The sequence below is a fragment of the Podarcis melisellensis genome (assembly GCF_964234715.1).
Source record: "Podarcis melisellensis genome assembly, chromosome: 1".
Lineage (NCBI taxonomy): Eukaryota > Metazoa > Chordata > Lepidosauria > Squamata > Lacertidae > Podarcis > Podarcis melisellensis.
This window is the reverse complement of record NC_138528.1, coordinates 73956457-74079732: the sequence shown is the minus strand read 5'-3', so window position 1 is coordinate 74079732 and position 123276 is coordinate 73956457. Positions and strand designations below refer to the sequence as shown.

General features: G+C 44.8%; 1 protein-coding gene across 4 annotated transcripts; it reads right to left on the bottom strand.

Moving 5' to 3' along the window:
* Positions 1-22430: 22430 nt before the first annotated feature.
* Positions 22431-104822, bottom strand: DUSP8 (dual specificity phosphatase 8). 4 transcript variants are annotated; one of them, XM_081903832.1, is made up of 7 exons: positions 104483-104822; positions 84316-84721; positions 70158-70296; positions 36120-36286; positions 34362-34521; positions 33238-33361; positions 22431-32394 (listed from the first exon to the last, which is right to left on the bottom strand). In XM_081903832.1, exons 2-7 carry the CDS (start codon positions 84544-84546, stop codon positions 31281-31283), a joined length of 1935 nt encoding a protein of 644 aa, XP_081759958.1. In that variant the 5' UTR covers positions 84547-84721; positions 104483-104822; the 3' UTR covers positions 22431-31280. The 4 variants fall into 4 exon arrangements, with proteins under 4 accessions (XP_081759958.1, XP_081759960.1, XP_081759959.1 ...); XM_081903834.1 differs by lacking the exon at positions 104483-104822 and adding an exon at positions 86612-87352; XM_081903833.1 differs by lacking the exon at positions 104483-104822 and having other exon boundaries at positions 84316-84866.
* Between the last annotated feature and the right edge of the window lie 18454 nt (positions 104823-123276).

The window sequence follows — 123276 nt, the reverse complement described above, 5'->3', positions numbered from 1 at the left end:
GATGATAGGAGAGGTGGACCAGAGGAAGAGGCCCAGCTTTTTCTTCTTCTTTTTGGAAGAAAGTTGCTCATTCAGAGCAACTCTATGGGTGCCTCCTGAGGACCAGAACAGAACCAAGGGGACAAGAGCAGACCTGAGCTCAGTCCATGAAGTTAACTGGATAATCTTACCCAAGCATCTTACCAGAACAGAAGGATCCAATGGCCAGCCTGGGTGCGTGGAGTTAGTCCTCTGCCAGAAAGATCGTCACTGAGAAGCTGCCATCTACAGTTCAATAGTTTACCACTCAGCACTGCTGCACCTAGACCAACATCTGCTGACAAACATAGGTTAGCATAGGATAGATCTACAGTGGTACCTCGGGTTACATACGCTTCAGGTTACATATACTTCAAGTTACACACTCCGCTAACCCAGAAATAGTGCTTCAGGTTAAGAACTTTGCTTCAGGTTGAGAACAGAAATCGTGCTCTGGCAGCGCGGCAGCAGAGGGAGGCCCCATTAGCTAAAGTGGTGCTTCAGGTTAAGAACAGTTTCAGGTTAAGAACAAACCTCCAGAACGAATCAAGTACTTAACCCGATGTACCACTGTACTCTTTATGAATTGTGAGCTCTGATATAGCGCTCAAAGTATGGGCAAGGTGTGCCACCCTGAACTCCTTGGAGGAAAGGCAGGATATAAATTAATAAATCAAAGAAAGAAAGGAAGAGAAAGAAATGTATGTTAGAAGGAATTCAGGACACCCAATCACAGGGGTCAGCAGACTTTTTCAGCAGGGGGCTGGTCCACTGTCCCTCAGACCTTGTGGGGGGGGCCGGACTATATTTTGAAAAAATAATAATAATGAACGAATTCCTATGCCCAGCAAATAACCCAGAGATGCATTTTAAATAAAAGGACACATTCTACTCATGTAAAAACACGCTGATTCCCAGACCATCCGCGGGCCGGATTTAGAAGGCGATCTGGCCCCCAGGCCTTAGTTTGCCTACCCATGCCCAATCATGTCTCCCAAGTTAAAGCTGAACTTCCTTGAATTGCCACTAGATGGTGCCAACATGCCTCTTTATCAGAGCTGGATTTTCTGAGTGGAAAATCCAATTGAATATCTAAAGGGAAATCCTTGGGTGCTTCCAAACAGGTGGCTATTTGGGGGCCAGTGCTTCACAGGTGTCCAAGTTCCCCACCCCCCTTGCAGCAGACACATGGTACTGTGAGCATCAAAATGCTAGATTGTGTTCCTTTCCCACCCCCTTTAATTCAGGGGAAATCCGGTAAGTGAAAGAAGCCTGTTGCTAACTACCCTTTTGCGACTTCCAGAGCACCTGACAATAAGCTTATTGGGCATTTGGGAAACACTAAAGAAAATGCCGTGCTTTTTGGCAGGTGTCAATCCCCGATGTCTTTATGAAATAAGATGATTTGGCCACCTGCCAAAGTTGGCCTAAAAAGGACACAGTTATATCTGAGTGCAGTTTCAGTTCAAAACTATGCGCACAAAAATCTGCGGTTTACAGAAAAAATAGCACAAAATGTGTATTTTTCTTTAAAAATATGGATAGGATATGAGTGTGTACGATGAGTGTGTACAAAATGCATACTTTAAGGAAAAGGAACTTTGGGTGTGAAAAAAATGGGAACTTATGATAGAAAGCATGTGAAATAGGCTGACCTGTCTACCATACTGCCTGTAAATAGGGGGCCAAAGTGCTGTGTGGCATTTGTGTTCCTATACCTGCTGAGTGTTGAATGCACTCATCATAGCAGCTTGATTTTTTACAGCATACTTCATCTCCTATTGCAGTACACTGGAGTGTCCTGGCACACTGTTCAGATACCATTGGCAGAATTTGTGAACTTCTACAGTATCAACTAGGGCTGCAACACAGTTTTGGCCAATTAATTGATGAAGTACAGTACAGCCTCGTTTTCTAAAGTTGCCATAACCACATGAGGAATGTCTTTGCTTAAAGAGCAAAGCCCTTCTTTTCAGGGATGCAATTTAGACATTTTTTAAGTGTTTGTGTTTGTGCAAACTGTTTTGGCTAATCAGGTGTTACACAATAACATCTGGGTCAGATCAGTGATTCTGCTCGCTTGTTATTCTGTCTATGGTTTTAACTTTCAAAAGTAACACAAGCCAAAGCTGTGATGATTTTAGTGGACCTTTTTTGTACTTCTTGAGCCATTGCAAAGGTGTTGAAACAAGCATTTGTATATATCTATTCCTTAAAGGCATATCCTGCCTTTCATAGAATCATAGAGTTGGAAGAGACCACAAGGGCCATCGAGTCCAACCCCCTGCCAAGCAGGAAACACCATCAGAGCACTCCTGACATATGGTTGTCAAGCCTCTGCTTAAAGACCTCCAAAGAAGGAGACTCCACTCCTTGGCAGCAAATTCCACTGTCGAACAGCTCTTACTGTCAGGAAGTTCTTCCTAATGTTTAGGTGGAACCTTCTTTCTTGTAGTTTGGATCCATTGCTCCGTGTCCGCTTCTCTGGAGCAGCAGAAAACAAGCTTTCTCCCTCCTCTATGTGACATCCTTTTATATATTTGAACATGGCTATCATATCACCCCTTAACCTCCTCTTCTCCAGGCTAAACATGCCCAGCTCCCTTAGCCGTTCCTCATAAGGCATCGTTTCCAGGCCTTTGACCATTTTGGTTGCCCTCCTCTGGACACGTTCCAGTTTGTCAGTGTCCTTCTTGAACTGTGGTGCCCAGAACTGGACACAGTACTCCAGGTGAGGTCTGACCAGAGCAGAATACAGTGGCACTATTACTTCCCTTGATCTAGATGCTATACTCCTATTGATGCAGCCCAGAATTGCACTGGCTTTTTTAGCTGCCGCGTAACACTGTTGGCTCATGCCAAGTTTGTGGTCAACCAAGACTCCTAGATCCTTTTCACATGTACTGCTCTCAAGCCAGGTGTCACCCATCTTGTATTTGTGCCTCTAATTTTTTTTGCCCAAGTGCAATACTTTACATTTCTCCCTGTTAAAATTCATTTTGTTGGTTTTGGCCCAGTTCTCTAATCTGTCAAGGTCATTTTGAAGTGTGATCCTGTCCTCTGGGGTGTTAGCCACCCCTCCCAGTTTGGTGTCATCTGCAAATTTGATCAGGATGCCCTTGAGTTCATCATCCAAGTCGTTGATAAAGATGTTGAATAAGACATGTTTCTGAATAAGACATCTTTCTTTCCCACTGGGAATTCCAGACTGCATTAAAAAAAAAAATAGACTAAAACTATTTGCATAAGATGTTCTAAAAAGGGTCACTCCATAGTCATAAAATGGCATTTAACGTTGAGATTTATACTGAGATCCAAGAGGCTGATTGGGTCCACCCACAAAAAAGAAATCCTGGGATTATGGTGAATAACTGCTTACTGAAAAGACAAAATAAGCAACTGAGAATAATATTTAAAAGATGATCCTGATGCTGTTCTATTAATCTAGTGTGCAGCCATAATTGGAATACCGTGTGCAGTTCTTATAGCCCCACCTTGAAAACTGAAGTAAATTCCATTAGATTCAACAGGACTTCCTTCCAGGTAAGTGTGTAGAGGGGCTGCTGCCAGAAAGCTGGAAAGAGGAACTGAAAAGGAATGGTAGCAACAACTTAATCTGGCGGTCATGGGTTTGAGCCCCACATTGGGCAAAAGATTCCTGTAGTTCAGGGGGTTGGACTAGATGACCCTTGTGAACTCTTCCAACCCTGCAGTTCTATGATTCTATGACTGATGTTTTTACATCTAGAAAAAGATGACAGAGGGGACAAAATAAGCATTTATAAAATGTTGAGCAAAGCAGAAGGCGTAGGCAGAGATTCTCTTACCCCTCATCCCCTTATAATACTAGAATTTGGAGTCACTTCACGAAGCTGATTGGGAATAGGTTGTGAGCAGACAAAACAAAGTTTCTTCAAAATGCAGTGCATAGGTGTCATAAGATGTGGTGTTGGCCATTATCTTAGGTGATTTGGAGGAGAGAGACAAAGTCAAATCTTATGCTATGCTGATTTCAAGAATTGCCATTGGTTCAGAATGCTGAGGAAGAAGGCCCAAAATGACTGTCCAGAGCTGTGATTCCATTTTTATTATTTTGGACTGGAACTCAGAAGAAGCATTAGAAACAAACCTCAGGGAATATAATATACGGAATCAGTAGTGACAGCCAAGTCTCTCCACAAGTGTGTGTGTGTAAAAACAGGATCCCAGTGCAAAAGTTCAGCCAGATTTGCCAATGCAAATCAGCTTGTCAGCATAGAGATAATGGTCACTTTATGCCTGTGGAGAAGCTTTGTGATTATGCTTGCCATAGTGAGTCACTATGTTTCTGTAGCAGCTATACCATTGTTGAATTTTATTTTATTTTTGTTACTTCCTTATGCACATCATGTGAGTCTGTTCCCTTGTCTTGGATTCCTCAAAAGACAATCAAGGGAATGGCTATAACATCCATCTGCATTCACGTAAGCCACTCATACTGCAGTCAAGATGGGAGGCTTAAGTAGACACATACATGTGTGTTTGTGCGTATTTTCTTAGTGAAGTAATCCTCCAAGCTGGAGTGACACGATGAAGTAATGCCAGACCATTACACACCCTGAGTAAAGGATTCCAGTCTGTGCAGATAACTCCTGGTGCCTGGCACTGTGTCGCCATCTCAGTCTGCCAGAGATGTCTTGTTCAAGCCTTTCTCATAGCCTATAAACATTTCTCCTTTTAGCTATTATGGCCCTTTAAGTGGTTTTGCTTACAACTGTTGCCAGGGCTCTGCGTGACACAAACCAGTATCTCCAACCCAGAGCAATGTAATGGCACCAAATAAACACAATGATTTCACGTTTTGTAAGAGGGAGACCGAGAGTGCATGAACATACTCAGAACCTTTTCACCCTCCTCCGATGCGAAGTATTTTCCCTGTTGTCTGGACCAACGAGGATGCTGTCAATCACACCATCAACAGGCTGATAACTGCACCTTTGGGAGACTGACAGCAGAGTTAATATCAATCGATTTTCCGGGGCCACTATGTGTCCATACATGTACATTTGTTTACTATAAAGAAGAATGTCACACTCTTCTGGTTGTTCTCACTGCAGAAGCATTTCAGCTTGCTAGATGAATGATTCCCATCTTCTCCTCCTTTGTGCTGGTCCAGGGATTCCCCCCAAACTCCCCGAGCCAATTTTGGAAGTGGGGGGCACACAGGGGGAGGAGAGGGGCAAACACCCCCTAAGCAGTCACACACACACAAAGTCCTTGTGCAAGGCTGATCCTGTCCTATATATTATGCAAGTTAGTAGTGCATATTCCCCTCCCCCCAAAAAATGTGTTCCTTTTGCCGAACTACAGTTGGCTCACTTAAAGTGCAGCTAGGGATTTATGGGACTTTGCTGATACATGTGCCAAAGTAGGTGTTAGGAACTTGTGACCCACCAGATGTTGCTAGACTACAATTCCCATCATCCCTGAGCACTGGCCATGCTAGCTGGACTGATGAGACTTGTACTGGAATAACACTTGGAGGTCTCCCACTTCTAGTACAGTGGTACCTCGGGTTAAGTACTTAATTCGTTCCGGAGGTCCGTCCTTAACCTGAAACTGTTCTTAACCTGAAGCATCACTTTAGGTAATGGGGCCACCTGCTGCCACCGCACCACCGGAGCACGATTTCTGTTCTCATCCTGAAGCAAAGTTCTTAACCCAAGGTAAGGGTTCTTAACCCCAAGGTACTATTTCTGGGTTAGTGGAGTCTGTAACCTGAAGCGTATGTGTCAGGGTTTCTGGGAGAGAGGAGGAGATGACAGAGGAGACGGAGAGCGAGTGGGAGGAGGGGCAGAAGGATGAGGAAGAAGATGACGGAATTCTGAGGGAATCCACGAGTCTGAGCAGCGAGTCAGAGGATTCTCAAAAGGGGGTTACCTTAATCAAGCAAAAGGGAGGAGAAGGGAGAAGCGGAGAGGAGCCCAGTGGAAGACAGACGCAGCAAGAGGCGTCTCAGCCGGAACGGAGTAAAGGGGGTGGAGTCGTCAGCCTCTCGGAGGGAGCAGGATTAGGAGAGAACAGAGAAAGGGGGTTGGAGCAAGGTGTTCAGCCGGAAAGGGTGGAGAGCAGAACAAGGGGTGGTGTAGCGGTCGAAAGAAAGGTCAGCAGCAACGTACGCGCGCCAAGTTCAAACGTAGAGGCGCGCGGAAGTGGAGAGAGCTCAGGGGAGGAGCCCGGCCCTAAAGCCAGAAGGAGGGGGGAAGAGGCGGCAGAGGATTCAGCCTCAGGCGAGTCACGGAGAGAGGGAACCCAGGGGGGCAGGAAGACCCTGCGGAAAAGAAAGGAGAGGAAGAGGTGGTCTAGAGCCAGGCTATTAAGTTGGTGTGGAAGAGGGGAGGAGTCAGAGGGGACTTCAGCGGTCTAACGTGACAGACGTACGGCCACGATGCTGAACTGTACGAGAAGCAGAAATCTTCAATAAACTTTTCCTGTAAATAAACTGCAACGGAGTGAGGTCTCTTGTGAGCTGGGACCCGTCCTGGGTGGCCGTGACAGTAAGTCCCCTCTCAGAAAGCAAAAAATTTTTTTTGCGAAGCTCACGAACGGGAGCAGCCATGAGCGCTGAGGAGCAGCTGGTTGCACTGCGGGATCAGGTTACCGCTCTCACATCGGCAGTCATTGCTTCGCAGAAGAAGAATGACGACTTGGAGAAGACGTGCCAGGATTTGCAGGCAAGGTGGGAACACGCGGACAGGGCGGGGGCCCCAGGTTCCAGAGCGGAGGGCATTGCGCTTGGACGGAGGGGGGGTGCCCTGGTTCCGCATTTTAATGGCAACTTGCAAGACTATCCCAATTTCAGAGCGGACGTCGTATATGCACTGCATTTACTCCGTCACGATTTTAAAGATGAGGAGGAGAAAGTGGGGTTCATTGTTTCGCACCTGCATGGGGAGGCCAGGGCTTGGCTACGCAATCTGTGGCGCGAAGATGGACCGGCCCGTCGCAATTCAACTGCGTTCATCAAAGCGATGGATTCTTGTTTTCAATCCTCTGTGGATGTGGACATTGCGCGCCGTCAAATGCACGGGCTGAGGCAGGGGAAAGCGACTGTGCGCCAATACCACTCTAAATTTTTTGCATTGCTCACCGCCTTAGATTGGCCAAAGGACAGTAAGCCGGTCAGAGATCTTTTTTGGGAGGGATTGAGCCCCCCCATCAAGGATGAGATCGCTAGGGGGGACAGACCCCAGACCCTAGAAGACGTGGTGCAACGGGCTTTAGCTATTGGAATTCGACATGAGGGACGTCCGTGGCACGAGGAGGACGGGCCCCAAGCGCGTGCGCAAGCGAGGACTCTCCCTTTTGTGCACAGGGATTTCAGCCGTGCGCACCCCTCGCCAATGGGGAAGGACAGCGAGGAGCCAATGGAGATTGGTGGTGCTAGGGCTCAGAAGCCATCCCAGAGCCCTGTCCCTGGTGCAGCCAAAGCGAAGCCTCCTAGAGGAACCAGGAAGTGTTACATCTGTGACAGTGCGCACCATATGGCGAAAGAGTGCCCCCAGAGGCTCCAGAAGCACACTGCAGCACTGGCAACTGTAACAGCAGAGGTGCAACCAGGGGAGCAGCTTCAGGGAAACGACAGTGCCTGGCTGGAAGCAGAGCTACTGGGGCTCAGCCAGGCGGATCTGTAGACAAGCCCCCAGCATCACTGCAGAGCGTGGACCCTTTGCCTCCCAGACCGGCAGTTCTGCTCACAGCAACACTCCAGTTGCCTGATGGGAGACTCCTCGAGGTTCCAATAACGATCGATTCGGGAAGCAACGCCGACTTCGTGGGACTGCAGTTCGTTAAGCAGCACAACATGGCGCTCCTGCCTGCAACGACGCCTCTAAACGTGGTCACGGTAGACGGCAGGAAGTTGCTGGGGGGGCAAGTGGTGCAGCAAACCCCTCCCATGATGATGCAGATTGGCAACCATCGAGAACTTATTAGTTTCAATGTCACCCACTTATCGGACACACCCATCGTGTTAGGCATGAGTTGGCTGGAGAGGCACAGTCCCGCGGTTGCGTGGTACCAGCGGCAGATCACCTTTTGTTCATCGTATTGTGCTCAGCATTGCTTTCAGACCGATCAGGGAGGAGAAGCCGAGCAGCAGTTGCATCTGGGTATGGTGCAAACAGTGCCTCACAAGTACCAGGACTTCTTGGAGGTTTTCTGTGAGAAGGAAGCTGACAAGTTGCCGCCTCACAGACCTTACGACTGCGCGATTGATTTAGTGCCAGGGGCGCAACTGCCTGCTGCCAAGCTGTACTCTATGTCGGAAGACGAGATGCAAGAGCTTCGGGAGTTCATAGACCATAACCTCAAGCGAGGTTTCATCCAGGAATCTAAAGCAGCGGGTGGCAGCCCTGTGTTCTTTGTGAAGAAGAAAAACACGCCCCAAAAAAGGCTTATAGTGGATTACAGGTTCATAAACAGCTTGACTAAGCCCAAAGCTTTCCCCATGCCCAAGATTGACGACCTTTTAGCGACCGTCAGGAGGGGCAAGATTTTCACCAAGCTGGACCTACGTGGAGCTTACAATCTCATCCGCATCCGGAAAGGGGATGAGTGGAAGACCGCCATGTTCACCCCTCTGGGCACATACGAATACAGAGTCATGCCTTTCGGTCTCCAAAATGGCAGCCACGTTTTTCAAGCATTTATGCACCACGTGCTAGCAGGTCTCCTCTACAAGAAGTGTGTCTGCTTTCTCGACGATATCCTGATTTTCTCGGAATCGCCGGAGGATCACGATAAGGACGTGAGGGAGGTCCTGCAGAGGCTGAAGGACCACAGGCTGTACGCCAAGTTGGAAAAATGCCAGTTTGATGTCAGAGAGGTTGATTTCCTTGGCTACAAGTTGTCCGACGAGGGACTGGCCATGGACAGGGCTAAGGTTCAAGCGCTGTTGGACTGGAAAAGCCCTCGAAATCGGAAAGAGGTCCAGAGGTTCATCGGCTTTGCCAATTTTTACCGCAAGTTTATTAAAGGTTTTGCGAACGCGACGGCGGCTATCACTGACACCCTCAGTTCCAAGAAGAAGAAGTTCGTCTGGACCGAACAAGCGGAGCGGTCCTTCCGGACGCTTAAAGGTCTTTTCGCCTCCGAAGAGCAGCTGCTCCACGTGAATCCCGGCAGACCCATGCGGGTAGAGACCGATGCGTCAGACAGAGCGGTTGGGGCCGTTCTTTTGCAAGAGGATTCACAAGGCAACTGGAGACCGGGTGCGTTCTACTCCCGGAAGCTCAGCAAGACGGAGCGCAATTATACCATATGGGACAGGGAGTTGTTGGCCATTCATGCAGCTTTCAAAGCGTGGCGACACTTCTTAATAGGAGCCAAGCACACGGTGCAAGTCCGCACGGATCACAAGAACTTAGAGTATTGGCGGACGGCTAAGTTACAGACCCAGCGACACATGCGCTGGGCGGAGTTCTTTGCGGATTTCGACTTCAAAATAGAATACATCCCAGGAGACTCCAATGTTATTGCAGACGCGCTGTCCCGAAAGCCGCAATACTTGGAGGAAGCAGCTCCAATCGCAGCAAAGCACATTTTCGCACCGCAGGCGTGGACGTGCGCTACCATCGCAGTCGACCTGGACGCGGTGCGACGCGCGTTGCAAAGGGATCGGTTTGCACAGTCCAAGATGGAGGAGCTACGCGGAGGGTCGCGAGACAACGATGAGTTCCAATTGCAAGATGGACTTTTGACTCGTAAGGGTGCCCTTTACGTGCCCACCGACGATCTTCGAGCCAAGGTTCTGCAACAATTGCATGACGCCCCTAGTGCAGGCCATTTCGGCAAAGAGAAGACGATGGAGTTGGTGGCTAGAGACTTTTGGTGGCCCCAGATGAGAGGAGAGGTGGCGGACTACGTCGCCAGGTGTGATATCTGCCAGAGGTCCAAACCAGTGCACCAGAAGCAGGCGGGATTGCTAGAACCGCTGGAGACACCGCAGCAACCGTGGGAGAGGGTAGCGTTGGACTTTGTTACGGACCTGCCCAGCTCCAGAGGTAAGACGGCGGTGTTAGTGGTGGTGGACTTGTTCACCAAGATGGCGCATTTCATCCCTTGTGCCAAGGTGGCGACGGCAGAACAGACCGCAAAGCTCTTCATCGATCACGTCTTCAGAGTGCATGGACTTCCGCAGTCCGTCTTGTCCGACAGGGGGCGCCAGTTTGTTTCCACTTTCTGGCGAAAGCTTCTGGGCATCTTGCACGTCAAAATCAACCTGACATCGGCGAGACATCCACAAACCAACGGTCAAGCGGAGAGGGTCAACGCGATCATGCAGCAGTACCTGCGGTGCTACGCCAACCAGCGACCTGCGGCGTGGGTGGACTATCTGCCGATGGCCGAATTCGCCTACAACAACACGAAACACGCATCCACCGGGGTGACGCCTTTCTTCGCGAACAATGGCCGTCATCCCAGAACCTTCCCGAGATTTGAGGCACCAGGAGGGGGGGGGCCTCAAGATGCCGACCACTTTGCAGCGGAGTTGCAAGAGGTGCACGAGGAGCTGCGGAGACATTTGGAGCTGGCAAAACAGGCGTATAAGGTGCAGGCCGATAAGCACAGGAGGGCGGGAGAGGACATCCAGATTGGGGACTGGGTGTGGTTAGCAGCCCACGCGATGCCGGCCAGGTCATTGGCCAAGAAGAAGTTAGGACACAGGCAGCTAGGGCCATATCAAGTTGAGGCTAAGATCAATCCGGTGGCTTTCCGTCTAGCCCTTCCGGAGGGTTCCAGGGTGCACCCGGTCTTTCATAGGTCGGTGCTCACTCCCTACAAAACCCCACACAGGTTTCAAGAGTCAGGAGCACTCCCAGAGCCACGTAGGAGGGCGCCTGAGGGGGGGGAATCGCCAAGACCAGAACCTCTTAACGAGGTCACAGAGATACTGGACTCGAGATGGGGGGAGGAGGGAGTTGAATATTTTCTAGCCAGGGAAGGCACTCCGGCCTCTGCCAATAGCTGGGTGCCGGGTTACGCGTTGGACGAACCCCTGTTGAAGGAGGAGTTCCATGCACTTTTTCCGCACAAGCCCATGCCCGAGGAGTATTTTGATGATTGGCTTTTCACGCCCACTTTGTCAGACAGCACGTTCGAGGGTTTCTCCTCACCCGAGGGCCATACGCCCGAAACAAGCCCGACCAGGGATCCGAGACTGGGGGGGGAGGAGACAGGCCCTTGTTGGTGGGTGGATCAGCCAAGGGAGGCATGGAGTCAGAGATGGATGGTAGGTCCTTGGCAGGCAGCGCCAGGAGAAGCAGTGATGGAGGAAGAGACTGTGAGGTCTGTGGGTGGGGAACCCGAGTTCGAACACACATATACGGAGATGACAGAGGAGAACGTTGAAGTGGACAACTTGTATCCTGAACCGACCCCGGAAGAACCACGTTTTCCTCAACCTGCACCCGGCGAGCGGGAGGGGGGAAGGGGGGGCTTCGAGGGGGGGATGGATGTCAGGGTTTCTGGGAGAGAGGAGGAGATGACAGAGGAGACGGAGAGCGAGTGGGAGGAGGGGCAGAAGGATGAGGAAGAAGATGACGGAATTCTGAGGGAATCCACGAGTCTGAGCAGCGAGTCAGAGGATTCTCAAAAGGGGGTTACCTTAATCAAGCAAAAGGGAGGAGAAGGGAGAAGCGGAGAGGAGCCCAGTGGAAGACAGACGCAGCAAGAGGCGTCTCAGCCGGAACGGAGTAAAGGGGGTGGAGTCGTCAGCCTCTCGGAGGGAGCAGGATTAGGAGAGAACAGAGAAAGGGGGTTGGAGCAAGGTGTTCAGCCGGAAAGGGTGGAGAGCAGAACAAGGGGTGGTGTAGCGGTCGAAAGAAAGGTCAGCAGCAACGTACGCGCGCCAAGTTCAAACGTAGAGGCGCGCGGAAGTGGAGAGAGCTCAGGGGAGGAGCCCGGCCCTAAAGCCAGAAGGAGGGGGGAAGAGGCGGCAGAGGATTCAGCCTCAGGCGAGTCACGGAGAGAGGGAACCCAGGGGGGCAGGAAGACCCTGCGGAAAAGAAAGGAGAGGAAGAGGTGGTCTAGAGCCAGGCTATTAAGTTGGTGTGGAAGAGGGGAGGAGTCAGAGGGGACTTCAGCGGTCTAACGTGACAGACGTACGGCCACGATGCTGAACTGTACGAGAAGCAGAAATCTTCAATAAACTTTTCCTGTAAATAAACTGCAACGGAGTGAGGTCTCTTGTGAGCTGGGACCCGTCCTGGGTGGCCGTGACAGTATGTAACCTGAAGCATATGTAACCCGAGGTACCACTGTATAGGGGATTGGACTTAACCGTCCAGGGGTCTTTTACCTTTTTAGTACAGGGGAAGGGTGCTGAAGGACCTCTTAAGTCTGTGTTAGCTGTTTGGAGGCTTTTACCACTCCTGCATGCATCTCAGGAGAAACAAAACAAAACAGCCATGGACCAGCAATTTCCAGGCCTGTGTCAATAATGAGAATTGACTTAGCACAGATCTAACTGAAAATCTGTTTACCATCCACAGGGATATTGTGGTAATGTTTCTTATGAGGTACTACTAACTTCAGTGATTACAAATTTTAAAAGTGTGTGTGTGTTGGTGAAAGTACAACTGGAATTAGATTACTGCAGATCTATCCGTTTGCTAGTGTTACAGGTTTATGAATTATTTAAATAAATAAATGTTTAAAATTATAAAACAAAACCTGCAGATCTTAAAATGATAGCACGCAGATGCCTTTCCTTCTAGAAACCAAGTTAGGGAATGGACCATAGCTCAATGGTAGATGCAGAAGTGCTGGGAATATGCTGTGCCTGAAACCTTGGAGAGCTATGGCCAACCAGTATGGACAATACTGCACTGGACAGACCAAGGGTCTGATGCAGTGTGAGGCAGCTTTCCATCTTCCTACATCCAAATGCAGATTATGAATACACATCCTGAAAGCCATTAGGAATTGAATAGGCTAAGGAAAGCCTCCACAATATGTGACCAAATCATGATCAAATCAAGCCTAAAAGACTGGACTCATTGCCCCACACTCCTGCTGGCATTCTCCTTGCATAATTGTTTTTGAAGTTTTAGTTACTTTATCGAGAGTTTGGGTTTTCTTTAGGTCAAGGAAAGGAAGGCAGAGTGTGGTGCCCTGGCCTCCTCCTCCTCCTGCCAAACTCACTCATCTGCTTAACTTGCCATGATGCTTTGCCAGCAGAGGCTCCCGGTAGTTCAGTGAGTGGACTCCCCTCATTATCTGGCTCTAAATTTCTATGCCTGGCTAGTTCATCCCAGCTACTGTAGTAGCCAATGAGGTCAGGAGGTGTGGTTAAAAATCTGTTAGCCCCCTGGCAATGGGGAGTGAACAATGGGTGTTGATTAGGAGTGAATATGGCTCCTATAGGTGCACTTTTAATCTTTATAAATTACAAAAGGGAGTGGAGGCTCAGAATTCAAGTGTGATAACTGTAATAACATTATAATTTATCAAAATCAATACTCAGGACTTTAAAAAGACTTTGACGGCCTCTGAAAAAAATCTCTGCTACCTCTTATTACACAAAGAAGTTCTGCTCACAAGGTAGTCCCTAGAGCCAATCAGTACCTGGCAGCCAACCCTATCTGCCAGGTCCGGAATAAAGAGGTCTGGGTGGCAGGGCTGTAAATAATGCAATACTGGTGATTAGAATTGGAGATTTGTGTGTGTGTGTGTGGGACCAAAGTTCCTTCGGCTTCATTTGCATTGGCTGTACAGTTCTGTTTACATGGCACAGACCCACTACGCTGATGTCATCTGTCTTTGCTGGAAGGAGGCTGGCAATGACTTCAGTGCAGTGCAGGCAGGAGCCAAAGCGTTTGCGCCTCGTTCAGCCACACATCATGGAGGAGCCTTGGAAGATAAAGGAGTCTGCCGGCAGGCCCATTTGCTTTTTTCTACCTGCAATAATAATAACCAAATAAATAAGTAAGTAAAAATAAAACAACTAGAGCCGGGGCTTCGGTGTTTTCTTAGGGGGGGTGTATGTGTGTAAAAATCCTGCATACTTTTGAAACCACAGATTTCATCTGCTGCAAAACGAAGCAGAGTGGTGTTATCAACTGAGAGTTCTGACCTTGGGATGTCAAAATGGATACAGTAGTTATGCACACCTTTTTCTAGAAGACTTAATCCTTCATTAACACATGTGACTGACATGTTCTGAAAATCTGGAACCCAAGTAATTACGTAGGAACTGCTGAGTTATAAAGTCAGACCAAAAATTGGCCCATACATCAGTGTTTAGGTGGACACAAAGCCTTTTTCAATATCAGAAGACATTATATTGAAAAAGTGATCGTGGGAGTCCCATAGAATGGCTAAAATTCACTCAGGGCATGCTTGTTACGATGACTTGGAAAAATGGTCATGTATTATTTAATCTCTCCCCCCTGCTTCTGCCCCTGCTCCATACACAAACATTCAGTTCTGAGAGGATTGGAAATTTTTGTGTGGAGTCGGTGCATGCGTCCATTTAAAATGTGTATATACCTTTAATCCTTATGCCCAATAAATAACTTAGCACATAATTTTGTCCCAGCAGCGTTCAACATGGTAGACAGAAAAAGGATTGCATGCAGATATTTGGAACCTATACAGTATTGGACTGAAGCTGCTAACAGAAAGCATTATGAAAATAAAGAAAATGAAAAAGAAAAGAACAGCATGCATCTTGGAAAGAGAGCCTTGGCCCCATCCTAGGGCAGCCTAGACTGATGAGTAATGGGCACTTTTGAGTAATGCCATGGCCGGCCAGCTCTGAGTCACTGAGGAAGCAGACCCATGCTGGAGCCTCCACATGGCTATTCTCAATCGCAGTCTGTTCCCAACAGATGCCTCACAGGGAATAAACAGGTTGAAGGATCAGAGGTGTGGGAAGCTGGTCTCCAGCTTTGAAACAACTCCATGCTTTCTTTTGTTTTATGACCATCTAACCTCTTCTTCCTTTCCTGGTCTTCCGTCTGCCACTTCGATCTCCCCATAGGAAGTCTGCTTGTTTCCATTATATACATTGATTGCCTCCTCAGGATGCTTACGGAAGCCCCGTTTGCAGTTCTTCCAGTTGCAGTCCAGAAGTTCAAGGCCTTGTCAACCAGCTCATGCAAGGGATTCTGGACACTTCAGATGGGACGGCAGAAGCCAGTTTGTAAATAGCATGTGCTCCATCTGGGGCAAATCCAGAGTGCATCCTGTTCCTCTCTGTTCCACCAGAGGTCTGAATGATCCTATTGACACCACAGAATTGTACCCCCCCCACCCAACTCTGTGATCCCTGAAGCCTTTGCCCTCATCACTTTATTGTGAGACTTACAAGCTAAGTCAAAGTACTCTGTAAAATGGCAATGCCCAAGAACTAGCAAGTGTGGGTTTTCTAAGTTTCAGGTGCATGGAGCATGCTTGCAGGTGATAGCTGGAGTTTGGGTGTTCTGCTAGTGTTCTGACATTGAAAGAGGTTTTCATGCTGGTTTTCTTCCAAATTGCACCCTTCAAGCTGCACAGGAGAATTCAAGTTTCACATCCGTCTGCCCGTGACCCAGAAAAGACATGACTCTGATATTGAGAACCTTTAAGCAGAAGAAAAGAAGGGTAAATGTGAGGCCTTCTCAATGTGAAGCAATACATGCGCCACTACTGAGACATAAGGTACCCCCTGGAAGCACGAGTGTCTCAGTAGGTAACCTGTATTATGAATGGAGGATGGGGGAATAGCAGTTACATAATTATGTTCAAAACTTCCAGTTGTGCACATAGATTGCATAAATCTGTGTTCTACCCATGACAAAATGCCTGCTTTGCATCAGTGTTCTTCACTTTGAATGCTTAATTCTGGAAGAAGTGTTGGCGTTTTGGCACAGAATGTGACAATTCTGTAAGGAGCAATGTGTCAGGAGAAGCACATTTTAAGTGAAGGGAAGTGGGTTCACATTGGCACCCAACCTCAAAAAGGAGAGAAGAACCGAGACTTTTGGGTGGCCTTTATGGCAAAGAAGATGGCTTCCTCATCAGTGCCCCTCCCTGCCCCATTATGGGATGTTCTTTCTACAGCGCCTGCTTGCCTGGTGCCAACGTTGGTATTTTCAGTGCCAAGCAAAGACTTTTCTGTTCTCCCAGGACTTTCAACATTCTTTTAGCATCCTCTCATTCCTAATTAGCATTACTGGATATTTTCTCTGCTTGTCTTGCGGCTGTGTTGCTCTTAGCTGCTACGTTCTTAGCTTGTGTAAGATGGTCCCAACTCTCGCATACATGTAGGTGGATTTGAGTGTAGTTGTTGGATTTTTGATCCATACTGTTTTGGATTTTATTGTTATTTTATTGCTTTATGAATCAATGGAGGGGTTTTGCCTTTAGTATTCAGCTGCCATGAGTTCAAGATCTGGGAGAAAAACAAGACATTCCCTCTCATACCGAGCCACGTATTACAGGTCAGAAGGGCCCACCAGCCTCTCATACAGGACTCAATGGAAGCTAACTCATGAGAGCTGCCCCACCAACCTCAGCCAACCCTCATCTGCCCTGCCTTCTTTCATGCTACAGGGGAAGCACTAGCTGTCAATTTCCTGCTCCTTAGTCCCATGCAGAACTGAGCAGGGAAGAGGATGGGGAAAAAACCAGCATTCGTTGGCTCTGCCTGTCACTGGCTCTAACTCCACTTCCTGCCCACCTTCCTGCTTACCTTCTGTGCCACCAGCTCCAATGGGCACCAGCCACTGCTGCCCATACATCTCCCAACATGCTTTGTTGTGCTATCAGACCGGAGTGAAGAGCAGGCAGAATTTTCCTTTAAAGGCCACTCATTCATGACCAGAGCAAAACAGGTACACATTCTTACCTTGGCTCTCTCCCCTCATATATATTTATTTGTGTGTGTGTGTGTGTGTGCCTGTGTGCCTGTGTGTGGTTTTATATGCCAGGAGCAAACACAAAGCAATTGATAGAAAATGTTCCAAGTTAATAGGCTCTATTTGCATAATTAGTTAGCAATTTCCATAATATGCAACTGAAGCTGCCAGGATTTGGGAGAATTAAGGCTAGGTTGCCTCTATCAGAGTAAGTAAGAAGTTGACAGGTATTGCTGTAACCCACCCTGGGGTTTTAGGACAAAGGGCAGGATCTCAGGGGTTTTTTTGAACCAATAACTAAACAAATAAATTCTCAATGCCCTATAGAGGACTGCTGGAGGAATGCAGATGCCACAAGCAAGCACCTGTGTCACAGATTGCCTATTACTGCCCTGAACAAGATGGAAAAGCCCCCCTCTCGTTGCGGGGCAAGGGCTCATGAAGATTGCACCTTGAGGGGTCAGTTTATGTGCAGAGGTTCAGCAATGCAACCTCCTTCCGCTGATGCACTGCGGCGCCTTGGCCTGCTGCCCTCCATGGGTGGTCACAGCACGATGGGGATAAAGCAGTGATAGATTAGATATTGGCAGCCTCTCATGGAGGCACCAAGCTAAATAAATAGACTGCAGCCTGTTTCAGTAGCTTCTATATTTAGCATGAGAACATTTATTTATAGGTTTGGCAGCCGCTCCGAGTCAATAAAAGCCTGAGTACTGGAAAAAGGATGTTCCAGTATTTCTCATGCAATAAATGCTGCTACCACTGCCACCTGAAGGAGGCTTTCCCCACATTCATTTATGAAGTCGTATCCTACCTTCTCCTGATGGCTCACGATAGGCTGCTTTTCCCAGTATATTGAAAATGTATATAAAGGGGTTACTAAAAATTGTTACTTTTCTATGCAATGGGAAAACAATAGCTATCATGGGGTTTGCTTTGCCAGCTGATTATGTTATAGAAAGGTCAAACGATCTATATTAGAGCTTCAGAGTATTCCTTGATTAGATTACGAGACTAGAGACTGATGTTGTGGTTCTGGTGGATCCTGCTTCTTGGTGCAGTGCGGAAAACTGAATTCAATTATGACATTGATCTAATCAAGTGTAACAAAAGCAGGGAAGGAGCTGGCCAAGAACCTTTGTCCTGGATGTGCTAGCTTTCTGTTTGCATGGGGGAGCATTCAGAGCCAGTGCGGTGTAGTGGTTAAGAGCGGTGGACTCGTAATCTGGTGAACCGGGTTCGCTTCCCCGTTCCTCCACATGCAGCTGCTGGGTGACCTTGGGCCAGTCACACTTCTTTGAAGTCTCTCAGCCTCACTCACCTCACAGAGTGTTTGTTGTGGGGGAGGAAGGGAAAGGAGATTGTTAGCCGCTTTGAGACTCCTTAGGGTGGTGATAAAGTGGGATATCAAATCCAAACTCCTCCTCCTCCTCCTCCTCCTCCTCCTGCTCTTCTTCTTCTTCAATCATATCCCCTGTGGATACCATGTTGGTGTGGCTTTACCATGTTGATTGCTTGCTGTTCTGTGTGCCCAGACTGAGCACCACTCTGCTTTGTCCCCATGAAGTATTGCCCAGCAAATTCAAGGAAGGATAAACTTAATTATAAATTATAGAATCAACCATGAGGCTTAAATTGCTATACATATATATAGTATACAAGTTGGGTTTGGGAAGTGACCAAACAGGATTTTTGAGCAGAGAGGAAAACATATGAAGACTGAATATGAAGACTGCGATCTTATGCACTTTTACTTGGGAGTAAGCCCCAATGAATTCAGTGGTATATCTGCCTGAGGAAGCATGCTCAGGCTGAATATATTTCAGAGGCTCTTGCTATGGACTGAATTCCAAAAGGGAGGTCCACAAATCTTTTAAAAATACATGCAGCTCAAAGGTTTGTGACAATAAAATAGGTGACCTAGATGACCTCTTGCCACTTCATTATGCTGCAGAACCTTTGGTAGCTGCTGGACAGAAGCTGCACATTATCATTGATCTCCGTTAAGCCATTGGATCCTGCACCGCTATATATTTGTCACAAAGTCTGCATAAATAGGCAGGGGAGAGTGTTGCAAGGCCTCCTTTGCCAAGTACTGTAGCTGGTTAACAAACTAACAGTACCAGCAATGCTTGGAAATAATTTAACTTGGGGGCGGGAGGGAAGACTTGGGCAGCAACCCAGATTTCTGCCTGAGCCAGGCTCCCCTTCAAAGCTGCATAAGGGCACCAGCTCAATTCTTGCCAGAGGTGGAGCTGGGATCAGCATGTTGGCAGGCAAGTTGCCCACCCCTTATGCAGAATCTAAGGCCATTAATCAAAGGCCTTTGATGCATTGCAGCCAGCCATTCCAAGATTACCAACCTTTTGAAGATCTCCTACACAGGAGGCTGGGTTTGTCACTGCTCTGCGAAAATTCACTTGCAGCATTCTTTAAGCACAGCTGTCTAGGGATTTCTGAAGACGATCAACGATCCATTTTCCAGTGGGATCAATTTTTGTTATGCACAGTAGCAATGTGAATGTGTTCACAGGTCAGTCTTTGGGATTTGTTTTTTTTTTAAAAGGGAATAAATACAAAGTAGCTGGTGATTTGCTGCAGGGAGTTTTGATTGTCCTTGCTAGAACTAGCAGTTCTGTTTCTGATTTTGTTAAATTTCCCAAGTGTTCTCAAACTGCAGGATTTTGTCCCAGGGTGGGGTGCAGTGTGGAACGTGACTCACGGCTCTGCAAGTGTCAGGGACACCTATTGAACAGTGCCCACAACAGCATGACTAATGACTATACTTTGTCTATGTCTGTGCAATTACACAAAGTGTTTTGGTTTTATTTATTTACACAGACTTTGAAGAAATGTCTTCCTTCTTGCTCTGCCATTGCAGCTGGGGAACACTTACCTGAGTCTTGCAATCCTCTTGCCACAAAAATGCAATACACCAGAAATGGCGTACACCCTGCCCATAGCAATGTGCTGTTCTTTCACGAACTTTCTGCCAATTTCCCTTCTTAGCTCTGTGAAATTTGTGTGCTCCTGGTGTCCATTGATGAAGTGCAAAGCTCCTCAGGCCCTTTTGCAAAGAGAACAAGTTCAGTTCCTCCTCTCAGTCTGTGCTATTCCTTGGCCCCTGCTGCTATACCGGAGATGGGTATCATGATAGTAGTGTTGGAGTGGAGCTGGCACAAGTGCAATCATTTGTCCAAAGTGATGAAAAAGCCTGGGCCATGTGACAGACACAAACTGGCTATGGAACAAGATTTCCCTTCTTGACCACCCAGGTTGAACCTAGAGGAAGGGCAGCTGCCAAGACATCTGCAGTTGGTTTGACTGCAGAGGTTTAACGGAAGGTGTGTAGACTAACGGAGTCCATTTCTTAACTTTTTTAGTCTACAGGAACTCTTATCCTTTGTCTCTCCTGAGAGTAGCCCACAATGCAATAGGGAAGTAGGCTTATTAATGGCATCTTATCATGGTGACTGGGAGATAACTCAGTGTCACTGTGGATTGCAATAGGATATTTTTGAGACTGTTTGGGGGTATTATCCAATATATACCTTCTGCATTTTGTGCCAGTGCAGATTTTGAGGGAGTTAAAGCACAGTCTGAATCTTCAGTGCTTAGACCTTGTGGTACCGTAATTACAGTAAAGCAAAGTTAGGTTTATGGTAACAAAAAAAATGTGCTCTGTGGAAAGTAATTCCTGAGTGATTTTTGCTGTGTCTATTAGTCTCTGGAACCAATTTTATGTTCTTTGTATGCTTATATAGATAAAATCAATTTAATTTTATCAATACACATGACTGGGACTGATGGAAGCCAATAACATCTGACAGCTACAGGACAGCCACCACTGTTTTAGAGCCACTAAAACAAACTTATTTTAGGTAGATATGGAAACCTTTCCAAATATTGGGACCAAACATATGGCGAATGTCAGGTCTCAAAACTATTTTTTCACTGTAATTTTATGTCAGCTCCTTTAAATTTATTCGAATTAAGGGAACTTCTGTCTGGGTGTTTTTATGTGGATCTCTCACACACTTAAAAGTGGGTAATGCCTTCTGGTTAACTCCATCATCTTGTCCTGATACAAGCATAATTGTTTTATTGATTTTTTGTATCTACTGCTGCTTTTGGCTGCCTTGGGCATGATTCATGGAAAGGTGGGGCATAAATATTTATAGCTAATAAATAAATAATTGGTCCATGCTTCCTTATTCACCAGTCATCTCTAGTTAGCATTTAAGCCATCGTGCATTTGTATTCTTTTGTTTTCAATCTTACCCGTTTTTGTTTGTGGACATGGGTTTCTTTTTAAATATAGCACTTTAAATATTTATCTGGATAGTTCTAAGAACCTATTGCCTCTTCTAAGCTTCAATGCGTTCCCTAACTTGTACCTGCCTATAGCTCAGTGTACCATACCAATATAGAATTCATCGTGCTTTCTTCCTACATGTTTGTAACCATCCCCAGCTGCGCAGGTACAAAACCTTCAGCCTGCGGGGCAACTTCCATCCCACCATTATGCAGCAGGTTGTTGCCACTGAAATGATGGCAAACTGTCGCGAAATTCAGAGAAGTCTGGGAGGTGCCGATCTGGTTTTGTGTATGGGGGTGGGGTGGGGAAATGGCTTTTTCTACTGTTAAGATAAGTCTCTTTTGAGGTAAACTTTGTGTGAACTTGGATGGGAAGTGGAGTTGGGGGGAACATTCTAGGTGTGGTGCTATGTTAAGTGGGTTGATGTTCTGTAATTGGTACTGATATATGGGGCGAAGTTTTATGATTGGTCAGTATTTGAGCTAGTTAGAAGGTTCTGGAATGGGCATGCTCAGTCTGGACAAACTGTGGTAGCCTAAACGTAACTTATCCTACCCTACCCTATAAAGACCATTGCTTAATCTTTGCTAGGGGCTTCCAGCCTGACCATTACCGCTAAGTGTGTCCTGGCCTTCATTTATGTGTCTGCTGGGAGCCTTTCAGATCAGAAATAAAGTGTCTTGAGGTGATTTCCCGTCTTCCTGTATGTCTACCTCTTAAATGGGTCCCCTGGGAATTATAGGTAATTTCTAAAACAGTGTCATATAGGAATCTTCAGAGATTTCAGTTCTCTGGCATCCCTATTCCAGCCTTCGCCAACCGGGTGGGGCTGATGGGAGAGGCAGAATAACAGAATTGTAGACTTGGAAGAGACCACGAGGATAATCTAATCCAACCCCCTGCAGTCCAGAAGACCCCAAGACTGAGTGTCTCATACTCTACCAATGGAGCTATCAAAAATATCTGGACGACATCAGGTTGCGGAAGTCTGCCCCTATTCACATCCCAGCACTGGTTCTATGGCAGAATGTGGGCTTTCTTGGTTGGAACAGTAAAATACTGTTGTTTTAGCTGACCTGACCATTGCTCCCATCAGCTTTATTGTGATCCTCTATGAATGCTCTCATTACTCCCTCCCCCTTTTCTCCCTCCCTTGTCACTCCACACACACACACACACACATCATTAAAGAACAAAACTGACACTGGCTGTTAAAACATCTATTAGGAATTTATTACAACACATTGTTCCCAAATACAAAAGAAAGGAAAAGAAAGAGAGGGTAAAAAAGCACTGCTGTTTACAGCCTCCAGTAATAAATAAATAAAGTCGAAGCTGGGGCAGAGTGCACCACTTAGTCCTGCCAGGCAACATCCAATGTCAGCATTCCTTTAGCAGGCAGAAGGGGATGCATTTTGGTTATCATGACTCATGAGAGAGGGAACGAACTCACAGACTAGATGCAAGAAGTCTATTCCCCACCCCATCCCACCCAACCTGTAGCCCACCTGGGACAGTACTCAGAATTCAATCCTAGAAAGCACAGGGACTTCAAAACTCATTCCCCAGCCTTCCAAGGGCAACCTTTGATACCGAACTGCTCAGTTTGAGACCTATTCACTTCTTGTGTATGAAGATTTCCCCACAGACTAAGACCTTCCCGTTCTGCACCTGGATCAGGGGGTTCCAACAACTCGCCCCTAATCAATCTGTGTCTGTGAATGTTTGCAAGACAGGAGACCTGGGATAAAAACATGGCTCTGAAGACAAGAGACCAAAAAGGGATTCTACGTATGCCTCCTGAGAATATAGGTAACTCAGTTTCTCTACTCCTTCCAAAAGAATTCTGAGCAACAATAAATAAATGTAAGATACTGCAATGGAAAGACCTCATTCTGCACCTCTCTTCCTCCACCTTTTGTGTCTTTTGCATTGCAAATATAGTCTGTTTGATGGCTATTCTTAATAATCTCACCTTAAACTGATTCCTACCAAGGTTGGCTAGGAAAGTACTGTGGCACAGAGGTGTCTTTACAGGAGACAAATAAGTCTTTTTGTTTACTGGAGTTTTCAGTAATACTGACATTTCTTTCCAATGCTGGGAAGGAAAATGTGTTTAGCAATATAGGAATGTTGAGACATGAGTCACCAGATGATACCTAAACACACAGGGGTTGTGCCTGATAGTTTCTGTCATCCTAAATTCCTTGAGAAATTTGTGACGGAACATGGACAGCTCTTTCTCATACAGGAGCAGGCCTCAGCACATTTATCAGGAGGTGTTTTGGAGACTTGTTCATGACCTGGAACTTTGTATAAATTATATTGTGGTTTTAGTTTTACTAGGACAATAATTTCAGTAATAATTTAATCTTAATTCACCTTTGAACTTTCTCATTAGTGATGTGAATCTCTGATCACTATTAATGTGGAAGAGGGAGAATTTTGCGTTAGCGTAACAAAGCAACTGAAGCAAGAACTCTTTTAAGATTCCTGTGTGGAAATGTCCTTACTTCTAAGGAAATCATAAGCATTTAAATCTCTTCCGGTCTGTTTGGACCAACGTAATCCCAGTTCTTGAGGTGGCTGAAAATTCTAAAGCACAGTGCCGTCACGTATTTATGATAGGATTTGGAAACCAAACGCTTCATCATCGGGCACAGATGCAGGTTTGTTTGTTTTTTTATATCTCTAGGGAGAAATCTGGACTGCTGAAATGTGGCCATTGCAATATAATTCTTAGGGCTACTTGTGGGGGGGGGGGGTTGGGAAGACATTGCACTGAAACATTTTTTGCAGTGCAGACAAGCTCTAGGACAGTGATGGCCAAACTTGGCCCGCCAGCTGTTTTGGGACTACAGTTCCCATCATCCCTGACCACTGGTCCTGTTAGCTAGGGATAATGGGAGTTGTAGTCCCAAAGCAGCTGGAGGGCCAGGTTTGGCCATCACTGCTCTAGGATGAAGAAAATGTGGATTATGTTGATTCTGTATCTTCTAAAGTACTACTTAATAATTTGAAATCATTTTGGAACTCTTCTGTTGCTCCCTAGAAACTTCCGTGGAATAGAGATAGCTACTCCACACCTTTCCAAACTCCACAAGAACTGATCTGTTCCTCCTTATAACATCTAACGACCTGACGTGCCATAGTACTGACCTACAAGGAGTCAGGGAAGGCAAAAGGGCAGTTGGAGATGGAAAAGTTCTGCATATACTCACAACAGAGAAACAAAGATCAACGTACATAGAAGTAAAATTACATAATAATAATAATAATAATAATAATAATAATAATAATAAAAAATACTTAAATCTATAATTCATACATTGCAATTACAACATTGATAGCTTATTATCATTAGCATTAGGATCAGGAGGAAGGCAGAAAATACCTCCTTTTAAAGGGATGGCATCCAGGAGAGGAGACAGAACAAGAGCATATGGCTACAGGAAGAAACACAGGGAAAAGGAAAAATAAATAAAACCAGAGAGCACAGATGAGAAAAGAGGTGGAGGGTCAAAGAAACATAGCACAGACTTACAAAGCGGGAGGGAAACTCAACCTATTTTTGTTGCTGTTGCAAAGAGAAGGTGCTGCAAGCCAGAAATTCACCATAGACCTGGGTGGTGCCAGCCTTAGTGTTTTGCATCTCAAGTGAGGTCAAAACAGCACATCTCCACCACTTTTTGTTTTTTAAGCTTGAGGGTTAAGAGGCAGGAAAATGATACTTCTCCAGAATCTGCCATGAAAGCAAACTGCAAACTTGCATTATGAACTCAGTGAGCCTGCATTGTCCCACAAACACTAGAGCTTGGATTTATGAGGAATTTTTAAAAAAGTTCCTGGGATATTTCATCGACATCGTACGCAAGGCCAGGTTGTTGTGCCAGAGGGTGGTTGTTTTATAGTGGGGTTGTCGTTTTTTTGCCTTACCTTTTAAATAAATCTTAAAGACCTTATTTGCATCCCGGAAGACACTTGTCTCACAGTGTCTTCATATAATTCTGATTGTCCGTGAGCAGAACCTATTTGCAGGCCCTAGATTCCTACTTCTGAGTTCTCACATGGGGGCTTTGGTTCGCCTGCATTCTGCTACTGAGTTGGCAATAATTCTGTGGCAGATAACTGTGTAGTTGAAGCATGAACATCAGGTTAGAATTGAAGTCAGAGGTCCCCTGGAGCAATTTCCTGACTGATAAGAACTGGCGAGTTCAACTAGGGTTGCCATACATCCAGAATTTTCCAGACATAGCTGGGATTTGGCCAGCCATATGGCAGCCCATGTTGGACATGTAGATTTTGGCCAATTTCCTTTAAAAAAGCTTGAAATTTAGCAAAAGAAGCTCAACAACTTTTGTGGCTGGATTTTCATTTTTTGAAACATGGCAACCCTTAGATAAACAGCTAATAATATTTTCAGGAAAAGCTGTTCTAGGTCACCTGTGCGCTTAACCTGATCCCAATAAAGACAAGGCAAAGATGCCTTTTGAGTTCAACTAAGACAAGCATAATGGCATTTTTCTGATGTTTTCAATAGAAGGCAATGGTAGATTATTTCCTGCAGGATACATTCCACATAGGGCTATGGAAAATAGCCCAAATATGGCTTCTAACACGGTTAGAAAGGAAATAGAAAATGCAAATTTGATTTTCATAAGAAGGGTGAAGATTAAGACTGTGTCTTTCACTATTTTAAATTGCTCTTCTTTTCTTGATATTCTCTGCATTTGAGAAAATCCCCAGATTTTCACTTCAATCTCCACCAATTGTCTTAGAAATTCCTCCCCCCACTCAGATTGGCCCACTTTTCTTTCCTGCTGAAGGGAACTGTTGGCAATTTTGCAGCTTGCTGGGAATGCTAGCCTGAATACCCACATATTCTTCCCCACCTTTTAATTCTGGAGGAGTGATTGCTCTGAAATGACAGCAGGTGGCAGCTCTTCAGAGCAAGCAACCATTCATTTTTGTCCTTCCCCACTGATGCTATTAGTTGCTAGAATATACTGTAAGGATTGACTTTGCAGCACTGGCTGAAATCAGATTGTGAACTGAGAAAGTTTTTGTCTGACAGAATGGACTGCAGCACTTTTGTATAAATTTCAAGTGTTCAGTAGCTGTCACGAATTTGTCCTTGTGGTATTTTCTGCACCAAACACTGCTACACTTGTAACACAGAACAGATCTCAAGGGTCCTTGGTATTCACAGAGTGCAAGTAGCACATTGTGTCACAGCAAAGATGGCAGCAGACACTGAAAAGAGATAGGATTTTCCAGGTCATCCCTGTAAAAATTCCCAAGGGACATGCTGAACACTGCAGTGCCAATGATCTGTGAACTTTCCAAGTGACTGTTTTTAATTCCTTGTGGACTTTTTGCAAAAACAACAACCAACCTAGGACAGCAATTTAGTTGTGAAAAGCAGAGATGCTGGGGAGTGACTGCTGAAGACTGGATTGCTTAACAGCCTTATAGATTTCATCCTTCATGTCTACTGCATACCATTTATGAAAGCAGTACTCCATTATGAACTGTTCTGCCCTGCAGCAATATCTGTTCTAATCACCTGCATGTCTGAATGCTATTCTCCTGTTGGTCGCACAGGAAAAGAGGCACAGGATTAAGTGTTTCTCAAACTTGGGTCCCCATCATCCCTAGCTAGCAGGCCCAGCGGTCAGGGATGATGGGAGTTGTGGTCCAACAACAACTGGGGACCAAAGTTTGAGAAACACTGGTTTAAAACATGGAGTTTCATGCTGCTAAAGGGTTAATCCACCCTTTGGATGCAATCTACTGGAGGAAATGAGGATTCTGAACTTAAAGCATCTGAAAGCATCAATATACATTAAGCACCCAGATACATTAAGTTATGGTTGAAGATGTGAAGAGGGATCAAAAAGAAACTCTCAACCTAGGTAACCCATGTTTATCCTATTCCACTTCCCCCAGCCCCCACTACTCTGCCATGCTACTTTCAAAATACTATGCAGGTCAGTCGGATCACTTCTGAGCTTGCAGCATCTAATATGAAAATATTTTGGTAAAATAAGTATCATGAGGTCTCTACCTTATGTCTTGGTAGAGTACAGACAGCAATTGTTACAGTCAGGAAACAGACAATCTGATGCAAATAAACATCATATTGCTGCTCCCTGTAGTTTGTGTTGGTAAGCTCTGAACCTGAGATTTTTATTTATTTTTTGTCTTGTGTAAGGATTTTTTATTTTTGTAAAAAAATCACATTTCAACAAGAAAGAAAATGGGAAAAGAAATGAAGTTGCTTTTATCTCAAATAATTTTTTTCTCATTTAAAAGCTACACAAACAACCCTGAGGTATTGGCTCAAAAAACCAGCATGTGATAAGAAAGGAGCAAATGCAAAATCAGTTACACAAAGAGAAAAATGTGCTTTCGGCTTTAAGAGAGGTGGCTCTAGGCCTGTGTTCCAAAAGAAGGAAGCAGCATTGCAGTGTCTCTGCCAGGAGCTGTTGAGGGAATGTGTTGCTACTCCTCAAAAGGGAAGAAGACCAGTGTGGCCAAAGAGCGAAAATGTTCTTCCCTCCCACTTTTGTGTTTTTGACTGGGAACCTTTGCCCTATTAGCTGAATTATCAACACTCTACTGATTTGCTAACTCATTTTCCTGCTCAAGCCCCCAGGGTCAGACTCCCAAACTTTGGGGGATGAGGCCAAATATTCAGAATGTGAGAGGGATCGACCCTTGGTCAGCTGCAAATGTCCATACTAACCAGAAACACTAGCGAGGCAGAAGCCCGTTGTTGCAGCACCTTTTTGGCCCAAGATGGTCACAGTGCCCTCCTCTGACCTGAAGGACTCTAGAAGCCCTCATGCAACTAGAGTCTCCCTAACTCCATTGGATCCATTGCCTGTCAAAGCAGGATGGGCTCCTTTAAATGAGAATCCTCTCACCCAAAGTAGAGTTGGTTACACAGAGCTGCAGCTCCTACATAAGGTTCAGCATGAGGCTGAATAGTGCCGAGACAACATCTGAGCTCTGCTCTGAGTCTCCAGTCTGCTGTCCAGGGAGCTCTCGCCTTGCCAGAACCTAGACCTTGCCTTGCCAGCTTAGTACCTGCTGGAACCTAGACCTTTGCCTTGTGGGTTGGAGCGACCATACTGCTGAGGCCATCACTTGGAGCAGAACAAGAGACCAATGTGAACAACGTGGCCTCCAAAAAATACTTCATGCAGCAGCGTTGTGCAAGAATGGTAATATTTCACAGCTACATACCACACAGATCAGTCCAATCACACGGACAGATGGCAACCATGAACGTGATTCGCTGGGGTTCGACTCTCCATGTGATTGGGCCCATCTGCACAGTTGGTGATTTACAAATGTTACCAGCTCTGTAGAGAGCCTTCACTGCACAGCAACCTTCCTAGCAACTACACAAAAAAAGACCATCATGTTTCAACCTGCCCTTAGGTTCAGCCTTCCCCTGACCCCAGGTGTTGTTGGATTACATCTCTCATCATCCCAACAAGACCTGGGAACCCTAGGGTGGGCAAGGATGCCTTAGTTCAACTAGGGCGAACAGACTCCAGCTCATCCTCATCCAGGGCCAGCCCCACTATGAAACAGAAGGAAGCAGCCACTTCAGGCAGCAGATTTCTGCCATTAAAGAGTGACATAATTGGTGTACTTTATTCTTATACTTTTTTACCATTGGGATGATGTGGGAAGATATGGATTATCCATTTCAAGGGTCAAAATACCTTGGGTTAACCCTGTCCTCTTCTCTGTCTTTTGGTGTATATCTTTAGAAAAGTGTTGGGAGAATCTTTCTTCCCCATCTCCGAAAAAAGGAAAATTAATCCTGTGCAGGAGGATTTCTTACAGCCAACCATTCCCCCATGACGTATGCCGGTGGGGATCTCAGGACTAGGTTTCTTTTGTGGGTAATATCACAGCCAATGAACACGATTTCTCAATGATAAGACAAACAGGTTCTATGGCCAAGCTAATCTCCTTGTGAACACATCAGTTGGAAGATGACTGCTGAAGGTGGGAGAGCTGGGAATGGATCAGTGGGTCCTTTGCACTACAGCTGAAATACTTTCTATCTTTCCTAGAACTTCCTTTCTCAAAAGGCTGTTCAGTTTGGTCTTTTACTGGTTTATATATTTGTCTTTGGACTGTTTTCTCATTGGCTGATTTGCATTCGTTATGAAGTCTCTGTATGGCAGCAGCTCCCTGATAGAAAGTGAACATGTACTTCAGAGTAGGCACAAATTTATGATGGAGAACTGAAGCCGGGAAGAAATTCCTGCTTGCAGCAGTAAGTGGACACTTCCTTACAGTGGGATGGATCCCTAAGAACCTTCAATGATTTTTCCCCCCTCTAGTACCACAATAACAGAATGCATTCAGTTGGCTAAAGCCATTCTTTGCCAAGGTTTTAGGCATCAAGCATCTCCCTAACCCCTTCCACAAAACCTGATGGAGATTGGGTTGAACACTGTTTGAAAAGAGCAGCATCTGAATGGCCATTCGCCATAATCCACCCCCCTTCGGAAGGGCAGGGAATGGCCTATTTGTCACCATCATTCATCTGGGAGATATCCTGGGCTGCTGGAAAGGGACTCATCCTCTGGGAATTTAACCCTCAGGTCCAATACATTTCCTCTAGAGAGAAAATTAAAAAGAAAACCCAATACTCATCAAGCTCTCTTGATGCCCCTTCCTGACTTTAGAACAGGACTCTCCTTCTCTTATAAAGGAACCCCGTGATACTCCACCCAGACCCAGGAAGAGAAAGGTTTTATGGCTTTGATTGCAGATGCGACAGGTGTAGGAAGTAAAGAAGCATTAAGAAGGATTCCTGGCTCAGTTTGTGTTGAACATTTTCTCACTTTTTTTTAAATAAAAGTGCACACACATGCATTCTCTCTCTCTCTCTCACACACACACACTCTCTCTCTCACACACACAGATTTCTCATCCCACTTTTTGGGGTGTCTGCGTCACTGACGTGAGTTAGAGAAGGAGCCGCAGGCCTAGGATATTGCTTTGAAACTCGTGTTTCAGATTTAAATACCATACACAGTAAAAATAGAGCTGATAAGTACCGCCCCTACATTGTCTGAAAATCATTGCCAGAATGAACAGCTTCAAATAAATTAAAAAGAAAAGTTGAAATATTATTTGTCTCAATAAAAACTGTAGTAAAACCATTTAAACTTTTTTCTTTGTGTTTCTCTCTCTCTCTCTTATATTATATATAATATATATTTATATATGTATAGGGCTGCCGCAGTGCAGCATTTAAGAATTCTAGCCAGAGAAACACAAGAGGAGCATGCTCAGTATGGGAAGGGGGACTCACACCTAGGGAAGCTATTGAAATTTAGCCCCTCCAGGTTTCTGCAGCCCAATCTGGGAAGGAGCCACCCAAAGATAATGTCCAACCCTGATGGAACGGGAGGGAAGCTCTCCTCCTGTAATGGGAGCGGGTGGGTAATATCAAGAGTTGCTAATGTACTCTCACAAGAAAAGAACCTGCTTCCCTTTAGACTTCCCCCACTGCAAACCTGCAGATCAAACAACAATAATCTTCTTTCAATGAAAAAAAAAAGCTTTTACATCAGCGGAAGTCTTTACAATGTTAATATCTCCCCTGTTTCTCTTTCACCCCACCTTTGAAGTTACACCTCAGCTCTCCCCTTCCCCCTGCCTTTTTTGGGGGGGGGGCGGGCGGGCAGAGACAGCACTACATGCGAAAGGAATCCAGGCTTTAAAGAGTTAATACACCCTCCACCAGCCAAAAAAGGGAATGCGGTGTGGTTTTGCCTTGGTGGTGGAGGTAGGAACATAAAGGGGAGGGCACCAAGCATGCACCGTTATGTTTCTTGACTTTGGATTCGTTTAGCTTTGCCTTTGCTTCAGCATGTGTGCCCTGTGGAAACGCACACAGGCATATAAATAATACCCTCCCCTCCCCCTTCCCTCTCCCTAGTTAAATATCTCGCCAGCCTTCCCCCTCCCCACCCACCCACTGATGCACACGCAACTTGCTCTCAGATCTCACAAGGTGAGTGTCAGGACACCTCAATGATTTCCATGCTGCCCGAAAAGCTAGACTGTTTGCTGATTTTGCCCAGGTCTTCCCGAGACCTGCTCTCCGACAGGGTCTCCTCGAACTCCATCTGGCAGCTCCTGCGCTTGAACTGCTTCTCGGCCGCGGTGTCCTCGTGCCAGCTGTGCCGCACGTCCCGTGGCTCGCCCCGCTGCTTGTCCCTCAGCCTGATCTCGCAGCTCGCCTGGATTGTGCTGCAGCTGAAGGAGGAGTAGGTGGCGGCGCCGGCAAACAGAGTCCCGCTCCCGCTGCCTTTGCTGCCCGCCGCCGAGTCTGTGCTGAAGTACCAAGGGTTCTCAGAGGAAGGGGTGCCGGGGGACTCCAAGTGCACCCCCCAAGTGCCGGTGGGGGCCGGGGTGGCGGTCGGCTGCTGCCCCACACTGGGGAGGCCCGCCCGAAGCGTCTGCTTGAGGCTGTCCTCCACGCTGGCGCTCTTGTGCATGGCGCACACCCCACTGAAGTTAAGGCTCAGCCCGTGGGCAGGGGAGCCGGCTTGGTGCCTGTGCTTCCGTCTCTGCCGTACTTTGGCCTCGAGGAGGAAGTCGGGCCCGCTGGGCCAGTCCGGGCTGTCTGGGACAGGGGAGAACTGGCATGTGCCGTTGGGACCTGATGGGCTGTCCAGCTTGCACAGCTTGGGGGTTTCTCCTGCCTCTGTTGGACCTGGAGGGTCCTGCTGCCTCCGGCTAGGGGTGTAGGCTGACTTGATGTCCAGGGAGAAGGAACGCTTCAGCCGGTTGGTGTCTTGGATGCGCTCTGAAGACAAGTGGAGGCCACGGAGCCCTTGTTGCAGTGCTGTAGGCGAGACAACCTTGGAGACTCCAGCTGGCTTCTCGGAGTCAAACGAGGAGGTCTCCAAGTTTGTGCTTCTGAATAGCTCCTCAGCCTTTTCTGAGGTAGACAGAATCTGGTGCCTGCAGCCTTCAGGGGCTTCTGGCTGGTCTTGCTGGGATTCCCCTTCGCCCTTCTCCCCTTGGGCCTTCAGAGCCTTGAGCCGCTTCAGGCTTCTCTCATACTCTAGGAGCTGACCCAGGAAGTTGAAGTTGGGCGAGATGGAGGGACGCCGGTCTTTTACAAACCTGTTGGGGCAAACAAGACAGCTGCAGTTGTTACTGGGCCCTTTCTTACTTCTAAGGATTTGGGCGCGGGATGCTGCAAGAATTGTACGATTCAATGCAGCACTGGAAATCAGCTGAATCTGTTTCCCCGCCCCCCCCCCCACATCCTGGGACATCAAGGAGTAGGAGTGCAATGTGATGCTTTAAAGATTGCTCCTTGTTTATGCAATGGTCATTTCGGACAACCTTCAGACTCACGGCAGTAGCCATGGGATCTGTCTGTGGATGTTGGCTCCTTGTCCCCATTCTGCCACTGCCACATGTCACACCAAGGTGTTTCTTTTCTTTCTTTTCCTTCTTTTTTTGCATGTTGCCACTAACAGCTAAACACTTACATCTGCTGTGAGCCTGCTGGCACATGCATGGGGACCAGCTGGCAACAGGCTGGGAGCCAACCTGCAGATGAGATTCAAGTGGCAACTACAAGCCTGACAGTCATGCAAACCAGCCTGGTAAGCTTACACTGAAGAAACTGGCAAATGAGTAACTGAAAACACAGCACAGGTAGATTATGGGAGGTATCTAACTAAGGTATTATCAGACTAGACCTACTGAAGTTAATGGACCTGAGATAGTCACGTCCATTGATTTCCATGGGTTTACACCTGGTAGGACTATGATTGGAATCAACCCTATAATGTATATGGCACTATGTTCTTTCATGCTTATTAGCCAGTACCCTTGAGCGAGACACATGGAAAGTATGCTTCATGATAAACGGCACCACTTTAAACAAAAAAACCACACCCCAAAGTCAAATGCAAAGAAAAACATTAGTGCCCTCTCTTTCAGAAAGCAACTTACCTGTAGGCATCATCTGAAGACATCCCCATGGTCTTCATGATGTATGCAATGGCAATGGTGGCCGATCGGGAGATCCCTGCCAGGCAGTGAACGATCACCTGGCAGCTGGACACCTTGGCCTTGTCTGCAGCAGGAGAAAACAGCCTTCAGGTTGATATTCTGGGACTCTACTATCTACGTTGTTCTGAACAACAAAGAGACTTGCAGTGCCTCAAAGGCTCAAAGATTTATGGCAGCATAAGCTTTTGTGGACCAGAAGCCCCTTCACAAAAGCTTGAACGTAATAAATCTGTCAGTCTTTTAAGGCACCACAAGCGTCTTGGTTGTTTTTCCTGTTGCATGCTAACACAGCTACCTCTCTGGAAATGGCTCTGAAGGAAGACGCTTTTTAACAAAATTGGAAGAGTAAATAAAGAGGAAAAACACAAATCTAAATGGTTTAAGTAAGTCAAATATGTCCAACTAAGAAGTGGAAGCTAGAAACCATGACTTGTTTATTTGGCTTCTTGGCTTGTCAATAATGTTGCTGTTTTGTCTGATGAGAAATAGTGGAGGGACTTCTTGGCCTGCAATGGGTTGCTAATAAAGCACCAGATTTTTTGTTAAAAAACAAACAAAAACAAAACAAAACAACAACACCATTCACTGGTATATGCAATGCTTTAAAGAGACCTTTTTTTTGTATTTTCCCCACCCTCTCTATTTGCTAGGAAGAAAATTACTATTTGAACTCCCAGTCTCTGGAACCAGAAAGAGCATAGTTGTTGTTGATAAAGAAAAGCATCTTGATAGAGCAAGAGGCATTTCTTTCTGTAGCAGCAACTGTTCTCCCAAGTGGTGTTAGCTATACCTCAGGGTGATGCTATGGGTTTACAACGGTCTTGGTAGCTCTGCTGTCTGGGGACAGGATGGTTGTTTTGTACAAAGGGAGAAAGTGTGCCTCCCAAGGGCAGACTGAGTGTTTTGAACACATCAGAGTTAAACAAAAACCAGAAGTCTGTGCATGTACATGGGGGGAAATGAACCACGCAGCCACTATTGCCCAGATGCCTTTTGCAGCAACCAAGGTTACAGCCCAGAAGAACTAATGAACTGCCCCAAATGTGGCTGGTCCGCAGTCTTACCAATGAATTCAATGGACTTGTCCAGCCAGGGCAGAAGCTTCTCACAGTAATTGTCATTGACTGGAATGCGCATGAAGTGACTGTCACATATGAAATCTGGCTTGGGACAAGAGTTGCTGGCGTTGAGGACATAGCTTATCCCATTCTGGGTCATCAGGTCCTGAGAGAGAGAGAGAAAGAGAGAAGCAATGGATGTTTGGTAGTCCAGTGTAGGATGTTTTCACCCACTCTTTCAGAGGCCCTGAGGATGTCATTGCCTCCTCTTCTTTCTCCTCCATTGGCTACTAGGCTGCCCAGCCTGCAATGTATGGCTGTGCTATCACAGAGGGGGCTGTTTGGGCCGCCAGCTGGGCACTGTTGCCTGAGGTCAATGAAGACTCAGTAAAAACCACTGGCTGCTGCCAAAATGAAAAAAGCAGGACTTCTGTAGGGAAGCCAAGACTCACTTCTAAAAGCAGAGTTTTACAGAAAATATCCAGAGCAAAGTTCTTTGGGGTTCCCACTCATATTCCATTCCTCCTGTTTTCAGCTACTGATGCCCAATGCTATGCCCCCCCCCGAGTTCTGTGGCTCCATTTTCCAAGTAGTCTCTGTGTAATAACTCTCACCTCGGTCCCTAGGAGCCAGCCGAGCTCCCGAGCTCACATTCCTGGCATTTTTCTCCCCCATTCCCTTCTACTCCCTGTGTAAAATGTTCCCCCTTCCCCTCTCAGTGTTTCTAGTTCAGGCGCTTCTACCTAACCCTCCCCCCAAGGCAGGAATGCCCAACTGGCTCCCTCCTGCCCAGGATTTGTGCCCACTGGTATGTTCACAACAACTGCGTTTTCTTTCTTCTTCTAACTTGTATTATTTTTTCTTTCAATGAAATTCTCTTCCCCGATGTGATATCATAGCCCAAGCATTCTGGTGTCCTTTGAGAGGATGCTGCCTGTTCCCTCCCCTCTCCAACTCCCAAAGCAGATCTTTGTCCATTTTGGGGCCTGCTCAAAGGGTTCTTTGCTTGCAGATGTGGGCTGCCGTTCCCTACACTCTCCCTTGCCCTCACCTCACCATCAGTCACTGTTGAATGCCAAGCTTAATACCTCATCCTCTGGCTCTGAGGCTGGACATGGAAGAGTTGAGGTCAGTGTTATTCTTTAGCTTGGCTGGCACTGGGCTCTGGCAAGAAACAGCTGGCTCCCCTGTCATAAAGATCTCTCAGGGTCAACGGTGCAGTTTTGATGCTCCTGCTGCTAATGTCCTTAGCACTTCAAAAGGGAGCTCACGTCTATAGCTCTGTTTTGCTGCACAATTCAAAAATGGCCCACCCCTGTCCTGATCAGACAATATACAGCAGGGGTCAGCAAACTTTTTCGGCGGGGGGCCAGCCCACTGTCCCTCAGACCTTGTGGGGGGCCCAGACTATATTTTGGAAAAAAAAATGAATGAATTCCTATGCCCCACAAATAACCTAGAGATGTGTTTTAAATAAAAGCACACATTCTACTCATGTAAAAACACCAGGCAGGCCCCACAAATAACCCAGAGATGCATTTTAAATAAAAGGACATATTCTACTCATGATTCCCAGACCATCTGCGGGCCGGATTGAGAAGGCGATTGGGCTGGATCCAGCCTCCAGACGTTAGTTTGCCTACCCATGATATAGTTTCCCACACAGGTGACCCACTTGCTCTCCCAAGTCTTAAGGGGAAGGGTTTCTTTAAGGCAAGTTACACCTCCCTCCCTCCCCTTCTTCTTCTTCTTTACATGATGTACCTTATTTAAGACATCTTTCTGGGAGCCTAGGTAGAGATGAGGCAAGATGCGAGTTGGGCCAACATTGGCCACTGGCATGCATGGCTGGGAGATGCTCATTGGCAGGATAGCAGTAGGTTTCCCTTCGCAGAGTCCTGGGAAGCAAGATGAGAAGGTGGCAAAGCCCCCTGGAGAAAGAGAATGGAGGGAATAATGTTATCCCCATTTTCCCACAAACTGATTTTTATGAAAATTCTGCAGATAGGGAACTGAATCAGAGAACTGGAAGCAAAGTCCCAAAGTCAAATAATGACCCTGTGGTAAAGAGGACAATTAAACCCCATTCTTTCACACTGAAGGGAAACCTTATATTTTATTCTCACATAATATAAATGCATAATGTTACATATTAAGACCCTAAGCTCCCACAAGAGCATTAGATGCCAGATGCATATAAAAGCAAGCTCCTTCGCCGTTTGCCTTGGTTACAGATGATGGGCTTCTGGTGCCATGTCCCCTTCTGTCCTCTAGAGGACGGGAAAGGCAACAATTCTATTCATTAGCAAAAATAAAAATAAAGCAACATTCTTGGGGATAACACTGGACCTCTGCTAACACAGATTGTCTGGGTGTGTAAAATTCATCTTTTTATGATTAGTCCCTAGAATCTATAAACTTCCCTGCTCACTTACCTATTACAAAGACAGGCGTTTCCCTGGCATCTAATGAAAGGCTAGAGAACCTGCGATCCCTCCAGGTAGTGTTGCACTACAACTCCCATCATTCCTGACCGCTGGCCACACTGGCTGGGGCTGATGGTACTGGAGTCTATCATCAGCATTCCCACCCCTGCTTTTAATGGCTTTTAAACCCGCCTCCCTTGTCACACTTGGCTCACTCCTTTGTTGCAGTCCTGCCGTCTGCCCCCAACCCTTGGTGCATGAAGCATTGTGTGTGGTCTCTCTGCAAAGGGCTAGGGCTCTCCACCTATTACTAGGTTAGCTAATCAACTGACTGAAATAAATATTAACATACTCAAAGAAGTGTGCTGTTTTGTGGATATTGAAATGAAGGCGGACAATTCTGCGGACTAACCAACAACATTGCATTGTTTCCCCTTTGGGAAATAAACGCCCTGCTGAAATCCTGAGACATGCAATCCTTTCAACAGCGCTGTCATCAGCACTGAGCACCAAATCGAGTGTTCTGCACGCTCCAATAAAATCCCCACATTTTAAATCTGAGTTTAATGAATCAGCTCATTTATCATATCCATTAATCGCTTCATTCTTTCAGCCTTTACTATAATAGTAAACAGAGGGTGGATTTACCATTCACCATTTCTCTTCTCTACTCTTTCAGTACTGGGTTTTTTTGGGGGCGCGGGGGCACCAGCCGATTCACATGTCCTGTCTACTGTCAATCCCCAGTAACTCACCAACAGGATGAACTATTTTTCACATTACCCTTTAACGTTTTAGGAGGCTGTCGCCTCCCAGCTGCATGAGCAAGCAGCATAGGCTGATTCCAGCCTGCAGATTTTTAAATGATTACAAAGCAACCAAGTATCTTAGTGACGGGAGAGCAGCAGATAAACACACCATGTTAAATAAAATAAATTGAATCTGCAGGGGGTGGGGGTGGAGTAAGAGAGAGAGAGAGGGAGAGAGAGAGAGAGAGAGAGAGAGAGAGAGAGAGAGAGAGAGAGAGAGAGAGAGAGAGAGAGAGAGAGAGAATGTGTGTGTATGTAATTCTAGGAAGGCAGGAAATAAATTACCTGCACTGGAATTTGGCCAGGATGCTATGGGCTAATTTTACTCCTCTTTTATAAATAGCCCCCCTGGGATCTTTAGCAGCCACATGTGAGCAACGCTTGTCATCTGAGAAGCGGCAGTTGCCAGTGGTGTTGTTGTAGGTTTAGAAGTGACTGAGGGAAAAGCGTTGCCCAGAGCAGTGTTTCTTCAAATTGCCTACCTTTTGGTACATTTTCTGTGTTGACCTCTCTGCCAAGGAAGCCTTGCTATGGCTGCTGGGATAACCCAGTGTGCTGTAGACAAATTTAGGGCATTTTCTAGAGCACACCCTCAGTTTCTTCAGGGCGGTGGCTGGATGTGTCGGGTCTCCCTGCTACCCCGAGTGAAATCAGAATGTGACCTAGGATACTAAGTTGGGTTGCACCAACGGCACTGCCACCATACAAATATATGTTAAAAAATAATAATTAAGAAGCGGGACATGCCCCCAATGTACATTTCATTTAAAGATAGGACCTGGATCTATTAAGATTGAAGACTACCGACCTCAAACACATCCAAGACTTTGCTGAAGCCACATATTCAGAGGGAAGAATTGTGACATTGGGTAAAAGCAGCCTTTCAGGAAAGCCCTGAGTGATCTTCTCATTGAGGATCCTCACCCTAGTGTTCCCTCTGGAACAATCTGAAAACCAGTGGCTTAGGAAATCACTCCTAGGATCCTTCGACTGCGCCGGTCTGTTACTGGTAGATCCCTGTCCCCCTGGTCCGTCATCCGTAATCTCCAGCTGAATCACAGCATACATAGCTGCAGGCCTTTGTACTTGAAACAGACCTACGTCAAAGTCATGCTGCACTTCAGTAGTCTGCCTCTCTCTTTGTGGCTCCCACGCATGCACACAGAGCTCTTTTCTATTTCATGCCCGAGTGGATGGCCGATAAAGCGGCCCCGTGTACAATACTAATTAGGAAAGCGAGCCCATATACTGGGTGGGCGGCTGAGATAGATGGCAGGATCTCATTTCTGAACAGATCACAGTGATCCCCCCCCCAGACGTTGCAGAACATGGCATAGCAAGCAGCACCTGAATCAAACAGATCTTGTTCTAGCTTAGAGCTTCAGGCTTGTTCTTGTTCTGATCAGCTTCCCAAAACTGAGCAGCAAGGACATATCAGTGATAATGGCTTCTTCTGAAACATTGATGTTTAGTAGCGGGATTCTGTGAAGCTTACTTTCCAAATTGCACTTCTTATATTGGATTGACACAACTAAATTGGGAAAAGCTACAAAGGTTCAGTAGGAGGAAATATTTGCTTAAGCACCAATTTATAATACAGTTTGACAAAAAATTGTTTTACAAAGGACTTGTGTTTTCCACCTCGTGCCAGGCACAAATGAAAAGCCACCTTTTACGTAAAATACTGTTCCTGGATACTCTTATCAGAAGGTAAAGTCTGACCATACAGTTCACACAAACATCTTCCTTGAGACAGCCTTCTGATCTAATGCTTCACAGGGTATATTTTTTTCTTTCCCTGCAGAATTTGGCAACTAACTAAATAAAAAAACAACCCAATCCCTAAGCACTAATAATATTTGTGAACAACACTATTTCTGCTGCCAGATAAATACTAGATTTTTTTTTTTAAATCACCAAGTCTTGTCCATTCGGGATGTGAGGAGTTAAATGCACTTTGCAACACCACTTCCTCTGTGGCTCTTTGTGGCATGACATCACCCCTCAACTGGGATATTAAATCAGAATGAATGAAACAAGATTAGCACAGGTGCACATGAGCTCTGGTTACTCCTAGCTGCCTCCCTCCCCCCTCCCCCCGGCACCACAATTGCATCAATTTCACCATGAAGCATACATTACGGGGTTGGGAAGTGTGTATATAAGCATATGTAATTCTCTATTTTTTCGTGGAATGAGGGGTGTTGGCAGATAATCCAGGAGTCAAGACTTGGGCATCTGGAAAGACTAGACAAAAGAAGTCATCCTCTACACAGCTTGTTGTATTGCTGCAAATGGATAAAGCAGTGTTATGCCGAGTTGAGTCAACTGGTCCATCTAGAGGACAGAATTGTGTATTCTGACTGGTAGAGGCTCTCTAAGGCTAAGGTTCAAACTAGCTCTGGCAGTGGCAGATCTGTGCATTTAGATACAGATCTCTCCACTCAACCCCCTCAAGACAGAACTGCAGAAAGAGGGAGTGAACAGTCTGTTTTTAACAGCAAAATGAGTGCAGAATCCTCCCCTTGCTTGCAGCTTATGTCCCTGTGGTCCTTACTCTTCAAGCACTTTTCTCAGTTGAGCACACTCCTGCTACTGGAGTTTAGCTGAGAAGGAAAGAAGGAGAGAACCATCACAGAAACTGTGGACAGGTAAGCTGTGAACACCGGGTTGCCATGTATTTGTCCCTGAAAAACAACCTCTTCCTTCATCCATGTGGTTGGGGGTAGAGCCACATCTAAGCATACAGGTCTGCTGCCATCAGATCTATTGTGCTCATGATCTTTTAACTGAAGATGTCAGAAACTGAGCCTGACACCCTTATGCATGCTATCGAGCTATAATTTCCTCCTTCCCTAATGTGTTTTTCTGAATACTCAGAAGAAAAGCTAAGAATAGCCAGCGCTCAGCGTGTCAGGCAGGGAGGGGGGGTTGTTGTTTTTTGCTTGCTTTTTTTGTCTCCCAATAGATGCAAGAGACAAAGAAACAAGGTTGCATGTCCTGGAGCACAAAGCTATGGGTTGATTTTACACTGGGCATGCGCTAAATAATCTGTACTGTGGTGTGAATTGGTCATACATGTGCTATGCATCACTGCATCACTTCTTGCCCTGTTGTAATCTGTATTGCAGAGTGATGCGGTTGCCAGTTGTCACTATGCTGCAGGGTGTCATAGGAAGGAGGTCATGTAGTGCAGGGTTGTGCCCTACCACTTCCTAATTTAAGTAATACCCTCTCAGTAATACCTGAGAGCCAGTGTGGTGTAGTGGTTAAGAGCGGTAGTCTCGTAATCTGGGGAACCGGGTTCGCGTCTCTGCTCCTCCACATGCAGCTGCTGGGTGACCTTGGGCTAGTCACACTTCTTTTAAGTCTCTCAGCCCCACCCACCTCACAGAGTGTTTGTTGTGGGGGAGGAAGGGAAAGGAGAATGTTAGCCGCTTTGAGACTCCTTAAAGGGAGTGAAAGGCGGGATATCAAATCCAAACTCCTCTTCTTCTTCTTGCCATGTTGGAGCAGTAGCTCTGTCTTAGGGCTCAGTCCACTGGGCACTGCTAAGCTCTTGCACAGCTCCCATTCATTTCAGCAAAAATGTCCCCCTTGAGGTTTTAGGATCTTTGCAGATGGAGAAACATGCCATTCATTTACTTGCCTATTATGCCCATTTTCAACTGAGAGGAATTGGGGCACTGAGAAATCTGCTCAGACCCAGGCTGCTCTTATCTCTAACAGCCTTACTAGAAAATACAGGAGGAGGGAATTTAACTGTCAGCAGATTCACTGCTAGTTTTGTTCAGGAAAATGCAAGCAAGCATGCAGGGTCTATTAAGAATGCCAGTGGGGATTCATTGAGGGAAGGAGGGCCCAGCATCTGATATTACTCTTGGCACACGTCCTCCTATCCCAACAAGCTTTTGTTTCAGAGATACAGGCCTCATTATGAGCATGATCTTGCAAAGGCTGCATAAGCTAATTTATTGGATAGAATAAAGAAACATTAAGTCTGCCTGAGTCCCACTGGAACAGGGGTGGGGGTTAAATATCCAATTAAATAGTTAATTTCCTTAATCTAAACGTGGGGTTTAAGCAATCCTTCAAAGGAATGAGGGGGGGGGAACAGACCTCTCAGCCACAATAGTGGCCTTAAAACCTCTTTTAATCTTCAGAAGTCAACATAGCTTAATGCAAAAAATGCAAAGGCCACAAGCAGAATTCCAGACATGACTGATGATTGGGTTGGCTTTGCTATTAACACTTGCTAGTTGCCCTTCTAGCATCAGATCAAGCAAGTGGAGGGTCAGGGAATAACAAAAGTCCAGGCCTTGTACAGTTGTGGTTCTTTTATTTGTCAAGCTATATGGCCTAGGAGTGGTATTATCTTGGCATGAGTGGAATTAAGAGAGGGAGTGCATCTGTATGTGGGACAGCGTGGGCGGAAAGAGTTCTCAGATTACTTATAAGTGCTCTCTCCAATAGGAGATCTGGTCAAAAATCCTGAGGCTGGCCAGAGCTGTAGATTTCCTGGAGGGTTTAGACAAGATTACCAAGCACAGAATGATATAACTATAGAGATGGAAGGGACCACAAGGGTTATCTAGTCCAAACTCTGGTAATGCAAGCAGTGACTTGGAGCTTTTTTTTTAGGGCATCCACTGATTTCAGGGACTGCAGAGCACCCAAAACTCCAGTAAAAGTGTCCTATAACCTGAGAGTAGATATGGGATTTAATATGGAGAGAACACTTGGCTCCTGCTTCTCTCACTCTTTTAAAACATATGATACAAAGGTTACAAGTGATTAGGACATCACAGGGGCACCACCTGGGTGTCAGCAGAAAAGGGTTAGGACTACTCCACATGCAGCCCCCATTTTAGCAGTCAAGCTACTCATGAATCAACCTTTCTATTTAAGCATCTTGGAGACATTAAATAATCCTGCCTCACACCATCCAAGAGAAATAAGACCATGCTTTTAAATGACACAGAAGACAGCTTTCTTAATCCTTGTCTTGTTTAGGCCATTAGAGAGGCTGGATTTACCCAGTCATTCTTTGTGCAACCAACATCATTTCTCCCAGTCTGTACTCTACCCCATGTTCATTGCAAATGATTTGTTGGGAATTTGCTGGACCACAGGTACAGTTGGAAATTTTGCACTTTGTCTCTCAAGCTACATAAAGAAGGTTTGTTATGGCAATTTGCATAGGGTCAAGTGCAATGTTAGAAACTCCCATTGTTCTAGGTGCATTTTGCGACAGGGAATTTCAATAGCATGAGTGGTTTCTGAGTTCTGGGTGTAGTACTGCGCCTAAGTTTTCAGATTAAAACTGCAGTGTGGAAGGAAAGGAGGACCTTTTTCTGCCTCGCCACTTCCAGCTACTCTCTGAAGACTGGAGAAGAGACCCTCTTAAGAATATTAGGGGGACGGACAGGGGAAGAACACCTGCAGTCCTGAGCATATCACTGTTCACAGCATTAGAGTGAGGTGGAAATGTTACTTTTATCTCGCATGCTACACAGAGCAGGTTTTTCCAAGGCCACACAGGAAATCTGTGGCACAGCAGCTAATGGCTGCACTCCCAAAGAACACACGGAAAAGGTTTTCTCCAGACACAACACCCAACTAACTCATTCGTGGTTTATCACTTTCTCAGCCTAGTGAGCCCAGCTGGTAGCAGCTGCCTGGGAAAACTCTGAAGAAAGTCCCCAGAGTTCAGGCAGATGCCGTCTTTTCCATCCATGAGACTGAAGTCAATGAAGCTAGACTTGCAAGCCCCAGGTTAGTGCCTGATCACTAAGAAAGCCTTCTCTTCTGTAATAACCATAGTATGAAAACCAGAAATGTGAAAGAAATATCATCATCATCATCAAAGTATCAAAAAGTCTATTTGCTGGAAAAGAACTAGTTTCCACCATAATGTGGTGCCTGGTGGCTATTTATGTTTTAAGCACTTAGCATCTTTTTGATCATGCGGAAGCCAATCTATTATTCCTCTACACCAAAGATTGTCCGCCTTTGTAAATATTGGCACATACTGACTTCCCTACAGTTCCATGGAAATCCCCTAGTTCCCCAAGATTGCTCTAGATTTAGTTATTACTTTGCAGTGCTGTCTTTGCAATTCTGTCTTCCTCTTCCTAACTACAATTTAATTACCTCTGTGATTTCTACTTCTAAATTCAACTACTCCCTTGCTTAGTTTTGTATTGATTTGGATTCTTTTTCTTCTTCTTCCTAATCTTTTCTTCTGCCCTTGATTTCTTTCCCCACTTATTCTTCTGTGTTCCCTTGCAGAGCAGTCAGTTCATTTACAGCTCATTCTTTTCCTTCACTTTTCTTCTAACCTGTCCACTGATCTCCTTTGGCAACAGCTCTTGATTTCTCTTGGTTTCCAGTGGTCATGTTTGAATATTTGGTCACAAAATACTTATTTTTCTTTCTGCTTCTCCCCCCACCCCACCCCAATTTTTTTGCTCATCATCTAATCCTTGCCACCTTTTGTCAAATATTATTTCTCTTTATTCATCTCCTAACCCTGCCGTGCCAACTTGCCTTTCTCCTAATGATGTTGTCTCCTATTTTGGTGGAATCTATCTGCCATGCAACAGCTGCTAACTGCTCCTACTTTGACAAATGTGTTACTTTAATTTTCTCTTGTTCCTTCAACATATCTCACTCATGCTCCTCTTGTTATATTTTCTTTTCTTGCTCCCTCTTCCCTTCTTTGAGATTGAACATCTTAGTTTTCTAAATATTTGCTTCCTTAATCTTAAACATTTCTTTCCCCTGCCCTCTGTTCTTTACTCTTTTACAATTGGATTCCATGTTTAAATGTCCTTCCCCCCCCTAAGGTGGATTGATTTAAATTAAGGCTGTTAGAAATATGAATTACATCACCAATAAAAAGACAGTCTTAAATCAGTGATTTAAATAAAGATACTCACTTTGAATTAATGTATTGAACAAGCATACATTATTATTTGGCTGCGATAACAATTAAAATATATTGGGCTTGTTTGCATAAAGCATATCTGGATCCCTGGTCTATGAAACCAGGAACAAGCATTGAGCCTACACATTAGAAATATCCCTTGAAAATACAGGAATAATGGCCAGCAATCACAGCATCCAAGATAACTCCACTGATTATTCACAATTCATCTTTTTTTTTCTCCTAGCTGTTTTCACACAGGAACAAAGCAGCAGGTTAGTTTAACATCATTATGCGCCGGTGTGCAACCAGCCCTTGCAATCTGCATTGTGGCATTGATCGATTGTACGTCACTCCTGCACCAATTTAAAACCAAGCCACAGGATCTGGACAAAAGGCTTGCTCAGCCATTGATGCAATCATTGTGCCAGCATCTGTATGGAACTCTTGAATGAGGCCTGCACTTCACAGTCCATTATCTAGAGAACAATATACCTCCAAACCCCTCATGTTTTTTGTCATGTCAGTGTGGTGGCAGAGGAGGGAGCAGATGCAGCCTTAGCTTTCTTTGTGGTGCACATGCATTTTCACACTGTTCTTTAGGTGAAAAAGACACTGCAACCAGCCAGCTGCCTATCAATGAGTGGAGGAAGATCTCCCCCGCAAACAGGTTCTGAGACAAGTTTGGCTTTGGGTTTAGCAACTAGCTCAGAAATAATATATCTTGTGGCTTCTCTTGGACAGCAAAGACTAGGCAACTGTAAAAGGATGTCAAATGATTCAGGGCCTTGTATTTGTTTAACTGCAGCTAGTGGTATATCATCTTCCATCTTATGTACTTTAAGGATATGTGATCCCCTCAGACAATAGAGCTTGAAGCCATCTGCTAGGCAAGTCTGGTTGATAAAGCATTTAAAACTACCTGTGACTAGAGATTTGGGCACCTACTCTAGGGTAAGATTTAGACCAGGGGTAGGCAACCTAAGGCCCATGGGCTGGATGCGGCCCAATCACCTTGCTGAAAACCTTCCTTTACCCTGAGACAAAACTAAACATTATTACTTAAGAGGAAATAAAGAAGTCTACACTGCCTAGCTAGGACCCCACCCCCATTTAAGCCATAGGTGGGCAGAATGACAAAATGCATCTACTTAAAATCACTTGAGCTCAGTTTAGTGACAATGTAAATCCTTATACCACCCTACCATTGTCGAGTCAGATTTGTGAAAAGGTGCATTTCCCCCAGCCTGCAGGTTTTCAGTGCATGAGTGTGGGTGAGATGGGGATTCTAATTAACTTTAGTGATACTACATATGAAATCAGGGTGGTAATTCTTTAATATTGACTGATCCAAAGTACAAAGGGTATGTATCATGCTATGTATGTGGTGTTAGAACAGGCATAGGCAAACTCGGCCCTCCAGATGTTTTGGGACTACAACTCCCATCATCCCTAGCTAACAGGACCAGTGGTCAGGGATGATGGGAGTTGTAGTCCCAAAACATCTGGAGGGCTGAGTTTGCCTATGCCTGTGTTAGAATATCCGCCCCTTAATTGCTCATCTACAATGAAGAAAATGAAGTCTATCGGTTTTGAAATGAATTTCCTAACTATTCCAACACGTTAAGCCCTTGAATATAACTTTAGAAAAAAATAAAAAATGCTGAAAAGCACTAAAGGCAGCTTAGACTGGTGAATCAAAGAATTGTAGGGTTGGAAGGGATCCTGACATTCACCGAGTCCAACTACAATGCAGGAATCTCAACTAAAGCATCCATGGCAAATGGCCATTCAACCACTGCTTGAAACTATTAAATGGAGAGTCCACCACCACCTGAGGAAGCCCATTCCACTGTCAAACAGCTCTTACTGTTGGAAAGTTCTTCCTGAGGTTTAGTTGGAATCTCCTTTCTTTTAACTTGAAGCCGTTGGTTCGGGTTCTACACTCCAGAGCAGGAGAAAACAAGCTTGTTCCATATTTTATGTGACAGCCCTTTAGATATTTGAAGATGGCCATTATATCTCCTCTTAATCTCCTCTTTTCCAGGCTAAACATACCCAATTCCCACAACCATTCCTCATAAGGTTTGGTTTCCAAACTCTTTATCATCTTGGTTACCCTTCTCTGCACGTGTTCCTCAATATCCTTCTTAAATTGTAGTGCCCAGAACAGTACTGCAAGTGTGGTCTGCCTAAGGCAGAATAGAGTGGGACTATAACTTCCCTTGATTGGAACACTATATAGTGGTACCTCTACTTGCGTTCACCTCCGGTTATGTATCCTTTGGGATATGTATGCGGCAAACCCAGAAATATTTTGCAGGGTTTCTCACCGCACGCATGCGCAGAAGTGCTCTATGTACTGCACACATGCACAGAAGAGTTAAACCATGTCACATGCATGCACAGAAGCATCATCTCCTTTTGCAAATTCCTCAGGATGCGACCAGAGCTCCGGAACGGATCCCATTCGCAACCGGAGGTACCACTGTACTTCTGTTGACACAGCATAGAACAGCATTAGCCTTTTTTGTTGCTGCATCACACTGTTGACTCATGTTCAAATTGTGATCTACTAAGACCCCTAGATCCTTTTTACATGTACTACTGGCAATCCAGGTGCCCAGCATCTTATATTTGTGCAGCTGGTTCTTCCTGCCTAAGTATAGAACCTGATATTTCTCCCTATTGGAATTCATTTAGTTAGTTTTGGCCCAGTTTCCCAATCTATTAAGGTCATTTTGAATCCTGATTCTGTCTTCCGAGGCATTGGCTACCCCTCCCAGCTTGGCGTTGTCTGCAAATTTCATGAGCATCCCCTTAGTTCATTCATCCAAGTTATTTATAAAGACGCTGAACAACAATGGGCCTAGGACAGAACCCTGCAGCACCCCACTTGTCCCTTTTTCCCAAGATGATGAGGCACCATTAGTCAGCACTCTTGGGGTTCAGTTAGCTACAAATCCACCTAACAGTGACCTTGTCCAGCCCTTATATTACTAGCTTCTCCCCAATAATATAATGGGGGACTTTGTCAAAAGGCTTACTGAATTCAAGATATACGGTTCAATGTCATTTTCACTTCTCCCCATATGTGAAAATCATCCATTACCAAGCCAGTGGTAGTGCTGATATTATTATTATTATTATTATTAACTCACCACACACTTTATTCAACAGCAGTTAACTCAGTGCCTTAAGTATGGAAGAGATGAACAGGTAAATAAGTGTCAGGAACAGATAAGCCACAAAAGGGGAACTGTGTGCCTGTATCAAAACACCTTCATTCTGTGTTTCCTCCTGTAAATGTCTCCTACATTCTAGCTTCGATCTCTTACATTAGGGGTGTGCGGTGGCTGTGGCGGGGAGGGGGTACTTTTGCTTAAGGACGGCTTCCATTACAAGCCTCGCCAATGATGAAATCACAGCACTTGAAAATCTTACTCAGTCCTGCCATAGAAAATTCCTTGGCTTTCACAACCATTACTTCCTTTTTGCAACTAGATGGTCTGCTCTGCTGTCTGCTCTGCTGTCTTGCCTTTACGTGCAAGACAACAGCCCTGATTTTGGTTCTTTTGTTCCCACACAAAGCAGAGTCCTCCAGCATGAGCTATATGTTTTGGTCACATACAAAACCCTGCTTAGCTGTCACACTGGAGCATTGTTACTCTCTCAACATAGCTAAATAAGTAGGAGGAGAGCAGTGACACCACTTCCAGGGCTACTTCACACCTTCACTCCCATACACAGGTATGCATTTTTGAGTATGGAGTAACAGCAGAACAAGCAAGTGACAGAGGTAGATCACACTATAATGCTATGGGAATTTGGCCTCTGTTCTTATTAGGCTAAGTAAGGGAGAGCTGTCATAACTGAAGAGTGTGGATGGGATATATCAAGACCTGAAACAGCAAAATATTCTCTGAAATTCACGAGGAAAGGACACTTGGCTGCTTTCCCCACCCCTTCTAGGATTAGCAAACGTCAGTTCTGACTTCCTTCCTCAAGTAACAAATGGTGTTCTACTCCTTATATCGGCTCGATTAGCTCACCCATTGCTGGACATTGGCCAATTCCACATAAAGCCCCTTTTCGTATGTATCAAAGCGGATGGAATGTTCAGCACATTTTTTCAATGCAGCCTCACTGGCCCCTTTTGAAAGGGCAACACTTGCTGTTTCGCCAGAGCCAAACACCGGCTTCTAAAATGGCAGTTAAAGCAGCTTTCTGAAAAGGGGGGGGGGAAGAACTGGCACTCTCTCTTAGGTCTCTGGAGACTGCCTCCCCTGATCCCTCATTTTAAATGGCTTTAGGATCTTACCTCATCAAGTTCCTATTTGAATTCTATTACTGCAGTGAAAGGGCTCGGTTGGTCTTTGCAGCTGTTCCCCTCACAGCCCCCTGCTATATTGACTCTCACCATCTTCCTGAGCTGCATCAAGTAATCTCTGTTCTCATGCCTTTGTCATCATGGCTGGTGGCACTTTTGCTGGTGGCATCATCATTATCATCATCATCATCATCAGGTATCTTTAACTCTGGGGTGATTGCTTTCTGTTCCCCCCCAATTCAGACAATTTTGACACTGCCATTGTGTGAGGAAGCTCAATCATTTGTCAGATGAAAGACTATCACATCTAAATTCTTCCTAGCTGAAGGAACAGGAAGCTTAGTTCACCACCATACAAAGACCCAAACCTCTATGCACACTTCTACCCATTCTATGCTCCCCCTTGTCACACACAAAAATGTTTTAGACATGTTATATGCAGCATATAGCCAGTTCTGATTGTCTATACTAGTATCAGAGGATAGAAGTAAGTATGCTTCTTGCTTTTACTGAGCTAACTAACATCTGTTGGGCAGGCAGTTTTAGGTTGCGTGTACAACAGAAAGAAGAATCCATAAGGGAGAGTGGGGGGGAACTCCACATTCCCTGTCCTCAAGTTAGTCATGCTTCGTTTTTTGAATCTTTGCCAACTGTTATATTTCTCCAAGGTGCAAGACCTTACGTAAATAGGAAAGCAACCATTAACACCAATATTATTATTTTTTTAAGCATTGGGCAATAACACCCTTGAAAGAATCAGCCCTCCTGAGTTGCTGGTCTAGATTTTCCTCTGGTAAATGTGCTTCACCAGGACCAGCTCTACTGGTTCTAAGTAAAGAAAAATGTGTCATTTCCATAAATGACTTATTACTAATGACACAATCGCTGGGCTATGCATCTCATGACACAAAAGGGCTTCCAAGCGCTGCAGGAGAATTCTGATTTTGTAAAGAGTGCAAGGGCTGTGGGAAAGTTTCATGGTTCCATCGTTTGGTAAAAGTAGGTCATTCTACTTTTTTAAAGCTGCTTTTCATTTCTCCTCTCACCTCTCGGGCTAGCCCTGCGAGTAATAAACCACTATGGATGCCTTTTCAATAAAGGAGTCATTCTCAGTAGAGAAATGCAGTCAGGCATATTGAGCAGCAAAGCAAATGCACAAGATCTAAAGCTAGGGACAGCATAGTGCCCCCACCTTCCTCGATGCCTCTTCTCTTATTCTGCCTTTCTAGAAGGCAATTCCTCCTTTCCTTCCTTTCCTTCCATCTGCACATCCACTTGATAGAAAGTGACCTCTAAAGAAGGTAGCAGTGAATGCAAGATGCTTTCTCATGCATGGAGATGTCCCCAGGAAATTTCCACAGCTCCCTACCCTTCTGCCCTGGAGAATGTGGTGAGTTACATAAGAAAGGAAGAATCTGCCTCACTCCTCTGAGTTTCCCATTATATTCCAGTTTTAACAATCCCAGTTCATTGTGAAATTAAGTCCCCCCCCCCATCCTTTTTTTAAAAATCCAGACCCTGTTAAAGGGGAAGCAACTCTTTTTTCTAGATGAGTGCTGCAGCACTGCACATGCAGGAACACAGAGGGACTCAAGGCAAGCATCACCCAATGCCCATCTTTTTGCAGCAGACAGACAGAGAGAGAGAAGACCTACACTGAAAGAGCAGCACATTTTCTGATTATTCTGGGAAAGGGGGAGTGTTACTCTGTCACATTCCAAAAGCCCAATTCTGAACATGTTGACTCAGAAGTAAGTCTCACGAATGAGATTTTCATGCGCATGCTTAGGATTGCTGCCTGTTGTGTCCTGCATCTGCGAAGGCTGGAGAAATGATGGGCATTCTCCCCCTCCTGCCGCCAGAATTTTAAACTTGTCCCAGTTCTGTGATGGCAAGATGCCAGCTGCCAATCCCCTCCCCACTTGGCACACTCAGGAGGCAGGAGACATGGTTCAGGCAAAAGAATCAATTCCTCCATCCCCCCCCCGCACCCCCCAAGCACACTCCAGTCCCATCCCCATTCACTTCTCATGCACACCCCCCATCTAAAAGGGATGGGAAATCCAGGGAACCAACCTCGCATCTCCCTGCTCTCCTTCATCCGTCTCACCCTGATTTTCAGCTTCATCTGCTCTTTGTGCATGTCTGGCCAGAACTGGTCCTCAGAGGGAGCAATCATAACATCCAAAGGCATCCAGGCAGCTGCGCTGCGTCTCTCTCCAAGAGCTACCTCCTGCCCTCGCAAAACAACAGTTGCCAGAGGTGGGTGGGTGGAAGCCTCCTTATTTCCCCCAAAAAAGTAGGGGAGCCCGAAACACCCCTAGATCCAGCTTCTTGGAGAAATAAAAAAGGGGAGGGAGCAGGACAGGAATATTCCTGCTCCTTCTCAGCAGAACGATTCTCCCCCTCTCTCCACTCCTTGTGTATGTGCAGCGCCAGCTCCAATGAGGCTGAATGAGATCAGCACATGAGCAACAGCCGTGCTGATCCACTAAGGAGCAGTCATAGCTAACGGGTCAGGCATGCAACCGCATTCCTTACTCAGCACACAGACATGCAGTTTAACTCAAGGGCTACGCTACTGGCATATGGTTCGCTCAGCTGCTTAAAGGGACAACATCCCTTTCCCCGCTTCCTCCAACCACCCTAGTGAATGGCAGGCTGCAGGGGTAAAAGAAGCAGCTCTGGTGCCTTTTGTTTTTGCAAGTCAATATATCTGCACAGCAAACTGAAGCTTTAGAAGGCTGTGCAGCCCTGCTCATCCATTTGATACAAGCTTGGTCCCAAAGCACCAACAGAAAGCAGAAGGAAGTGTGGTATAGTGGGCAGAGTACTAGCCTGAACAGCTAATGTCTGAGCCGGCAGTTTCCTGCACAATCCATTGCATCTCCCTTGTGATCGGGGTGGCAGTGCAGTACATTACATCCTCTTCCTGAAACTCTTTGAACTTCACCTCTCCACCACCTCCACACCCAGGAGAAAACTATGTATCTCATTAAAGACTGTTCTGGACAGGAGTCCCAAGCTGTCCTTATTTCTGGCCATTGCCCAGCTCCTGCTCCATCATGAAAGCATTGTTTTTAACAGCAAATCTGCACCACGACATTTGCCCATTCGTTAAGCTGGAACCAGGGCTCAACTAGACTTTGCCTCCCAACACCTTTTCATGCCAACACCAACCACACAATGCATATAACAGAATGCACAGAAGTACAGTGGTACCTCAGGTTACAGACGCTTCAGGTTACAGACGCTTCAGGTTACACACTCCGCTAACCCAGAAATAGTGCTTCAGGTTAAGAACTTTACTTCAGGATGAGAACAGAAATCGTGCTCCGGCAGCGCGGCGGCAGCAGGAGGCCCCATTAGCTAAAGTGGTGCTTCAGGTTAAGAACAGTTTCAGGTTAAGAACGGACCTCCAGAACGAATTAAGTTCTTAACCCGAGGTACCACTGTATTCATTCCAGGTCAGCCGGGGAACAATTTAAATGAAATTAATTGTCGCAACAAAGTTATCCATTTTTATGAGGGCAAGGAAGGTTTTGTAAGGCCAGTGGTTAATTCAGAAAAAACTCCTCTTGCTATCAAATCCCAATGTGTCACTTTCTCACATTTTGTCTCTTAAAATATGGCACTGCTGCCATCCCCAGTTGCCCTGCTGGTGTGAGCACCCCACTGCACGCTCAACTCTCCAACGTGTAAGCTCTTTGCCACTTGCCACTGCTGGCCCTCTAGTCCCCATTTGCATGCACAACATCCCAGGTTCAATCCTTGCCATCTCCATGTAGCACTGGGAATGTCATCTGAAACCCCAGAGAGCCACTGCCAGTCAGTGTAGACAATACTGAGCTAGATGGACCAATGGGCCTGACTCAGTGTGCAGCACCTTCCTAGTTTCCTAACCCGTTGGCCTGAACATATCCGAATCTCCTGCTCCACAGACTGCCACCCTTTCTGCACCCAGCTTCTATGGCCTTTGCACTCTGCTCTGCTCTCCTTTACATTTCATGCTTTTTGACACCAGCGCAACAATCATAAAGGGAGAAGTGAAGGAAGCTGATATTGAGGCCTGGCTCCTAGTTCCTAAACTTGTGTGGACTGTAAGAGTACTCCACACTGGTGACAGAGGAGAGCTTGATAAGGCAGTGGGGCCTAATGTTTGTTCTGCTGTGACAAGGACACTGGACAAGCATATACTCAGTATTCTTTAATTGCCTTTATGCCCTGATGCTTTCTAAGTCTGCTCATGGACTGAACGGCTCCTAGTTCTATGGAAAACCATCCAGGATTAGATGTGCTGGATGGGATGCTTTGTCTCTTTAAAGCCAACGATTTACAAGGGCAAGGAATCCAAGGCTGAACTGTTTCATGGGAGTTCAGTGTTTTTCCTTAACAGTGACATCACTCCAGATGAAGTCACCAGCATTAAATAAACCCTCCCTCCCACCCGCCGCTCCATGATTGGAACCAGTGTTCTAATGAGACTTGTTATTGTAACAAATATGGGGTTGATTATTATCATATGTGGGTTGGAGTTTAGAAAAGTACAATGAAACTACACTGGAGAAGAGGGGCAGTGTTTAAACAGAGGCAGTACGCTGAATGCTGCTCCTGTTAGCCCTCAGAACATATCGCTTGACCCCCTGGTCAATGTATCATGCCAGTGTACTGCAGCAAAACTGGGGAAGAAGAACATTAGAGGACAATCACATTTGCTTTCCTAGCATTTAGAACTGTTTCCTGAAACTGCGTAACATTTTCACTGGTAAAGTAGGTTTAGCCAAGCAAACCTGTTATTTACTCTATTTCTGAACACTGCTTCCTGAAACTATTTTTAGGAGGGGGAGTAAGTACCCTATGCAGTCATGTCCCCTCTGCATTACGCAGTGGCGTAGCGTGGGGGTGCAGGGGGGCCCGGCCGCACCGGGCGCAACATCTGGGGGTTAGGGTTAGGGTGCGCAAATCCATGGGTTAGGGGGCGCAAATTACTTGCCTTGCCCCGGGTGCTGACAACCCACGCTACTGGAATTACGGTTGGAGTTTCTTAATGAAAAATCAGGTCATATTTTATAACATACTATAGTCTATCATTTTCAGGTCATATGTATGTATTCTCTGCCCAGTTGAACTGCTCAAAATTGACCTTCCTCCCATTTTTAATTGGACCTTCCTCCAATTAAAAAAAAACCTCCACCTCCCAACAATCAAGCAAAAGGTTGATAATGTGTTTAAAGACCTGGTTTAGAACTGAGGTACCATAAATATACCATTTATCAATGGAGAGGTCACTACACTGAGATGTACGAGCTCAGTTTCTTATCTTTTAATGTTATTTAATTCACTCCTTGGCTTGTCGCAGCTGAGCAAGCCCCTTGGACAGTAGACCCTGCTTCTTGTCAGGACTTCCTATGCTCTCTCTTTAGCACTTGGGTGAATCCTGCGGGTACTTTAAGAAAAATAAGCATCTTTTGTTGCACATTTGCAGTGCAAGTCCTCCTAGCATGCGGACAACCAGGGCCCATGCAAACATTACAGCAGCTGCTCCCTGCAACGTCGACACTGACTGGCACAACACAATTTGTGAAAGCAATCAAGAAGTGTCTGAAATACTGAAAGCACTTTGTACTTCAGCATTTGATTTATCAAAAGCTCCAGCTGGTGAGAAGGAACATCTACAACAGGGGTGAGGAACTTCTGGCACTCCAGATGTTGTTGGACTACAATTTCCACCACCCCAGACTATTGGCCATGCTGGTTCAGAGTGATGGGAGTTGCAGTTCACAGGATTCCTGTGATCTACAACAATGGAAACTTCCCATCTTTCCATTGCATGACTTCTTTAGGTAGCTCTGTCAGAAAAATAATAATAAAATCAGTTTTCTTAAAAGGAAATAAATATTAACTGGGAACAGGCTCTTATGTTATACACACACCTCCTTTCTATTTGCAAGCATTGAATTATGACGTGACACAGTACTTTTGCCATTTTTGTATGTAGAAATTTGCTAAATGCCTCTCCTCTCCCCGCCCACCCCCAGCAGCCCCACACAATGAGTTTCTTGCTCTTGGTCCAATTGTTACAAAAGCTGTCTTGGCAGTGTGGGGGGAGGGAAGACAGTGGGTGGGAGTGCATTCCAAAGAATAATTATAGAATCAGGAAAACAAGTCTTCTGATGATGACATTGCTAAACAAAATGTTATAGAACACAGGCTTGGAATACAATTCACTCAGCCATGTGACCTGGCTCAGTCTCTCTCTCTGAATGAAGCACTCAGAAACATCTAAGATTCTGGCTGGCGATTACACTTCCACTGGGGCCACTTTGTACAGGAGTGAAGGACAGGCTAGCCCATGGGTAGGCAACCTAAGGCCCGGGGGCCGGATCCGGCCCAATCGCCTTCTAAATCTGGCCTGCGGACGGTCCAGGAATCAGCGTGCTTTTACATGAGTAGAATGTGTCCTTTTATTTAAAATGCATCTCTGGGTTATTTGTGGGGTCTGCCTGGTGTTTTTACATGAGTAGAATGTGTGCTTTTATTTAAAATGCATCTCTGGGCTATTTGTGGGGCATAGGAGTTAATTCATATTTTTTTTCCAAAATATAGTCTGCCCCCCCCCACAAGGTCTGAGGGACAGTGGACCGGCCCCCTGCTGAAAAAGTTTGCTGGCCCCTGGGCTAGCCCCTGACAGCAAACATAGCCACCATTCTCCTATCTTCTGTATGATGTTTCTAGAAGAAAAGAGAAAAGAAAAAACCAGGGAAGACATCCCTCTTCCTGCTGCATCTCACCTTAATCCATCCCCTTTCCTTGAAGGGATTGATCAGGGTGTGCTCACAAAGGCACCCCTCTCTGAGTTGTTTCAGGAAGCATAAGAGGAAAGAGGGTGGGTGGAAGAGTGCAGAACTGGCAGATTGGGCACTAACACAGTCTTTGTCAGAGCTCCAAGATTCCGCATGCAGGACCTGTAGTTTACAAGCTGGGTTTCAGGGGGCTAGACAGGACAGGCAAAGACAGGGGCTTTTCATGTGCTGTTTTGATACCTGACTGGTTAAGGCTTCCACTGTGAAGCCACTGGCTTTTACTGACATGTATGCATTTATATCCTCAAAGCATAACAAAATATTATGACATTTCAAATCTAAACGAATAAAGGTATTATGAATGTAAACCTATAAGAAGTTCAAATCAATTTCCACGTAAAATTGGAGGTCACAATGACAACTCTCAACCACCGACTGACTGGAGAGAGTGTCAAAAAGAAAGAAACGAAAAGAAAAGAAAAGAGAAAAGAATTTACAGCTCTCCAAAAAAGGAGGCCAGCCAAGTAGGATTGGTGGTTTTTTTCCTTCTTCCTTTTTTGGCATAAGGGAGTTCTACTGTTGTGGGTCCAGCCTTGAAAAGGCCACGCTACCAAGCCTTGAGCTTGCAGCATATTCCTGAGCTTACTTTAAAGGGGGGGCAGCAGCAGGGGAAAACACTAAAATCATAATTCTCTGTACAGAGCTGAGAATTAGTTCTTCTTCCAAGTTGATGGGCAGAGAGCTGTGCTTTGCTCAAAAATTAATACTACCCATTTCACCTTTAGTTTTATGTAAAAGTAATTATATGCCACCATTTATATACTGCAATATCAGGGTGGTGTGCAGCAATGAAACATTTCACTTACATATGCTTGTTCAAGACAAAGATAATCTATTGTTTGACTGTGAACAGATATGGGTATGCTCTGGAAGACTTTCTGTCTCTGCTTCAATGGACCAAAAGCCATACCTCCATGCCACTGTGACTAATGCCACTAGGTCCACATTAATCCCCATCACAGATGCCAAATAACTGGCTCAATGGCGCCCACCCACGAGCAGAAATATACCGTACACCACAACTGAACAGCATAGGAGCACGACATGCTGTGTGCATTAGGGGAAATTGTGCTGCTATGTCATTGCTCTAAAGACAACAACCATTTTCTGAACTTGGTTGGGGGGAACCAAGCTGAACAGGACTAAGAGGGAGGGTTTTGTACATGAGATCATGTAGATGCCCCATAAAAAGTGGGTAAACAAAGTATGGCAACACCACAGTACATGCCCAATGTGGAAGCAATCACCTGAACTTTCAGTATTAAACTAAAAGCCATAATCACCAACTATGATTCTTTGTGAATACTCAGTGATATTGAACAAGATCACTTGGAAGAATCTCTATTGGAATTTCGCTGGAAAATAGAATTGCGCAAGTATCAGTACTGCTTGTGTTGGGACAGTATTCCATTGGGGAGTGTGTGTGTGTGTGTGTGTGTGTGTAAGTAACAGTCGCTAGGCAACTACAAATGATCAGTGTGTTGCTAACCCACTTTCCAGAAGTAAAGGCTGCATCTGTTACAGGTTATTTGACTCCATCTAATAAACCAGTTTGTACTAGGGGACCATTGAGGTTCCTGTTGAGATGAAGAGGCTAGTGAGCGCCTTTGGTTTGCTTCTGGCAAACTGCTTCATTAGCACTTCATTAACACCTGCTGTTAACAAGCATTTAAGGAGGCTGCCGCCCAAGCAGACAGCAGCTGCAACCTCAGCTTCTGGGCCAACCCAAGAACATACTCCCATTCTCTTCCCCACCATTTATGCACAAACTACTGTTTCTATCTCAGTACAGTAAGTAGTCATGTCAATGATGAACCACTCCTGTCCTGAGAGTTAACGTAAGTGTGAAACATGGATGCACAAAGGATAATTCCTTTAGGAAACTTAACTGATACCTTAATGGTCATATCCGACAAACCCCTGAACTTTTATCTATTATCATGCATTCGATAAAGCGGGATCTTGTTCATGAAAGCTTATGTCATAGGGAACGTTCACTATTTCACTATGCAAAATGTGCTCCACTGTTTTTGCTGGAAACTGATTTATTAGACAAATCCAAACCAAGCCTAGAAGTTTTCTTCTGTAAAATTTCCAATAATGCCTTGTGGCTCCCAAGTACAGTATTTACATGTTTTCAAAATATCTTCGTCCACGTTCCTGTAGTTTCCTTACAGGCCGGTCCTGTGGAAAATGTAGCGAACTGGAAATGCCAAATCCCTTAACAAACCATATCTAAACGCATGATATAATCTGCCACCAAACATTAGCTAGAATGGAATTCAGTGCAGAGAACATGGATTGGCAGCATATTAAAACAAGATGGAATTAAATTAGGATGCCAAGTTTCAAAGCTCTCCCTTTCTGCACAGTCAGCCACCATATTTGGACTCACAGCACAATGCTCTCCAGCATTAATGGGGTACTGAGTGCCACCTCCTCAATCACTTGCCTTGAAAGTATCTTATCCATTAAGACTGACACACAACATGTATCACTGCCCTAAAGCATGATGGCTGCAAGGAAGATCAAAAGCTGGACATAAAAGTTGGCCAATTAAGCAGTGCATGAAAAAGAAACACCAACATCTCAAGTCAACACAATGACTCTGCCAGTTGAAAGAGTAGTTTATCAAGTTTGTGTTGGCAGCTTTACTAAGATTTAATTAAAAAGTTGCAGTTTAAAAAACCCCCAAACCCTGTCTATACCTCTTTCACTGTCACATTCTACTTATTGCTGGCCCAAGGTAAGATAAAAGCTTAGATGTTCAGTTATCATGTATATAGCAGTAATGGACCGCTTCACAGTGCTAAACTTTTTTTTTTAAAAAAAAACTTTCCAAGTATCTGAAAAGTGAATGGTTTTGAAAAAGCTTTTTTGTTTTGTTTCTTTTTTAAAGAACATCTCAAACAGTACAGTTTGATGCAGTGGAAAGTTGTTTTGTTATCTTTATGTGCTGCCATGTGATCAACAATTAGTACATCTTTTGAAAGCTGTACAGTGGTACCTCTGGTTAAGAACTTAATTCGTTCCGGAGGTCCATTCTTAACCTGAAACTGTTCTTAACCTGAGGTACCACTTTAGCTAATGGGCCTCCCGCTGCCACCGCACGATTTCTGTTCTCATCCTGAAGTAAAGTTCTTAACCTGCGGTACTATTTCTGGGTTAGCGGAGCCTGTAACCTGAAGCATCTGTAACCCGAGGTACCACTGTATCAGAATTACAGGCCTTTCCCACTGATAACTTTCTGCTCTAAGCATCTGACCCTTCTCTTCTGTTTTACTTTTTAGTGCTTAGCCAATTTCTAACCCATTAGTAAACTTTTAGATCTTACCTCTATGAAACTTATGTTTTTTAATAGACTCCAGAGGACATCTATAGGCTCATTTAGCAAGTTCAAATAAACTATATACATCTAGGCTACTGGTTTGACTATTTCCTTTACACATACTTGTAAATATTGGGGCCCTGCTTTGCTTCATTTACCAGGCACCATTAAACAACCCCACATAAACAAATGGGGGGGAAATTAAATGGGCCGACACAAATATTGGCTCCTGACTTGTCAGGTGAATATAGAAGTATTTCTTCACAGCTGCTAATGTGCTTTCAACCCTTCCTGATATATATATCCCACAGGAGGTAAAGAAAATAAACGGATCTACTGAGTTTAGGGAAATAGGAGTGGAGGAGAAATGGGCATGTATGATATGCCTCTGAAAGACACAGGCTCTCCATAGCACTGCAGGTTTGCAAGTGGTCTGGGAGTATGGCCAGACCTGTCAAAGGCAATGTGTTTGCTGAAGAGCTGGGGGTGGAGAGATCACTCATCAATTATTACCATGCCACATTCTTTCCAAATCATGAGTGTTAAATGGGTGCTCTAAATTTAGAAAAAAAGAGGGATGGAAAAATCTAAACATTCTTCACAGAACTGGTACAAGCTCTAGAGTGGGGAAGAAGATGGCTGATGAGCTCACATGTACACCAGGGCCAGATGAAAAGCTACTGGCTTGAGAAAAGGTACAAAAGGCTTTAGCACAGCTTGGTGACCAAGAGTGTGGGTGTGGGAGGGACTCAGTCAGAGCTTCAGAAGTAGCTCATTCAGTTGCAGAATACTGAATTCTTTATAACCTATGTCTTGAACTGTTGTGAACTATTCATCCTGCGCTCAAATGCAGGCTTAATTTAGCCCTCTATTTTATTTTACTTCAAAGTCTAATTCCACACAACTCTTAGTGTTAACTGTTTTATTTTTCTAGGCTGTGCACACATCCACTTCTCTTGTGAATGGCCTTAGGCTTCTCACATGAATTGCCCTAGGTTACTCCTCATGTGCCTGCAGTGAACCCTCCCATGAGAAAGATGTGGCTATTCCACACTCCCAGGCTGCTTCTATGAAAGCAATAAGGATGCTGCACTTGAAAAACCAACCGCCAGAACCACCTCATCAGTCCTGTGATGCAGAACCAGGTAGGATTTGTGCATTTTAGTCCTAAGTAGGCTACCATCAAATTATGCTCCCTAATTTTCAAGCAAGAGCTACTTCAGAGCTATGGGAAACTGAGAGCAGAGTCTTACTTTCAGCAAGTCCTTTGGTCTCCACCAAGCCAGGGCCCAATCTGTAACTTCCCCTCTGCTAGAATCAGACAGATTCAGCACCCACAACCTTGTCTTGTATATTCAGGGCAAAGCTCAGGATCTGGTTTGCTTGCTTCAGGATAACACAGAAAGAGGCCTTTAGTTGGAAATTAGGGTTTTTGTTTGTTTGTTTGTTTGTTTGTTTGTTTTTAAATAACAGGCCTTCTGGGCCACCACCTGAGGTGAATACATCTGACTTAGCACTGACCAACTGTGAGGAAGTATAAGTAAGTCCTATAGAGATACATCATGTGTTGTTAGTTTCATTTATCATTAGGGTCAGGTACTACTGTGGGCAACAGCACACACACTATTTGGAGCATCTTTCAAGCTAGTGTGACATGATAATGCTAATGGTTCTACTGTTAGTAAATGTGCTGGTCATGGGCATAGCCAAGGGGGGGATAGGGGGCAGCTGCCTCCTAAATCAATTCAAATCAATACAAATATGAGGTTCTGCCCCCCAAAAAATCCTGGCTACGCCCATGGTGCTAGCCCTCATCATGGTGTACCCCGGCTCACAGCACCCATTTTTTGTTAGAGGAGGAAGCAAGGGAAAACACTGCTGCCAACTGTCTCAAAAGAGCTACTTGACTCAGACTTTAAATAACCAATTCCATAAACTGTTTCAAGCACCAGTGACGTAAGTTGTGATTTGTGCCATTGATGCTGAAGCACGATCCTATTCTTGACTAGCTCTGCCCCACCCTCCCCAGGAAATCTCTCTCTCCCATTCCTATTAGCAATCAAACAATGCACGCCTGGTCCTCTCTCCAGAGCGGAGTAGGTGGCCCCTGCCGAGCTGCACAGAAGCACCAAAGGCAGCTGCGGTGTCAGCACTTGGGTCCGGCACATGCCAACTCTTCACCACCCCTGTAAGCAAACATAAAAGGGGAAAGAGGCTGGTGAGGGCTCCCTTGCCTCCTCCAGCCCAACACCATCCTTGCTGACAGCATGAACTTAAGAGGACTTTCAGGCAACATGCTTGATAAGCCAATTATAATAAAAGTGCAGAGGTGTTGAGGGAGGGGCTGCAGATGTTGCTCTGGAATCAGCAGAGGTTAAAGAACAGTCAGGCTCCTGCAGGAATAGCAGCGCTGGGAGGGAGAGGGGGTACGTAATGCAGAAAAAATGTTGGCTCCATTCACTTTTTCGCCGCTTCTTGTGACGTCAGGAAATCCATCTAAATCAACATGCTTGCTCCTCCTGCAAAGGGTGGGCAGCAGGCAGGGCTGTTTACACGTACAAAGCAGTACTGGCAACCTACCTACTGCCTGAGAAATGAAGAAGAAGAACTCTCCTCCTCCTTCCCATCTCCCATACTCCCACCTATACCTGCTTGCTGAGAGCTGGGGCTGCAGGAGGAATCCCTTCTACCCCATGTCAATCCTCTGGCACTATGAGCTGCTATATTCCCTGCAGGTAACATGGGCACCAAGTCGCTACATGCAGAGGTATGAGGTATGATAAAAGCATTGTGAAAGACAGCAAAGCAGAGCCATACAGCAGGTGTGTGTGCCCAAGGCATCCCAGCAAGCAAGCAAGCAGCACCATCAAGGGTAAGACAGCCTGGAGTCCTAGCCCTGCTGACTGTGGAGCTGTAGCAGTGGTTGAACTCTTGCTACAAGTGGGGAATTCTCACCCGGTTGCATAAGCCAATAGATTTTAATGGCTGTCAGCGGCAGGGAAATTCCAAATGGGGTTTCTGAGGCCAGTGGGAGTGCTTTGTATCCTTACCGCAAGATATCAAGGGTAAAAGAGGATACTGCTGCTTACCAGCAGCCTTTCTGCTAGTTTTCTATATAGGTATGAAGGCTAGTCTATCTGAAACAGATCTTTATCTATGGGCTTAACCATCTGGGCTTTGGATATTGCTTCTTGCCTATGAAAACATAGTCACATTTGCACATATTCATCTGATTAACAATTTTATTAAAAAAGTTACCTAGAAGATTTTAAAAACACATTTTTGGCTCAGATGTTTTCTTTCATTTTTTGTGCCCTAGAAGAAATGCTAGCACAAAGATTCTTGAAGGCCTCCCCTCCCCCTCTATCTACTGAGATATGACTCCCCAATAAAAGTACCAAGCACAGGTACAGCCCATCCAGTATGAAGGAAGCACCCATCAATGCATGCTATGGCCCTCTTTAGACCAACACGGCTACCTACCTGAATTTAAAATATAGGTGAGCAATGGTCAGGCACAAACTGGGTCTCTCCTGACATGTATGGAAACAGCATGCCTGAAAAATGCATGGGTGCTGCCTTCATATCCAATTGTCCCCACATGCATTCATCATGGGGGCACCCATATCAGAGTACAAAAAAATCTGGAGTTACAGTTCTGAGATGATGGTGATGATGATGATCTTGGTTCAATTACTGATGTAGTCATGATTACACTATATTGACATAATTGGTACTACCTGGCAGACAAGCTGTCTAATACTAAACAGGTTTCCTATAAGTCCCACTGAATTTGGTGGGCCTTAATTGTGGGTGCTTTCAGAACAATCCTATGCATGATTACTTGGGTGTAAGTGCAGGTACTGGATGTTACTTCCCTCATTGTGATTTCATTTCACATACTAGAGAAATAAGCCCCCTTCCTGTGTCCCTGCTCATGTAATTAAATTACTTGAGAGGGAGAACAGGGCCACACCAGCAGATCACACATCCTTGCATTGGGACAACACCCATTCACCAGGAAAATGTCTGCAACCAGCAAGCCTGCCAAATGCATGTGGGCTCTCCCTGTCATCTGGAACCTTGATTACATAAGGGGAAAACACCTGGAGGGGGTGATGGATTACCCAGGGGTAAGCAAACTTTTTCAGCAGGGGGCCGGTCCACTGTCCCTCAGACCTTGTGGGGGCCGGACTATATTTTTTTGGGGGGGGGAGAACGAATTCCTATGCCCCACAAATAACCCAGAGATGCATTTTAAATAAAAACACACTTTCTACTCATGTAAAAACACACTGATTCCCGGACAGTCCACAAGCCAGATTTAGAAAGCGATTGGGCTGGATCCGGCCCCCGGGCCTTAGTTTGCCTACCCATGGATTACCCCTATGTATGCCAATTGTAGCATATAATGGCTATTCAACTGAAATTTTAGTAACTGAATCCATTACAGTTTCAACAGAATCCATGAAAAATTCCCCTTATAGCCACTTCTCAATGTAAGACATGCTCACTCTCTTGAAACATAAAATGTTAGAAAACAGGACCACAGAAAAACAATACATTTGCACAGGAAAGCTTCTATAAAGAAACAAATGTGAAGAATAGGAACCTTTCCTGGTAGTTATAGATGTATGTTACAATGTTATATCTTAAAATAGATGTTTGGGCAGGTAAACCTTTGGAAATTGACACCAAAGTAAGCTTCAGACCACCCAGGCATTGAACCATTTAGTCTAAATTAATAGCCTGTACATTAGACCAAAGAGGAAATTTTGTATGTGTGTGTGCGTGTGTTAGAAATCTGCTCTGCCTTCCTCTTTTAAGTTTTCAGCAGCCTTTTTCTTATTTTGAGTCATGCTTTCCACATAAAACTCAGCAGCCGTGACCCAGTGTTCTACATTTCAGTTCCTCTCCTCCACCCAGCACATTAGTGGTCTGTGTTTGACATTAGTGAATTGGCGGGCTCCAGGGCATGCAGTTCATGACGCCACAGCAAAAACACACATAAGAATCTTTGCCAAAACCTCAGGAAGGAAATTACCAGCAACTTCTGGGAACAGGCTCACTCCCCTCCCTGAATGTAATGGGGTGGGTGTGCATGCACACGCCTGAGAAACCGAATATATGTGCAAGTTGGGATATGTGAATGTAAAATAGAAACGTATATGGAGTCTGATAAGCCACTTTTTCTTCAGTGGCAAAAGTTCTGCTAAATACACAAAGGACTGTATTGGAGAATGCTGAGAGAACATTTACAAGACACTTATACTGTTTTTTTTAGTTAAAAAAATGAGGTTTTTTTATCATGCTTATCCTCTGAGAAGCTCAAGGCAGCTCATTTTATCCTCAATTCTGCCGTGTGGTTGATTAGGCATTGAACCTGTTAATCCCAAATCCAAGCCCAACATCCAATCCCTTACACTGGGGTCAGGTGGATGGAAGTAGATCAGGATCTCCTGGCATATTTTCAGTTAGATTGTCAAAGGTTTCTGACTCTCAAATGTTTAACAGTGTTAATAGCGAAACTGCATTTCTTCTGCTCTTAAACTGGGTTGTTAGAATCCTGTCTTAGTAATAACTCAGATGTAGGTAAGCTATTTTTATATGCAAGTAACTGGCTTTGTCCCCAAGCCATCATGTTGCATTTGTCTCTGTTTCCTTGAGCCACTATTCTGCAGCTTGCTCTGGTTGGAGGACCTCAGGAGTTGAGTAAAAATTAAATGATCCTGCAGGCCTCCTACCTGTCCACACCTACAGGGGGAATGTGATAGCGAGATGGTTTGCACATTAAACTAAGCCAAACCATGGCTTACCATGAATCCGCAAACTGCCAGAGAGATCCTGACCACTGCGCTCCTCCCTCATGGTTTGGGCTAGTGTGTCACCTAAATCTGGGCTCAGTTTGTCTCATCCAGACAAACAACAAGATGTAAACCCAAGAACAAACCTGGGTCACTGCTTGTGGCTTGGACAACAAACTAAGTCAAACAGTACAGGGAGGCTGGGGGAAGAGTGCTAAGCCACGGTTTGGCCAGTCAGTGTAGACAAAACTGAACTGGACAGAGGCAACATAAGGCAGCTTCCTGTATTCCTATACATACTGGGAGTGAGAATGGGCAGAGAGGAAAGGTAAACATGGTCAGGGACTGCAGGGACACAAGAGAGGATGAAGTTCACATACTGATTGGAAATAAACAGTTACAACTTGGGCAGCAAGACTCCAGGGTAAAAAGGCTGCTCTTTATTTGTAGTTGTGCCTAGGAGATACAGTAGTACCTCAGGTTACATACACTTCAAGTTACATATGCTTCAGGTTACACACTCCACTAAGCCAGAAATGGTGCTTCAGGTTAAGAACTTTGCTTCAGGATAAGAACAGAAATTGTGCTCTGGCTGCGCGGCAGCAGGAGGAGGCCCCATTAGCTAAAGTGGTGCTTCAGGTTAAGAACAGTTTCAGGTTAAGAACAAACCTCAAGAACAAATTAAGTACTTAACCCGAGGTACCACTGTACTGAAATGTATGACCAGTGAGCTGTTTTACAGACTCTACCCCCAGGAAAGCAGAAGGGATTTCTGGGAGTTCAGGGTAAATTACAAATACTCTGGATGTGCTCGGCACAGCCTCACACCTTAAACAAGCTCACGGAAGACCCAGAATTATGTAATTTGTGCAGGGGCTGCTTGTCCTTGATTTATACCACAGTGACCTTGCAACTGTGGCACACAGTCTGCCGCCCGCAAGTCCCGCCTTGCCTACATCCGTTCTCCTTCTATGGGGAATTGCTGTCATGTGAAAATTGTTCAGAGCACAGCAAATACACTTGGCTGAATCACCACCTTCCTCCTCTCCCCACTGCTTGTGTTCTGTAACAATCAAATCTAAAGCAGTGCAGGGCATGGGCAGCAGACTCTAAAGCCATCATTACAGATGCTATCTTCCTAAACTAGCGATTATTTTACGGCTATATACTGTAGCGAGAGCAAGCATCTTTAGCCAATATAACATCAGAGCTCTGCTATGCCAAATGCTGTTTGTTGCTGAGCAACAGTCTCTGCCCAGAAGGACTCCGGCACCAACAGATAAGACACTGACATTTGCATTCTCCATTTTATAGGTGTTGGACAAAAGATTATTCAACTTGTCAATAGCAGACAGCAAGCTCATGGTAAGAACTATTCTCCAGAGATCAAATATACTCTTGGGAGTGGACTAAAATTCTGCAATGAAGACACCCTGACTGTATTTCTGAGATTTTTATTCACATTGCTTCCAAGAGATTCTCCTTGCATCACATGCTTGTTCCTGTAATCCCATGTCTAAAGAAATTCTACCCCCTCTCCACACCTGTGACATTATCATCATCATCATCACCATCATCAAATGTGTACGCCACTTAAAGCAGTTATGCATTCAAGGCATCCAGATAAATGCAACATTTCACAAAAACAACCATCATGGCACAAACCTGGTACTACAAGCGACATTTCTGGTTGGACAAGTTTGGCAGAGTTGTAAACAAAGCTATATAAACAGCAGCTCTGTTCAATCTACGGTGGCAATACACATTATAATGCAAGGGCTAAAACAGAAACATTTCACGTGCTATATTGTAACTAATTTGCTTGACTTTAACGCCAGACATGAATGTGGAAAAGTTAGCTGAACGGAGAAAGGACTTTAGTACTGGGGTGTCTATTGCGGCACCCTGTGTATCGAGGCATGTGGCACTCTCAGACAGCCCCTTTGGCATCTGCCAGGGTTCCCTGCCCCTCCCAAATTTAATGATTTTAAAACTGAGATGGGGGCCTCCTCTTTGGATAGTTGGTGTGGGTAATTCCTGTTTTGGGGGGTGTTGATTGCTTGATTTCCTTATCTGTGTTTTATTTTGGGGGGAGGAGAACAGATGTTTTGCCTGTTATTTTCAAAGGGATTCTGAGCACCACAAGTTTTTCTTCTGCAATTTGCACAGGGGGGATGAAAATTTTCTTCTTGATATTGGAAGCTAACCACCCCCACCCCCCCAATGCAAATTGCAGGCATGAGAGTCCCTGATCCAGTTTAGGACCATTGCATGAGGGTGCATGTGTTAAAGCTCCCTAACTTCTATGCTAGGATCTGAACCCATATTGTGGTGTGGGGAGGGGGCACGCCGGCAGTTTTTGGAAAAAATAAGGGTTGCACTCAAAAGCAAGCTATGGAGTAAATGCCATGTGTCGCTTGGCCCAGAGTGCTAGGTAGCAATATAAGCAGCAGATCTGGCTCCCAGAGTTATGGAATGAATAAGTGGGTTTAATCTTCATCTGCCTTTTCCTTTCTTTGTCCACTTGGGAGATTTCATTCATTCACACGCCTTTCCTTTGGAGCTCGCTAGCACTGTAACTGTACACACTCTGCAGAAAGCTATAATTAGAATATCATGCTTACTTAGCCACTTTACCATATGGGCTGTGGTTTGGGATAAGAGTCCCTCAGGGACCCTGATTCATTGCAATGAACCCCCCACCACTACCCTCCTTTTCCTCTTTCCGAATGAATCCATTGATTCTTTTTTTTAAGTGTTCTGGAAAAGAGCCCTGCTCATTCATTCACTCTGTAAATACTAACAAGGTTAGCGGGGAAGATTTGTTGACTCCCTGAAATCCTACCTATTTTTCTACTCTGATTGTCCAGTTCTGCAAACTCTGTTGGTTACTAGTTTCATGGAAATGACGCCAAACAAGAGCCAAGATGCAAGATCCATGCCGGCAGTTATGGCACAGGTAAGAGGGAAAGGCACAGAAAGAAGAAAGCTTTGCAGTGGCACGACAATGTGCTCATGTTCAGTAAGCCTGGGCTCGCTGCCTCAGACTGGCTCAGGCTGATTCCTGCAGATGTGCAACACTCCCCTCTACTGGGCAAAATGGGATTTGTAGAGCATCGATGCAGCAATCCTTCTGCCCACCCCCCAGCACAGCATACAGAACTTTTCCATGCTAAGTGGAACAGGTCAGTGGAATAGGTGTCTATAGTTACTCCTGCTTCCTTCAGAACATATTATTCAACCAGTCCATGGCCAAAATCAGACAGCCTTCTCTTCCAATGGTGTCCCCCAATATTCAAAAGTGCACTACATCTGAACATGCAATGTTCTATCTAGCCACCATGACTACTAGCCATTGATGGGCCTCCACTCTCTATGCCTTTGACTTATACCCCTGTAAAGCTATTTGCATTGTGGCCATTGCAACATTTTGTGGCAGACAATTCCTCAGGCACATTAGGGTGTAAAAGCTCACAGCAGCAGAATGTTTTTAACTATTGCTAGAATTAACATTAAGAATTTATACTTTCACATTTCATAAAAATGCCAAACACCACACTTTTTTCTGCTACCTAAATTATACATAATGGATTTCACGTTCCTAACTTAAGCTTGGTTGGATAAAAATTCCGTATATTTCCATTCTTCCCCCCCCCCCCCTCAATTTCCATTCTCCTCACCTCCAAAAACATTTTTCTCCCTAGGCTTTTATATTCCCTGATATGTTACACCTCTAAGTAAAGGAACAGATTACAAAACCCCAAAGGGTTATAACAATTAGCAACTGAATAAAAGTCACAAGATAATCTTAATATATGGAACAAACCGTATCCTTAGAGTCCCTAATTGAGTCCACAACACATATCCATATTTAACATCAATTCCTGTCCAATATAAGAGGGCAAAAGAGAAGACCATGAATCTTGCTCTCACACAATAGCTAACAGAGTTAAGCAAGGCAACTAGAACTTGGGAATAAAGGTATATGGCAAAGAAGCCCCAGAAGGTGCAATCATATGAGTGCTTGAGTTTTGTAGGAACACGGCCTATTTTCTCTATCTGGTATTTTAAGCTCAGTGGCATCATCAGGCACCCACAACAGGCATCAGGCATGATGGTCATTTTAAAGCCCCTTCCATGGGTCTGCAAGTTCTTGAATCCTAGCAGAATCCCTGCTAAAGGCAGTCAAGGTATCTAGTAGCATAGGAGTGGGAATAATGTGGTCCTGTAGATGTTGTTGAACTGACTCCCATATTATTATTATTATTATTATTATTATTATTATTATTATTATTATTATTATTATTATTATTAGAATTTATATACCACCCTATACCCTGGAGTCTCGGGGCAATTCACAGAATAAAATCAAGATATAAAACCACAAAATACCTAATAAAAAACACCCCCCAAAAAAACACATTTTAAAAGGGCATAGGATATAAATCAAATCAACCAAAGGCCTGGTTAAAAAAGAATGTTTTTTGCCTGGCACCTAAAGGTGTATAATGAAGGCGCCAGGCGAGCCTCCCTGGGACAGCATTCCACAAATGGGAAGCCACTGCAGAGAAGGCCTGTTCTCATGTTGCCACCCTCTGGACCTCTCAAGGAAGAGGCACGTGAAGAAGGGCCTCAGAAGATGATCTCAGCGACCGGGTAGGTTCATGTGGAAAGAGGCGGTCCTTGAGATATTGTGGTCCTGAGCCATTTAAGGCCTCAGCCAGCATGGCCAATAGTGGGATTTATAGTCCAGCAACATTTAGGGTCACAAGCTCCCTTCCCAAAATTATATCAGCCTGCACATTCCACTTCAGATAATGTTACTGTTTCCGAAGAGGAGGGTTTACAAAACAAAAACAAAACAAAACTGTGACGTGGCTGCAGTAAAGCACTTTCAGGAATACAGGTTGCTATTTAGGCCACAAGGTACTCGAGACCTAGAAAGGTATTGCAATAAAGGCTTACCATTGATTCCTCTCTCACACTCTAGCATCCATCCTGATGCCATGACACATCATCCAACCCCTTGGTAAAGTTCCCTTCTTCGTAGCTGTGCAATTAAATTCAGGAGTGACACAAAAGATGGAGGGGGAAGCTATTCCACCCTTGGTCCACCAATGCAGCTCTATTAGTTACAGCAAACATCACATCTGGGGCTTGTGTCCAACATAAATCACATGGAAAGAACACTAAACGGCAAGACAGAGTAGTCTGTGGCTTTCTACAGCCGCTTTTTGTCCTCTGAAGTGCTTCTTTCCCATACACTTAACAGGCAACATCTTGGCCTTTCACTATGGCTGCCACCAATTCCTACCTGTGAGGATGGAGACATTGTGGAAGCAGCTGTCCAGCTTGCCTAGGAGGATGGAGAGAAAACTGTCAGACGCCAGTCCATTGGCATCCCGTGTGCTCTGGTCATAGACCACCACATCTTGGTGGTCTTCTGCTTCTACCTGCAAGAGAAATGCCACAAGAAGACAAACGTTATTCCATAACCCATAAATGTTAAATTGCTACAGCTTTCAAAACAAAGAAAACTGAGTGGATCTCTTTACTGTCCCCACCCAGGGGGACAATGGTTTGCCCCACTCCTTCGTATGATCTCTCTTCATTTATAAATGCTTTGAAGGAAAGCAGGAGAGAGCAGGACTTGTGTGAGAAAGCTGTTGTTAGTGGTTGCAGAGTTAACAGAGTTTATTATTCTGGCATATGTAGAATACAGAAACTCTGTTATCCACCTATGTTAGCAAAGGGTGGTCAAGCCATGCCAGAATGTAGCAGGTAACACAGCTCCGAAAATGCACAAATCGTATTCAGGAACTGTACTGTACAGAACAGTGCAGTGCTCAGTTATCTGAAGTTTGTGGAGGCCAGGAGAGGGAGAAGAGGTCCTCTCAGCACCTTCGCAGAACAAATAACACAAATGATAATGGATGTTTATAGCAGAAGTACTAACTCAGCCAATTTGTCATCAACCACCCCTGTCTCTGTGCTATTAGCATCCCATGCATTCAGCGATTATTTACAAAGCAACACTAAAACGTGTGCGCTGCTTTGCAAAATGAAAGTCAGATCCCTGCTCAGAAGCTTATAAACCAAAATTTGACAACAGAGGAGACAAAAAAGGAGGGTAAGAAAATGGAGGCACCTCACAGCAAAAGAATATGCATTCTTTTCGGTTACTAGTTTCCAAACGAGACAAGGACTAATGGCTAATGGGTACTTTGAAGATTGGAGGAAGCTGGGCTAAGCCAGCAGCCTCACAGAAGAAGAGGAGTGATCTGGAGAAGTGGTGTCATATACGTGCTCTGGAGGAAATTTCAGGGAAGGAAGAAAAAGCAGAGGTTGTTTTGTTTTGTTTTTTAAAGGAATAGGAGCCATTTGATAGATGAGGACAGGGAACTAATTATGGGCATCCCCTATGAAGAACACAACCACCACCACAAGAATGAGGACTACAACAGATGTTAGCAATAAGCAGGAGCAGATGAAGTACAAATGACCCAGGCTTTCTTTCACACTTCCCAGGAAGGTGTGAAGTGGGAATCTGCACACTGCATCTGTGGGGAGATACAGTAATTACAGGAAGGTGTGAAGTGGGAATCTGCACACTGCATCTGTGGGGAGATACAGTAATTACAGATCTGTGTGGAGCTCACACTTCTCTCTCTGTAAAGCAGACGTGCAAAGTCCCATTGAGCATGAAAAAAGGCTTCCTCTCGACAGTGGGTTATGGGGGTGGGGGAGGTCAAAGCCACTACGCTAACTCCACCCACCCAAACACAGAAATTAAAGCTGGACAACCAGGGTGGAAATGCGTACTCTTTCTCTCCCCCCCACATTTTCATACTTCCATCCCGTACCACTCACTTCCTAACCATCCACCCCAACAGCAGTGGTATCGTTTCTGAAGAATTGGGTGGGATTTGTCAGGAAGCAGGGAGAATCAAGTGTTTGTGGGTGCCCTTAAAAGGGGGCTAGGGTTAGCCTTCATCAGCTAAGCTAAGCCCCCTTTCAGAACAAGGCCAGAAAGCACACACCTCCTAAGGCAGCCTTTGCTAACCTGACATCCTCCAGGTGTTTTGACAGCAACTCCCAATGGCCGTGCTGGCTGGGAGTCACAGTGCAAAACATCTGGAGGGCACCAGGTTAGCAAAGGCTGCAGGAAACACATCTATTCCCATTCCCAGAATCAGAATAAGCTGTTCTTTGCCATCTGGCCTGCAATCAGTTGTATTCTCTCAGATTCTAACAGGATTTCTCCATGGTACAAAATGCCATGTGGGGGTGGGGTGCGTGCAGATTAGAGCAGAGAAGAAGGTCGGGGGACGATTTCTCTAGTACAATTTTCTCTAAGATAAAGTAAAAAAAAAAAAAAGGTGAAGGACCGGTGGATGATTAAGTCCATTCAAAGGCGTCTATGGGGTGTGGCACTCATCTTGTTTCAGAACGAGGGAGCTGTGGTGGGAAGGTAAACAATTTTCTTTACACCAGCACAAGGAAGCAGACCCAAGTCCGGAACTTTGTACATGTGCAGAAAAGAAGGCATGAGGTACACCGGGTTTGCGAGAATGTATCATTTGATCCCTGAGTAGGGACAAAAGGGGTTTCCCTCCGATGACAAGCCTCCATGGCATACCTAGGGCCATGGCAGGAGCAGAGGCGGAGAGTGCAAGGCACAGTCAGGGGCTGCCGTGCCTAATGAAAGGTTAATGCATTAAAGGCCGATAAAATCCTCACAGTGCCACGGCTCAGTGCATCCACTGAATAGGCTGATGGGTGGCATACGCCGGCCTTCTGAGCTGGCGGCCTTCCTCCCTCTGGCGCAAAGCACATCTATCATTCTGCTGTCAGAGAACAGCAGCTGTGGTGAAGCAAAGCCAGAGAGAGAGAGAGAGAGAGACAGACAGACAGACGGATAGAAAGAGAGAGGGTGCTAGCCAAATGGGGGAAAGGACTAAACAGCTCTTTCCATTACATTACAGATAGTCTCTGAGTATGTGTTTGGTCAGCTTTGAAAGACACTTAAAATCAACTTCGCTTTCATATGCAGCCATCCTGCTGTTCAGTGTATCAGACCGAGGAAGAGCTGTGGAAAGCATACATGCCCTGGTAACAAAACTAAAAGCACATACCTTCTCCTAAAGAATGCTGGGAATTGTAGTTTGCTGAGAATTCTTTGTTTCAGATTCCTAACTCAGGCCCTGAGGAGAGGGAGTTACTAAATCTCTGGCACAAGCCTATGCACTCAAATAGACATGAAGCCAATCGGTGATTGCATCAGTAAATTTCTTTGTATAAAACCACAGAACTGATGTGCAAAGTGGGGGGGGGGAGGAGGTCCCTAACCCTTTCTCTCCCCCATCCCCACGGCTTCTATCCAAACCCCTTCCAGAACTGCTATTAGCAAAAAAAGGTGGGGAAACATACAGTCACAATATGGGGAAGTGTCATGGCTCAGTGGTAGAGCATCTAGTTTACTTGCAGAAGTTTCCAGGCTCTATTTCTGGCATCTCTGGGTCAGGATGGGAGAGACGTCTGACTGCAGCTTTTAGGGCTTGCTGTAATGCTAATAACTCCAAATGTCATTTCACTTCCTTTTTACCTTCAAATTCCTTTGCACTAGCCTAGTTAATTAGATGCATGAAAATAAGAAAACCTATCTGTGGATAGAAGCTAATGCTGCTTCTGTGCACGCCTGGTTTTCAAGAGTCTGGCATGTCAGTGCCCATGCAGACTACCACTAGCCCAGATGGCAGAAAGAGTCCAGCCATGCAGCACACGTCAGGTGTGCAATTGCCATGGGAACCGTACCACCCGTTCCTATATGAGACCACTTTTGTGAGAGTCCTGCAAGTCGGCCCACTAAATGGATGGACATGGCTATATTAGATCCATCAATATCACTAGGTCTGGCTTAACTCAGTTGGATGCAGCCTATGGAGCCCTTATGGCTGACCCTTTTTATGCCACACCAATCTCTCACATTTCTCCCTTTATACTAACAAATCTGGGGTGGGGAACAAAAGACTGCATCCTCAAAAAGCTAGGGAAGGTCACATCAGATTTTTGTTTAATTGCAGTCTCCTTCCTTGGAGGTTTCGAAGCAGAGGTTGGATGGCCATCTGTCGTGTACAATCTAGTTGAGATTCCTGCATAGCAGGGGGTTGAACTAGATGGCCCTTGGGGAACCTTCCAAGTCTACGACTCTATCTTAGCCATTTGAGAAGCTCATGCAAACCTAAACAAGATGAACAAAAAGCTACATCCCAGGCACCTTCCTCTGGACATAGAAGAGTGTGCAAAACCAACTTGCAAATCCACAGAGAAAACAGATTCTATTCCAAGTTGTTTTGAGTTCACTGGACCTGTTTAACCATGTGTAGTTGCCTGGCAACTTTCAACACATCCCTTGCTGATTGACTCGTGTCTGGCTGCCAGCATGAAACTTGAGGGATGCTATTGATGCTAATTTAGCCCTCAATTATGACTGTCAAAACAAACCACTATAAGAGAGCAGCATAAATAAATGCCAAGCATGTCATGCCTCACTAAATATTTCCAGTGGAAATGGATATTTGGTTTTGTCTGTAGTATCTGAAACTCAAGAGGGGTGGGAGTTAAGAAGCAGAAGGACTGTGGGACATTACGGCTGGAAAAGGAGCGGGAGAGAATTCCCCTTTTTATGCTCTAACGGAGAGGTTCTCATAAGAAGGGAGCCTGGTTCTTTGGCTGATCCTGCCTTCACCTGCACCTTCACACATATATACTCACGCCACATCTTTTATACTCACTGCCTGCCATTTTCCCTAGTACATATTCCAAAACCCTGTGATCAGAATCCAAAAGATACTGAGTGGCCCATTCCCATTTTAATTTCCCCTGCAACATGCTCATTAACACCAGTTCCAAGGCTTCAGCATGAATAACCTGCTAAGAAAATGCATGTGACATGCAGTGTTGCAACGATCATTTTGCACCTGAGAGGAATACTGAGAAATTGAGTTATTGATCTAGCTGAGAAGCACCAAAGGATACACTTCATTGGCCTTTCTGACTTAAAAAAACAAACAAGCAAACAACAACAACAATATATTTCCTGGCTTGTATTGGAAAATTTAATACAAGTGCCCTGCGTTTTTTAAAGATAACAGCAGACATTTATTCTTGTGACATAACCTAAGCACATCCAGCATGGCAAGCAAAGTAATCCCTCCAGCCCTGGCCACAGGGGCAAAGGTGACAGGAGAGTCACTCATGCGCAGTGCGCACTGCTGCCACAGGTGGGAGGATTCGCTACCAGGACAGGGCTGTTAGCAGCGAAGGAAACAACAGCTTTGGAAGCAGAATTATCCCACAGTAGGATTTAGTGTTCCTTCCACATGGGGAGCTTTGTTTTGGGCATTACTGACGGGTTGCTGAGCAACGGCAGATGGATGCGACACGGTTTATATCTTATTAAAGTTATAAGGTTTCAGGCAATAGAAATCCCAGACAAGCACTGGCAGCACAGAAGCAAGCCACATCGAGTAAACATGGTATTGCCTGGGCTGAGTTCAGAACTGGGGAATAGCGGGAAGGGGTGTGGATGTTTCAAATACATTTTGGCTAAACGGGATTGCGTTTCCTTCAACTATAAAAGTGTTGAGTGACGGCTGACATGGATCTATGTTTAAAAGCCTCAACTGTTAGTGCCTGCTTGCACAGGGTTCCCAAACCCTTTCTCTGCCCCCAGAATGCTTCCCTGACCAGACCTATGCAGTTTCCACTTGTCATAACCAAAGCCTCTCTTCCTTGTCTCCAGCTCAGGCTTCATCACCTACTACCTCGTCCCGACTTGTGAGAATGACAGAAGAGGGATGAAAAAGGGATGCACTTCTAAACAAACTTACCTGGGTTATACAATGCTGCGGCTGAATGAGCCTGCAGCATCAAAGCAAAACCCACAATCAAATAATCAAGCTTAACTGCAGTGATGTGCAACATTTCTTAACTCAAGAGCCCCCTTGATTCTTCCTCATTCAAAAGGTTGCGATCCTAAGCACATTTGCATGAAAATATAAATGCCATGGAAATCACCTTCCACATCAAGCACGTTTCAAGCTGCAGAGTAACAAATCAATCCCTACATATAAACTGGTTTGCCATGATAAAAGAATCCTAACCCCCCCCCCCTTTAGTGTTGCAAATGAAGGAACCGGATCTCAGCCCACAAATGTGATCATGCAAATTCGCCAACCCAGTAGCAAGGGACACAGACTAAGAGTGACATTCCAAACTAGAGAAGTCTCCTGTATGTTACTGTGTGTATGGAGGGGTCCTTGGGCAAAATGGCCTTAGCAAGCCATCTCCTTGAATGGGACCGCCTCCTCTTAAAACCGTGTTTATGGAAGACAATCTTACTCAGCTCCAAGTGATCTCCAAAGAAGAAGTGAATGCCCCATTCACTTGCCCTCCTTCTGTGGGTTCAACCTGCATATAGGTCCAGAGGGTGAGGTAAGCAGAGGATGCTGCTCCTAATTCTGTCCCAACCTGCTCATTCAGAGAGGGAAGGTGAAAAGTTAGCCATAGCAAGGAGGGGCAATACCAGGGCCAGAAGTTAGGGCCAGGCACAATGCAGAGGCCTTGGCATGAGCAACAGATTGCAGAGTCTTGAGGCCAGCCTTGGCTACAGGGAAGGGCATATTTCCCCAATGCATTTTCCCCATCACATTACTGGAATGACAATGGCTGGGAGGTGAGGCAATACACAGCATAGTATCTTCCTTCTCTTAAACCATAAAGAAACAGGAGACCTTGTAGAGCCTGGAGCTGACAACTCCCAAGGCTGCAATCCTAAATCTCAAGTAAGTCACAATGAACTCACAGGAACCTGATCCTGGGAAAGCATGTCCACGTCTGGCCTGCGCACATGTGTAAAAACATAACCTTCCTGTCTCACATACCAACCCAAATTATATAGGCCATACGGATCTCCTCTTACTCTTTCCATTCCCTACAGTTGCGAACTGGGAGGAGGGCCTGTCTTTATAGTCAGCACCTGACTGTTTTAGAAGCGATAATAAAATACTACTAGTACTAGATAAACATAATTTACCCAAAAGGGAGGAATTTGGGAGGACCTCTGGCTGCCTCCCAGCGCACACACACACACACAATTTCAAATTCTGTCAGCAGGAAACCAAAAAGGAGGGCAGGAGCTTGTCAGGAAGAATAATGGGGTAGGACAATTGTGCCTATGATGTCACCCTTCCTGCCATCTGCTACTCAGCAGCAGCTCCACTCACCCCCTGCCCCCTCCCCCATTAGAAACAAAAAGACCCCACATAATAACATGAGGGTAATTCACAACACTGCTGCCCTCCACGTGTCCCTCCTCATCTCAGGAGAGTTTGAAGAAGCATCACCGGTTACAAAAGAAGGCCAAAACTCACAATTTAAGCGTAATTGGTTTGGGGTTTTTTACTGTCCCAAAAAGAGTGGCCCTGGGTTGCAGGCGAGCAATCGAGGCATGTAGTAGGGATCTGCCCTGCTCTCAGATTCTTCTGACTCAACGCTTCACGTAAATATACTATCTGAACTAAGCTTAAGGAGGCTCCCATCGACCTGCCAGAAGCCACACATGGGACTGACTCAGGGGCTGCAAGTTAAAGGAGGAGGTTGCAACTTCATGAATGGACTGGCAGTCCTCCAAAGTTTCTCCTCTCTGACCACAAGGAAAGCAAACACATATTCAATTAATATTGGTTTTTTTAAAAAAAAAAAAAGCTAAAAAAGAACTAGTTGTATTTCATGCAGTTGTTACATGAGCAACTGAGAAGATAAGGGTGCAACAATCAACATCCTGAAAGGGATTTGCTTCTCTCTCTCTCTCTCTCTCTCTCTCTCTCTCTCTCTCTCTCTCTCTCTCTCTCTCTCTGCTATCTCTGACCTTGCCTCTAACAACTAAAGCCCCTTAGTCCCAGAACCCCAAAGGCTTACAGCTATAATTTACGAATGACCTTTATTACAAGCATCTTGACAACATATAAGATCTGTTTGGGCACTTACCCCTTGCGTGGTTACAGCTGCATAAGGAGATCAAGGTCATGCTTCTGACTCTGCGCCCTATCCCGGCTGAATGCCCCGACTGCTGTCCATGCACTGAGGGTAAGGTCTCAGGAAAGGGGCGAACTCTATGCAGGGTGGCTCCCTAGAACCCTGATAGCACAGAGTTCTAGATCATGGGAGTGGGGTGCCTATGTGTATAGAACAGGCTCCTCTCTTCTGATCTTTGGCCACTATGTGTGGACAGCAGGGTGATGGTGAGGGTATGGCCAGGTTCAGGAGGCCAGCATAGGAGATGCAGGAACCAGAGAGCTGCTGCATGGCATTTCTAGCCATCAGGAGGTAAAGCTTTGCTATCCTGCACAGCTCCTAGTCTATGCTCATGACCAGAAGCAGCAGAACATGGAAAACAAGCAGTGCATGCAAATTTGCTAGATATGCATAATTTATTGCTGCTGCAGAATTCAATTTATTTTTTTTACAACTGAACTTGGGTCACTTTGGCACAGAATCCTGTTCTGTGCATGTGAAGTTTATTTATTTATGTCACTTAAATTTATATCCCACCTTTACTCCAAGGGGCTCAAGATGGCATACATGGTATTCTCCCCTAGTTTCTACTCACAACAGTCCTGTGAGGTTGGCTAGGCTGAAAGACAGTGACTGAACCAAGGTCACCCGGTGAGCTTCATGGACAGGTAACAACTTGAACCCTGGTCTCCCAAGTCCTATTTTAACCACTACACAACACACTGGTTGTAAGTTGACAGTAAACTGGCCATAAAAAGGTAAAGGTAAAGGTAAAGGTACCCCTGACCGTTAGGTCCAGTCATGGATGACTCTGGGGTTGGCAGCTCATCTCACTCTATAGGCCGAGGGAGCTGGAGTTCGTCCGCAGACAGCTTCTGGGTCATGTGGCCAGCATGACTAAGCCGCTTCTGGCAAACCAGAGCAGCACACGGAAACGCCATTTACCTTCCCGCCGGAGTGGTACCTATTTATCTACTTGCACTTTGATGTGCTTTCGAACTGCTAGCTTGGCAGAAGCTGGGACTGAACAACGGAAGCTCACCCCTTCACGGGGATTCAAAACTGGTCATACTACTGTGAATAATGTGGTGTGTTAACAGAGTCCTACATAATATTTTTTATTAATTGTATAATTCTATGCAGACATACAAGTCAGTAGACCCCATTGAATACAATGACACTTACGTCAGAGCAAATATGCAAACAATATGTTGTTACAGGGCCAGGATTGCTTCCTTTTAGACAGAGTTGCTATGTCCTTGACAGAAGGATACAGTGCCTAAATCAGATGTAATGTATATAGTGTTTAATGTGAGACTAGAGAGACCTGGGTTCAAATCCCTTTCTCAAGCTCTTGAAGAATGAAGTTCACTTGGTAAGTCTTGCCACTCTCAGCCTAACCCACCTCAGAGATTCATTGCAAGAACAACATACATGGATAGCTCAATGTATTCGCCTTTGCTGGAATGTGACAAAATAAACAAATCCTATAGCAGAAATCTCCACCTGGAATTGCCTCATTTCCCAAGAGAGACAATTAACTAGCACCCAAAATCTCACAAGGCATTCTTCCTTTGCTGTCACCTCTTCTCCAAATCTTGCACACAAAAAAACAACCCAAAACCCCAACCATGCAAAATTGCTCACCCCACTTTCAACAGATCACCAAACACATAGAGCCAGGAACTTGCTGCTGTTACATGATTTACATCTTCAATGTACCTTCTCGTTAATGCCCTTTTGTTGAAATCAATGGAATTTAGGCACAGGTTTCAGGTATCTTGACTGACTCCCATTGAAAGCAATGGTGGGTATTCCATTGAATATTTTTTTTCATATGATGTATAATTACTTTGTAAAAGTTGCTCTCACATGATATGATGACTGCCAGACAGCTTTAAAAAGGATTCAGAAAGGATAGGGCTAAGAGTCTCTGAAGCAGAGTAAATTATGCAAGAATAAGCAAAATAAGCAAATTTGTCAGATTGGGATAGTTTGTTCAGGCTGCAGAATTTATCTACGAATCAAACACTGTATATCCATATCTACACATGATGATCAACAATACAACAGATGCAGTACTATTATTTACATTGAGAAATCTAGCATGATGAATACAAAAGACCTGTGCAAGTTTTTGATTACATCATTTGAATCAATGTTTTGTTCCTGTGAAAGTCACCATGAAAATTCCCCCAAGTTCCTTTACTGTTGTTGCATTTTAACTCCAGTTATTTCCCCTATAGATATTCATATTTGCTATTTTAGTAGTTATATGAAATCAAAACCTGTAAACTGCAGCATTTGAAAACCAAACCATAAAGCAAAAACAGAAATATTTTTAAATTAAAAAAAAATGCCTTTCAACTCAACTTATTTTTTCTTAAACCACCTAATTAAAAATTTTAACTGGCAAAAATAATTTCTGGGGAGAAGATTTAGGGCCAAACTCTATAGATGAGATAGCCACCACACAGTTAGCAATTGTGTGAATGAATATTTTAAAATAAATGGCAGCTTTGGGAGGCTCAATCTGGATCAGGGCACTGGCATGAGGTATAGGAGAGGTGTTGTTTTGCACAGTGGTCCTGATTTAAATCAGGCCCCCTACTCCCAACTCTTCACCTTTGGAGAGCAGGGAGAGAAGAAGCTTGCATTCATTCCGCAATCACCTACAAATTGTCTGGGTGTTTAGGCCACCCTCCACTAAAAAATAAAAGCAAGATCAAACTTCTACACGTATGTAACCCAAAATCTGACTCCCAAAGAGACCAGTTCTTCAACATGCATGAAGGATCTAAATGAAGAAATGTGTGTAACTTTGGCTTATCATACTATTTTTTCTGCCTTTCTACAATGATCCCTAAAAATCCAATTCAACATATACCTTTGACCAGGTCACATGCACATTGAAAGCCTATCGTGTGTAATCAAAAGAGCTCCAAACCTGTTGTAGGTTTGTTTGGGGTTTGGGGGGTTTTAAGTGCAGGACTAAGGTTCTCAGGACACTGCCCATGCTTATGTGGTACCTGCATGGAATACAGAATCATGGAATACAGGTATGTCTGCAGATGCCTTCTGAGCTGTCTCATTTGAGAGCAGCTCCTTAACTCATTTCTTGCTCTCCTTGCAACAGTTACCAGATGGCAAGTCAATTTCCCTGTACAGTATTTGGGAATAGCTAGCAAGTTATTCTAGGTCAAGCAGCTCTCTCAGAATTGCGTTTAGCTTTTAAGCACGGCAGCAGTGACAGACACACACCCCCTCACCCTCCAGCTCCCTAAGCAGTTAAGAACAAAAATAGATGATGCTGTATATTATCCAGTGTTCTTCGTAGTGCTTTAAAAAGCCATTCAGGAACCATTCTCTGTAACCTTCCCTTGAAGCGTCAGTAAAGCAGACTGGAGGCAAGAAGTATTTTTTTTCCCTCACACACTCCACGCTCCCCACATCCAAGCAGGGGTGATGTCACTGCTAGCCAATTGCAATGAGCCGTGTGCACACATGCAAGGGGAGGAGGGAGATTATGAGGACTCCACAGATGGCTCCAGCTGGGCCTAGCATTTGATTAATCGCTTGAATTACCATTCTTTGCTACAAAATAATAAAATGGGGGAAGGGAAAGCAAGAACAAACACTAAAAAGCAATCCAGCTGCTGAGGGCTACCCACAAATAGAGAGCCGGAGGGGAGGGTCTATTGTGAAAGGATGGCTGCTGAACTGAATAGACTGTACCTGGGCTCTTCGGAAGAAGGGCAGCAGGCTGTGTGGGCGACAACAAGGTCTATACGTCATGAGATAAAAGCTTGCCTCCTTGCTTTTCTGTTTTGTAAGGCTGGTAGCAAGGATTTAAAACTCAGCATGTCAGAAAGAGCATACCTGACAAGGGTTGCCAGACTCTCTTTGTTGTTGCTGTTAGCTGTGCTCCTTGGCCTGACATGCAGCTTAACCTGCTTAATTTCTACATGCCAATAGCAAATAAGCATTACCGATATAAAAGATGCTGGCAACCAGAATCCTGCAATACAACACACACTTACCTGTGAGAAAACCCTACTGAATGCAAAGGGATTTGCTGTCACATAAGTGTGTATACAGTGGTACCTCGGGTTACATACGCTTCAGGTTACATACGCTTCAGGTTACAGACTCCGCTAACCCAGGAATAGTACCTCAGGTTAAGAACTTTGCTTGAGGATGAGAACAGAAATTGTGCTCTGGCGGCGCAGCAGCAGCAGAAGGCCCCATTAGCCATTAGCTAAAGTGGGGCTTCAGGTTAAGAAGTTTCAGGTTAAGAACAGACTTCCGGAATGAATTAAGTACTTAACCTGAGGTACCACTGTACTTCCTTGGGGGTAAGCACCATTGAGACTAAATTCCCTGGGTGGAGCAAAACCACCTATTTTTATAAAATTTCCTTCCTTTACCCTTTCACCTGTCTCCTCCTCGGCTGTATGAATAAGCATCCCAGCTTGCCTTTGCTATAGGGCAGCATGGCGAAGCCTTGCACTTACACCTATTTTTAGATCTCATAGTGCAGCTGCACAGCCTGCTTCAGCCTATTCTGCTCTTCTACTGGACCACACGGCTGGTTGGCTATGATGAACATGGAGATATTCAGTGGGAAACGTATGCCTCATTTCACAGGGTACTATCTGCACACCTGATTGTGAAACCAGGTGTTCCTTATGGGGGACATAGGCAGTTCCCTTCTGGGTGTGCTCTATTACATCAGAAGGAAACCTTAGTGTTGGGCACTTATGCCCTTCACACCCAAGGTGAAGGAGGCTGCATGCCAGCCCCATGCAGCATAGCACAACAAAACTTGTTAGTAAAAAGGCAAAGTAGATGTGAGCAGAGGTTGACTCTGGAAAAGGAGGTTGATGGAATTGATCAACAATTTAGATATGGAGGTTGAATTGCTTGCCCTCAAGGTTCTAGAAAGAAGAGGCACCAGTAGTTAACCTCTCCTGCTTCAGAAGAACATTGGCAAGCAGAAGACAGACCGTGCCAAATGGGCATGCAGAGTTTTACCACCTCTGTGTCATTCACTGCCCTTTGTAAGGAAAAAGGATCAAGAATGATGGCTCGTCAGTAGCACATCGCTGCTGCTCCTTCCTCCCTTCTGCACACAATTTGCTCTGCATGCAATTATTTTCATTGACATAAATCCTACTTCAAAGGATTATCCCTGCTAACCCATGGCTCTTGAGGATAGATTATGCATCAGGCAACTGAGTTCAGAGAGACACAGAACTAGGTTCGATGAATGAATAGAGGAAACACTGCCTGTATTACAGACACTCTGACGTTTCTTCCACACACAAATATTTTTAATGATGTGGAGTTTGGTGTGGTTTTTTTTTAGTGATCCTCTGGAAACAAAATTAAAACAGAGTCAAGCACTAAAATAGCACTATATTATCAGGCAATGTGCTATTTCACGGCCAAGAGCCTTTCACAATGTTTACTTAATAGTAAGCCCTATTCAGCAAAGGTCTCTTTTCAATGTTAATTAAAAACTTCCTGTTTGCAGGTTCAGCCTGTTTTATTGCTGGCCATTGAGTATCCTGGGGATTAATGATGAACAGCCCTCTAATCACCCCTTGAACAGCCTCTCTTCATTGTTCCTTATTGTAATTTTCTGTTTTGATGAGGGGTTAATTATATTTTCTCTTATTCCCCGCTCTGGTTTCATTTTTATACAGCAAAGCAAAAAAAGTAGGTACTTTCAGAGAAAAGAGCTTGTGTAGAACCAATCTTAAAACACTTTTGCATTGCCAATGAATATATGTAGCAATCAGAACTGCAAGCAGCATTCTCAGTGCTTGTGCAGCCTTATATGTTAGTTAATACTATGCTTGTGTTAACTCTATTTGGTCCCCACTATGTCCAAAACAGTTTTGGTCTAAAGGCAGAACAACACATTTTGTGTAATCCCGGTATTCTCTTGGAGTATGAATTTTGTGTGGGGTTTTTTTTACCACAATGGAATTGGGAATTATGCAGCCATGACAGAAGCAGAAGACTAGCAATGGAGGAGAGAAGTTTCTTAACCCTTTCTGACTCATACTCATATTTCCCCAATAACGATAAAAGCATCTGGTGTGGGGCAACTTTCAGAAGAAAAACAGCACATGGGGAGAGGATTAAAAAGCTCCTCCTTGCTGGTTCTGCACTGGCCTTCCTTTTGAACTGCAACCTGGGCTGCTGTATATTTGTAAATGAAAAGGTCTCTAATAGGACCACTAGGTAGCCTAAGTCCCAACTTAATACAACAGCATTAGCAGATCATTTATTGCATTGTTTCATATGTCAACTGCCCTTTGAGGCTAGACAGGAGCACTGAGTCACAGCAGGACTGAAGGGTGACCAATGGCACCAAGCTTAAGTACCTTGATATTGGAGGCTGGCTGGATGAGCTCTGTGATGGATACTTTGTCTTGCTGAAGCCTTCTCTTGACCAGCTTGGAGCAGCAGATGTTGACGGAGCTGAGGACATGCCATGAGTTGTACTCCACAAAGGAGCGGCTGTCAATGACCAGCATGCTTTCGGACCCACTCCTCAAGAGGCTGGCAAGCTTCTTGGGATCCATCACTTTGCGTGGAAGTCTGTCCCCAGCCATGGTAGACTTGTCCCTTCCGCAGCAAGTGGGAGAAGGGAAGGAATGCCCAGGGCAGGGGAAGCCAGCTCAGATCTCCCAGAAGCGAAGGGGGCAGGGGGGAGGGGGGAGGCAGCTTGAAAACAGCCAATTTTTGCCACGTTGCTAAGGCCCTGTATAGCAAGTCATTGTGCCAAACCTGTTGAGAAGTACAGAGACAGACAGACAGACAGACAGAGAAAAGAGAAAGGTGGAAAATGTAGTCAAATGCTGTAAGTATCATATACCAAACTGGTACTATTTTGCTCTTCTCTAGCTTAGACATATTTAGGTGAGACGCAGGTGGCACTGTGGTCTAAACCACAGAGCCTAGGGTTTGCCAATCGGAAGGTCGGCGGTTTGAATCCCCGCAATGGGGTGAGCTCCCATTGCTCTGTCCCAGCTCCTGCCAACCTAGCAGTTCAAAAGCACGTCAAGTGCAAGTAGATAAATAAGTACCACTCCAGCGGGAAGGTAAACGGTGTTTCCGAGCACTGCTCTGGTTTGCCAGAAGTGGCTTAGTCATTCTGGCCACATGACCCGGAAGCTGTCTGCGTACAAATGCCGGCTCCCTCAGCCTATAGAGCAAGATTAGCGCACAACCCCAGAGTCGTCTGCAACTGGACCTTACGGCCAGGGGTACCTTTACCTTTACCTAGCTTAGGTTTGACAAAAGCTACATCGAGTTCTATAACAGAGGTGGCTCTTCCAGATGCTACTGAACTACAGCTTCCATCATTCCTGACCATTGGCATTGTTGACTGCGGATGATGGAAGCTGCGAGTCAAAAAACATCTGAAGAGCCATATGTTCCCCATCCCGTTTAAAGCAGGCACCACAGTACATTGAATGGCTTAATGGATCAGCCATCCAGAGAAAGAGAGAAAGAAAACCCTGAAATTATAGATGGCAGCCTGGAAATGATACAGCCTGGGGGTTTTGACCTTGATACTGCGCATCAGTGTATCATCACGCACAACTAAAGAAAAAACACCTCAACTTTTCTGGATGATCTTCAATCCCACTCTGTTCTGTGTAGACGAAGGGTTCTCAAAGTATGTTCCAGGGAGCTGGGAGCCTGGGATTCCTCTACACCAAAGGGCACCTGTGGCCTTCCAGATGCTATTGTACTCCAATTCCCATGACTCCCAGGTAGCAGAGTTAATTATCAGGGATGTTGGGAGCTGTAGTTCAACACCATCTGGAGGACCACAGATTATCTCCCCTTCTCTAAACCCATCATGAGCCATTCAAAAAGAAAGTTTGTAATGGTGAAGCTACCAAAGAAAGCACGCTCACCATTATAGATCAAACCCTGTAATCTGTAGCTGTAAGTCAACATGCTCTAGATCACTCTATTAATTCACATGCAAAAGGTACAAGACCCAGCAGGCATGGCCACCATATGCTCTGGACTAGAGAGCAATGTGCTATGGTTTCTCAGCAGACAACTCACTGTTGGGAAGGGGTCCCTGCTAGTAGAAACTTTGAAAACCACAGGGTGGGGGACGTACCGTTTAAGTTTACACTGGAAGAGATACTAATTTGTACCCCTATTTTGCATATAAAGGTTATACTGGGGTGGGGGAGAATAAAATAGAGGCGGTATACAGAAATTTCTCACTTCATAGTGAGATTTCTCTGTAAAGAAATCAATATCTGTATTCACCCTTATAACTTAAATCTAGCACGTTGCAACTAACCACTCGAAAGTCTTACCTGGTGTGGCTTAATTTGCCAATTATTTAGAAAACCATCACAAAAAGTAAACCATTTCCAGCTCATCATTTAAACAAGTTAAAAGAGAAGAAAACACATTTTCTGCTTTCTTTACATTTTGATCAATTCCCACACTCCCTATGATTTGGTTTTTTAAAAGACAAAAAAAAATAATGCAGGCCCAGTTTGTAATCCAATCAGCATAGATCCCATTTGAACCTTCCTCCTTCCATATTTACCTCAGACTTAAGGCTTAAGAGTAAGTCCCACTGAATTTAATAGAGATTATTCCTGTGCAGACATGCATAGGATTTTGTTCTGATTTACTCACAGTCTGCTCTGCCTGAAGATGCTGAATTGAAAACTCTATGTACATTGATTCAAGGGGACGATGGCCAGTAATCCTTAAATCATGCAGAGCATAGTATTGTCTTCATTTTTTCCTTGTAGAAGAAACATTGAAAACTATACTAGAAGCCAAGGCAAGAAAATAAACTCTTTCTGCTTAAATCTTTTCCCATGCCCCAACTCCTCAGTATTCATTATTTATTTATCCATAGGTTTGGCCAAAGATACCAATTACAGCAGTTGCTTTGGCAGTTGGCTGGCATACAACCCCTCTGCACCATCAGGTTCAGTTCAATATGTATATATATATATATTCTCTCTCTTTCTCTCTCTCTCTCATGCTCCACAATTAGATTTTCTTTTGCACTTCAGGGCAGGCTTTTAAAACTGAAACAGCCCTAATTAAGAAGGGTCTGAGGGGGGAGGCAGAGGCTCCTGCTACCGTTATGACACACTTCATTATGCACTTTCCGCCTTGCTGAGGGTCCCCTGCTGTACCTGAGCTACAGAACTGAAGGTAATCAGAAAGGATGCAAATTAATTGGCTTTCTCCCCCTACATTCCTCTCCTGGTTTTAACGCATCTCTCTCCACTGGTGGGGGAAAGCTAGCTGCACATTTCTCTCCAATTCTCCAAATTCGAGCCAGGAGATTAATTGAAACAGATAGACAAAGAGGCTCTCATTAAAGAGGCAGAGATAATACAGACAAAAGGACGAGGGAAAGAGAGAGATCAGAATGAAACGGAGTGGTCCAATAGAGAAGGCTGGCCAAAGATTGAGGACAAGGTAACAAATGAAGTCCTTCCGCTCTCAAGGCTATGAAGAAGGACAAATGCCCAGGACTTTCAAAACACAATTCAAAAGAGGACCTAGAGAACTTTATCACAGCTGCTCAAAGAAACACGGTTTTCAGGTGCCTTGAATATGCTTAACTGTAGTGAAGAAATAAATCCATGTGAGGGTTGAATAGCAACTGAGCCAGCCTGTGCTCTGACCTTGCCTTCATTGATGAAAAAGGTTTGTGGTGGCCTGTGACATAGCTCTGGCCCCCAAAGGCCCTTTCCATAAGGTCTGCCAGCCACTTCCGGTTGGCCCTGCGCTCCCTCCACCCTGTTTCTCTCTCCTCTACCCTTCCTGTCCTCTAGCAGCACAAGTACAAACTGAACTAAAGAACCAACAGAGAAAGGGAGACAACTGCAGGTAGGCAGGCAGGCCCCTCCTGGGCAAGGGCAGAGGCCCAGCCAGCCTGGAGCAACTTTCCACAGGGCACTCTAGTCACTGCACTCTGTGGTCAAGCCTCCAGCCCCATGGCTGTGCCCGATTCCTGCCACGCTCTCTTCTCCCTTGTTTCCCCAGCCATGATCAAGCTGCAGCTGCAAGGAGAAAAGGAGAGAGAGATGCAAGCAGCCAAACATGGAACATGGAAAAGGTTTCTCTTAGGATGGCCAGCATAGGGGCAGGAGGGGGGGTCTCAGAGCTGTCACGCTAGGAGAAGTGCCTGCTTGCCTCCAGCAATCCCCTGCCCTTCCTCTCTCCTGCCCCACTGGATCACAGCAAGGAGAGAAAGGGAGAGAAGGGCAAGCAGGCAGGCGTTTCTTGTCAGACGTGCTGTGATTTCTGGATAATTCTCTCTCCCTAATTAGAGGAAGGATGCATGTAAACAGGGAGGGTGTGTGGAGGAATGTAAATGGGGGTGTGTGTGAAGGGATAGACAGACTGAGTGAAAGGGGAGGTGTGGATGAAGGAAGGGGAAAGACAAGGATGGAGAGAGGTGACAAAGAGATGGGCGCTCCTGCCCATTTTTTGTTCTTGCCCCCATCTATTTTCTGTTTGAGCCTCCTATATGTGCCTTCCCCCAACCTCATTATTTCCTCCCAGGGGAATGTGGTCATTTACCTGCAAAAGACTATACAAAGCCAGCCCCAAGAAAGAAAGAAAAAGGACACGTCAAAAAAGCACAAAAGCAGTGAAAGCAAACTGAAAGTGGAAATCATGTTAAGGAAGTTAAGGAAAATGAGTCTAAAAGGTGGAAACCTTCTTTGTTGTTTTTTGTTTTCTTTTCTGGTCTTTTTACTTTTTTCTTACCTCTCTTTTTCTTTTCTGTCCTGTCATTTGTAACATTTTGAAAATTTAATAAAGATTATTATATAAAAAAAATGAAAGTGGAAATCATGAGTTACAAGACATAGGAAATGCACACATCCCCAAATAAGGGGGAAAGTGTTAACTTGAGAGGTGTTGGGTTGCACCCCCAGAGGAACTCCTCATCCCAGGAGCAATTGACAGCAAAAACCATCCTAGTGAAGAAGTGAGTCAAAAGCAGGCCCACATCAAGGAGGATGCAGCCCACTAGCCATGTGTTAAGGCCTGCCACAGGTTCAATACACCTCTTGGAAAGGAAAGGAAAGGAAAAGGGGAGAGATTTGTCAACTACAACAGGATACGACTGGTTGGCTGAATTTGACTTGCGGGGGTCAGCTGCTGGGAAGAGTGGCAGCAACATGACTTCAACGAAGTTATTTAAAAAAACCTCTTAATTATTAATTTTAAAATAACAAAATTTCCAGGGAAGAATCTGAAAATGTTTAGCCTATTTCTTTATCAGGCTGCCAAAGCAAAGGAAAACAATATCTTCTTGGGAACCAGCAGGGAGGGGGGAAAATATTTGACTTGACTCTGGCACAGCTGAATTAAAAAATATAATCTAGTCTGATCCCACCCCCAACTTAATAAGCTAGCAAAATTTACAATTTTTCAAGCTGTGTGTTATTCATTGTCTCTCTCTCACACAGCTTTTTAAAAATAATATTACCAGGAAGCACTACCTGGCCTTGGAAAAAGGATGTCTTCTGAGGTCCGGTTCAGATAGGAGGAGCCACTCATGGCATTGGTTCAAGTGTGTGCAGAGTCTGCTAATGGGCTCACAAAAAGTGGCTAAAAGTGACTTACAGAATAGTATAAACATTAAAACCAAATACTTAAAAACCCCAAAAGAGAATAGAAAACTAAAATCACATCCATTCATATAAGGGGCAGGTCTAAAACATCCTATCCCACTGGAGGCCACAAATACCTAAAACTCGTCAAGTTAAGGACCAAAGGCCTCACATCACAAAAACTGTTAAACCAAATGCATAAGCTACCAACAAGAAAACAATCTTCTTGGCTATGTCCTGCCTCCACTGTCAGAGGCAGTGTGTCTCTGAACACCAGTTGGTGGGAATCACAAGTGGGGAATGTGCTGTTTTACTCAGGTCCTGCTTGCTGCTTTCCCATGGGCATCAGTTTGGCCACTGTGAGAACAGGATAGTGGACAAGATGGGCCTTTGGCTTGACCCAGTAGGGTTTTCATGTTCTTAAGATACTAGTTAACACAAACAGACCTTCCTCATTAACCCAGCAAGAGTTTTACAAACTTCAGAGGGGATTCATGTGAGCAAGCTGCAAATCTAGGCATTTTATGAAGATGAGGTAAAATTAAGGAATTAGGTATACCTTATTACCTCAATACAATGACCACCAGGCTACTAATTCTTAAAGGTGGGGGAAGGTTAATATGATGCCCCTCTTTTATCAGAAGCCACTTTAATCTTCTTGAGTGCTCCTGAAGACCATTATCATAATCCTTTAATCCCACATCTCTCTTGAATGACTTTAGTGAGGAGATGGGCACAGGGTTAACCTGAATGAAAATATTAAAGGAGGAGGTGCAGTGCCAAGTTGCAGCTTTGTGACAAGACGGGCAGCTTAACATTGGTATTAGGGTAACTATAGGCTGCCTGAGGACAACATGCAGTTCCTGTAGTGAAGGGAGGAGAAGATACAGTAGAGGCATGCCAAGAGAGCACTAAGCTCCTTGAATGCAACTTCATGAATCCTTAGAGAAGGGGGGGGGGCAAACTTTTTTCAAAGAGGGTCAGATTTGATGAAGTGAACATGCGTGAGGGCGGACCAAAGTCACTGAGCTTTTTTAGGCTTGAGTTTACCCCAAAAAAAATAGTTGAGGTTTTTTTAAGATTCAAGTTGCTGGGCTTTTTAAAGGATTTTACCCCCAGGACATAATACTGCCGGATTGAATTGACCAACAGGCTCCATTAGGACTTTGGACATGCCTGCCTAATCTAAAGCAGGCATGGCAAACTTCTGGCCTATGTACCCAAACTTCCAGCCTATGTGTCCTTATTTTTCGCTAAGCCACGCTCACCTGTCCACACCCAACACCGTACAGATGCGGTGCTAGTAAAACCATGGCTGAGAAAGAACAAATCAGAAACCTTAAAGTGTACTTCTAATAATTCCTTGACAAGCAGGGCTTGCATTCAGCACCTTTTAAATTGGGCACCAGATGCAAGCCATGCCCAAATGCAGCCAACTCCTTCCAAAGCAGAGTTTGCAATCAGCACCAAGGGGCTGCCAGCTGACCACATCCTGTTCCCTAACCCTGATCTAGACCCATTCCAATCTGGTTTCAGGCCTAGCCATGGGACCCAATTGGTCTTGGTTGCCCCAATGGAGGACCATTATCAAGAATGAGACAAGGGGAGTGTGAACTTGCCCCTTCTCAGTCACTTGGTGGCTTTTGACACCATTGACCATGGTATCCTCCTGGATTAGCTCTGTGGGATGGGTATCAGGGGCACTGTGTAACAGTGGTTCCAGTCCTATCTGCTGGGCCAAGCACAGTCAGTAGCATTGGGACAGTGCTTTCTGGTCCCCAAGCAATTAAGCTATGGAGCACTACTCTATGCCCAGTGCTATTTGTGGCCATTAGGAGATTTAACACAAGCTACCAAAAGTATGCTGGTGACACTCAGCTCTATTTCTGTCTGAAGCAAGATGCCATGCAGGTCCTGGATGCATACCTGGATGGAGTGGTGGAATGAATGAGGGGAAACGAGCTAGAATCTTGGCAGGAAAGGCTCCGTGGGCGAGTGGTTTCTATGTCTGAGAAGCTGGCCAACTGTCAGCCTTGAATGAAGTTACAGCCTCTCTGAAAGAGAAGACACACGATCTGGGGGTGCTCCTGCAACCAGCTACATTACTGGAGGCCCAGATAGCCTCTGCAGCCCCTTGACCAGTTTTGGCCAATATAACAGCTATGACCATTGCTGGACCAGGATTAGCTTTTCGTTCAAGTGTTGCTAACTACACAAATAAATTATTGCATGTACAGTACTGGACATGAGGCTCTTTTTGTAGCTGAAACGGGTTAGCACGGAATGCTGCAACACAATTGCAGGCACATTGCAATGTAGAATATGTGCTCCTCCATGGTGGAGCATGTGGAGGGGGGGTATCATGTGCCATTCAGGATCTACATCAGGGGTCACCAAACTTTTTCAGCAGGGGGCCAGTCCACTGTCCCTCAGACCTTGTGGGGGGCAGACAATATTTGGGGGGGGGGGAATGAACAAACTCCTATGCCCCACAAATAACCCAGAGATGGATTTTAAATAAAAGGACACATTCTACTCATGTAAAAACGCAATGATATCTGGACTGTCCACGGGCCAGTCTGAGAAGGCAATTGGGCCTGGGCCTTAGTTTGCCTACCCATGATCTACACCTATTTGCATGTTCACACAACCACCAAACACATAGTGAGATGGTCTGAGTGAGTCCCCAGCTATTTTCTCCATACCCCATTTGTTTCTAGTCTGGCAAGTAAGAGGCCAGATATAGCCCTGGGGCTTCCAGCTGCTGTTTAGTGAATCTTCTGTAGCCACCGCTTGGAGACAGGGCTGCCATTATGTAGGGAGCTACATGTAGCACTTGCTTCCTGGTACAGCAATTAAAGGGTAAAGGGTAACAGTGTGTGCAAGCCTTCAGAATAAAATATGTGCAGGGCAAGGGGTTGACAGAAAGTAATTCTTGGTTCAGTCTTCAGGCATGGCAGTTTATTATCTGCCGGAAGGATTACTAAGGCAAGTAACTGTCAGCTTAGAACCTGAAATGCTGGCAGGATGGCTTAAGCTGGGCAGCTACCTACAGTCTTATTAAGATGTAAATTCTGGCACTGTAGCTAATATCTCTCCCTACCCTCCTCCCTCCCTTCCACCCACCCCTTCTTCTTTCAAGTGCTTACCGTATTTTTCGCTCTATAAGACGCACCAGACCACAAGATGCACCTAGTTTTTGGAGGAGGAAAACAAGAAAAAAAATATTCTGAATCTCAGAAGCCAGAACAGCAAGAGGGATCCCTGCGCAGTGAAAGCAGCAATCCCTCTTGCTGTTCTGGCTTCTGGGATAGCTGCGCAGCCTGCATTCGCTCCATAAGACGCACACACATTTCCCCTTACTTTTTAGGATGGAAAAAGTGAGTCTTACAGAGCAAAAAATACAGTAAGTGCTTAGCAAGCCTCACTCTAGCACCCACCCCAGTGCCACACAAGGAATCCCTACATCACATGACTATTACCAAATCATTATCATCTTTTTGCCATAGTGGCAAGCAAGGATACGAGTCCTATTAACAAGTTAGCGCCTTGTGTTTCCACAGCAACCGCACAGATGCCAGGCAACAGCTATACCTTAGAGCCCCGGCAGACACTGACCAGGTTTCTTACTATTTCAGGCATAGCCTGGTTCTCTCTGCTGCCCAGGCAATTTCCTACAGCCTGAACATCAGTTTGGAACAGGGGACAACATCTCCACAGACTGCCCTGTTAAGGTGTTGCCCACTGTGGGTGGGTGGAGATACCTTGTCTGCTTTGGGGCCCAAAAGCATCTTTGAAAGTCTTTTTCAAGAGATGGCCCTTATCCACTCAAATCGGGTAGGATTCCACTCTCATCCCTCCTTTTTTCTGTACTAATCTCTGCACTCCCTCTGGCTAACTTTTGAAGAGCAAACCAATGTTGAAAACAGGTGCGATTAGAAAAATAGGGCAACATATGCGTAATTAGCATTTTCGTAACATCGCTCATTAAAAGACGTTCGGCACAGAAGTTACTTTCATGAGCACATATTTTCACTGCTCATGCCAATCAAGTCTTATTTTATATTACTTATTTATTCAAAAAAGAAAAAAGAAAGGATAGCCCACCTATCTAAAAAAAGACCTCAAGGAAACGTACAAGAATGAAATGGTTGAAAATATTTTGGAAATTAATGCCACACACTTCACATGAATTGCCTTGGTTTCCAGTATTTACAACAGCTTTCTTAGTTTGTCCTGTGGAAACGTGGATAGTTTACAAGAAGCACGTGAAGCAGACACTGGGCATGCTATATAACCTGAGTTCTGGACCTCTATTTGACACACAAAAATAATTAAAAACTGTTTAATCACTGAACAAAGTTGATTCATTGTTGACATCTCAGTCTTCTTATAGTGGAGTTTAAGTTACATTTCCTAATATGCTCATTGAACTGCAAATAACACACATTGTGGACCTGGAAGGCAGTTTCTCAATTCTATACCAATAAATTAGCAAAAAAAGAATGGGTCAAACCATTCCTAGACCATCTGTCCTAGGCATCTTCCCAGAAAAGATTATACGTTTCCTTCATAAGATCTTGTAGCCTTCATTCTTGCTGCCCATATGGAAATTGATTGGCATTTGTAAGGCTCTTTAGCACTGTGACAAGTACAAGTGAAAAGCCAAAATCTGTTAATAAGAACATGAATCAAAATACTTTTCTGTATATACAAACTAGCACACTTGGGAGTACACTAGACTAAAACCTTTCCCCCTGAACATCCAGTTTTCTGTGTTTGGGAAAGATTTCTGGAGCATATTCAATTAGGCCAGCCTTACCTGCACTCTGAAGAGGCAGAGATACGAAACAAGTCTAATATTTGTGGGAGCTTGTCCATAGTCTCCCAACTCAAAATGGTCCACTGGACTCCTGCATTCTCAGCAGAGCCATGACTTTTCAACAAATAAGCACATGTATAAACCTACCCAATGATATGGTTCAAATCATAGGAGTGACTCACATAAGAAGACAACAATGTACCCTTCCCATGAACTCCAATGACTGACTGTAAAAGCGGAATTCCAGAAAGACCTCTGCATTCCTAAGCTCCCACACAACCATTTATATTGAGAAATCTGAAAAGGGGTTTTCAACAATACCAAGAAGCCCCAAATATACAGTTATTGAACCTACAATTCTGCACACACTTATCTAGGAGTAAGAGCTCAATGGAACAATTAGCAAATATCAACAACTCCGCCATGTGAGTCCCTTCTTCCACAGCCTTCTAACATGCTTCCTAACAGTTCCTGACAGGCTTACATGCTTGAGTATACTTCAATAACCCATCCCATGATGGGTTGGGGGTGCAATTATTCTGAAGTGAAATAGAAGGGAGGAAAAAGAAGACTAATCAAGGACATCCCTTCCTTGCATGTAATACACTCCCGTCTCTGATGTCCAGTGACCTTGAAATGATGGCCTCAAGATAAATTAATTTGAAAACCGGGGTGGGGTGGGGTGGGGAACTGTCATGGAAGATGGGATTTAGAGTCTAGCAACATCTGGAAGGCCACAGAATTCCACCCCTCATGTAAACACTCACACAGGCAATGAGTTTCTACTCTATGAAGTCACCTTTGGAGTAATGGAAGAGCACTCAGAGTGATTTAACTTCATACTGAACACAAGTTAGCAGGAGCTACTGTCCAAGTTATAATCACTCCTATGTTTAAAAATATCACTGTGGAAACTTTTTACAAATTATCGTTTCCAACAATGCTACAAATCTCTGGGAATGACTTAACAGAAGTCCTCCAGTATAATAAAAAGTAATGCAAAACACTAGGTGTGACCGTTCCTTAGCTGTTCAATCCAGTTCAAGACCTGTCCAACTTCCTGCATGCACCAGTACTTGTAAGCACAATAGTTTCTCAAAGAGATTCATAGGCTGGCACTATCGGGGAGCTTGGAGAGGTCCTACTTACATACCCTACCTTTATGCCAAGAGGAAGAACATCTGGCATGCAGATGATGGGCCAACACTATGGGATATGCGATTCCTGAAAATTGCGATTTACAAACAAGATTGCTATACTTGCTGATGCAGTGTTTTGGGGGGAGGGTAAGAGATCAACCAAATGCATGTTCTTCTTCCTCCCTCATCCAGCCCAGCTACCCAGAGCAGCAAATGCACACTGCTGGAACTTAATGGTTTTCTTCTTGCATCACAAAATCTCTCATTCCTCACTGCACCAATTTACAGAATAGGGAAAAAGCATTCCAGCACAGATAATCTCCAGTGGGATCATTGATGTAACAGCTGGCAAAATGGGTCAGCTCATTAGCCACTTTGGCTGGAAAAGGGAGGCAGAACATTCCAGTATTTGTTCTCAAAAATGGATTCCAAAGTTGTATACTTTTTAGGGCATTCTTGTTATCAAAAGCATTTCCTTTGTCTGATGGCATGCCCTATCCAAGGAGCTCACTTCACAATTACGTTTTAAGGTGCACAATAAAGTTTTTAGCATTATGCACCTACAAGTGTAAAGTGTTTATGCAACAAACATTTGCAGAACCATCCAACATGAAGGTATACTCCAAGGTGAGACTGGCTCCAGCTCCTGCTTAAGTGCACAGTCCTGAATAATGTGGATTGTAAATAACCTGGTCTACTACCAGTTAGGAATGTAAACATTTGATCAGCCATTGCACCTTCGCCTTTAAGGTTGGCCTATATCATCCTTCTCCACCTGGTGCCCTCCATTATCTCCAGGCAGCACAGCTGGACTAGGGAAGGCTGATACAGATCATTAGCAGGTGGCAATATGCTGCGTGCCATGCCCATGCAATGAAAAGCTACCAATTTCTTTAGACCAGCCTGCTGTTAACGACACAGGAGCAGGTCAAGCCAGGATGATGGCAACCCTATCACATGTTCCAGTAGTTCTTTAGAAGGGGAAATGAAAAGCAGTTAGGGCAGCTGGTTTTTTAGGTGCAACAAAGCCCACTGGTCATGGGAAAGAACCAAGTGGATAATTTTCTTCCTTTTGAATCCCTTTCCAATTTGGCACCATATCTCCATCTTTTGGGCCAGTTACTAGTTGATAAAACCATATGCTGGTGTCAAAGCTAGGAACAAGTAGGGGGGGCGGGAGGAAGGCTTAAAAAAGAACGGCCTCGTGAAAATAACTCAGATTTTAGCAAACAAAAGGGGAAGACATTCAAAGAACTCAAATGACCATAGTTCTCACATGATAACAGAAGCCATCACTTGATTGCGTATCAAAATGTCAAGGCACCAGCCTCAAATTCTGGGGCCACTGGCACTGGATATCCAGAGGCAAAAGGAATTATTCAATGCTGAAGCAAGCAGTTTTTTATTCTAAAAAACAGCACTTCTTGAGTTTAGCTATTGGATGGGAACCTGTGGCCCTCCATATGCTGTTGGAATATAACTCTCATCATCCTTGACCACTAACCATGCTGACTGGGGCTGATGGGAGCTGGAGTCTAGCAACATCTGGAGGGCCACAGGTTTCCCAGTCCCGGTTTAGCTCTTTGTCACAGAAATATATATTCTAATATTCCTTTTTTTTACTTGCTCCAAAATGCATTGCAGAAGGCAAGCTTTTCCTTATCAGTGCCTCCTTTTGGGAGCAATAAAAAAGGAAAGTATACTGTATATATTTAAACAGGTATATACATTTCCCCGGACAAAGAATGTGCCGTGCTTAACAAAACTGCTTCTTGCATCCATCGAGTCATTTCTTTGTCACCAGATTTTTAAGCACTATCTTGCGCACAGTCATGCAAATTTCCTTGACAAAAGAAACAGAAATTTGAGGAACATCACCACCCAACTCTCTCTCTCTCTCTCTCTCTCTCACACACACACACACACACACACACACTCAGCGCATTTGGGATTTTCAAGACCTGACTGGTTGCCTGCCTGTGTTGTCAGTTCTTGTTGTACTAGGTTCAAAGGTGCCCATGTTCCAATGCACACTTCATTTGGAAGCACTTGGGGCTACCTTTCAACACAGCACAGGAAGACTGGAAGGAGGAGGAGGGAGAAACACACACAGTGCTGAGCTCATAGCAGGGACAGCAAGATAAAAATGTAATCAATAAATATACACCATCAACACAGTCCAAGTCTCTTAGCATAGTATTTGTCAATGGAAAGGAAAGGAGGCCCGTAGCAAGCTTGTCATGCATTAACCATTACATGAATTCATCCTGTAAGCGTTGCTCTGAAGCGGACAGGCATGCTCATATAAAGGGTTTTATTCATCCCTGTTTCAGTAATGAATTAAAACTACAGATACAATGCCTACTTATTTTCCATGACATAGTTTAAACATGGTTGAATCAGAGGCAATCCAGTGATGCACAGCCTTAATCCTTTCCCCCCACGCCATTTTGCTGCTGATCTCGGTTTAGCTTTAGAATTTCACTAGAACTGGTATATGACTGATAAAAAAAGAAGAAATAGCTAAATAAATGTGTAAACACATTTATTTGTGTAGTTTTCTCCCCTGTTTATTCTGCACATATTGCTATACACATCAAAATAAACTGGACAGGATGTGTGAAACTACTAAATGTGGACCTTACTGATGTTAATGGAAGTTTTAACATTAATGGTAAAGAAAATTATTTATGCACTTCCTACCTATGTACAAAGGGAGCCTTCATGTTTCAGACCATCAGCTGAGAACCTAAAGAAATCCATCTTGTATTGCCTTTTTTCATTTTTTGGTGCTGGACAGGAGTTCCTCATATTGGCACAGTCTATGAACCATACCTACTGAACAGCTTAATGTAACAAATTAGTGCACCTTGGAGCTAACCCAATTCAAAGCCAGGCTGACAGTGAGACAGATGAAGATCCAAGTCCTGTATCTCCACGGAAGCCAATGCTCCGAAAGGAAAATTACTATAATGCAGATCAATAGTTTAAAGCTCCTAGCAGCAGTCTCTGTCTCTGACACACAAAGAGCAACTGTGGTCCAAGTGATGGGAGAGACGTCAAACAAAACTTCCAGATCTACACCAGCCCAACATATGGTAGAGTGACTTTTCATTTGCTAACTATTGCTGGAAGAGCAGTGCTTTGCAAAAGATGGGCTCTGAATCCTGAAAGTTTTGCAAACTGTAACAGTCCAACTGAAAGGTCAGCCTTTCCCCTGCAAAGTTGATCCACTAAAATATTTTATTTTCTTGCTTCTGTGTCTTTCACATAATCTGGAACCAGTAAGGAAATGTATAAACCCACCTCACTTGTGGCTTAAAGAACAACAAGAGATATCTGAAGAAAAATGGGGTGACCAGGACCCCAGGTACTGGAAAAAGTATCTGGAATAGACAACCCCACCAAAAAAGATAATGAGCACGAGGCATCAAAATGACATCAAGAAAATAATTTCCAATGTCAACTATCTTGCTTCCACAATTTCTACTATTCCCATGCAGCGCACCCCTACCAGCAATTCTAATCTCACATCTATCCATTATGCCACACTGGCTCTCTGTAGTTTTAATTAATTGAAACAGTTAAGAAGCTCTTCAATAGCGTTTTACAACATTGTTGCCATGTTGGCATAAAAAGTAGGAAAGATGATTTATTGGCAGTCGTGACTTAGATAGCAGTGTAAGAAATATTTGCACTGGTGACTAACTCTTTAGGTATCTTTACCATTTATGCTATTTTAATGCCTCAGAAACGTGTGTGTTTAATTTTGCAGAGTTTAATTCACTGTATTTTCTCCTCCGCTTCCCATTTCAGCTTGATTGCAAGTGATGTAAGACTCTAGTACTTTATTCCATCAACAGTCCATTAAGACTACCATAAGAAACCACTTTGTGTCTACAGGAAAATTGCCAAAAGCCGCCTACTTTTCAGAAGCACTTGCATTTTTTCAAGTGCACTTGCTTTCAGTTTTCACTAATATGCCAGAGAATAAACTTACAGCAGTTAAACCAGCATAAATGCTACAAAAAAACCTCAATTAGCTCACTACAAAATAAACTATGTTGGCCCACCCAGCTTCTCCACATTTAAAGAAAATAACCATGCCAGTATAAATTTGACTGCACGATTAAATCAGCAGCAAAGATTGAATTGTCAGCCATGAGTAGAAATCAAGCCCATATTAATATATCCCATAATTGATTTCATATAAAATAGCTCTGACTAATTCTACTGATAGTCTACACTGAAACATATAAATCAATGAATTGCAAACAGGAAAAAACCCACTATTTTTAAATAAATGAATAAACAAATGTAGTAACTGCTTGCCCTTCTATATAATGCACTGTTAAACCCAAATTTAAGTAGGCATTATGGTCCCACTGCTAGAGTGCAGTCATATTCAGAAGGACAAGCCTTAGAAAAACCCAATAATAGGTCCCCTTCTCTTCCACTATGTTATCTTGCCCTGACTAACTTATTCCAAATGAATATTTGATAAAATAATTTTGCAAAATGGGGCGGGGAAAATGCAGAGCTTGAAGAACTAGTTTTAACTTAATATTCATTTGGATAGAAAGCATCGAAATGGCTCTGTCCTGCTGCTAAAGTGAAAGGTTGCTGCAGTTTGCAAGGATTTTATATGACCCCTGTACAAAAGTAAAATAAATAAAAATTGCAGCTTTCTTGCAGATAACTCAGTGACAGGGCCATACTTTATAAATTCTCAGTGCTGTGTTTCTCTTGTTTACATGCTGCATACTTTCTCCATCTTTTTAAACAAGGATGTGAAATCTCATGCTGAAATAACAGCCTTTAAGTCGCCAGACTCTCTTGTCTTCTTTGCTACTACACACAAACACAGATGTGGAATCCACTAAGCCTGCGCAAATTTCACTGTGTGAAATTAAAAGCCCAGGATGAAGGGATATACAAAGTTTCAACAAGCCATATTCCGTTCATTCCACCCTGCTCTGTCAGTGCATACCATTACCTATTTAGAGAACTTTCTAAACCCTCACCCCACTTTCCCCCTTTAGCTATACCTGTGGAATAATGAATAAAGAGTGAATCTTTAGTTGCCTTTTTCCACGTTTCACTGAAGACCATCTTACTACCATGTTTAACTTCATATAGCATACAATATTATATGAATGTGCACATGTTCACACACACGCACACACTCCTAGCCCATGGTTCTGACTGAATTCTGCCAGTGGTTTATCAGCTGCACTGGCTGTTAGTCTATTTCCAGGCCCAATTTAATGTGCTGGTCTTAAACCTTTAATACTTGTGACCACATCACCTGAAGATCACCTTCTCCTGTATCTGTGGTACAAACATACCCACACACTTAACAAGTTCACTATGCCATACTGGAGAATATTCAGGGTTAAACAGTTGGAGAATTCTTGCCTGGATAGCTTGATCTTTAGAGTAGGCGTTTTTATCCTGCACAGCCAATTGTGTGGGTTTTAAAAATCCTGCTCATTACAGAAACACACTAGCCGGACCTGTGAACAAACAAAGAAGTGTTTTCCCCAAGCTCCTGTGGAGAAATAGCCCATCTACAAACAACCCCTTTTGAGCATGAGGAAATGAAATGTTGTAAGGTTCATTCATTTTCTCTCCATATTTGATACTTCCAGTACCAAGCTATGCTTCTCACCTTCATTTCTGTCAAGCCACAAGAGACGCATGTGCTCAGGACGGGGAAGGTGCTGACCCTTCTGTTTTCTGCAAAGCATACAGCTCAGTACTGGAGTTAAACATATGCTATTTAAGGTGATTCTGGACAGTGCTTTTCACTGCAGTGCCAGGCCAGCAACCGGGAGGCTTGTTTTGCAATCCTCTTCCTAACTCCCACCAGTCACTGCTCTCACCTGCACTGCCTGCTGCTCGACATTTTAATGAGTGGTGCTCAGCACAGCTCATAAGAACTGAATCAGTGCACAGATGCAGATGGTCGTACTCTGAATCTGACTGGCCGTTTAATCTAATTGAGAGTGGGAGAGTGTTTCCTCATGCACAATCTTATTTGGCCAATGACCCTCGGCTTTGGTGATGTTTCTCATTTTTCTTTGTGGGATTCCCCTTTGAAGCGCAGGCTCTCTTCATGTGACACACCGCAGTCTACACCGGCCTGTTAGTCAAGCTGCTAAATTGCAACCCAAAGATCATGCTGTTTCTTAACAATCGCACAGCCATGAAGGAAGGGGCGGTTTTGAATTTTCCGAATCCACAGCTTCTCCGGATCCTTGACCAACCATTTCCACCAGAAATTTTTGTTTTTGTTTTTTATTTTTTTAACCACTCAGCAGTTGGAAAGAGAAGATGGACAAAGGGGCCAAAGAAGAAAGAGAGGATCAGGATGCTGTGGATGAATCCCTCTGCAGCTCTAGAATGGTTAAACATATCCACGTTGAAATCTGGTAGCCTTGTCTGGGGGACTGGAGGATGCCTGGTCCATCTTCCCTATGATGAGGTATCTGGGCCCTTTCTGTGACAAGAAAAGAACTGGAGAGGGGATCAAACTGTGTGTGTATGTTTGTGTGTGGGAGAGAGAGAGAGAGAGAGGCTGAGAAAGAGAGAGATCATCCCATGCAAGGTTTGAGGTGAACAGAAGACATCTAGCACCCAGTGCAGTGAAGCTAGCAACCCTTCTCTCTTTATTGCTCACACCATTTCATTCAGACTTGAGCTCAGCTATTGTTCACATGCAAAACAAATCAGCTGACCTATCAAAATGTGTAATGCTGTCTGCTCAGCACACTTCCCTGGCTTGGATGCAATGACCATTCACACATAGCCTCCTTAGACTTCATTACAGACAAAGGGCATTTTCATCCATGACACTGAAAGTATTTTCTTTTTTCTTTTTTGCATTCCCTGAATGCAAAATACGATTGCAAAGCCTACACAAATTAGAATGCACATTCAGTTTAAAAACAGCTTCATTTCCCTTACTTTCCCATTGTTCACACCTGTACACAAGTGGCACGAAAAACTCAGCTGACTGCTTTGTGTCATCAGTGAAAATATCCATACTTTTATAAAATAGTACCCAGAGGGTAAGCCTGATGCAATGGCTAGAATGTCTGGATAAAGCAAATCAATGTCTGCTCAGCTTTACGTATTCTCAGCCTAATTTATCTCATAGGGTTGTTGTGATGCCAAGCTTCTACATAGTCATGCAAACCTTAAATATAAGTTACACTGGCCTTACCAAGAAAAGGTACGAAAAGGTAAGTTCTGGCTTGCATCTGCTAATTTACATGGGGGCTTCTTTCCCTCCACCCTGGAGTTTTTTGCATTTTGACTAGTGTAATTCAACTGGGTTGTGCCAGAATTAAGCCTAACTGCAGCAAGATATTGGGAGTCATTTGTTGCAAGGCTTCAAAACAAGGGAGTACAAGCGTTTCTGTAGATGGCCGTACTATTACGCTGATGTTTCAGGAGCTAGGCTGAAACAACTCTTTATGTGAGAGATGTATAGAGAAGTCTTATATTTTTAATCATACTGAGATGCAGGTTGTTAACACTGTAGTGTGTGTGTGTGTGATGCCTAAAGCAATGAAGCTTGGATTAGACCCTTTGCAACTGACAGCATAGTGATTTCACACCCACCCACCCACAAAATCCATACATTATGACAAGTCGGCAATCCATCTCCTACAGAAAGGCTCCAGAAGAACGTCTGCATGCAGTATTTCTTAGCCACAGCTGTATCAATTCTTAATTCTGTATCATGCAAAACATAAAATAAAAAAGTGCTTATTTCCCCCATCACCACCACCAAGAGGGGGGGGAGGCCCTTCCTGCTCTGTTCCTGACTGAACTGAAGACATGAAATGTGGGCAAACCTTCCTGACCATTCTATTGGATGAGGTGGTTGTTGTTTTCAAACCGTCAAATGCTGAATCACAGCACACACACACACACACACGCACTGCTGCTCCTAGTCAAGGCGCTAGCCAAGGTGAAACGCAGCAGACTCTCGTTTCCTCGGGTGCCTCCGAAGCGCCAAGGAACCGGGCGGCAAACCAAACTCTTTCGGCATTAGGAAACCACAGGGCTGTTAACACCAACCTCACAAACCACAGAGGGAAAGCTTTATGGACCGTCTCTGTCTCCCTCTCCCCCCGCAATCCTAAGAAGAATGATGACACTCCACGCTCCGCATCCGAAGCGAGCCTTGAACATTTCTCCTCGTCTGATCCTTCCTGGAAAAGTCTCGAGGCATAACAACCACCTCTTAGCAGAAACGCACACAAACACGTCCCCCCCACCCCGCCCCGGTCACAACTGCGCACACACATATATAAGCACAGAGATTTCCCTTCACTTCGCAGGAGCCTGCTGTTTTATTTCAGCCTAGTATAATCCGATTCTTAAAACCCTCCTGTTACTTAAACACACGTCATAAATATGCGATTCGCTGAACGCAGTTCTGCCTTCCCTGCAGCACGGCTGACTCTACTGCGCATTTTTCTGTATGCAGCATTGGAGAGGTGTTCCTCCTGCTAGAATTACACCTTTATTTATTTTTGCAAAAACCTTCGGCACCTACTCTACCTTCCAAAATTAGCACCACCCCACTCCCCCATCCCCAAAGCCTTCCCCTCCCAGATAAGATTACGAAGCATGCACTAAATTTATGCACAGTCACAGATCTAGTAGAAGCCGGCATTACACATAGGATTCCATGGGAACGCATGCTGAATGCAGCAACATGCAGCATTCGCGTCTTGATGCGGAAGGTCCAATAAGCGTATTAAGAGCCTGCGCAGGTTGTAGTACCCACCCCGCTGCCCACCCGCCCCCCATACAAACCCGCATGGGATCTCCCGTACTGCAGTATTCTGCAGGGTCATTAAGCGATATGTGGAAGTCCAGTCCCCACCGCCACCCCCGACTCTCGCGCGGATCCTTAATAACATTTAAAAACACTTACCTTCCTGGCACTTCCTCTGCAGCCCAGGATCAAAGCCCTTTAAGCCCTCCAGCTGATTGCAGATTTCTGCACATTCGTCAGGATGATTTAACCACAATTAGGAGAAGGTCGGATGGGAAACGCTCTGAAAACGCTGGGGCAAGTGCTGATGATGCAAGATCTAACCCTCTGCAAATACACGCGCGCAGCCACACTGAAATGCGCTCATAATGCCAGCCCTGTAACTAAGGGGCAGGCATGTATCTGCAGAAGGGGCGAGGGTAGTGTGAGGGGGGGGAGGTAGCACAGATAAGCATTAACAGGGCTGAAGGGATCCAGGAAGACAGAAGGTTGCACTTTAGAACTAAAAATGAACTGAGGATGAGGTCATGCCTTGAAAAAAAGCACCTGACGTCACCCTCAGCCAATCAGAGAGGGAGGCTCAGGGGCAGGATGACGTCAGCCTCTGATCCTGGGGCTTTGGGTGCAGATTAAAGGGAGACAGGCAGGCAGAATTGCAGCTTAAAAGGGGCAGTGGCCTAGATTTTCCTTCTTTGCCTCGTTCCCTTCCAGTTTTGCAAGCTCTTAAAAGGGAAATGCCCCAGCCTCGGTGGAGAAAGCTGGTGCAGAGATGCAGCACTGTAAAACAAGCCGCTCATTCTAAATCAATGTGGCATTTATTGTTGCAGGAGGGAAAGGGAGGGCTGGCTCATTTCAGCGGCGCACAGATAATCCCTGCTGCTCAGAAGGAGGAACTGGGAAAGATTTTTCCCTTGTGCCAAAGGCAAGACAAAGTTTAATTGGTTGGCTGCTGAATGAAGCAGGTTTAAGATTTTTACATCAGATGGAGTGATGTACCAAATGACCTCCAATACAAATGCATTCTTGTATCGAAACCTTAGCGGTGCTTTTTCTATATGGCAAAGAAGCACAAATGCTGGTCCTGATGACCCAAAGAAGGATAGATTTAGAAGATGAAGCAGTTCCAAAATCCATATTAGGGCAACACCCTTATTAGGCCAACCAAAATATCGCAAAATAGTATCTAAGCTACTGTAACATTTTGGTTGGCATAATAACAGAAGTATTGCCCGAGTGTGGATTTTGGAATTTTTCATGCGGGCCAACACATATGAAAATGGCTTTGCATTTTGTGTGACAAAGTAAACAGTGTTAATAGTAATAACACAGGTATTCTCATAGAATCGTGGAGTTGTAGAGTTGGAAGGGACCCCAAGGGTCATCTAGTCCAACCCCCTGCAATGCAGGAATCTCAGCTAAAGCATCCATGGCATATGGTCATCCAACCACTGCTTAAAAACCTCCAAGGATGGAGAGTCATAAACTTCCAATGTGGTGTATATGTATTTTAGCATAAGCTGTAATCAAATTCAACATATGGGCAAAACATATCCAGGACTGACTTCTGAATAGCAAGCTTTCATAAATGCTGTCACCCTTTTAAGGCCTTTTTAGTCACCACCAGTCTTGTACTCCCTCCTCCAGTTTTAACCAAAACCCAACCCCCCCCCCCATTTGTCACAATTTTGCTCCTCCTGCTTTTCCTTTATGAGGTGTGACATCCTTTAGGGAGAGTCCCTTCTGTCACAGATACTCCAGTTAGTAACATTTTACCTAAGATTTCCACACATAATCCTTTAAGACTATTAATCCAAAACCATAAGGAATGTAAGATAAGGAAAAGGGAATGTGGGGGAGTGTCTTCCTTAATTCCTCCCTTGTTCAGACTAAAGTTTTAATGCATGCCTGACTTTTCTCTCTGTAAATTGGTAGGCTTTTGAACAGTGATATTCTTCCAAACCAAGAGCTTAAAGAGAGAGAGAGAAAGAGAGTGTGTGTTTTGACATTTCCCTAATTTCCCTTGTGGCAGCTCTGAAGAGGTCCAGCTGAATTTTTCCAGTTCCCTCTCCACTGCCAGTGCAGGGTTTTATTGTCAACTGAATGGCTTGGGCATACCCAATAGCCTACATGTGCAACATTTAATTAATTTGTCAGCATTTCTAACAAATCCCAGTAGGGATTTTTTTTTTCAAGCAAGGGTACATTTAATAGCTAGATCATCTAAATTTTATTAAGCTTGGGTACTTTACATGGGAAAATTAAAAACAACCCAACCCAAATTCTTCACAAATGTTTCGGGAAGAGCCTTTGCTATGAGGGCGTGCCTCCTAAAGGTGCAGTGGCACAACATCTTTGATTAGTTGAGGATTTTCTGTAAGATGAGGGATGTTATAGACTCCCAACACTGAAATATGGCTCCCAGAGTTACCCATCTCAGTAATATCATTTTATTGTAAGAACATGAGGAACAACCCAACTTCACTTCCAGACATCCCTTTGCTGCCAGGTTCCTTGGTTTTCTTCATTTCTCCCAGTGAATGCAGGTCCTGTTGAAGCAGAGGCCTAATATAGACCGTGGCTCACAGCTTCAACAGAAGCTGGGTTTTCTAATCCTCAGGCCGAAAGTGCCCTTTTCCCACCCCTTCCAATTCCCTTAAGGTTTCCCCCCTTTAACAATATATAGCCCCTAGAGTCCAGTGTGGCATCAACAATCTCTGTCCATCTGGCCAAAGACAAAAGTCTTTTCTGAGCTCATCAGTTTTTCCTGCATAATTGCGTTTTTAAAGATGAAAGGCTGTTCTCCCCTTGAAAGCTGAGGATACTGTGGGTTGATCTCAGGAAGCGGGATAATGGCAGGGACTCCATTTAGGGAAGTCAGGGAACATCATCCACCCACCTCTGTTTCGGAATCAGGTCAAAAACAATGATTTCTCAGGAACACCTATCTTTCTGGATTACTCACTACATACAGGTTGACTACTGTGATAAACCATTAAGTGGGCATATTTTCTTGACTCACACTTCAAAGGAATGATACTTTTGACTCATGTTGAAGACACTGTTAAAGTTACTATGAGGTATAAAAATGTTGCTACAATTTAAAATACAGTCTTCCTGCCATAATTTAATCTTGAAATATATTTAAACTAGACAGAGACCCTTAATCCTTTCCCACTAACATCTGTTTGCCTTCACCACAGCTGAAATCTGAAATGGTGGCCCTGAATGTGGAAAATCCTTGTGTGGTAGGTTCCAAAAGAGTAAGGGACATTTGCTTTATTAACGTGAAAAACAAATCAGGCACACCCTATATTTAATAAATATTTCTGTATCTGTGCCATATCTTTTCAAAGGAAATTATTTTTCAAGCTTGTGCAATATAAACACATAAACTGCCATTCAGGATCAGGTCAATGCCTGGCCTTCAAGCACCTAGCTAGACACCAGACTCAGAAAAGCCCGTAAGAAATTAATACCACAAGTTCAGAAAAACAGGCCACTGGACTAGCTTGGAGTGAGTGAAACACACAATGCACGCAAGAGGCTGTCGATATGTGTTTGGACAGAGGTAGGGGGAAAGCCTTTGATCTTTACCACTCACTTCTCCTTGATCGGGCATCAAAATCAGAAAAACACAGTTTGGGAGTGGCAAGAAGACAATGATTCACTCAAGTTTAGCAAATCCAAGGTGTTAAGAGACTGAGCTAGATAATGGGTGGTTCTCCTCTACTGTTGTCAATATCTGAAGGCCTGCCTCCTTCTGTTCAGACCCTCTAATATTGGCAGAGGGGGTCCTCTTGGTAGTTCCACTGGAGGAACGGCAGCCCAGGAAACAGTTTCCCTTGTGGCCAGGTTATTCTTTACTTCAATTCAAGCTGAGAGGAAATGCATCATTTCATAAGAAACACATTTCTTAAGTACTGCGTTTTCTAAGAAACAACAGATAGATAAGGATTGTGGCTAACATCTTGTGAACACTGCTTACAGAACCAGTAGTGGGAATACACTGGATGCAGAGTAAACAGGAGTGTGTGCACAACCTATGGGATGTGGGAGAGAGACTAGTTCCCCATTATTTGTCTGATTCCTGTCTGTTACTGTGGGTAAAAGGGTAGGGAACTTCTCTGCAGAGCTTACAGAAAGGGTTTCAGTTCCAGAAGCTCCCATTTGCCTTGACATGACCGGTTCCCCTGCGCCAGACCTTTCAAAAGGTGAGTGGGAGCACCTTCTCTTTCAGATTCTGCCTGGTGGGGCTCAAACACTCCTCTCCTGCTTCCCAGTTCCTCTTTCCTACAGAGTGATGCTGAGTGAGTCACTGGAAGGGGTGGCTGTGTTTGCTGTCATCAGGGTGTGCCTGTGGTTCCCCCTGTTGAGTGTCTTGGCTCTCCCCTGGCTTTCTTTTTTTCTCTCTGGGTGGGTCTTTAACCTTTGCCCCAGAACTCTTGTCCAGGAAGTTGTGTGGGTGCTAGGCGCTGTGTCCTTCCTCCCCATTGTGTGTTTATTGTGCTCTAAAACACAACACATGAGCAGTGTAAGTAGACTTGAGATCCTTGCCTAAAGGATGCCTGGGGACTTGGAAGGACCAAGGTTGTGCCACTGGAGATGATCAGGAAGGAGGGTTCTTGTGGTGTTACTTTGCATGTGATGGGCATGGATTTGATATAGGGGTTTGTGATGGGGAGACTCCTCAATGTCATGGGTTCACTAGCTCCCTCCATGTGTGGGAAGTATGGGAGTGTTGTTGCTAGCACAATCCCTGGCTAGTGAGACCTGGTAGTATTTCAAGGGACACAGAGGACTCGGATACATTAGTCAAAAAACTGTGTTTTGAATGAGTTATGAACATGCAACACTAGATGGTGCTGGAAAGCAAAGAAATTTCTTTGTGATTTTCCATAGAGTTACCCCCCAGGTGTAGATCCACCCAGAGGGTGTGCTTAACTCTGGATGTGGATTTACTCCTTCACCTCCCAAACTGAGCATGCATATGACATGCCTTATCACAGAAGAACTGCTTTCTCCCATCTGGGATAACTGGTACATAGGATAGTTCCACCAGGGCTGTTAGACCCATGGCCTAAATGGAAAGGCAGAATTCTTCTAATTAGCCACAACTAGGCAAACAACTGTGGATGCTGCCACATTTATGCTCAGATCTGCCATGAGTGCTCTGTGCAATCTGGCTGGTCACTACTGTGGAAATCCATTTAATATAAAGTTCTTGGGAAATGGACCTTGCTCTGATCCAGAAATGCAAGTCGTGTACTGTACAGTGGTACCTTGGGTTACAAACGCTTTGGGTTACATGTTTTCGGGTTGTGGACTGTGGGAAACCCAGAAGTACTGGAAAGGGTTACTTCTGGGTTTTGTCACTCGTGCATGTGCAGAAGCGCCAAATCGCGTCACGCCCGTGCACAGACGTGGCACTGCAGGTTACGAACGCTGCGGGTTGCAGACGTGCCTCCATCACGGATTACGTCCGCAACCCAAGGTTCCACTATGTATTTAAGCAGATTGTGCATTGTTCTGAAATAAGACAATATGCTGGCTTTCATCACACCACCCTTTTACAAATTCTTATGCTCAGTGTGTGTGTGCACATTCAGCAAGGAGAATACATATGGAATCCACAAGACAACTTAACCGTCTAAGCTGTGCTGAAGCAAAACAGCAAGGGTCTCGCTTTTATCAGGAATCAGCCCTTCCCCTGGGGAAAAATGGTGGGTGTAGCCAAGATTCATAAACAACAACAATAGGGAAAGGTATGTCAATGGAGACAGGGAGTGGAAAACCCATGCAGGTTTAAACTGACCTTGAACTGCTTTGAGCCTCCCTCAGCCTATTTGTGGATCAGCTTTGCGGTGCTAGATTAGTTAGCAGTTTTTGTCAGAACCCCAGTCTTGAGGAGTAGTCCTCACTCCAGCTGCCGACTCAGAAGTGCAGGCCTGACTGAACCTTTCAGGCCAGTAGTGCAGGAGCCAGAGGTGCTAGAAGGCTACCCAGGAAGCAACATCATGCCCAGACGAGAGCCACACGCCATACCCTTCAAGCCTTGTCCCACACCAGGAACTGTCTCCCTCTATGTCAGGCACCTGCAGCTCCATGCTGACCCATTTGTAGAGATGACTCAACTGGAGTCAGAAAGGGGAAGGAGTAGTAGGCTGTAAGCCGGCCAGTTCTGAATCATGCTGAGAAGCTGCAGAGCCCAGGAGACCCCAAAGAGCAGCTCTAGGTGGAAGAGGAGACCAGCAGTGCCTCCTATTCCCTGAGAGGCCGTTGTGGAGACAACTGCTGAGGAGGCAGATGATCCTCCCTCCAAGAAGCATGCAACAGCTGTTGCTGGCACTGCGACAGCAGCAGCAGCAGCAGGGGGTGCATTCCTTGGAGGCTGGATTCTGTGGATCCTGCTGCCCAAGGTGGTCGTCTTGCCTTGCCTCATGAGTGGGCAAGTCCCTTGAAGATCTTCCTTTCCTTAAGGAAGGGGATGAGCCTGGGACGGGGTGACCTGAAAGCATAAAGTCAACTTAGATGGTTTAAATTGCTCTCGTGAAGCTTTCCTTGATATCGTAACTACTACAAGACTACCTGCTCTATACAAGATCCTTATCAAGATCAGGAGAGTCTTGGACTAGGCATCCATCTTCCTATTTGGGGGAGAATACCCTGAATTGATCTCACCACAACGTAAGAGAATTCTACGTTTGTTAAGTACAACTATAGGCCTGACTGTTGGGCTGAGAAAATGTCTAAAATCAATTGAAGGTCAAACTAAATGTGCTGCAGGAAACAGGGTTACCTGCATTTGCAATGCTAATCAGCAGCCCCTCACAGGTGCTTTGAATACTAGGTCTTAACCCTGTTCTCCATCAGTTCACCAATCTACATTGTAGGGTTGCAGTTTGCTCTGCAAGGGTTAAAAAAAAGGCAGACGTATGATGCATGTGCCTGTGTTTTCCTGTGGTGGAGCTAATAGCAGCACTGGTGGGTGAGTGGTTTTAGATCACAGAAAAAAGGTTCCAACCTCCTTTCTCCTCCAGCCCTTCCCTACTTTCTCCACACAGTGATAGTCACAAGCAAATGGTGGTATCACATAGCTTCCATCATTCACCCAGGAGTGCCACCCACAAATGTATCCATGACAACGTACATTTAACAGATGGTGCATTTACAAATACACCTAAGATTATGGACTGGATCCGAACTATCCTTTTTGTGAATGGAACGGGGCTCACATTCATGAAATGGGACTTTCCCACCCCCTTTCCTTTTGCAACTCTCCCTGCCTGAAAGGGGTTGGAATAGATTGTGTAGGAGCTGCTGATGGAGGAGGGAACTGGTGGCTGTTCCTTATGTGAATGGCATTGAAATGTAGGTTCCAAGCCTAAGACAACTCAGCATTTGGTTCCTTATTCACTTTTCCAGCAGAAGCCTGAAGTACATATGGCCCTCCATAACTTTTGGGGTTCTTTACCATTCCTTCTGGGAATTGGCAGTGGAGGGGGAATTGGTGAACCCAGTAACTGATAGAGCTTTCATTGCCACTGGAGGTAATAACAGATTTATTTGTTTAGGTGTCAGTTGCCAGCTTTTCCAGCAGAAAGACATAATCTCACATTGTGATCTCCTGGAGAAAGAGATAGAGAAAGAACCAGTGGTGAGGTTGGTGGCCTTTGCAGAAGAACAGTGGAGTCATTCAAAGACACTTTCTCCCAGCAAAAGAGAATCTGCCAGGCTAAGTTTGTCCACCTAGTGTCTCTTTCAGCAGTCTTTTTTCCACAAGCAGTCAGAAGGGTGAACCCCCAAAACCCATTTAGTTCAACTTCAATTTCATGACAATACTAATCACATTGCCAACAGTGCATTGAAGTTCTTTTAAAAGAGGTTTTATTGATTTCCAATATATAGCAGCAATAAAATAAAATAAAATTTTAAAAAAGAGAGAGAAAATGCAAAATCAAAACCCCAATTTACACCCCCCCCCCACTCCAGGACTGATCAGTCTATTTAAGTTACAGATAGGTAGCCGTGTTGGTCTGCCATAGTCAAAACAAAAAAATTCCTTCCAGTAGCACCTTAAAGACCAACACGAAAGCTCATACCAAGAACTAACTTAGTTGGTCTTTAAGGTGCTACTGGAAGGAATTTTTTTGTTCAGTCTATTTAAGTTTGCCAGAGTTCAGTCTGTGATTTCGGTGGTTGCCATTCTTCAGGGTTATCAGTAAAGTATTTCATAAAAGGATGTTATATTTCAACAAAATCATCTACATCGTTTGTGTAATTGAAGATCTTGATGTGTGTGTGTGTGTGTGTGTGTTGTCAAACCTGCAGGTACTGAGGCATGTACAATGAGAGATCATTCAGTGCAAAGGTCTTAGAAGGAACTGAAGAACTTGATGTCTTTTGGAAAGTGGCAAAACATCTTTATATTAGCATTACCAAAACAAAAAAAAGACACAGAATTCTAGTGACTACCAGTTACGCAAGCTCTTCACTCACCTAACAAGTTCTCCGTCCGCGGCATCCACAAATGACAGGGAAGAAGACAAATCTCCTGTGAAGAGTACATGAAGAGTCAGCTTAGTCCCAGGGCCATGAAAAATGATGTATGAGAAAATGAAACATTCAGAGGGCTTGTGTTGCAAAGCCCTGTTTGGGGAGCAAATCCACTTCAGGTTCTTCTTCCCTGACTACATAAAGATTGCACAGTCTGAGGGGGCCCTCTGCCTGCCACATCAATAACGCTCTCCAATAAATGCTTTGTTACCTCAGGCAGGAACTATGGAAGCCCCACACTGTGCAAGGCACTAATTGTGTCGGTTAGCACAAATGGATATGACTTCAAGCACAGCCCTGAAGGAGGTGGCAGACCTTAAAGTCAGGTCCACAATCAAGTGGGAGTTTTTTGTTCTTCAGTGAGGGCAAAAACATTTATACACAAATTGATTTTGATATAGGTCACCATTGTGTTCTTATGGACCTCCTGTTTATTTCATTTAGCACAAGGGATGCCATTTGTTGTTGTTTTTTTGTTTTTTTATCTCAGGCACTAGAAATGGACAGCCTTGCCATTGCTCTTTCGGTTTGGAAGGCAACTGTCTGAATACTTCTTCTTTTTTGGTGATCACTTGTAGCCAAGTAAGATTGTCTTCCATAAACACAGTTTTAACAATGAGTCTGTAAGTGACTGTGGAGGCCAATTCTGGATCCACACGTCCTTCCACAGTGGGGACATTGGTTTCTGTGCGGTAGTTGATCACGGTGTGGATTTGCCAAGCGTGCCTTCCTCTTAGCACATTTCTCTCTTGCGTCCTGAGTTCGAGTGTCTTCAAAGCCCATGACACCTTTGGTAAAGGCTGTTCTCCAATCAGAGCGCTTGCAGGCCAGTGATTCCCAGTTGTCAGTGTTTATACTAGAGTTCTGAATATATGCCTTGAGAACGACTTTAAACCTCTTTTGTTGTCCACTGGGATTACACTTTCCATTCTTAAGTTGGGAATAGAGTAGTTGCTTTGGAAGACGATAATCAGGCATCTGAATGACACGACCAGTCCAATGAAGTTGATGTTGAAAAATCATTGCTTTGACACTGGTGATCTTTGTTTCTTCCAGTACAGTGACATTAGTTCACCTGTCGTTCCAAGTCATATGTATTTTTTTCCGGAGACACTGTTTATGGAATCTTTCAAGGAGTTGGAGATGGCGTTTATAAGTGGTCCATGTTTCACAAACATATAGTAAGGTTGGTAGTACAATAGCTTTGTAAGCAAGCATTTTGGTTTCCCTGTGAAATGCACAGGTATTCCGGAGATAGGGTTATTTCCTTAGCTTGTCCCTCCATGCCATCTTCTATCCAAGAGTAGCTGTGGCTTTCAGAGTCCCTCACAGAGCAACCATGGGCAAAGTCACTTAAGAATGAATAGGCCAGGGTGGGGGAAGATGAGGAATGGAGTTGGCACCTCCTAGGCCTAGCTCAGCAGTAAAGCAGCCACAATTTGCATGCCAAGGGTCTTGGATTCCTCAGGATGGAAGAATCAGATAGCAGGTGATGAGGGTCTGCCTGAGACCCCGGGGACTCACTGCCAGGCAGGCAACACTGGATTAGATGGGTCAGCAGGGAGGTAGATGCCTTATGCTAGGTCAGACTGTGTTCACTGATACTTGCTACAGGGGAGAGACTGCTGGAACAGTCAAGGGGTAAAGCTTTTCACCTGCCGGGGACCCTTAGAAGAAATTGCTTTTTCCCTTTGCTCTCACTGACACCCTTTTGCCTTTTTTTTTGGCAGGAATATGAATGCTTTTGGTTTTTAATACTTTCTGAAATGTTAACATTTTGTTGCCTTGGATTTTGATAAGCTGCACTGTTCATGTTTAAATTTTGTATTTGTATAACTTGAAGAAGAGGAAGAAGAAGAAGAAGAAGAAGAAGAAGAAGAAGAAGAAGAAGAAGAAGAAGAAGAAGTAGTCCATCTTCTAGGAGGGATGTATGGCATATCTTGGAAGGTAACGTGGGGACCAAAAGCAGTTAGTTTCTGGTGTGGTTTCACTATGTCTTCTCAGGCAGAATGTATACAGGAAGTTCTTCCAAAGCCATGATTAATAACAAAGCACTCATGCTGGAGGTGGTTGAGCAAGGTGACATTTGGAAGATATCCCCCCCACATTGTGTTGGACTGCTTCAAACTTGTGAGTACTGGGAAGGCATTATTGCAGACGATGTAACTGCTCAAATTTCCTGATGCTGGCAGTGAAGACTCGGGGTTGCGGGGCTGAGGCGACACTTGAAAAAGCAGGCAGTAGGTAGAGGAACTTAAATTCTCCTAGGTCTGCTGTTATGAAAATGCACTTCCCATGACTGTACACACACACACACACACACACACACACACACACACACACACACACACATACACAGAGGTTACTTCATAGTTTGAGTCAGGAGTGTGTGTGGCTAATGAGAAACAGCCTGTGAGAATCTAGGGGAAGAGCTGGCACCTGGGAGAAGACTGTGTGATGAAAGCAATGGCGCCACCTTCCTATCACTTTAAGAAATGTCTTCTCATTTTAAGAAATTCCCTATCCATACAGTGTCTAGCTGGGAGAGACTGCCTTGGGTTTGCGGATTCCTAAAACTATTTCCCTGAGCTACCAAGGTGTTATGTATTGTTATTCTGCTACATGCTGGAACTGGTGAACCCAAAGATCCTCTCTTACCGATTGCATCCCTCTCCCATAGCCCGCTTCTGGAAAACAGCATAAAAGTAAGGTGGCTTGAGTATGTCTTTGTCTCTGTTCACCCTGAATATGGCTTATTCCTTGTCGGGGCCTCCAAAGGAGTCCAGTGCATCTCTGCTGTAAAGGATGCAGAATTTTATGTAAATGTTAAACTGACTTAGAAACTGTGTAAAAGTTAGCTAGAAAACAAATTGCCATTTCTTTTCTTTTTCTGCAGCCTCCTCTTCCTCTTCCTCTTTTATCTTGAATCATTTAATAAGCAACTGGAATTATAGGCCATGAATTGAAGAAGTACAGTATTGTGCTACCTCAGAGGTTTGGCCTTACTCAAGTGCCAAGCTATTGTGGGTTATATGCTACTCATTTGTATGGAGGGATAAACAGGAGTAGCAGGGTGGGGTCTGGGCTGGTGGCATTTACTGTACTTCCCTCGTCTCAGAAAACCCCATAGCTCTGAAACCCCACCGCCTTCAAAGTCAGGGGAACCTAGGAGGTGCTGGCAGTCAATCACACACAAGGAGCTTCCCAACCTGTCCTACCTTACAAGGCAGGCGGGGACATGTGCCTTTTCATAAGGGGTCAGCACTCTCCCACTTGACAAAACTCCTTTGCAAGTGTCCCCCATGCCCAGTTCAAGGAAAATGCTGGGTTGGCAACTCTGTGTTTCCCCAGTGGTGTCCAAACTTTTTTCAAAGAGGGGCAGATTTGATGAAGTTAAAGGCCATGAGGGCTGACCAAAGGGCCGATCTTTTTTTAGGGTTGAAGTTGCTGAAGTTTTTTTCAGGGTTGAAGTTGTTGAAGTTTTTTTTACCCCAGGAAATAAACTGCCACAGGGGTCGGATTAAACCGACCAGCCCCCAAAATGGAGAATGGACACACCTGCCTTATAATGTACAGCTCTGCCCACAGCACATGTAAAGATGGTGGATTGTATTCTAGTGTTGAGACACTGGTAAAGCCTTGCACTCTCCTCAGGTCTCAGAGAGAGAGGCAGAATTGGTATCTCTGCTTAATATATACTCTTTTGTCCCACTATACACAACCACTACTCTCTCTGTGCTGTTGCCCACAAACAATCATGTGCCTCAGTTTGCCTGTTTCTCTCTCTCCCATTCTATGTCACTCCAGCACTCTTTTCCTGGTACTGCCCTGGCTGTGGGTATTTCTAGGCACACGTCTTAAAGTGAGCGCTTTTTATTTTTGGCCCAGTCCTTTACTGCTGAATTGGAGAAAACCACAATATGTGGGAAACCTGAATTGTTGTTTATTCCAGTTCAGCATTAAAGAGCAAGTTTTTGCAGGGAAAGCCCTGGGCAAAAAGAAATAACTCTGGCATAGCACTTTAAAGCACAGACCTGTGCCTAGCAAGTGCAGGGCAAGAGGTAAGTGTAGATGAGCACCATGTTTGTTCAGAGCCAGAATCACCATTTCTTGGACAAGAACTGTTGCATGCATCCCTTTACTAAGCTTAGATCATAAGTGATGATGCCTCAGGAATGCCTGTTGCTCTGACCCGCCCACAGCTGATGTGATACACAGACATTTTTGGTGATCCTGGGAAGGAGTCAAGGAACAAAAGGTCTGCTTGTGAGCAAGGAATCCTGCAAAGTGCCCCAGCCGTCTCACAGTCTTCACCAATTCCATACTCACCCCATGAATCTCTTCAAGAAATTGCAAAAACAAATCATAGCACCTTCTAGAAAGTGTTTAAAAAAGGAAGGCAGAATCTTGTATGACTTCTGTGCTACACTGTATAATCAAAAACTTTCTGGCTGGAATGATCATTCAGGTGTTATCCTTTGAAAGAAAAGAGGAATGGCTTGTCTTACTAATCCTTAGCTATTGTTCTTTTTCAAAGAACCTACAAAGGAAGTTTACTTACAGCCCTGATCCTGCCCCTCTTCCATTGTTGCTGTGTACTTCTGAAAGTGTGTGTGTGTGTGTTGCTGGCATTAAAATCATTACTCATGATACACGCATGGATACTCCTCTCAAGTGCTCTGTAAGAAGGGGGTGCAGAGGGTTTGTCTATTACTAAGAGCCGGCAGCCAAAAAGTAAATAAATGTGGAAATGTGAAATTTAGCCTAGTCAGTCCCACTGGTTCTTGACCTTTCCTCCTTCCTCTGGACTGACCATCAAGGTTTTGCAGGGACCACAGGAACCGTGACAGGCCAAATTCCTATCATAATGTTCCATTTTGTGCCTCCTATTGTTTTCCAAGTCAAATGCAATGTTTCCAATTTCTGCACTGTTTCATGTTTTTTTTAAGCTGCTTTTATTATATTTTGCACAGGGCCTTGGAACACATATATCTGGATTAGGGAGTAATAAAATAACCCCAAATTTAATAACAAATTAGCAACTAATAAACAACAACATAGGATGTAGTCCAACACAGAGTCACATATTAATCCATCAGACTTAAATGTGCCTAACTCTGTGTTGGATTGTGAGTGCCTGCTGAGTATTTATTATTCTAAACAATTATCTAGAGTTTATGGGATGAAGCTACATGCCATATGTGCAGTATTCTTTATTTAAAATAGGATGACTATATTTGACCCATGTCATTATCATTGCTAACATCACTGTAGCTTTTGTGAGGTATGAAACAGAAGTATAAATGATCACAACAAATTCTGTTATGATAGTTTCATGTTTTGCAGTTTAGTCTTGAATTTCTCCCTGAAAAGATGTTTGGGCAAGACCTCCTTTGAAGCCTTGAAAACCCTCTGCCTTAAACCCAAAGGTGTGGAGGCAGGGTGCAATTTCTTTGTGATCAAGGAAAGGCACTCTGCATATGCTTAGGGACTGTTTGTTTCATTATGTCTTCACATATTCCTGAATTTACTGATGCTGAGCTCTGGCAACAACATAAACCACAGAAGAAGTAGCTGGGGAAAAGATCATTCAGCATCAGAAAGTACAAAACTTATGCAGGAGTTACATTTCAGAGATGGTACCTAAAGCCAAAATTGCGTATGATCAAAATACATTAGGGTCAATGGCGGGTGGGATTGCCAGTCTTTTCCCCCCACACGCTCACTTCCTTCTGTCCCCTATCTATCATCTATCTATCTATCTATCTATCTATCTATCTATCTATCTATCTATATCTATCTATCATCTATCTATCTCTATCTTGCCAAGTATATAAAGCTGAATGCACACAAATTAAACGTGCGTAAGTTGCGGGCTTACTGTACTATAATATATAGTAGATAAACTGTATCAAAGTCCTATATATAGGCTGTAAAATATATAGACTGTAATGAGAAACGAAAGCAGTCTCTGCTGACCTTGGACTGGGATTTTCCTTCATTGTGCAAATATTTATTACATGCAAATGAAAAATTGACATTGGTTGCGCCCCTCTGCTTCCTGCTTCTAATATATTTCTGTAATTGCCTTCAATACTGGAAAAAGTGGTTTGTTCCCCTTCTGTTTACACAGGAGTGCCAACAGCAGCAACATGAACGGAGGAGAGGTGGGCCCGTTCCCCCTGCTAATCAATAACCTGAAAGCAACAATCAGCTTCTGCTGCAAAGACACTCCTCACTGCAGAGCAAAAGGCAAGGACTAGAGAGGGAAGTGTGTAGCAATATTCCAACGAAATCACAAATCAAAGCCTGCATCTTGCTGCTTCTCGGGTTCCGAAATGCTAACCTTCTGACAAATGGAGCAAGCAGTCAGACATGAAAGACTCTCAGATCACTGGAGCAATAAGTAAAACAAAAATATGCACGTCAATGGGATGAGAAAAATGCAACAGCAACAGCAACTGCAGCAGCTACAGTACATCTTTTCTCAGACCTATCAAGCTAGAACATTTCTCCCTGGAGAAAGTCTGCAACCCGGCAGGGGGAGACCAGTTTGTATAATTGTTTAACCTATTTGCCTCATGTAGCACACCCTAATACAAAAGGCGTTAGGTTTTATGAGCTAGTTCTGTCTGGTTCAGAAACCTGTGTATGGCGGGATGCAGGTGGATTCTGTATGCTGCAGCTAGCTCCAGCAGCATAGGAAGCTCTATGCATGGAAAGAAATGTGCAGACCCACCCCTTCCATTGCAATGAATGGGGAAGCTGTTGTACTGTATCAAAAAGCCTGTGTGTTATTAAGATCTTACAACTGCTATTGACTATACAGTACAGTACTGGATAGTAGGCATTACTGTTTTGGTGCAAACCAATCTGTATTCTGTTCCAGCTATTCATATTTTAGTATCAGCTAACCAGGGTATTTGTGAATATGCCATATTTGCCTAATGATATTGGAATATACTCTTACTTGCTCTGCTCTCCAGCTCCCTGAATATGAATGTGCACGTGACTATGACTAGTTGCATGCGGACACACACAGCCTCTCATGCTGTCCTTGCATTTTGCCAACACGGAATTTGGACATCCTTGTCTTTGCAGAGCTATTATCTGTAACCTGTCCTTCCCCTCTCATCATGCAACTGTGTATGCTGGTCGCGTATCCATTTCTTCATTCTGCTGACTCGCCTGTGCCTGCGGCGCTGCTGCCTGTCTGTTATATATTTGATTTCCTTCCATTTGTACAAGCACGGCTGCCTCTTACTTAAGGTGCGTAAAAGGGGGAGAAAGTATGTTAAAAATACAAAGGGATAACACCAGCATGAATAATACCTTCTGCCACCCATTTTATATAAAGTCGCGGTAAATGGTGAAATTTCACTATAGGGACAGATTGTGCAAGAGGGATTCACACCAAATTGAATAGTCCTCAGTGGCTTCTGGTGTTGCTGATGTGGCACCTGGTCTCACTTCTACCACCGCTACTAATTTTATTATTTATACCCCACCCATCTGGCTGCGTTTCCCCAGCCACTCTGGGCGGCTCACAGCACATTAAAAATGATAAAACATTAGACATAAAAAATTTCCCGATACAGGGTTGCCTTCAGATGTCTTCTAAAAGTCAGATAGTTGTTTATTTCCTTGACATCTGATGGGAGGGGGTTCCACAGGGAGGGAGCCACTACCGAGAAGGCCCTCTGCCTGCTTCCCTGTAACCTCACTTCTCGCAGGGAGGGAACCACCAGAGGGTCCTGTGTGTTCATTATTTAAGCCCCATACTTGTCAATGGCTGTGTTCTGACCTATAGCTGGCTGTTGCATAGGCTTGAATTATACATTGCACATACATTGGGAAAGGGATGGTGCTCACTGGTAGTTTCCATGCAAATGATCCTAACGGGCGCCGACTTATAAAAAATATTGGGGGGGCCCATACCGACTTATAAAAAATATTGGGGGGGCCCAAGACCTCCAAACCGCTGCTGCTGGGGGAACGAAAGGGGCGAGCCCCGGGCTGCCCCGACCTTAAGTGAACCTGTGAGGGCCCACCCTTTGCGGCAGCCAATTGGCTGCCGCCGTGGGCAGTGAATATTAATGATGTATCATTTTTGTGCTTCATGCTGTGGCCACAGACATGTGATCTGATGGTGAATTTGGGGTGACCCAATGCAAAAATCCTGAGAATCCCTGTGGATCCATGCTTTTTAACCACATTTTTGCACCACTGCAGCCCCAGGCAACAGTGGGTGTGTGATTTTGGGGGGGCAGGCTGTAGCCATGGACATGCTATGTGCTCTGATGGTGAATTTGGGGTGACCCAATGCAAAGATCCTGAGGATCCCTGTGGATCCATGTTTTGTAACCACGTTTTTGCACCATTGCAGCCCCAGGCAACAGTGGGTGTGTGATTTTGGGGGGGCAGGCTGTAGCCATGGACATGCTATGTGATCAGATGGTGAATTTGGGGTGACCCAATGCAAAGATCCTGAGGATCCATGTGGATCCATGCTTTTTAACCACATTTTTGCACCACTGCAGCCCCAGGCAACAGTGGGTGTGTGATTTTGGGGGGGCAGGCTGTAGCCATGGACATGCTATGTGCTCTGATGGTGAATTTGGGGTGACCCAATGCAAAGATCCTGAGGATCCCTGTGGATCCATGTTTTATAACCACGTTTTTGCACCATTGCAGCCCCAGGCAACAGTGGGTGTGTGATTTTTGGGGGGCAGGCTGTAGCCATGGACATGCTATGTGCTCTGATGGTGAATTTGGGGTGACCCAATGCAAAGATCCTGAGGATCCCTGTGGATCCATGTTTTGTAACCACGTTTTTGCACCATTGCAGCCCCAGGCAACAGTGGGTGTGTGATTTTTGGGGGGCAGGCTGTAGCCATGGGCATGCTATGTGCTCTGATGGTGAATTTGGGGTGACCCAATGCAAAGATCCTGAGGATCCCTGTGGATCCATGTTTTGTAACCACGTTTTTGCACCATTGCAGCCCCAGGCAACAGTGGGTGTGTGATTTTGGGGGGGCAGGCTGTAGCCATGGACATGCTATGTGATCTGATGGTGAATTTGGGGTGACCCAATGCAAAGATCCTGAGGATCCATGTGGATCCATGCTTTTAAACCACATTTTAAGTGGGGAGGGAAGGAAAAACACAGAACGGACAAGGAGCACGAGAGTGGTGTGCAGAGAAGCAGCTGGCTAAGAATGCAGGGGAGGGGTATAACGGCAAGGAGGAAAGGAAGGCAAAAGTTTTCCCTCACCTACCCACCCAAGCCAGCCAGCTCGCACGCTCTCTCTCTCTCTCTCTCTCCCTCCTGCCTGCTTGCCTGGAGGGGAGGGGCTTTCCCTGCTCTTTGTTCCGTTTGAGCAAACACAGCAAGGAAACAGAGGAGGGTGGGCAGTAAGACCCTGAGGCAGAATGCAGGAAAGCAGCCGCTTCCTCTTTTTGAGGGAAAAATACGGTAATAATTTTCTCAAATTATTGGGGGGCAGAGCCCCCCCAAACGAATTTTTGAGGGGGCTCGGGCCCCCTCAGGCCCCATGGAGTCGGCGCCTATGGATCCTAAGTCCTAATGGGAAAATTCTCTCAAAGAGCACAAGTCAGTGTGCAGACAACACTAAGGCAGATAGATCAATGCTCAGATCAATGGTAAGGCAGATGGCTATGTTCTTTCTCCAAGGCTGCCTGCCATGCTGCTCCATGAAATGGTGAAAACAAACAGAAGGGGGAGGAGCCAACAATTGGCTATGCATATGTCCGCAGAGCATGACCCTGACTAATTCCAGACCCTTGGATAATAGCAGCTGGTGGTATGGGGGGGGGGTCTGTGTTGCCAAGCTGGCTTTCTAACATCAGGCATTGCTGCTGGTTACTGGAATAGGAAGGGGGCAAGGCAGCAGGGAGCTCAGCATGGTGTGGGGGCACAGCAGCAGCCTGCATCATGCTGAGCTCCTAAACTGTGCCCCCTTGCCAGACCACAGCTGGAATAGACCATTTTCTGGGAGTTGCTAAGTGCCTGTGAAAGCTTGCATGGAGGCAAACAAATGAACTACCCATGAATCAAAGGTACTTTTAAACTGAAGCAAAAGGACCTTAGGAAAGCCATAGTTATAAAGAAGAGGGCGAGGCTGGGCTCAGGATGCGGAACCGCTGACTTCTCCAAAGTACAGCCAAATAGTTTGGGCTATACTAACAAATTGGAACAGCTGCATTTTTTGTATTTCTCTTTAAGTGCCCTATTGAAGCTAGTTTGGTGGAAGGACACAATTCCACTATGGGGAAAGAGGCGAATTCTGTTGCCCATTAGAGTACTCCAGCCCCCGGCCCCTGTGGAATGAAAGTATTTATCAAGTGAACAATACAAATTATTTGTAGGCTTACTAAAC

What these genes read in the sequence shown, in the direction of transcription:
- DUSP8 (XM_081903832.1), bottom strand. Translation starts at nt 84,546, where the DNA reads ATGGCTGGGGACAGACTTCCACGCAAAGTGATGGATCCCAAGAAGCTT. An exon ending in CAATGTCTCCATCCTCACAG is followed by an intron (nt 36,287 to 70,157) that starts GTAGGAATTGGT and finishes CTCTTTCTCCAG; the next exon opens with GGGGCTTTGCCACCTTCTCA. An exon ending in CAAGTCCATTGAATTCATTG is followed by an intron (nt 33,362 to 34,361) that starts GTAAGACTGCGG and finishes CTCCTGCTGCAG; the next exon opens with ACAAGGCCAAGGTGTCCAGC.